Raw genomic sequence first — 137,483 nt, 5'->3', positions numbered from 1 at the left:
GAGGAGAGAAGTCGATTGTACTGCATAAGAAACCGATCGACTGCAATTTTCTAATTTCTCCTTCCCTCATTCTACCCCTTTCCTTTTTGGAAGTACTGTCAAGCAGACTTTAAGAATCGTAGGTGCAGCTTTAGTTGCATGTTATTCATACTTTTCTGGAAAAAAAAAAGAAGGTGAGAGAGTTGGCTTTATAATTCTTTATATCTAGGGGGAAAGGCGATTATGCTATTTGAGTAATATATTTAAGCTAACTACTTCTAGTTCAGGAAAATTTGGGGGAACAAAGAGAAGTTAAAGTAGTCTTTGTAAACACCTCATTGCTTTTCTTGAATGTATTTATTATCATATTAACAGAGAAGTATGGAACACGTTGCATATTAGTCATCTTGTGCCTTTAGGCAAAGAATTCTCCTATTGAAATCAACCAGTATAACCAGATTTCTTATGTGAAATTACAGAGGACATCTTTAAACTCTTCTCACGGGGAGATATTACTGGAATGTCAATTTCAGTCCAGCATTTTCCTTTTTCTCCCAACTACAACAAAAAGTAATTAGCCATTTACGGTCTAAGGCTTGAAATCCTGAATGCGCCTGTGACACATATGCCGGCAAACAGGAAAGGCCTTTCAAGCAGATTCAGAGCCTTTAGAACAGAAAAGCTTTTTTCTTAAAATAATATTCAGTGCACATCAATTCATGAAAGAATGAAAAACATCGTAATTGAGGAAACTTCATGGAAATGGCACTTAAAAGGTGACTCATGGGGACAGAAAAAAAAATGTCGGGTCTTCCAAATACTGTATGGTAGAGACACAGTTCTACTCCCTGAGTGGCACAAACGAATAGTCCACTTAGGCTAGTTCCATCCTTGCCTCTGAATTTCCACTTCATTTTGCTGAATCACTAACAAATTAAGAATGGCAGAGCTGATATTACTGAGACCAGTCCGGAAAGTCACAGGCTTCAGACTTCCTCACACACACACACACACACACAGAGGATTCAAACTTCCTATGATTCTTACAGGCTTTAGGGGATTCCTAACACACACACTGGACTGGTACCCCGCAGCATTGCAAAGGTTGCCCTTGCAAGCGCAGGAGGACAAACAGGGACCGACGGTGTACTTTCATTGGGTATCATTTGAAAGCCGGTGGAAAGAGCGCAGGCCGGGCTGCTTGCTTCCTTGGCAGTGACAGTTTATAGGCACGCAGCTGCTCTTTGACACAGCGCCCGCTGGTGTCGCTGCAGCTATCCCAGCCCGGAGCTGAGATTTCCTCCCAGCCTGGCCGGGGGCGCTGGGGAGTTCTGGAGTGGTCAGCCATGCGCAGCCAGCGTTCACACTGCGGGGAACGACACCCGTCCTGCTCTGGGAAAGGAGTGGGGCTCGCGCCACTAAAACCACCCCCTTTCTTTTCCCAACTGATGGGGGAGGTTGCAATGGCACAATGGCAACAGGAAGCTGGGCAGGAGCAGGCTTGGTCTCTTGTCCGTTCTCCTCGCTGCTACTGTAGTTCTCTTGCAAAGCTTCCAGTTAGCTTTTCCATTAGGATCAGATCATTTGACTATTGTAGGTGGGTTTGACTCTCAATCTGCCTCCTCCCTATTACAGCAGCACGCCCTGGTGCCATGTGAAGACTTCTTTTCTACCCCAAGTTAGGCTTGGCTGCCTACCTCAGGGCGGGGAAGGCAGCCATGCCGTGGTGCTAGGTCAGCCCTCACCAGTGGAATGCAAATCGCTGTCCACACGTGGACTGTCCCTGCGTGCCGGACTCCCCGGCTCTTGCTCAGGCTTGCAGAATTGCGCCCGGCCCAATCCGCAACCTGCGGGGCTGCGGCCGGGACTTGTCCTCTGTGTGAAAGCGGGTCTCTTACAGAGGAGACTGTATCGCTAGGTAGTCTGCCCTGCTGCTGTGCGACACAACTCACCCCGGAGCGAAACGTGGCGCGCGTGTGCCCGTGTGGCACAACCCAGGGGGAGACAAAAGCAATCCACCCCATTGTTTCCGTGGACAGATACCAGTGGGTATCCGAGATGCCCCTGCGGACACGCCGAGATGGAGATCCATCGGCTGGGACCCTTTTGATCCCAATCCTAACGGAACCGCTCCCGTTCCTGGGGGGTTTCTCGTCGCTCTCCAGCTCTGGCTCCGCCTCTAAAGCAGGAGAATCAGCGTCTGCTGCGGATCACAGTACATCTGCTGGGACGGACCCGGTACCACAGCAATGCGTTTGAAGCTAACAAATGAGGAGATATTTTTAGTACCCTTGAAGGAGTCAAGGCGGGGTTTGGTTTATACCTCGGAGTACTGAGAACGATCCATTTTCAGTGTGCAGAGAAGGGGCTGCTTTGAGGAACACCGGAGTTTGACCTGACAAAGGGAAAGCATTGCGGGCCATCCTTTCCCTCCACCAGGAAAATCCTCCTCCAGTCCTCTGTTGTCCCATTCAAAAGCGGGGCTGCAGCCTCTTTTCAGAAGCGCCCTGTTTTCCTTTTCCCTCTCGTTCACCCAGTGTCTACAAGGGGCGGGGGAAGAGAGAGAGAGAGGGGCAATGAAACGCGGCCCGCCCCGTTATGCGATTGTTTCCCTTTTCCTTGAGTGGAGGTTTCCACCTGCCTGCAGAAGCTTTGGGCGCCAGCGATAACAAGATAAAAGGGACAGAGCTGGTGTCTGGCTGCTGATTGGGTAACATGGCAGCAGACTGTTTAATGGGATCAAATAGCTTTGGTTAAGTGAAACAACAACAACAACACTTAAACACTCATATCAATTTTATCCATGCTCAGCAGAAGAAAAATAAATCAACGCAGAAAAGAACCCAGAGACGAGAAGAATATGAGCCCGGATTGTTCAACTTTTAACACATTTCAGGACTAATGCCAAAACCCGGCAGTATTCCCCGGGAAATACTTCTGCACCTTCCTTTTATTAAGATTTCTTTACCTGCCAGAAATGAAATATGAGATATATCAGATATAAAGTAGGGGAGGGCCAAGTCAAACTATTTCGTCTTTTTTTTTCTTTTTTGAGTGTGTGTGTGTGCGTGGGAGAAGAGCGCGAGAAAGGGGAAGAGAAGGAGAAGGGGGAGAAAGGATGGAGCCAAGGAAATTACAAGTTATCTAGACAGGTTACTTACAATGTGAAATCATAACCCTGGCCTTAAATTATTGGTCTTTTTCTGAGAGATCCCAGTGACATTTGGACTTTTAACTATAATAATTTGAATCCTATCCTTTCACTTAGAAGCTGAAGCTGACTCTGGTTCAGCTATTAAGAGGCATTTTCTATTCAGCAGATTCAGAGGTCAAATTAGCTACTACTTCTTTGTTTAGGCGCAATTGTCCACGTTTGTCTAGGGCAGTGGTTCCCAAACTTTAACAACCTGTGAACCCCTTTCACTAAAATGTCAAGTCTCACGAACCCCCTCCTAAAAATGAATATTTCCAGGGATTTTCCCCTTTACCTGGGTATAAATTATAAAAGCAGTGATCTTGGAAATATAAAATTTGTTTTTATGACATGCTTATTACACCCTATTTATTATTAATAATTATTTATCATGACAGTATTTTTATTACATTATGAAAATGGCAACACTCTTCCAAGATCTCACTCATAGCTTGTATCACTTTGAATAAGCCTGTTATAAGACAAGGCTCCTATGGTTCATGAAGGAGCATCAGATGTGAAACAGCATGAAGGTATTTAAGAAGCCAACTCAAAGAGTTCCTCCTACTCAAGCATTCAGGTCTTAAACAGTCCAGGCACACAACGCATGTTACAACAAAGCTTAAACTTGTTCTTCATAATAATTTTAAAAACAATACTAGCTGCCTATTTAATTTTAAATACAGCAAAAAATATCCACCTCCCTTTCCATTTCTTAGAAAGAGTCTTGAAGTTTAAGTCTCAGTGTGATAGATATGCTTGCTTTGATCTGCTTAGCTCTTGGAAGTCCAGGGGTCCGGGCTGCTGGCCCTGTGCTGTCCGGGGTCCCCAGGGACAACTCTGTCCGCCATTAGGGAATTTTTCCCAAGAACCGCCTGTAACATTTCATGAACCCCAGGGATTCATGAACCTCAGTTTGGGAACCACTGGTCTAGGGTGACACAATTATCCTAATAACTGGACTTTGAAATACATGTGTGCTGTTTAGGACAATCCTCCTTCAAACCTCAAAGTGTACATTCTTGACAAATGGTGGCCAGTAAAGGTGATTGCACGTATACTGGTGGCATAAAGGAGCCGTTCCTTTCATTAGAAAATTGGACATTTGGCGATTTTGGAATAGAGAAAAGCCTAAGTTTCCAGCAAGAAGCGTGTCTATGAACAGTGTATAAAAATCATTTAAATATCCCAAATTGCCACATACTCGGTAGTGATGCAACATTATGAACAGGTAAGGAGTAAGAAGCATCAAATCTATACACATTTTAAAGGAGAATTGGCTTTAACAGAAATCAATTAACATCGCAGAGACATCCACGCCATTCTATAGACAAGGGATAGAGCATTTGAAGCAGAGTTGTATCTAATCTTTAAGGCTAAAGTTATGTTTAATTCGTTAGTCAAAAATCTAAGTAACACAAGTCATCTCTTTTAAAGCTGCTAGTAAAATTGTTCTTGTTACACAAAGATCTGACCAGCTACTTGATTAGTTTATTGAGGGGATGGTATGATGGGACTGCTTACAATAGCACAAAGCTGATCTGCCACTGCTAGAAGGAAATATTTCCAATGGCCGGTGATGGGACACTAGATGGGGAGGGCTCTGATTCACTACAGAGAATTCTTTCCCAGGTATCTGGCTAGTGGGTCTTGACCACGTGCTCAGGGTCCAACTGATCACCATAATTAGGGTTGGGAAGGAATTTTCCTCTTAGTCAAATTAGCAGAGACCCTTGCCTTCCTCTGAAGCAAGGGGCATGGGTGACTTGCTGGTTTAAATGGTGGATTCTATGTAACTTGAAGTCTTTAAATCATGATTTGAGGACTTCAGTAACTGAGCCAGAGGTTAGGGGTCTATTACAGGAGTGGGTGAGTGTGGCCTGCAATGTGCAGACTAGGTCATCATGATGGTCCCTCCTGACCTTAGAGTCTATGAGTATCAAACAACATTTAGAAAATCCTGCTTAGAATTTCTTGTTTAATCCTTTTGTTTCCTCATTGATGGGACGAAGTACACTATATAAGAACATGAGTAAGCCTGTATGTTTACTTATCTAAACTGAAGAGCTTAAAAATAGTCCACATACATTTTCCTGAAATCTATCAACCTTTTATTGACTTTCTCAAGAGAAATTCTCAGTGGTTCTTATTAACTGGGCTTGATCTTGCCCCCACTGAAGTCAGTGATAAAGCTCCCATTAACTTCAGAAACTTTTAAAGGAAAACTGTTCTTATGAGATTTCCAGATGTTGAGCAATAGGGCCTATGGGTCTGATCCAACCCACATTGATGTGAGTAGGAACCCTTCCATTGACTTCAAGGGGTCCTAATTCTGCAGTTCTTAGTCAGTGAAGTCAAAGGAAGTTTTGAGTGCTCAAGAAGTGCAGCACTGGGTCTGTTTGAAGTTTGAGACACACATACTTTGTGGTGTTTATCCAAACCTTCCAACCTTTGGAGCCTCATCCGTCATTCATCACAATATCTTCCAACAGAAGCAGTCCAGGATCACATGTAATAAATATATATTAAATAGCCTTTTCATTACCAGACCATTTTAGTCACTGTGATTAGTATATTGTGAAGAATAAAGAATATGTGTCTGAAATTGCAGAGTACAAACAGCTCATCTATCCCATGTATGACCTAAATATTCAACGTGTGGCTAGATAATATTTGTTCTTCGTTCTTAGAAGCCACATATAGTTTAGCAATCCAAAATATATAGTCCGATAATATAGAATAGCTGACCAATATTTACCAAAACATTTTGTATAAGCAATTTTCACTCTTGCTCATCTTCTCAAATCAAGGACCATTGTTACATAACTATTTTTTAATTCAAAATCTTATATTAGTATATTCACTTTACTGTATTTAAAAAAACAATTGTAATGGTATTATCTTCTGAAACAGACTAAAACTTTAATGTCAAAGAAATTGCAACAAGATTATATGGGTCACAGATTAAAATATTGGGTGAAATCCTGGCCCCATTAAATCAATTACTAAACTCCTATTGACATTAATGGGACAAGGGTTTCACCCATTGCCTATATGTAGCATTACAATAAATTAATTAGTTTCTGTGCTCCAAATCTACAAGGAGTGTCATAAATCCTTTTGAAAACATGATATCTCTGAATGCTTGATGTTGTGTCTGGATCTCTCTCAGTTATGTGAAAGAAATTTAAAAACAAATGTACCCATTCAGCTCTCTATTGTCTACAGAACTAAAAGGTTGAAAGAGCATTTGATGATGCAAAGATTAGTATTTATTAAGGCCTAATAAATTAGCTTTTTCAGATGAGAGAAAATGACACATTGAGTAGTCTACACACTTTTTGTCAACCAGTGCAACCTTCAGGGATAAATCATCACAAAAGTGAAAACCATGTGGTCTCACACTGTCGCAGGGAAAGTACAAAAATACTTGTATTTACTTATACAGCATGAGCTTTTAAAAAGTCAGCCTGACTGACTACATTTGGCTCTACTCTGTGCTATTATGGGACCACGGATTTACTTATTGGAAATGTTAGCCTTAGAACAGTCACGACCACAAAGATTAAAACATATTTAAAGTTTTTCACCCTTTTCCTCATTATTTTTCTTTTTTTTATTGATCTTAAATTTTAAAAATCATTTGTATGAAAAATGAAGAAAATATGCTCAATGACCCCCCGAGTGAGCAGAAACAAGTATTTCGCTTTCAGCGTCTGCCCTTGGTGCAGGTCTTTTGCTTTTGAAGTATCCAGGTATTATGTTATGAGTTTTTTGGGGCAGGGACCACCTCTGATTATGTGTTTGCCCAGTGACTAGCACAGTGGTGCCTAGATCCCTGATCCGTAGGCACTGCCTCAATACAAATAATAAATCCCTGTCTGAGGATGAATTTGCCCTCAGCAGAAAAAAAGGCCACTGTTTTTTAAAAACAGATTTTTATTTTTAATTCCTGGTGGTGGCTGCCTTTCTGTAGACTTACAGTCTATTTTTTAAAAAAACTCATCTATTAAAAATGACTTACTTATGACCAACTACAAAGTGCTAAACACAGATTAGGTCACGTCATCCTGCCTTACCAAAGGAATATACCCAGACCACTCTACTGACAAATGTCATAGATACAGAGACGCTGACATATATATAAAGCTCTGCAGTAGCTGAAAATTTGTGAGGCCTGGCAGTTCCTACTAGTAGCAGAAATGATACAGATGTATGCGTTAGTCTCCCCCACAATAAAACCCTCACCGTATGTGACACTGCAGCCCATATTCTTCACAGTGATATTATTATATGTGTGGCATAATGATGATGTATTTTATGCAAGATAAGTCATGTGAGGTGTCATTGGAAAAGTTACGATTTGCTGAATATAATTATCCTATTTGTACACATATATCATTTTTGTATCTGGAGTTATGAATATTGACAATGTATCTGTATTTCAAATGTAGTAACACCTGGGTAACGCCCACTAGACAAGATGCTTTCGGTCTAGATAGTGGGTGGGGAAGGGCCATTAGGAAAAAACAATAGGCCTTAGGACAGGGGTCCTCAACAAGGCCCATGGGTGCCATGGTGCCCGCCGGGGCATTTTTGTGCACCCACAGGACACCCCACCGCCAAAATGCCGCCAAGAAAGTATTGCCGTTTCCAGGCGGCTTTTCGGCAGCGATGCTTCTTCCCGCTGCCGCTTCTCTGCGGCGGCATTTCAGTGGCAGGGTGTTTGGCGCCCGCCACAGTCTTCTAGGAATAGCAATATGCTATTCCCACAAGAAAGGTTGGGGACCACTGCCTAGGAGAAGCTGATCTCCCACCTGGTGATGAGCCTTCCTGTAAACGCTACAGACAGCCTCCCAGTAATGGCTGCTATGACTCTATAAGGTCATGTGATAAGACCACATGTCTCTAGACTCCATCTTGGGATGTCAGTATTTTTCCACAGACCAGTCTGGGAACCAAGAGTTGTCTACACTTGCAGAGTTTTTGCGCTGTAAGTTTCACCGATGATAGGGAACCGGTGAAAATAAAGCGCTGGTTTGCGTACTCATTTAATTCCTCAGGCGTCAGAGAGTGTTTACATTAGCAGCACTTACACTGTGGATGAGAGCAGTGCTCTAGGGCAGCTATCCCACAGTGCAGCTCTCTCCAGTTTGACGATGGGTCTTGTGGGAAGGGGGGGGGGAATGATCGTGGGGCATCTTGGGTCCCTGCACAGCCTCCTCTCCCCAAGCACTGATAAGATCCACTAGCTCAACATTGCTCCAAGGAGCGGATTGTTTGCTCCCTGGAGAAGCCATTGTTACCTGGCCAGATAAGTGAGCACTTGCCAAGAAAACAGGAAGGGGAATTTCAAAGTGTCTAGGGCTTTACAGGGGGAGGGGTGGATGTCTGTTCACCTGGCAACAGAGCAGCAGAGCTGCCGGCTAGAGTGGTCACCTAGGCATTGTGGAATATCCTCCAGAAGCTAAAAGCTGTGTAAACAGGAAGAACGTGTCTTCACTTGCACATCACTGCAAAAGCATCACCGGTAAGAGCTGTATGCCTCTCGTGGAGGTGGTTTTCATTTTGCGGTGAAACTTCTGAGTTTCACTGCAAAAAGTCATTGGCAAGTGTAGATGCTCCCATGGTTTTTGCGCAAAAAAGGGACTTTTCCCGCTTTAAATGGCAAGTGTAGACATGGCCCAAGCTTTGAAACAAAGGGTTCCTGCTATATGCAAAAACTACATAAGGCAGGGAGTGACATCATCTGGTATCTTCACTCGCTACACAAGAAGACTCCTGGAAACACCTGAGGAAAAAGACTGAAAGAGGGGAAGTGCTGGACTGAGGCTAAAGGGATTTCAAGCCTGTGAATGAAACACCTGGGGATTCCAAGCTATAAAGCAAGCGCAGCTTGTTCCTTAAGAATGTTCAGCCTGCTTGTATCATCTCTTAGGGTGAGAATCTGCTATTCATATCCAATCTATTTAGTATATTAAGCTTAGTTTGAGTTTTTTGTTTATTTGCTATGTAATCTGCTTTGATCTGTTTGCTATCACTTAAAATCTATCTTTTGTAGTTAATAAACTTGTTTTTGCTTTATCTAAACCAGTGAGTTGGAGTGAAGTGTGTGGGAATCATAACTCAGGGGCAAAGACTGTTGCATATTCCTCTCTACATTGAATGAGGGGGAAAATTTTATGAGCTTATGCTGTACAGGTCCCTGTGCAGCAGAAGACGGTATAATTTTGGGTTTATACTCCAGAGGGGGTGCGCGCCTGGGGAGTGGGAGTTGCCTTAACTGTAGCCTTCCTATGCAGGGGCTTGTCAGAGACCTACATGTAACTGCAGCTGCGTGTGGCCCTACCTGTATGAAGGGTGGTGAAAGTACAGGCTGGAGGGCTTTGCAGTGTGTCACAGCAATACAGTGTGAGAGGGAGCCCAGACTGGTGGGTCATGGGGCTCAGTGGTACCCCAGTTCCATGTGGCACCCCGGGGGCAACCTGTCACAGTAGCTGGCGGTTCCTACTAGAAGCAGAAATGATACAGATGTATGCTTTAGTCTCCCCCACAATAAAACCCCCACCTGGACTGCAAAATCTGTTCCACCCAATATCTCACTCCTGTTGTTCTCTTCATTCATTGCACACACAATCTATAGCTGGTCTCTGGAGTTCTTTTCTTTCAGTCCATCCCAGACTCTTTTTCAGTCTGGCTTCTACCCTCTACACTTCACTGAAACTGCTCTCACCAAATTTTCTAATTACATCTTCCTGGCCATATCTCAGGGCCTGGACTTCATCCCCATCCTCATCCTCTCAGCTGCCTTTGACACCATCACCTATGCTTTTTGAAATCTTGTTCTCCCTTGGCTTTTGTGATCCTGTCCTTTCCAGGCTCTCTTCCTTTGCCGTGCAGTGACTCATTCAGTGGGTCCTCCCCCTTCCCTTGCCCCTTTTAATAAAGTCCAACAGAGACCCACCCACCCCTTTTCTCTTTTTACATCCTATCGCCAGGTGACCATATTTAAAAACATGGCTTCATCTATCATCTCTATGCTGACAACTCACAGACCCTATCTCCATGCTTCAGACTCTTTTAGCCCAGACTAAAACCTTGGCCTATCTTTCTGATAGTGCCTTGTGCGTGTCCAAAGCTCAATTTAAGATCAACATGGCCACAACTGAACTCTTAATCTTTTCACAAAGCTTTTCCATGCTTTAACTATCCCTGTAGATAACACTATCTATCTCCCAGCCAGTCGCTCAAGCCTGTAATCTAGGTGTCATCTCTCATTCATCCCCTTCTCTACACCTACATTTCCAGCCTGTGTCTATAACTCATTGCTTCTTCCTACTCAGCATCTCTAATATCTGGCCTTTCCTCTCTTGCCACCTGACCAAAACTCTATTCAAACCCCTTATCATATTGCTTTGATTACTGCAAAGTCCTTTCTGGCCTTGACAAATGTAATCTTTCCCTCCTCCAGTCCAGTCATACCACTGCTGCTAAAATTACCTCCTGGGATCATCCCTTATGATGTCACCTTCTTCTTTGCATTCCACCACTGATTCCCTTTTCTCTACCACATCAAACACAAGATACATGTCTTTGCTTTTAAGACACTTCCAATCTTAGCTCCATCCTATGTATCAACTCTAATGTACTATTGATACATCAACTTCTGCCTTTGCTCTGCCAGTTATGACAGCCTTCAGTGCCCATGGACCAGTTTTCCCTCAATCCCCCATGCTTTCTCCTGTGCTGTCACTTATGCATGGCAGCCGTTCATTTGTAATGCTAGTAATACATTGTCCTCCTTCAAATCCTTCCTTAAAACTCACCTCTGCCATGATACCTACAAAACACTCAACAGTGGCTAGGCGGCCGCTTTTCTTGACTGCTCCTTATGATAATAACCATGATGATTTTATGCTCACCTCATCATGTTTGTCTTTTGTATCCTCCTATTGTCTTGCATCATAGACGAGGACTGTAAACTCTCTGGGACGGCAAATGTTTTTTTTATTCCATGTGTGTCCAGTTCCTAATACAATGGGGCATTGAACTCTGATTGGCACTACTGCATTATAATGATGATGATGATGACATAATGGAGCATATGTGAAGGCTTCAGGAAGCCTGCTCCACTGCCAAGAAAAGCAGCTTCCTCAGAATTGGTGACTCTGAGCCTCCCTCGCCCTCCCAGGAAAAGTAGGAGTTTGACACACCAATGCTCCTCGAGCAAGAGTGCTTCCCCCATTTTGAAACATTAAAGCTTCTCACAAAATCTTCTCAGTTTCCATTTTGTGGCTTGAAGGTCTCACCAGCAAAAAATAACTTCCTTGCTTTGTGCCACTATGGCTCCCATTGCAAAGGGGAGCTCTCCCAATATGCAGTGTTAAAGCCCTCAAGCAGACCCTCTCCCTGACTAGGAGACACCAAACCCTCCCATAAATGGCAGCTTCCCCTAATCTGAGAAAAGAGAAGCCTTCTTATGAAAAACACAAAGGCCTTGCATTTTTAAACCAAAGCTTCACCCACAAAGAGCAGCTCCCCCTTTTTCAGAAACAAAGCCACCTCACCAAAGAGTGCCCCTTCGAAACTTCAAAGCACTCCCCTGAAGGAGCAGCGTGCCCTTCTGAGCCACACGTGCTCCCCTAATCCCATACTTCTTCCATCGGCCTCTCCCTCTGCTTTCCTTCTCATCTGGAAGGTTGTCACAGAGCAGCTCTTGGGGTCCTCCACTGATGGACAGGCCTTGTCACTCTCTCAGGATGCCAGGCCTCTTTTGGTATTGAAAACAAATGTTTAAGAAAAAATATACTTGTACCTAAGCGCACAGTTTTAATTCTGTCTCTTAACTGCAGAACTGATGGTGTAAACAAGTTAAGAAAATGGCATGACTTTTATTTTGCTTAATTTTGAAAAAATGGCCTGCTTTCCTGGAATGGCTGGGAGAACACCAAGGCCTTGCTCACCTTAAGGACACCTTATCGAACCATTTGATACCATCAGCGTAGGGGCTTATTCCAGCGCTGCATAAGGCTGGCCCTGCGGCAAGCCCTAAGATGCACCCGTGTAAGTGCTGCTGTGATCTGGTGTAGCGTGTCTCTATTAAGGCTTGGCACCAATGTAAACAATATTAGTGTAGTTACACTGGTGTGAAGGTCCTGAATATAAACAAAGCCCAAATCAGAGGGGAGTGCTTAGTTCCAGAATATACAAATACCAATATCTCTGCTCCTGGTATTGTAGAGCAGTGCCATCAACACCTACAAAAGGCTGAAGCATCTTCCAATAGTGTGAGTTAAATGAATGCGCTCCTGTATCTTTATAATCTGGTATTAATCACTTCACACGTATACCCAAAGTAAATCAACATCATTCTGACTGACAGCTTGTCACCATTCCAAGCTGTCAGTACCTTAGGCCATGTCTACACTACACTGTAATTTTGCTGATGCAAGTTATGTTAGCACATAGCTGCTGAAGTTAGTATATTGCTTGTGTGCATGCGTACTTGGCTCTTTGCGTTGGCGCTGCACGTACTCACCAGGAGTGCTTGTGTTGATACTCAGTGCAGTGCATCCTGGGTAGGTGTCCCAGTGTGCAACCCACCACTGTTCAGCACACTGTCTTTTGGGTTGTTTTGGCAATGCAAGATGGGGTAGAAATGACTTGTGCAGGAGTGACTGTGAAAAAGGGCGCCAACTTCCCATAATGCAATGCCATAATATCATCTCTAGCCCGTAATTTTTGTACCTACCTTCAATTTCCCACAAACCCATGTGGCACTTGTCACTGTCCACCATCTCTGACAGAAACATGGAGTCTGCAGAGCTCTGCATTATTGTCATGAACATTGCAAGCACAGGATGCACCACCTTCTGGTATTTGCAGAGCCGCAAGAAGAACTGCAGGGAACATGACGATTTCCTTGTGGTCAGTTTGCTGTGGGACACAGTGAGAATCAATTCAAGGCAGTTGGTGGCGTTCACAGGGCAGGTGCAAATGGTTGAGCACCACTTCTGGGTCTGAGAAACAAGCACTGAATGGTAGAATCGTATTGCCATGAAGATTTGGGATGCTGAGCAGTGGCTGCAGACCTCTCAGATGCACAAGGCCACATTCCCGGATCTCTATGGCAAACTCTCCTTAGCCATCCAACACATGGACACCAAACAGAGCTACACTGACAGTACAGAAGCGAGTGGTGATCACTCTATGGAAACTTGCAACCCCAGACCACTGTGGTCACTGGGAAGTCATTTTGGAGTAGGAAAATCCACAGTGGGGGGGGTGGGGCATTATCTTACAAGTGTGCAGGGCCATTGATTGTCTCCTGCCACACAGGACTGTGACTCTCGCTAATGTGAAGGACATAGTGGATGGCTCTGCAGCAATGGGGTTCCCAAACTGCAGTGGAGCAATAGATGGCACACACATCCCTATTATGGCCCCAGAGCACCTGGATGCAGAGTACAGCAACAGCAAGGGCTACTTTTTCATGGTTATGCTAGTGCTGGTGGATCACTGGGGACGCTTCACTGACATCATTGTTGGCTGGTCATGGAAGGTGCATGACGCGCACATCTTTAAGGACACAGGACTGTTCAGAAAGCTGCAAGCAGGGGCCTTCTTTCCCGACTGGTGGATTACCATTGGCAATGTTGAAATGCCAATAGTGATCCTGAGGGATCCAGCCTAACCCCTGTCTCATCTACACCAGGCACCTTGACAGCATCAAAGAAAGATTCAACTGCAGGCTCAGCAAGTGCAGAATGAGAGTTGAATGAGCTTTTGCTAGATTGAGAGGGCGCTGACATTAGTTACTCGCCAGATTGGATCTCAGGACAAAAAATATCTCAATGGTTATAGCTGTGTTGTGTCCCACATAATATTAATGAAGCAAAGGGGAAAAACTTGCCGCAGGGGTGGAGGAAGGAGGCAGAGCCCCTGTTTGCTGAGTTTGAACAGCCAGACACTAGGGCTATCAGACGAGCTCAACGAGGAGTTATACAGCTTAGGGACATTTTGAAAGAGCACTTTAATAGCGAGCCACAGACGTGTGCTGGACCACGACCCATTGTGCCAGGTGCTGTACAAATACAGAACAAAAACATGGATCCTTCTCCAAACAGCTTACATTTTAAGGCCTTTGGACAGGACTATGCCTTCTTTTCTTGTATAGAACCTAGTGCAATATAAGTGCCAATTGTTAACAAACAAAAACAATAATAATCACTCAGTACTGCTTCATATTTTTATTTTCTTCCAGTTCCTGCTTTGAATGGTGATATCCTGCCTAGGGTTCCACTCATGAGTCATAAGAGACACCTCTATTGAATCCCTGCAGACATCATGGCAGAAGGTCAATGGAAACCTTGCAAATTGTTGCCTTATAGAGTCTGGAGGCTATTCTGATGAATGCTGTCTTGCTTTCTTTCTGTATATTCTATCTGCTCACTAACAATTGTTGTTTTACTCTTTTTGTGCCCCAAAAATCTATAAATATTTTCAAAGTAAACTTTGGTTGTAAGTAGGTTTGTATCCCGCATTATCCTCCTAGGTGTCGGTATGCTGGGGAGGCAGAGCTGAAACAGCTAAGTATATGGGCGGCAGGTCAACCCCCCAGTTTTGGGAGGTTAGCCTGCCAGCCCCGCTTCTTCCACCTGATGCCCCACCTCCTGCAGGCCAGAGCCCCTGAAACTCATCCCCCCAAAACAGGAGGAGCCCTGAGACCCCCTCCCCCCCGAGACCAGAGGAGCTCCAGCTTGCCCACCCCAGCCCTCCCTGGCCAGCCCCCCAGAGCCCCAGTGCCGGGCTGAGCTGCTCCCCCCAAGACGAGCCACCTCATTCCCCCACCAGACCCCTGCGGCCACCACTTCCTTGCAGTGTCCCTCCTCACTCCCCTGCCACCGAGGAGAAGCGATGTGCCAAGCAGCGGGGACCTGGGGTGGGAGGAGGTGGAGTGCAGGTAGGCAGGTGGCAGCAGGTGGTGGGTGGGGGCCTCGGGGAAGGGGTGGGGCCACCACAGCCCAGGTGTCTGTCAGGGGCACCTGCACCAGGGAAGGCTTAGCCTTCCCTGGCCTATTGTACCCGCTGCCCATGGCTAAATACTACAGCTGCTCTGAGGCCTGTGTGGATCTCAGGGAGGAGAGTGGTAAATCAAGGAGAGAGAAAAATGACCATCCACCACCCCATCTGTTCTCCGGCCTATATGGAACTTGTGAGTGTGTGTGATGGTGGTGTTGGGTCTCAGGCTTGCCCGGAACAAGTTTATAGATGTGTGCATGAGGTATGTTTGACAGGTGACAGAATGACTGATCTGAGCTGTTGCCACCTAAAAGAAAGAGCAGGAGTACTGTAGGATTATGGTGGGAGGACTAATTGAGTCAGTACAGTACTTGTGCTTTCTAGCTATACTAGACTGCACCTATGCAAGTGGAATCAGTGAGAATGGACATGTTGACAAGGCTTCCTAAGATCCAGTTCAATCCTACCGGGAATGGGAGGACAGCCTAACACCTGTGAAATATTTGAAACACCGTTTTGTTTGGGCATAAAGCATTCCAAGTGGTTGAGCTGTGGATGTAAAATCAAAGGCTAGATTTCTTAGCTGTGCTCATTTTCTGCTGGACACTTTGGGGGAATAGGGGATGTGGTCGTGTGCTCTGACCCCAGCATATTTTAGAGCAATCTCAGGCCTGATCTAAAATACTGTGGCTGGCTGTAGCCCCCGCGGTCAGTCCACCAGCCGAGACTAGCTGGAGTACAGTAGTTCTCAAATCAAGTCTAAATTATTCCTTCTATAGTAGGGTGGTATAGGAAGTGGTTATGCTCTCAACCATTTGAGGACTCTCCCATACATTCTTAAGTCAAAGAACAGATTTAAAATTTTTATTAAAGTTAATGTTGAAAAATTATATAGCACGCAGCTTAAAAAAAGAGTGTCTGTACATCTGGGTATAGTGCTTAGATTATCCACAAATAGACAGTTTGTTTTAAAAGTCATAAGATACATATAATGCATAATCAGCAATCACCCAAATTTAGATGAATAAATTTAACAATACAGTTCAGATATTAGCATCCAAGTAAGAACACCCAATGTGAGAAAAGGTCAGTTTCACAGGCCCTGACTCTATATTGCACTGTAGTCACTTGTGGCCCAATCCAACTCCTATTAAAGTCCACGGAAAGATTCCCATTGACTTACAGGGGAGTAGCGTCTAGCCCTTTTATCTCCGCAAAATGAGTGTGAATTGGGTAAGAAGAGCTGTAAATGGTGTGAGTGGAGAATACTGCTTTGGTAGCATTGTTAGACCCACTTCACGCAGGTGTAAATGTATGTACAATGTGCAGGGCGGTAGAGAATCAGGCCCATCTTTTTTCTACTGTTAATTTGATTTTGAGAGCCTTTGATTCCCTGCTGTATGTAAAGCTGGAGAAACACAATGCTTGCGATTATTTCAGATTGGAAAATCTTCTGGGCGGAGAACATGTGTTATTCTCGGTTTATACAGTGTATGGCACAGAATAGGGTGATTTTTAATCATTGTTCCTCTTTCATCCCAGTCCTGATACATCACTGCATAGTCTGTATTATCTCTTCCAGGTCTGACACTGTTTCTGACTCCAGACCTGTGCATTTTAAAATGAGAATTCAAATAGGCAAGGAAGAGAATTAAGAGATTATCAGACATCAGATGGTAGATAACTTGGGTTTATGCTTAAACGCTATAGTATCTCCATTTAAACACAGTATCAAAAGGTGTATTTCAATGTAGTTTGAAATGTGATTTGAAAAAATGACCCTAATCTCGTGAGAGACTGTCCTGACACATGTATTTCACTAGCTTGTCCTTTTTTTCCCTCTGAGGAATTAAAGTAGATATGCTAAAATGCTGCCTAGCACAGACTCCCCTACAGAAAGTGTTAAACTGTAGCTGGAGATGGAAAGGGCTGATAAGGCCGTACAGGATATGCCACTGACTTTGTGTGTGGCTGCTATTTTGACATGTCTGATGCTGGAATAAGGAGGACTGCCTGTAACCAAACCTGCCAGTGAGGAAGTTACATGGTCAAAGAGGTTTGGAATGTAATGAACAGCCTTATCCTCACTGGTATCTTTACAACTGCTTAGATGACTTTTTAATTGTAGCTTAATGCATTTAATTATGACAACTTTTCTCCATTCTCAAGTATGATGTATTAATATTACAGATAATTAACATTGTTAAATTACTCTAATGACACAGAGTCCTCCATGTCCCAGTTAGACAGAGAGAGACTCGCTCTCTCATTTGGCTCTTTTGTTATTTGCCTTATAGGAAATTCATGCATGATTCTTGAGTCTTTAAAGCATGTAGAAAGGCTGCTTCGGCTGCACCCTCCCTATTAAATTATTGGTAGAGAAAATCCCCCATGTAAAGCTTCCCCATCTTGAGACTGCATGGCAGCTAATACTGTCTTTCTAATATCCACTTCATCAATATAAAAGTTAGAAAGCTAGGGCTCTTGAGCAGTTTTTTTTACAAAATATATAATTAGAGCAGACTGTATTTAACATCTGAAAAATACTCATGCTTACAAGGTATGAGAAATGTGAGATGTTCCATTCTGTTTGCAATGGTTAGACCATTTTAATCTCTTAACTTCAATATATGTCCTCTAGCAGGCTATCCTTGGATTTCATTTTTAGATCCTTAAGGCTGCATATATCTGTCAAACAGACATAATGAATTTAAAGTGCTAATGCCTAGAAGACCAGAAAAAACATTGAAATATATCCTTGGTTGATTAAATTACCACCTCTAGCTACTTTACCTCCTTATGTCCAAACAGATTTCCCTTTTTACTTACCAAGTACCGGATCTGGAAGATGTGGAAGATGTAATTTCATGGTAAAAAACATGCACAAGTCTTTAGACAAGTACATATTCTTTAATATCTTTTCAAATATGTGCCTCTATGATAGGACTTGCAACTGGCTAGAGATACTTTCAATTACACCCAACCTGCAGGTTAACCTTAGGGTGTAGCAAGTGACTTTTGTGTACCATTCTCAAAATATAATTAGTGTTAAAATCTGTGGCATTAAATTAAAGGGTTTTTTTTAGGATAGCTCCACGTTAAAATTTGTAGCTGCACAGCCTTTAAAAAGGGAACCAGGATGTAAGCAACGTAGGAAACCTTGGTGCTTTGGGTATTCTGAGCTAATTTGTTGATCTTTGGACATGCCTATGGACAAGGGGACAATCCAAGGTGTCCAGTCAGTGCTGTGCGCTTCAGGGAAATGGTGTCCTTGGGTCCTAGAGTGGCCCTTGTTGACCTGTCCAACCTTGACCATTGTCTTTTCCATATGCAAATGAGTTCCATAGGATAGAAAGCGGGATACAAAAGTGTATCTGAAATAGGGTCACACCGAGTGTCTTGGGCTGTAATGTCCTCCAATGTTGATACAGGCACCAGACTTGATCTTTTATGGGATTTTGGATCGGAACGCCATGGCAGGGCTGAATTAGGGGCTTAGAAGACACACATGCAAATGTGCAAAGACAGACAGAGGCACAGTCAATCATCAAAGAGACAAAGAAGCAGCAGATGTTGCTGACACACTGGAAGGATTGTTCCATGTCAAGTGGCTCCTTGAAAACTGGAGATCGAACTAAAATTTAATGTGGATGGTCCTCCAATGGAGCCCACTTGGTACCTTTCAATTACCAAAGGAAGTTCCCAGCCATTCAAACCCAAGGCAAAGCTGGAGGACAGTTAGTTGGGTCTAAGTGCCAGGCCGCTTGGTTTTTGGGAGGCTAAAACTAAAGAATGCAATGAATTTGAAATGAAATGACAAGTATCAGAAGAAGCAGGAGCAGGAACCAAATGAAGGAGAGCAGATTTGTAGTGCTTTGAAATGAAACGTTATAATCCCCCCAACAATCCTGTTGACTGGGAGCTATAGCACCAGGAGTACAACACAGGGGGAAAAAAAGATACATTGTTGGATAAACAGCTTCTTATAGGTAAAAACTGAATGGCCCAAATAGATGAATAAGTCAACACAATGGGGTGGGGGGAGGAGGGATGATTCAGTGGCAGTATAAGAAAAAGGTAAAAGTGAACAGAAGAGAGAAAAGGGGAGAAAAGAAAAAAATGTAAATGAGTGAGACAAAAAAGCAAAGAGAAAAAGAAAAGAGAACAAGAGGGGGAAAGAAGTAATATTTTCCTTGATAAAAATGCACAAAAGGGAAGATGAACTTTGTTCTTTTTCTCTTTCTACTCTCCTCTCTCTTTCTGCTTTTCGCCTCGCAGCACGCCAGCCTAAGCTGAGAGCTGTAATGTCATTAAATTGCAAATGCTTTTTCATTTCCGACACACACTGTTTACTTATCTGGCAAAAACATATGTTGGAAGGAATCCGTTAAATTCTGCCCATTGCCTTGGGTAAAAGTGCAATGGAAACGGACCCACTGAGCTTCTTCTTTCTTCTTCTTTTAGCACTTCCCTTATCTACAAGACTGCTTCGCAGAAAACTGGCTAGTTCAATGAAAAATGAAGATACAGCAGGAGATTAGAGAAGAACACTGTGCAAAAAATTCCTGGAGAGAGGGTCACTCCATTGCAAATGATTTCACTCCTCTAGATCTGCATAAATTACTATTTTTAAGGCATCTCCAAAGTCTGTATATTTTTCTCACTCTGTCAAACATTTAATTTCACGCCCCGTGTTCTGAATATGCTAAAATGCATATCTCTGATGCACCTTTAAGCCAGAAAAACGAATGCAAAATTGAAGATAAAATGATGTGATTTGCACTACAAGCCTATTACTTGAGGTATTTACATATAGTTTACCTCTGCAGTTCTGAGAATGATTTATTAAAAAAAAATCTGGATTAAGCTCATATAAATATGTATAAATCTTTGTTTAGAAAATAGATTTTGCAGCTGTTGTGTCAAAAAGTTCTTTAAGATTCTGTGAAGAATTTTCCTTTTAGCGTGCTTAAAAAAAATAAAAATAAAAGGACAGTATTTGACATTCTGCTTTGGCAGGAAAAAAACCCACCACACACATTCTGTCATCCAGGATTTTTCTAGTCATTTTATTCTACACTTCTCTTCCTAAAACTACCCACTCGTTCATTTCATTTGCTGTAATGCCAAATAAAGTGGGCACTGGATTTCCCTAAACTCCACTGAAATAGTGGTTCAGATTTATTAAAACAATTGTGTGTATGGGGGGAGGGAGAATGCCAGTCGGTATGGCAAACAACCGTGAATTTATCCTGGCTAAGGTCCCCACCAAAATGTTCAGGCTGCACTGACCCTAGTGCCCAATGTTTGGAGACAGATGTAGGAAGCGAGCTATTCAGATTGTTTTAGGAATTCTTTTACATCCTAGGAGCGGCTCATTCAAACTGCCCAGTAAGTATTATCTATTTCCCTTTAAAAAACAAAACCCTGATACTCCTAAAACTGCATCTGTCAGAACAATAACATGTCACAGCTTTGGCCTCTTCTTGCAACTCCTCCCCACTATAATAATCCTTGCAAAGAAAATGCTCAGATCTCCGCCCCCACCCCACCAATTTATTTTAAGGATGTGGTTAAAGATTTCAAAGTTGACTAAATAAGAGCTGAGAATGAACTCTGCCCATGTGCTGGAGTCTAAATGTTAAGATCAGGACAATGCTTCTAGCTAGTGCCTGTAATGGTATTGTGAGAACAACTGTCTCTGAAAGCAGGTACAGGGAGGGAAGAGCTATTACTTCAAAGGCTACATTAATCCGTTTGCAATTAAAACGCCTGTGTACAGGCATTGGATTGCTTTTGGGAGAGATAGGAGTTTGCTTACAAAGATTGATTTAGAGTTCCAGCATGATGCTGCTGCTTAGAGTTGTCTAATGACCATTTTAAATAATAAAACTTGGAGTAATTTTCAAGAGTTGTCATATTTTTTTTCCTTCCTCATGCAAAATAGCTTAACAATCCCCCCTAGTGGTATTTCCACTGCTGTTCAAGAACACACATTTCTGGTTTCAAGTATAGAGAAACATATGTGGGGACTATGTAGTTACACACACACACACACACACACACATACATACCTAGATACACAAATGCATGTATATACTCCATCTGAGGGGCTGACACCCATAGCACATTTTTCAGAGACATATAATAAATGAATTAATCATGCCCTTTTTGATAGGCTCACCTGCACTCTGCCCATTCATTCATCTCCTCTCCCCCTCAGACTTATTTGAACATTCCAGACCCCTGAGCTGCTTCAAACACCATCAGTCTCTCCTCAGAAATGTTTCCTCCTCATTCCCCCCAAATTACATCTGCTCAAAGCTGGGAAATAGTAAGATTCAGCTCAGTCCTGAGCTCACAGCTTTTCCTTACATAAAAATATCACAGATTTCCAGAGCCCCACTGAGATGGGCAGAGCACATAATCTAGCCATGGACACCTAACTTAATGGACTCTAAATGGTGATACTTGCAGGTACAAAAAAAGACATTTTAGGTCACTCATGGTAGTTTTTATGGCTCCTTCTGAGCCCCCTACAACTATACCCATAGCCAAGGTACCTAAAAACTATAAAACCCTTAAACATTGCTAAAATAGCATTTTTGTAATGTACGAGGCATGTACCAAACACGTGATGGAGAGGTGGGATATAAAAGTTTTATATGGACTTGGCTGGCCATGCCTTTGTCACTTGTGAATAAAATTACAGTAGTAGATTCCTAGCCCAGGATTGCATTGACAGATCTAATTCACAGATTATAAAGTCAAAAGGGACCATTGTGATCATCCTGTCTGCCCTTCTGTATAACACAGGCCATAGACCTTCTCCAAAATAATTCCTAAATCATATCTTTTTAAAAAAACCCACTCAATCTTGATTTAACAATGGTCAGTGATGGAGAATCCATCATGACCTTTGGTAAATTGTTCCAAAGGTTAATTATGCTCACTGTCAAAAAGTTACACTTTATTTCCAGTCTGAATTTGTCTAGCGTCAACTTCCAGTTATTGGATCCTGTTATATCTTTCTCTGCTAGACTGAAGAGTCCATTATCAAATGTTTGATCTTCATGTTGGTACTTAAACACTGTAATCAACTCCTCTCTCAACCTTCTCTTTGTTAAACTAAAGAGATTGAGCTCCTTGAGTCTATCACTATAAGGCAGGTTTTCTAATCCTTTCATCATTCTCTGAACCCTCTCCAATTTTTTATCATTCTTGAATTGTGGACACCAGAACAGGACTCAGTAGTCCAGCAGTGGGCACACCAGTGCCTCTACAGAGGTAAAATAACTCTCTGCTTCTACTTAAGACCCCGACTCTTTATGCATTCCAAGATGCATTAGCTCTTTTAGCCACAGCTTTACATTGGGACCTCACTTCCATATTATCCACCGTGACTCCTAAATCTTTTTCAGAGGCACTGCTTCCCTGAGTAGACTCCTCCATTCTGTAACTATGGCCTACATTCTTTATTCCTAGACGTATATACTTACATTTAGTATTAAAACACATACTGTTCGCTTTCATTCAGTTTACTAAGCAATCCAGATCACTCTAAATCAGTGACCTGTCCTCGTCATTAGTTACCACTCTCCCATTTTTTGTGTCATTAGCAATCTTTAGCTGTGACAGTTTTACGTTTTCTGCCAGGTCATTGATAACAATGTTAAACAGCAGGATCCCTCTGGAAACATACCCACTTGGTGAAAATTCGCCATTTATTGTTACATTTTGAGACTATCAGTTCGCCAGTTTTCTGATCCATGTAATGTGGGCCAGGTTAATTTTATATCATTCTAGTTTTTTAATCCAAATGTCATGTGGTATGAAGTCAAACGCCTTACAGAAATCTAAGTATATTACATCAACACTGTTACCTTTATTAACCACTCTTGTAATCTCATTAAAAAAAAAAAAGACATCAAGTTAGTTCCACAGGATCCGTTTTCCATAAAATCATGCTGATTTCATTAATTGCATTACCACTTTTAATTCTTTATTAATCAAGTACTGTGTCAGTTGTTCCATCAACTAGCCTGGGATCGATGTCTGGCTGACAGTCCTATAATTACCTGGACCATCCCATTTACCATTTTTAAAAACTGGCACATTAGCTTTCTTCCAATTTTGTGGAACTTTCCCAATGTTCCAAGATTTACTGAAAATCAACATTAATGATCCGGTGAGCTCCTCAGACAGCTCTTTTAAAACTCGTGGGTGCAAATTATCTGATTTAAAAGTGTCAGTCTATAGTAGCTTCTGTTTAACATCCTCCAGAGAAGTTAGTGGAATGGAAAGAGTTATCATCACCATATGATGATGAGACTATATCATCTGCTTTTTCCCCAAATACTGAACAGAAATATTTTTGAACATTTCTACCTTTTCTGCATTATCTTTGATAATTCTACCAGTTCCATCTAGTAATGGACCAATAGCATTGTCAGGATTCTTTTTTGTTCCTAATATATTTTTTAAATTCCTATTTATTGCCCTTAACTTACAGACTTTAAGGCCAGAAGGGACCATCATGATCATCTAGTCTAGCCTCCTGCACATTTTCAGGCCACAGAACCTCATTCACCCAATCCTGTAGTAGACCCATAACCTCTGGCTGAGGTACTGAAGTCCTCTGCTAGCCATAGATTTCTCCTTGTGTCCCTTTGCTCCCTTATCAATTTTCTACAATTCCTAACTACTGATTTATATATATTACTATCAAATTCCCCTTTCTTCCATTTGTTAAATATTATTTTTTTATTTTGTATAGGTACCTTCACGTCCTCTCTAAACCAGGTCAGTTTTTTAATCATCAAGACCTATTTCCTCAATTGTGGCTTTTTTGGCATCTAGTAACGTGGTGTTAAATGATTCCCAATTATAATTCAAATTTTTTTCTCATTAAATTCTTCCTCCCAGCTGATTTGGCTCATAATTGTTTCCAGCTTTGTGAAATTGGCCCTGTTAAGGCACCAAGTACATATATTACTTCTCTCAACTTTATTCCGCTTATCATTATTATAAATGTGATCAAGTCATGATCTCTTGTACCTAAGCTACAATTAATTTTTATTTCTATGATCAGTTCTTCTTTATCTGGTACGACAAAGTCTAATAAATAATTCCCCCGTGTTGACGGCAACACTTTCTGAGGAAGGAAACTGTCATCTATAATATTTAAAATTCCAATGATACTTTAGTACTGACAGCATGAGAACTCTAGAATATGTCACTCAAATTGAAGTTCCCCAGGCCCTCACAGTTTTTTCCCCCCACACATGTCCATCCCAAAATCATATGGATAATACTTTTGTAGTACATTGTCCATCAAGTTGAGGAGGAATCTCCTTATCTTGAACACAAGTTATGATTAGATATTGCAGTACTCTTCCAATAGTGGGTTCTTTTCCATAGCACCGTACCCTAAAAAGTGCACTGCATTGACCATTTTTCCTTTGGTGCAAGTATAAGTCCATATATTGCTCTTGCTGTGCCAGCTCAGCTTCTATTGACGTGGATTTGATGCATGTAGGAAATGAGACTGGTGGTCTTCCTTGTTGTCTGTGTTCCTGTTTGTGGATTGTGCCTTAGCCAAAAAGGACCAGAATTACTTGCCCTTCATATGTTTTTCCTTGAGGATTTAGATCCAATTTTGGAATTTAAATTACAACTGACATTTCATGAAATAATGTAAGCATTGAAGCCTTCTCAGATCCATAGCCAATGGGAAAATGTCTGCTTCTATGTTTTTAATCACAGAATACCAGGGTTGGAAGGGACCTCAGGAGGTCATCTAGTCCAACCTCCTGCTCAAAGCAGGACCAATCCCCAATTTTTGCCCCAGATCCCAAATGGCCCCCTCAAGGATTGAACTCACAACCCTGGGTTTAGCAGGTCAATGCTCAAACCACTGAGCTATCGCTCCCCCCAGATCACCGGCTTCAAGCAAAATTGGAAATCCAGATGGAAAATCTAGGACTCAGATGACATGTAGAATTGCAGTATTCCCTGGTGGATTTGGTGTCCATGGAACTGATGAATGGATTCACCTTCACATCTGAAATTCATAAGTTTGATCCCATACTTTCCATTATTCCAAACTTTTTCACAATACAACATGTGAATTGAAAATATTTATTGTATTATTAACTAAGTATTGTTTGGACTGATAATTTGAGCTCAGAACAGTGCCTGGATATGAGAAATTGAAACAAATGTTCAATATATAAGACAAGCTTAGTGACAGAAAATCCCTTGCATCTCAAACAGGTTACCTCCTGACATGTTAATTACATTGAAAATTCCCTTACTTATGTACAACTATGATCACCTGTATGTATTTAGCATCTCCTCTGCTGTTGGATGAAAGAAACATTGTCCCAGAAACATGAACATAGATTCCAGATAGATTCAGTGACCAAGTCATTCATCTAGTAGCAAGGTAACAAACTGTGACGCAGGGGGTCAGGGATCAGGTCCCTGGCTCATCCCTTGTTGCGCAGATAGGAAGGAACTGGGAACACAGTGAAGTCAGGACACCTAATCCCCGTGAGAGAAGAGCACCTTCCCCCACTCCCTGATAACTTTCTAGAGGAAGTCATGAGAATGGGGAGACTTGGAGCCTGGGATTGTGCTTTTCGTTTCCAAGGGGGCAAAGAAAAAGAGGATTAAGACAGGCACTTCTGAAGAGAATGATCTTTCTGCATAATGTGGATCATATTGGCCTTTATGTTTCCTTGTACTACATTTCTTTCACAGAAACATTTCTGTGCTGTCCATCAGATATGCGATAATATAGTTACCTGTAATAAATACCCAGAGTGAAATTCACCCGTGCAGAGTTCTAGCACAAAGCTTATGCACCATCTAAGTCCTTCTTAAACTCTATTTTGAGGGCTTAAGTGGGATTTACATGATGCAAAAGGGTAAATTTCACTCCATCTGAGTAGCATTATCTGAAGCGTAATCATTATTCTGCTGAAACTCCACAGTCTCAAGTGTTAATCCTAAAGAACATTCTTCTATGGGGAAGTCTGGTCAAGAAGTTACTTGGTTTTTACTAATTCCAAACACAGACATTTAGTCATTTCGAACATCTATCTAGCACATTCTTTTCTTCGGGGGTTAGAAGTAGCAGTCAACAGGGAGGCGTTCGAGCCATGATGGCTGTGAAGAGGCACAAGAGTGCAATGTGGATGGCCCTGGCTTATGGAGGAATGCGATCTTAGATATTTCTAAGCGCCTATCATTTTGGTATATTGGGGAATACATGTGTTTGGGAGCCTAACTCCTTACTAACTCCTTGGTGGGACAAATCCACCTTCCCAAACAGACATTCCAGCCTAAAGTCTATTAGTTCAGACTTGCAGTTTCCTACCGTCTCTATGGAAATACTCTATTTAGGGACAACAGCGCCCTGACTTTCAGCTGTGACTGAATTTCCTACATTTTATAAATTAGATTCATTCCCTCTGTATTACATTCAGATAAAAGTGCATTAAAGTATGTATTAAAAGTAGATCATTGACCCCCCACTGGGTCTTTGTTAGCTACTGCAGTCTATCACATAAATACATATTTGAGCTTTGTGCAGGATGTTAGTGTATGTGTCACGTACTGTAGAAAGCCTTCTATGGATGTTACTGAAAAGTGGTTATAGCACATGTGCATCGGCCATTTTTCAAAGTAGAACCTATCTGTTCATTTTTATTTTCAGAATACCAAAAGCAGTAAAATCAAGTAATTGACTAATCACTTGCCAAATTTTGGTTTTTAATTTAATCTATTTTGTGCTACACAAGCGCCAAAATGCAAATTAAATTGGTACATTTCCAAATGATTTTTTCTTTTTAAACACAATTTAAGGTACTCATAGAAGTTGGAAAAACATTTTAAAGCTGTTTGCTCTTGTATGCTCTAAACTTTGAATAGCAAGTTTTAGCTTGAAGGAAATTTTCATGGTCGATAGAGGTTTTATGTACATATTGATCCGTCCTTAACTCTTACATTTTAAATCCTTGGATTAAAATTAATAATTCCATAGTCTTAAAGAGGGTAACGTGGTCAACAATTGTTTGAAAAACTATTTAGTGCTATTGCCACGCAGATCTAGTTACCACCTCAAACAAAACGGTGGATGCTTTCAGACTGCATGTTTACCCACAGCTTTTCCAGTGAGCTGTTTTACTGCAGAATAAAATACTCATTAGCCAACCTAAACAAACTCTTCAGAGTGCTTTACCCAAAGGGAGAAAATACTATTCAAATTTGCAAGCTGATGAAGCCATCTACCATTTTGTTTCATATGGCTGATGTGTGTAAAAATGGCCTTAAGTGAGCTCACTGATGAAAACTATTCCAATTCATGGGGCAATGGTTTAAAATCTCTCTCTCTCTCTCTCTCTCACACACACACACTTCCCTCAGCAGATTCTGCATAGAGATGGGCTGTCTCTTTTCCTCTGGAGTTGGCACACCACCTTGTTCCATGTATGGGATTGCCAAGGCATAACTGTGTAAACAATTTGGCCCCATGGAAATAGCAAAGTAGCTTTCCTCCTGTCACCGAGAACATCTAAGGTGGCCTATAAAAATGAAAAAGAAAGTTAAGATATATACAGTTTGATTCCGCACTGCTTGGCCCCTGCACAAAGAAAAGGAGTACTTGTGGCTGCTCTGCCGTCCCCCTGTGTAGTCATTTATGTCTCTGCAAAGTGGTTTGGCAATGCTACCATTCTGAGTGGTTAGCATTTCATACCCATTTTGTATTCACCCTGCACAAGTGTCAATGACTGTGCAGGGGCCAGAGTAACAGCCGTGTTAGTCTGTATTTGCAAAAAGAAAAGGAGGACTTGTGGCACCTTAGAGACTAACCAATTTATCTGAGCATAAGCTTTCGTGAGCTACACGGATGCATCCGATGAAGTGAGCTGTAGCTCACGAAAGCTTATGCTCAGATAAATTGGTTAGTCTCTAAGGTGCCACAAGTCCTCCTTTTCTTTTTGCAAATACAGACTAACACGGCTGTTACTCTGGCCCCTGCACAGTCACTGACACTTGTGCAGGGTGAATACAAAATGGGTATGAAATGCTAACCACTCAGAATGGTAGCATTGCCAAACCACTTTGCAGAGACATAAATGACTACACAAGGGGACGGCAGAGCAGCCACAGGATTTTACATGCAATAGAAATACTGTGAATAAGAAATAGCAGCAGAGCACCTGGGGAGCAGGAAAAGCACTTGGTGAAGGCCAGGATAATGCTGAAGGCAGGTGAGGACACAGGTCGGAGTGGTGAGGAGACTGAAGACTTGGTTGGTAGGCAAAACAAACAAGAAGCTGGGAGAGGGAAAAAAAAAAAAAAGAATGGGAGAAAAAGGGAAAGCTCGTAATAGCTAGAAAGTAAGAGCCTGATTGTGGATGCTGACAGTGCTTGTGGGAACAAGTTCTGAGAGAGATGAAAAGAAATGGTGCCCTGAACTCTGAAGAAGATTAGTAATGGGCTCCTGGAAGATGGGACACAGAGATCCAGTAAAGATGGTTGCATTTTGAAATTACTTTTTTTGCCATAATATTTAACTTGTATATTTAGAATGCCATACCTAATTGTATTGGCATTAGCGGGTGGTCTATGCATAAATAAATAAAATTACATCTACTTTTTTCATTTAACATTTTAAATTTGCAGAACAGACCTGTTTTAAAAAAACTGAAAGTGTATTAGGACTCATTTGTCTTTTGTACATTGTACCATGCATGTTGAACACACAGTCACCCACGTAAAAAAAAAAAAAAAAAGGTTAAAAAAGATCTACTGCATGTTGCCAGTTTTGAGCAGCCCAATCTATGTTATTTACCATAATGCCTAAATAATATCAATTAATATAAGAACATAAGAACGGCCATACTGGGTCAGACCAAAGGTCCATCCAGCTCAGTATCCTGTCTACCGACAGTGGCCAATGCCAGGTGCCCCAGAGGGAGTGAACCTAACAGGTAATGATCTAGTGATCTCTCTCCTGCCATCCATCTCCACCTTCTGACAAACAGAGGCTAGGGACACCGTTCCTTACCCATCCTGGCTAATAGCCATTGATGGACTTAACCTCCATGAATTTATCCAGTTCTCTTTTAAACCCTGTTATAGTCCTAGCCTTCACAACCTCCTCAGGCAAGGAGTTCCACAGGTTGACCGTGCACTGAGTGAAGAACTTCCTTTTATTTGTTTTAAACCTGTTGCCCATTAATTTCATTTGGTGGCCTCTAGTTTTTATATTATGGAAACAAGTAAATAACTTTTCTTTATTCACTTTCTCCACACCACCCATGACTTTATATACCTCTATCATATCCCCCCTTAGTCTCCTCTTTTCCAAACTGAAAAGTCCTAGCCTCTTTAATCTCTCCTCATATGGGACCCATTCCAAACCCCTAATCGTTTTAGTTGCCCTTCTCTGAACCTTTTCTAATGCCAGTATATCTTTTTTGAGATGAGGAGACCATATCTGTATGCAGTATTCAAGATGTGGGCGTACCATGGATTTATATAAGGGCAATAAGATATTCTCTTTGTAATGATTCCTAAATCCCGTTTGCTTTTTTGACTGCTGCTGCACACTGCATGGACGTCTTCAGAGAACTATCCATGATGACTCCAAGATCTTTCTCCTGATTAGTTGTAGCTAAATTAGCCCCCATCATATTGTATGTATAATTGGGGTTATTTTTTCCAATGTGCATTACTTTACATTTATCCACATTAAATTTCATTTGCCATTTTGTTGCCCAATCACTTAGTTTTGTGAGATCTTTTTGAAGCTCTTCACAGTCCGCTTTGGTCTTAACTATCCTGAGCAGTTTAGTATCATCTGCAAAATTAGCTGCATAACATAGTACAGTTAATAAACAGGATCAAATCAAATAAAAATGCTCTCTGACCTGTCTTAGTGTGCAGAACTAAGATCCAAACAACAAACACAAAGAGGTGAATGGCCTTCCATTGGCACAGAAACCGGAAAGAGTACTCATTAGAAGTGGCTCTAAAAATTTGATTTGTGTGGGTGGGAAAGAGAATGTACCCTCTGTTAGATGGAATTTTGATTTTTTCCCCAGTCTATTAATATGCAAAATTGTATGTAATTGTCAGTATAGCACCCCATTGCTGAACACTTTTAAAAGTACAATAAACGTATTTTTGCATGGAACAGGAATGAATGGCTTAGGCGTTCGGTAATGGGCTACAGAACTGTTCCCCTCTAGACCAATGGTTCAAATCCAGCCCAAGTTGGCAGAAATGGAAAATTATTTCCACGTGAAGGCTGTTGGGGGCCTTTGTGAAGTGAATTGTTGACCTCAGTCTAATTCCTAATGAACAGAAAAAATCATAATTGGAACAGCTGGCAGATATGCCAGTGAAGAAGGCAAGAATTGGGCATGGCTATGAAGTGGGTTCCTTCAGAATCCAGGCAACTTTAGTTTCCAGCCTTTTCACTATTTGGCACCTTTCATGAATATTGCTATTCACCTACAGTAATTTAGGAGAGTATGTAACGGCATCCCGTAGACAACACAGAAGTCTATATTCAGTAAGTCACCGCATGAAAACTAACAAGTAAGATGGTATCATTCACCTCCAGCCTACTGTTGGCTGGCAGTGTAACATGCACATGGACCTTGCATCCATTTCTTTCGGTTCCTTTACACGGCTGCAGTGGCGCAAAGAGACTACAGTCTGGCCATAGATACCCAGCTGAGAAAGGATTTTATCAGGTAAGAAATTTACCTTTTTGATATCAGTGTCTCCCACAGTTCTGCTACGTATGAGCTATCCCCCTCCTGTCTGCAGTTTTCAGAGGTGGTTCAAAGCCGTAGCACAGCCTGTGCTAACCACACCCCCTTCTCCAGTCTGATGCCAGATGATTCATTCCAAAGCTGTGTAAAAACTCATAATATGATTAGTAACAACAATTTCAATGCCAACCAATCAACTATGTAGTAGGGCTATGGCCTACTAGCATAACTATCAAAATTAAACACTGTCCCTGGGCTAGGAAGACAGGGAGGATAGAATTATGGGAGATGATGTTAGCAGAAAGGAAACTATCTGGTAAGAAATTTTCCATTCTGCAGCCCAGCATCTCCCACGATTCTGATATGTCTGGGAAGTAGCAAGCAGTGAACAGAAGTAGGGAGGGATAAGAAAAGCAAGATGAGATAGGGAAGACATCGCTCTCCTGAGTTAATTCCCTAAAACAGCAATGCTATTACTGGAGCCCCGCCTGCCAAAGGAGGTCTCTGCGGAGAACTGAAAGTCCACTTTATAGTGCCTAATAAAGGTGTTAACCAAGGACCACGCTGCTGCCCTGCAGATCACTGAAGTGGAAGCACAAGCTCTATTCACCCACAAAGACACCACAGATCTTGTGGAGTGTGCCTTGATGCTGTCTGGAATAGGAGCACCTGATACCTTCTATGCCTCTACTGTGCATAGCTTGATCCATCTATGCTAGTGACGACCTGGATATCCTGAGTCCTTCGCACTTCAGATGAAAGAAGACAAACAAGCAGCCCAGTGTTCTTGTTGATTCAGTGCTCTTTGAACCTCTAACGTGAGCCACCGTTTTCTGCTGGTTGCTTGGCTTGGGGGTGAATGAAGGGAGGACAATCTTCTGTGAGGCATGGAAAGATGAATTGCCTTAGGCAAGAACGATGCTAGGATTCTTAGCATGATCTTGTCATCATGGAACACCCAGTGGAGATCCTGCATAGATACAGCTGCCAAGTTCAGAAACATGTCTAGAAGACATGATGGCAACAAGAGAACAGTGTTGATGGATAGGTAGAATGAAGATATTGATGTCAGTGGTTTAAAACGTTGTGTGATTAGGGCTTTTAACCTGCAGTAGGTACCACTTCGGAAAGATTGGTCTAACTGCAGGTTTAGCCAATCTGACTGCTCTGAGCAACCTGGATACCTGATGGTTCTCTGTCAAGGAACCAGAGGATTCTATAAATAGGACACTAGTTATAGCTGATACCTGCCACGCTATGGTGCTGCACTGAAGTCCTTTGTGTACGCCTTCTTGAAGAAAGTCCAGGATAACTAGGAATCCTTGGGATTTTTGTTATATGCTTTTGTTACGTTCTTTGTAAATGATGGTCAGATCTCACTGGTAGTGGCAATGGTGGTTCTGATTTCAGTTCTATCACACTGGAGAACTCTCTTCTCCTTTGCCAGTGCTGAGTTAACACTATCACCTTTGTTTCTTCTTGCCCTACCTTCTGGATCACCTTTCCTAGAAGTGGAAAGGGTGGGAATGCATGTAGCAGGCCCTGTGTCTGTCTGTGCAAAAGAGCATCTGTCCCTAGGGATTTGGGGTCTGCTTTCTTGATGAAGTACTTTGGCCACTTTGTGCTCTTGAGATTAGCGAACAGGTCAACTTACATAGGAATACCCTTGCAGATGTTCTGAGGGATTGTCCACCACCTGAGAGAGTTGAGATTCAGAACAGTATCTGGTGTGGAATGCATTCCGATAAATGGTTCCATACTTTCAGGAGAAAGGACTGGAGGTACCTCGCCCATGATATGGGACCTTGCCCATGGAGGTGATTCCTGCACATGAAACCAGGAGGCTAAGCAGCTGTAACACTGAGCTCTGGTCAGCCTTGCAGACTTTTCCAAAATGGATATCGGGTTCTGGATATTGTGGAATCTGTTCAGGGTAGACCTTTGTCACAGAAGTGTCTGTTTCCATTCCCAGGTGAACCATCTTTGCGGAGGGAGTCAAGGAGCTCTTCTTGTGTTTATAAAAATACGTGTGCTTGAAGCAGATCCAGCATCTAGATTGTGGTACTGTGTGTTTGCTGCTTTGGTGGGAGCGCAGATCAAGATGTCATCTAGGGATGGAAGGTTACTGGTGAGCACTCCAAAGAGCTTGAGGCTAGCTAGTATCACCACGAGCATCTTTGTAAAGACCCAGGGACCAACAAGATGCTGAATGGAAGCATTCGATACAGGCAGTGGGCTGTGCCATATGCAAATCTCAGCAATCTGTGGTAGTACACTCATATAGGAATGTAAAGTTATACATCTTTTCGATCCATGGAAGTCCACTTGAGGCAAGGATACTCCTGGTGAAGCTAGGGCCACCATGTTTTCTTTATCATTTGCTGAGCTGCTTGAACTCCAGGACTGCTCTGACCCACCAATATGCTTCTGGACAATGAAGAGAATTGAGTTCTAAAGAATCTTTTTTGAAGGGAACCTTTTCTATTGCTCCTATCTCCAGGAGATGTGAGATTTTGTATAACACCAGTTCATATTTGATGGCATCTCTTGAGATGGGGGATTGGATGAAGAAGGGTTGGGATGAGGAGCTTCAGGGAGTGTCCATGACTCACTACCTCTCTCAACCACTTCTCTGGGTTCAGTTGAGACCATTCTTCTAAGAAGGGGGAAATTCTGCCTTCTAGATTCAGGTCTGGGCAGAGGTACATTTGTTTGTTGCCACAGAATGCTGTTAGAGGTGGTAGATTCCCCTCTGGATTTTCCACTCAATCTTCAATTCCAGGATTTTCCCTGATATACCTGTTGTCTTTTGTCTGATAGCTTTGCGAGGAGGATGGACGAAAGGAGCACTGTTGTCTGTTGCTAGGTTTATAGTCCCACCTTAGAGTGTTGAGTTGGGAGGGAAAAGGAAGAAGGGACGGTTTAGGTTTGGCAGCACTTTCTGACATTATTTTGTCTAGTTTTTCACCAGAGAGGAGAAAGCCTGTGAATGTACGTGTGCACAGAATTTGCTTGAGTGAGCCTCAATCTTCCAGAGGCAAAGGCAGATGTGGCTGAAAAGCTCATTGCATCCATTGAGGATTTTGCCAAAGAGGCTGTTGCTAAGGAACTTTTCTTAAGTGTAGATTAGAACTTGGGATGGTCTGTCCTTCACGGCCTTAAGTTCATCCAGGCAGGACACTGTGACCCTTCTAAAGCCCCTGTAGATGCTCTAAAGGAGACTGACAAAGTCTTAAAGTCCCTCCTGAGGGGGGCTATCACCTTTCTATTAGCAGGATCCTGGGGAAAGATATCGTCTTCAGACAGAATTACCACATCTTGCTAAAGAAGCTATTTCAGCATTGACCCTTGGTATATCTGTAATGGGTTGGGGTTTTTTTTGGCTCTTGCATCCCTGTAATATAAAAGTGCAAACCTGCTTATGCATTTACCCTTATCAGGTGTTCCCCATTCCCCTCTGATCACATCCTCAAAAGATGGGAGCAGTGCGATTACTGTTTCAAGCAAGGATTTAGAAGATAGGTATTTGCCTTTAGGTTTGTCCTCTAGCACCTGCTCACATTGGATCTGGATTGTGGTTGTAACCTTTTTGCATATTTCAGGGGGTGGGGGGGATTTCTGTTGCATTTTTTTTCACACATGCTGCTCAGAGCCTGAATTTGAGAGGTCCCCTTCCTCCGGTGTGTGCAGCTACATACCACAGTAAAAAGCAGGCTGCATCTATATGTAGCTACATGTGTCAGTGAAAGGCTCTGGCAGAAGCAGGCAACAGGGTAAGACTCCAGCAGTGGGATGCTACTCTGCTAAAAATAGCAATGTAGACAGGGGAAGCATTGCTTAGTCATGTAGAAAGCTGGGTAGGGTACATACTCACAGGGTTCAGGTGTGTCTTTACTCGCCTAAGTAGCACTTCACAATCCACACTATTTATACCTGTAGTACATGTATTGTGGAATCATAAGGTGTATGCAGTGTAGACTGTACCCTCGGTGTCCTCCCCTTCATGGTCCCCCTGCCTGGGGGATGGGGTTTCGACCTGGGAGAACGGCTTCTGAATATGAGCCCCGCTTCAAACCCCAGAGAATTTAAGACCAGTTTTAGGACTTGGGCAGGGGGACCTGGAGCCCCTCAAGGAATTTTGCTTTCCAGACCTGTTGTGCCCCAAGACTCACCGCTGCGGCTGGCAGGATGAAGTCCTCCTTGTGCTTGGAGTCTCTTCCTGCTCTGCATCTCCAGATCAGGCTTTTCTCTGTTGGAGCCATGGCTTCTCAGGGCAAACGTAGTGGGGAGGGAACACAACATGCCTGTCTGACTCAGAGCCCTGTGCCCTAGCAGCAAAAAGGTGGGCTGATTGAGAAAAAACAGGGCACAATTCACCTTCTGAAGGGCCTGGAAAGCTGCCTCACAAATAGAGCAGCATTTGGCGTCAGCTCACTGTTCACGTGACAGCTCTGCCATGTCTGAGAGGGGGCTGAGGAGTCTGGCAGGAAGGTGCTGCAGTGCTGGCGCTGAATGGCTGAAAACACCCCACACAATGCCTGATCCAGGAGAGGAAGAAGAAAAGCTGTTTGCTACTGCCCCAAAACCAGATAAAATAAAAGGCCAGCAAAGAAAAGGGAACAAAGCGACCCGCCCTTGGACTGCTGCTGGATAAGGGGATGTGGTTAGCATGGGCTGTGCTACAGCTTTTGAACTGTCTTCTCTAACTGAAGACAGGAGGGGAGCAGCCCATATGGATCAAAGTTGTGGGAGATGCTGAGCTTCAGAATTCCTCTTTCAGTTTGTACAAAATTAGATGAGCTGACTCCTGTGTCAACCATTATACCAGGGTACTGGGTGTATCAGGGGAATAGTCTCAGCCTGTGTATGGTCCCTTAGGGTAAATTAGGACAGCTCATAGGCTGCTGTAATTTACGACAGTGAGGGGGCCAGAGCAGCTGCAGCCTGAGAATCGGGGTGGAGGAACCTGCTCTCTGATGCCCCTTCCTGTTTCAAGTTAATCTTAGTGCAGGAGATAAACTGGCCCTAAGTTTTCAAGTCATAATGCATTAACCAAAGTGTGTGGAAGGATCATTTCCCAAAGCTAATAGCCTCTGCAGTTATGAAATAATCTAGAAAACGGGCAGTTATGTAAAAATACATTAATGAGTTGATACTCAAGGTTGTCAGATGCTGGATGACAGGAGAAAAGCTTCTTGATGTGGCCCAGCTTACTACCAGTAGAGTGACACTAAACTGCTATGGTTACACTAAAAGACAGATTAAATTGATGTTTTCAAATAATCTGGAATGATGCAAACTAGCAGGATGAGGTTATCTGATGACCAATGGATGTATTCAAGAAGTTGAAAAGACTGAATGTCATACTACATATTTATTTTCAGATGAACTATGAATTCTGAATTAGGATTTTGTATTCACTGTGTTTATAATGTGATGCCAAGGAATTGTCTACCTTTATATTAACAGGCAAGTGCCACAGATTGATTTATATTAAATAACAAAAGAGTGCACCGGGTAAAGAAAACACTGAGTGTTCCTTAAGAGAGTTATAGCTTTTCTGCATAAATTAAAACCTTTATCATGTCAGATCATAATATATAATTCCTGTCTCTATTCCAAAATCAGTATATATTTTGAATGTGTGAAATACACATTTTTCTTGCACATGAGGAGACCCAGAATTATTCCTACTCCATTATTTGAGACTTACACCAAAACAGAATGCTTTCTCCTTTGGAAGTGGAAAACAGACATAACCAACACCATTTTGATGTGATTATCAGATGAATGTGATAATTAATTTTGTAATTATTTTGCAGATCGTGTGAAATTATAACAACTCACCTTTTCCAGTCTCAACCTGCCATTCTTGACCTGAATTACAGAGAAGAACTAGCAAGGAGATGATTTAAATAAGCGACTTTGTCATGTTGCCATTTTGCCTTAGTCAAAGGCAAATATTTCATCTATCTTTAAACTAAAAGGGAAATACTTAGTTTCAAACAAGTGTACAACTGAAGCAAACATGAACAAAATCTATATAAACAATAATCTATTACAAATATGAATTTTCATTTCTTTTTAAAAATTCAATACACTTACTAGTAAATAAAATAAATGCCGTGAAGAAACAAAATGTGACAATAATAGGTCTAGACAATTTGACAAATATCAAATTAAGTACAAACAAGAAGATTTCAAACAATGACTTAATAGGAATGTCCACATGATACAGAAAAAAAATTGTCAAAATGATTTAAATCACACTCAATAAATAGGCACTTCAATAAAGTACATATTTACACTGGCATTCTGAATGCTAGGGCACCACAAAGATGTATGGCTTTATTACAATGGATGGAAGATGGCAACTACTTAGAACCCAGTGCCAACATGGATTATAACAAATCCAGTGAGTATTTTGTTTTTCAATTATTCATAGAAAATTTAATCCTGATTAAGTATCCTTGGGCAGGAATACATGAGTAGTTGATGACTGAAACCACCATTTATTTGAAATGCTTCTGTTAATTTAATCTGTGTATATGGCTTAATTATGATTGAATCCTCAATGTAACAGAAATGAATTATATCAGGATTAAAATTCTAGTACCACATTACACATTCTTTCCTAAAAAAAGCAAGCCTGCTGTTTTTATTACGAGTGTTGCCACGTCTTTAAAGCCTCAAATAGCATTTTTCCCATCACACCCATGTTATGTTTTTAGTAACATTTCTCTCAAAAGTGTTATGGATAAAACCCCATTGCTGCTCAAGTTAAAATTTGAACTAATACCAACATTGGTGGGGAAAAAAAGTGCTTTTCCTTTTGCACAAATAATGAAAGAAAGCTTACTGCACAGTTAGCTGTAAACATTTTACATTGGTTTCTGGAGCAATTTTGTTTTTCAAGTCCTTTACATTTAAAGAACAAAATGCATTTTCTTTACAGAATAAAAAGAAAGGCAAACTTTTATTCCGTGTATTACACCGATTTCATAACTGGCTTATTTCAGACTTGTTTGAGCTCAGAGCCATTTAAAGGACTGGATTCTTCTAGGCCTTCAAACTTAATATTGATACAAAGTCATGGAGTTATTAGGGTGAAAACACTGTGGAAAGGTTAGGTTTGTCCTCCTTTGTTGTCATACAACACAGCACCGCATGTGCCACAAAAACAATCTCTATTCAAACATTCAGATTTTAAATATATTTTCATACCACCAGTTTAAAAAAAAAATAAAAAAAAAAATCAATCAATGTACCTAATTTGGGGACTTGTTCAGATCCTGGATCAGTGATGTGCTCTGATTTTATGATTCAGTTTTTCCAGGGACACTGATGTAGCACACTGACCTGATGAAAATAGCTGTATTTGGTTCATTATTGCACTGTATTCTTTCCTAAATGTATCTCAGAAGTAATGTCGACTTTTATGTCCAGATGCCACGGTCAGTGGCAATGTCACTGACGACAGAGAAGACACTTCCCAATATAGACTATGAGATAGAAAAAGTCTGTAGAGGATAAACATGCAGATGGACTGGCAGAGGATAACACCTATGGTAATAACCTAAAGACAAAAAAGGAGTGGGGGAAAGAGAAAGTGAATGCTTTGAAAAAAGAATAAAATAAATCAGTTGACTTTATTTTTATAAGCACAATGAAGCTTATGGCACACCTTTTGCTACTGCAGCAGTTACAAAAGGTTTGAGCATGGGTCTGGGATACAGGAACTCTTGACTAGTAATTCTGGATCTACACTAGCTTAGTAGATAGCCCTGGACAAGTCACATAACCTTTCTGCCCGCGTCAGCTCTTGGAAAGCTCAGTCTTAGTCACCACGACTAAGGGCTAGATTCACAAGAGGGACTTGAGTGCCTAAATCTGACATTTAGGTACCACTGGCATTCACAAAACCACTGCTCAGTTGCTGCCTAATCCCATAGGTACCTACATTTCCACTGATAAAGTCCATGAGGCACCTAAAATTCTGCCAGTGGTCATGCACAAAGCCACTTAAGTCCTGACACCATTGAACTACTTGGAGCCTGTCTCACATAAAAATCTTGGTGGAATTCTCAAGAGGCAGGGCCAACTCTCCAGCAGGGCCAAGTCTGATAAATGTGCTCTTAGCATGCCTAACATGCAATGATCGCTGGAGGAGATGCCACTATTGCTAGGGCCACCCACCCTTATACTCTGTAGTCCACTGTTTAGAGAACTCACCCAAGATGTGGGAGGCATGGGTTCAAATCCCCCCTCTGCCTGATTCAGAGCAGGGACTCGAACCTAGCTCTGCCACCTCCCAGAGGAATCCCTAACCACTTGGTTACAGGAGGGTTTTCTGGGGTGCAGCGCTCAATCTCTTCAGCTGAAGCTGTTCCACTTTGTGTCAAATACTTACAGAGTCATTGGGCTAAAGAGGGAGTGTGTGAATAACTACAGATCAACACTGAGCATTGCCATGCCTAAGTTCCCCTTGTGAATTTAGCCCTCAGATGACAGAGCAGTAAAATGAGCCCTGTCTGCAGTACACCCTCCGTCTGTGGAGCTGCAATGGTGGTGATTTAGTGGTCTAATTTTCTAGTGTAGGCAAGGCCTTTTAATCTCATTTTCTCCATCTGTAGACGACGTGCATGTTAATAGTTACCCAGCTCGCAAAGGGGGTGTGAGAGTTTACTTGCATGTGTAGGCACTTTGAGGAAGTTCTATATAAATCTTTTTTAAATACTTGTTTCTCTCAACTGAATGTGACATTCACTGAGCACGTATTTTTCTATATTTTTAATTAAAAGGCAAACAATGTTAAATCTTCATAGTTTCAGAACTGTAGTTGCCCAAGCACAGTGATCAAACTTCTCCAGTACCCAAGAGCAGAAATCTTCCTACAGTGTCCTACCAGATCTCTACATATCACAAAGCGTTGCACTGAATTCTACCTCAAGAGAGCTGAAAACCCCCCAGCATCAAGGTTTTCAGCCAGCAAAAGAAAACTAATGCCCTGACTAATGCAGCTATAGGAATCAAAGCCCTAAAAGTAAATTATAAGCTACATTTCTTCTATATTTTTAGTAGCATATTTTCTATATACATAATGATCCAGTCTCAGAAAATATTTGCACTCTCATATATACACTGCATTAACCATAAGGAATGAGAGAACTCTGCTCTGGAATGATGTACTCACCCACCTGAGAACGATGATGTACTTTACCTGAGTGTGGCAGGCTCCACACTCTAGCTCCCAGCATATTAAAGCAACAAGAAAGCCAAATAAATCCATCTTTGTTTTTCATTATTAAGAGTTTACAAACTGAATTACACATTTGGAGAACATCTTTTTATCCAAAGAATACAATTCAGCTGTGGTTTTCCTGATCTCCTTAGCCACTTAAAGATTTTTTTTTTCTAAGAATTAGCCTAAAAGCCTCCCCAGAGATTTTTTTAAAACAAAGTTGGCAAAAAGACAAAAGTTGGTTTTTACTAGAACCATTTTTTGCTTTACCTTAGCAAGCATCTCCTTCTTCTTCCTACAAACTATTACCTTTACATTTTATAAGGCATGCAGAGTTTCAGCCACATGATTCCCATTTGTGTCAGTGAGAGTATGGCTAAAACTCCATAGGTTACTTTGGGAATGTAAAGGTTAGAGGCCTTGGAACATGAGTTTTCTAATAAAAGAAAGCCCAACAGAAGGAACAGCTCCTCTGCAGTTTCTGTAGAATTTCTAATCAGATCCCACATTGTTTTTATCTTGTCCATACATACCTTCTCTCTTTGATAGTCTCTAAATAGCACAGAAATGGTTGCAAGACCCGGATGGCACAAAAACCACAAAATGCAGCCCTGAAAGAGAATAATGGCATTTTATATCATTTACTCTGATGTGTCAGTACAGAAGATGGATATGACAATTAGGGGAATTATGTTTACATGTTTCCATCTTTCCACCATTCTGCAATCAAGCAACAGAATGAAAGCCACACTTTATGCTTTAGGTCACACTCCATGCTTATCACATCAAATTTAACTACTCAGTGTATACGGAAAGAATACAATTTATTTCATCAAATCAAATCCTTAATCATTAATTCTCCCATGGAGGTAAAGCATAGTCCAGTCAATAGCATACCATAATAATATTTAAAAAGAAAGGGATTAATTTTCCAGATGTGAGCCCTACTTTGGCAAAGGTGATATAGAACTCCCTTTTGAGTGTACTTCTCTCCACTCTGATGATCTGGTAGAGTCCACAGGCCAATGACAGAGATAGACAAACTCTTAGACCAATAAGAAGTCCACTTGCTAAACTGTGGTGTGAATGGTAGCTGTGATGATTAGTATCTTCAAACTGCTCCCAAATTAGTAAAATACTCTGCAAAACAATAACAAAGTATATTTAGAGTAAATACTGTACTTACGTGTTACATTTCTTCAGATAACTAACTATTTATGATAGGACCATGGTGCCAGCTATCAGCACAAGAGCCGTGGTTCTCTCTTCTTGCCTGGAACTGCCATGCTACCAAAAGCAACAGAGCTAAAACTGTTCCTTTGGCACCACCAATTAACATATTAAGTACAACTGATGAGTCTGTTAGCAGGGAAGGAGTCTGATTCTTGACTTCCCTCATTTTTTGAAAAATTCACTCATTTAAAATTTCAGATAATGTAGTGACCTAGAGCAGCAAAGCTGCAGCTAAATTCCATTTTCTCCTTTGAGAGGAACCTGATGGAGAACCACAATCCTACTTCCACTGAAGTGGGAGTTTGCCAATTGACTTCAAGAGGAGCAGAATTAGGCCCATAGGCACTAGCTCTCAAAAACTGACACCCCCTCCTACCTGAATTAGTATGCTCTCTTCAGCACCTTCTTCTGTGACTTAGGGCCTGATCCACAGTCCATTGAAACCAATGGGAAGACTCCCAATTGATTTCTGTGGACTTTGGTTCAGGCTTGTACTTAGCAGGGAACACCACCAACTACTATTAAGAGAGTTCCAAGTCTCCATTTAATTTCTCTTTGGGATCAGTACTGGTCACAAAGATGACCAAAAATCTTGCTCCAGTCCACTTCTGGCTCCTTTCCAATACCAGCAGCCATATGCTGGCAACATTACTTTCCTTCATTACTATCTCTAGTTTCTCTCTGCTCCTCCACTTCTCCGTGCTTCTCAGATTCTCTCTTCTCTATTTTTAATTACTTTTTTAGGCACTCCAATAAAATAAGATTTACTATAATGTTAATGATTTATTTGCTACTCTAAATTGACTTTATTTAATTACATTAATTCAACTCATTTCTGTGTATGTCCTAGACCATTTTTATATTTGCAGGACCAATTCTGCATCCAAACAGCTCAACAATTCTCCTAGATGGATCTGAAAGACCACTAGATACCCTAATCTCAGGATCCTGAATTGAGAATGCTAAGCAGCAAACCAGGGATCGGCAACTTTTGGAACGCGACCTGTCAGGGAAATCCGCTGGCAGGCCAGGACGGTTTGGTTACCTGCAGCGTCCGCAGGTTTGGTCGATCGCAGCTCCCACTGGCCGCGGTTCACCGTTCCAGGCCAATGAGGGCTGCTGGAAGAGGCGGCCAGCACATCCCTTGGCCCACGCTGCTTCCTGCAGCCCCCATTGGCCTGGAACGGTCAGGGCTGGTGTAAGGAGGTTTCACGCCCTAGGCAAAACTTCCACCTTGCACCGCACCCCCCACCCCCGCCCTGCGGCTGCTCCCCACTGCCCCCTCTCTCCCCTCGGCCCGGGGAGCCGTGTGCAGCAGCTCCCTGCCCCAGCTCACCTCTGTTCCGCCTCCTCCCTGAGCACGCCACCACTTCTCCTGCCTCCCAGGCTTGTGGCACCAATCAGCTGTTTGGCTCGCAAGCCTGGGAGGGAAAGAAGCAGAGCGGGGCGGTGCTCAGGGGAGGAGGCGGAGCAGAGGTGAGCTGGGGCGGGGAGCGGTTCTCCTGTGTGCCGCCCCCCCCTTACTTGCTGCAGGCGGCCCTCCCCGCGTCCCCCTGCCCCAGCTTACATCCGCTCCACCGCCGCCCCCAACCACTTGGCGCCCTAGGCGACTGCCTAGTTCGCCTAGTGGTTGCACCGGCCCTGGGAACGGTGAACCGCAGCCAGTGGGAGCTGTGATCAGCCAAACCGGCAGACGCTGCAGGTAAACAAACCATCCCGGCCCGTCAGTAGATTTCCCTGGCGGGCCACATGCCAAAGGCTGCCGATCCCTGCAGTAAACGATAGCGGATGCGTTATCACCGGTTACATACTCTCTTGCTTTTTTGTCATTTTAATCTGCTCAAGCGTTTAAAAAAGATTGAAGGTCCTGACGTTCGTTCACCAAAGTCATAAAATATTGAAATGGGATGTTCCCAGTTCTGTCATACTTATCAATACACTTCTGCCAAAGTTATTAGGAGCAGCTGCTCAGGTAACAGTACTACAGTTTGTGTACAGTACAGCAAGAAAAGTCAGCACAAATACAAACCTGGGTTACAACAACTACTACAGCAATGCCAGTGGACGCTGGAGTGGAATCCCACTGAAGGGGTCTGCTTTGAGATTTCTTCATTCTGCCGATCATCCAACCCATACACAAACTCAGCAACAGGTACAGCATTTGTATCTGACAGACTATGTCACACACTAGCGGGAAAGAAAGAAAGTTAAATGTAGTCACAACAACATAATGGCAATTCCTTTCTCTAGGAGAAAAAACAGAGTAATGTGGCAACTGTATGGTAAACCAGTTACTGTAAAATTTATTACTTCTCAATATAATTTTCACTCTTTATTAAACACTATAGACTTTGAGACTGTGACTATATGGATTTTCATGCTGTGGATAATTCTCTATGTGAAATTTTATTTAATCAATTGTGAATTACATCATTATCAACATTTCCTTACTAAGGTCCCAATCCTGCAATTAGCTCCATACAGGCAGATGATTATATCATGCAGAATCTCACTGAAGACAAGAGACTAAGCACGGGCTCAAGCGTCCACCTTCATTAATCTGTTTATAAGGTCAGGAAACTAAAACTGAAGTCTATATATCAATTACTAAATATGTCTTTACCCTGCAAATACAAAATATATTAGAATGGGTTCCCTTATTTACCCAGCAGGACTTTTGTTTCCAAGATCAGATTCCTGCAGTGTAATTTCTTTAAGTTAAGCTGTATCTTTCTTAAGGAACAATACATCAACCTGAACAGAAAAACACATTTAGGACAAATTCTACCCTCTAAATACTGATGCCAATTCACTGGTGGAAGTGAGGACAAACTCTGACCATTCTTATTTAAAATGCAGGCATGATTGGAAAAATTACTATGTCCCATGGCACTGTGATGAAGTTTACAAACCCCATGTTGGGCCATGGCAGAAACGGGTGAGTGATTGGCCCTGGAGACTGCAAATGAAAAGAACCCTATCCTGTGGCACCTACTACTATAGCCAAACCCCGGGAAGGGGCTCCACCTATAGTACATAATCAAGAAGATTACAAAGGCAGAGCAGTCACGTTTTCAGAAGGGGCATCTCTATGAAACAGAAGACACTCTTTCTAGAATCAGAGGAAACTGGATTTGAAAGGTCTGAGGTCTTCTACTGGCTGGTGAAATGGCTCATTTTATAAGTGGCTTGACCAGCTGGTGAATGGGAAAGGATGCATCCAGGCCTCAGTGAGGTAAGAGAAAACCTGAGGAAAAACTTAAGGGGTTTTTGTTTCTGAGTTGTCTACAGAATAACCAAAGACTGACTGGGGTTTCCTAACTTAGCTTGTGACTAACCCTGACCAACACTTCATTTGGGGTGTTAGTCCTTGCTTAACTGGTTTAACTTTGGAATTTAAATAAACTTTCTTTTTCCTAATTTCACTGTGGGAGCTTGTCCACTTTTTTTTGCCACTGCTTGGCCCCACCTGACGGCTATGTGTACAAGCACCTTCTTAATCAGCAACTCTGATCCCTGTGCGTGTTTGTGTGCTGTCATATCTGCTCACTCCAGGGAAGGGAATTTTTTTAAAAAATTTTTATTACAACCTTTAACTCCTATTAGCCTTCCAATGGTGCTACTGCTAGGGGAGAGGAAAATGGACTACTAACTATACTCCAGTCACACATTTATTACCACCAGCACCAAATGAACCATCCAGAAAGAACATTGCTTGACTTTTAGCTCTTGGATTGAGTTTCTGACAGTGTTGGTGTAGCTTTGCTAGATCAATCATCTCTCTAGTTTTAATAAAGTGAGTAAACTTGTTACGGAAGACTCCGAGACAAACAAACTTTGAACAGAAATATTAACATAGAAATAATGGCATTATTTCTGTATCACAGACAAATTTAAGTATTTTTCACACACAAAAAATGTCTTCAAAATGTTATGGGCTATACGCCCACTCAAGGGATTACGTTTATGGTAAATGGTGGTCAGTGAGAGTACTTCCTTGATGTTTGGTAATAATAGCAAAACATGGATGTTAAATAATTAAGACCCAAGATACTGCCCCTGAGATTTATATAGCATTAAAGGTAGTTTATTGACCCTTAACGATTCCAGTATTTGGAGTCCTCATTTTGCTTATTTAAAAATTATTTTCAGGCCATTTTAATAAAGATGTACTAAGTTCTATCTTTAAAATCATAAAACCACATTTATCTGAGCAAAATAATATTGGGTTCCCAGGCTTGTAGGTGAGGAGGCAGCATGAATTATTTTGGTTATTTGAAATCAAGTCTACAGTACTGGATCAACTGCTTCAGGAACAAGCTCTGACTGCTATTCTGTAGAGTGGCATTATCAACTTTATTATGCCATCAGTATTTGGCTGTAGATATGGCATTCATCTGCCATGGCAGAGAAAAATCAAAAACAGGGAGATGACTGAAAACAAAACAGCCTGAAAATCTAGATGAATAAGAAAAGTGACTACTCTCCCCTTCTTAAAGATAACCTCTTCCCTACTAACAAGCTATGGACAAAGAGAATCTCTTTTAATCACAGCTCAGAGTTAGAGATTGTGAAATGTTCTGTGGCATTTGTGTGTGTGGAATACCAGACTGAGAGCTGAATAAACTCTACTGGTAGCTCAATGTGTCTTAATGTTTCCTTTTTTCCATAATGCAGTACGTGGATTCTTGGATAAAATCATATTATTTTTGTCCCCTTTGATAACTTTTGTAATTTGGTTGAGACCAATAAGGTTATCTTACTGTTTGATGAGATTTTCAAAACGCCTATCCCACCAGTACCACAGTTCAGTGTAGAGCCATGCACAGACTCAGCTGGTATGAAATTTACCTGCTTTCTTCATCATTCATTTCTCTCATCAGGCTTTCCAATATCCAGAAAAATCACTGTTTGAGTCTCACATTAAGAAGCTGCCTAAACTTAAAAGGATCTACTGACTTTTCACAGTGCTTGAAGTCAATGGAACTATTCATGTGAGTGAAGGTACATGCTTAAACTGTTGTAGAAGCAGGCCCTTAGGTTATAAGAGAAGTTGTAGAAAGATATTGGGATAGTATCAGAACCAGATATCTGGAGTGAAATCCTCGCCCCACTGAAGTCAATGTGAGTTTTGCCACTGATTTCAATATAATCAGGATTTCACCCTTTATATAAAAAAAAAGTCTGCGTTGAGAGCAGTAGCAGCTAGAAGAGATTGTTGCACTTCTGCAACCTACACTTGGTATTATCCATCCCTCAGAGCTGTGGTTGTGGCAGTAAGAAATCTTCCATATTTCTATCCTTTCATTCTGCCCTCCTGCTTCCTTTGGAAACTATTATCATAAAAAGAAAGGAGTAGGGAGGAAAACTCTCAGAGCCAAAACACCTTTTAAACTAAACTATTCTTAAAGCAAAGATAATGGGACAAAGAGAAGAAACTACCTCCTTGAATTAAGAGGATATGAAGATCTGGTGGGGGCTGAAATGTGAATACTACCCCAAGAAAAGAATCTAAACCCACAGTACACAGCAACCCAACATATACAAGGAAGTGCACAGCAGTGGCCTCAGCAAAGAAGTTCTGAGTAGGTTCATATATTCCATCTAACCTCACCTCTGGAGGCCAAAGAAAGGGTTTAATCACATGGCTAATGCACAGTCAGTGTGGATTCACTAGTTCAACTGTCCAAAACAAAGAATTAATGTAAGTTACTGTGGGGCCAGCTGCCACCAAGAGGCTGTTAATTCCAACTGCAAGTATTTGGACTCTGCATATTGTTTCTGTTGGCTAATGAGAGACAGTGTACAAAATTATATGCCATGACATAGTGGCAGAGAAGAAAATATGTCATCCTTAAAGCTAAAAACAAACACTTTCATACATATTGATTTGTAAAACAATCACACTTACCAAAGTAGTGCAATAATCAAAGACTCCTTTATTTTGCATAGAAATTGAATCCCTGCTGTCTAACGAAATGGAACTTTATCTACGGGAATTTCCATAACTTAATGACAACCTGATCAACAGCTGTCAGATTTCTGCTCACTGAAAGGGTCAGAAAGTGGGATCCAGTATAAAACCTGTACAAGTTCTAAACCTTCAGCTTGAACACATTTATAGCCAGATAAAATAATCTGATTACAGACCCCTGGCAAGAAAACTATGGGATCTACTTTATCAGGTGTGTACTAGTAAGTGTTAATATTCTATGAAGGTGACATGAGCCTAAAATTATATTTGCATCATTTCATCACACAACTTCAAATCCTTTATTCAGTTTTCAGCAAACATATTCACTTATTAATACAGTTTGTATGATTTCCTTCCTAAAGGCCAGATTATGATCCTTACTCCCACATGTGATCAGTCAGCAATACAAGTAGTCCCACTGGCTTAAAAATGTCTGACACTTACTAGCTGCTAGGAGCCCCGCAGTAAGGTTCAGAGACTGCACTCTAGAAGAGGAAAGGTGCTGGGATTTATATTAAACAAATAGGTTCTAGACGGGAGGTCAGGGCTTCTCATCTAGCTTTTGCCACTGAGCCTCACTGGTGGAGTTCCTCTCTTGTCTGTTGTATCTACCTGTGGTTAGGTAGGTTTATTCCTCCAGCCAGTAGGAGTCTGACAAATTTTGTCAAGCCCTCTATTTTAAGATACAAGATCATGCAAACAAGTGACTTAATAATCATTGAGTAAAGTGAGCGCTGGACCACGGGCTACACTAGAGCTCCCAAAAAGATTCCAAAGGACATCCAATTCGGCTGCCAGAGGTCTGTGGAAGTCCAGAACAGCAGGCCAGGATTTGTGATAACTTGTGAGGAGATACTTTGCTATTTAGGTTCTTACACTGCATGTTACACCTGAGTTCCAGTTTCTTGGAAAGTTTCAGTCAAGTAGAAAGGCAAATGTATTATCTTGGAAAGAACCCCTCTATATTTCTAACCAGAACTTCAGAACAACCAAAGCAGCGGCAGCCTGCGAAGAAGCCAGCCAAGATTATACATAACTAGTGCATGTTGGGACAGGATGCTCTAGGGTGTTTTGGTTCCAGTTAGACATTCAGCAAAGCTGGATGAAATCAAGAAAGCTGCTTTGTGCTAATACTGAGTCTTAGGGTAATTTTTTGGCACAGCTCTAATCTTAAAATGTTTGTGCTATAAAATACAGCATTTTCCATTAAAAACAATTCTATATATAGAAGTGGAGGGTCCATAAATTATAAAATGGATATAAATTTTTAAAACGCATTAGTACTCAAGAAAACACACACTAACAATTTAATCCAGCAAAATGCTTCAGCGTGTGGATAACCTTACTCATATGATAGTCCCCTAGACTTAAATGAGAATATTTGCTGAGAAAAAGGTATATGCCTAAATGTCTGCAAGGTTAGGTTTTAGGGCATTCTTAAATCACACCTTAATTCCATAACTCTTAAAAATACCCAGAAAAAAGCCACTATTTTAAAGAAATAGCTGCGTTTCATATATTTAAAATAAAGTAGTGCTATATACCTGAGATCAGAATCTGACTCTAAATGTTAGCATTGGTTAACATGCTTTAACCGATTTCTCTACATTACTCTGCATAAACATGTTGAAAAAAGTACGTTTTCTTAAGCATACTCACATTCTGCCAGACTTCCCATAAAAGGTGCCCCTATTCCATCTTTAGCGTAACTAATAAAAAACAGGAGATAATAAATGGTCTAAGTTAGTCAGTATTAAATTTCTCTTCCTTCTTAGAGATACAGCTAAGTAACTACACCTCTACCCCAATATAACGTGGTCCTTGGGAGCCAAAAAATCTTACCGCGTTATATTGAACTTGCTTTGGCCTCGGGCGTTTCCGTTATTAATAGTCACTTCCTGCCCCCGACCGACCTCTCAGAACCCCTGACCTATCCAACCCCTCCCGCTCCTTGTCCCAACTAGCCCCTCCAGAGACCCGCTGCCCCTAACCACCCTCCCAAGACCTCACCCTCTATCTAAGCTCCCCTGCTCCTTGTCCCCTGACTGCCCCAACCCCTATCCACACCCCCGCCCCCTGACAGGCCCCCCCGGGACTCCTATCCAATGCCCCTGTTCCCTGTCCCCTGGCCGCCCCGCCCCCAGAACCTCCAACCATCCAACCCCCCCTGCTCCCTGATCGCCCCCCCCGAGATCCTCTGCCCCTTATCCAACCCCTCAGCCCCAGCCCGGCCCCCTTAACATGCCGCTCAGAGCTGATCCACCGGAGCGCATGCGCTTATCCACCGGAGAGCGCAGCCCTGCCCCCCAGAAAGCTGCTTTACTGCATTATATCCGAATTTGTGTTATATCGGGTCGCGTTATATCGGAGTAGAGGTGTACATAGTTGTAACAAGTCAACCCTACAAGTTTTGCCATGACCAATGTTCCCTCTAATTTTTTCCATCCATATGCAGAATAAATTTTACTATGTGCACCGAGATATATGCAGATGTGCACCACCAGTATAAATGAAAAACATATATATATATATTTTTAAAAGTTACCATAGGGATAATTACTCCAGCCAGGACAGGTTAGGCATTTTAGACCTCACTATTCAAAGAATTAAATTTAAGTGTAGGAGAAATAAAAATTACAAAATGCATAGACCAGTCAAAAAAACTAAAACAACACACTTTGAAAGAATAAAATTACAGAGAATGTATGTGCATTGCAGAAAGTACCAAGAAGTAACAACAATAATAATACAAGTATGTGTTGGGAGGCGAGCGTGAAAGAGACAGTGCGTGTGTGCTGGCTGCTGGGGAAGTTTCTGAGAGATGCCATGCACGGTCTCTTTAAGGCACTCATTCACTGGCAAGGGAAGGCTCGTTCAGCCTCAGACAGCAGCAGCTCTCTCCTGCTCTGAGTCCTGAGCCAGGCTGTCCCCTCTCCCCTGTTCTGTGGAGATGGGGTACACCTGACATCAACAGTCCCCCCCCGCCCCTCTGCATAGCCAGCAGGAGGATCCTGGGAGCAGCTGCAGGAGCAATGTGGTTGCAAAGCAGTGGGGGGAGGGGCACCTGAACACATGCTGCCGGATGTGCGCAGCTCTGCTAATCAAGTGCACAGCACTTGAATCACTCCTGGGCGACCACCCAACCGCGCAGTTTAGAGGGAACACAGGTCATGACCATCATTACCTCTAGCCTTACTGATCTCTACAGCTGCCTCCTTCCTCATTTAAGGGAATTTGAAAATGGAAAGACAACTAATTAAAGTTACCTTGAGAAATGCAGGTAGTTGGCAAATGCTGAGCCAGCCTGAAACACTAATACTGTTGACAGAACCTTTAAGACAGTATGCATAGGTCCACCTTTCTTCAGAGTTTGCCATAGTGATTGAGCATAGATGCAAGCAGCTACAAAGTACGCTAGGACGAGTAGGAAAAAGAATTCATGTAATCCTGGGAAGAGAAGAAATGCAGTTTAATATAATAAAGTGAATTATGGCACATAACAAGTACTACCTAAGATGCTCTTACTACAAGACAAGCAATATTAAGTTATGTAGTTGTTACTACATAGCAACATAAAAGTGATAGTAAAGACAGATTAGCATTCAACTACTTTCTCTTATCCTTCCCACACAGTAATAGAAGAAAAAACTCTTCATGTGTCAGTTAATTCTTTAAGGTGGCTGGTCATTATTTGACCTGTAAAGTCTTTGTCCACCAAAAATACCTATCTTGAATACAAAGAGGCATTCTGTAAACAATTTATCTTTAAAAAAACCCCACAAACATATGTAAGAATTACTGGAAAATCATAAATAGTAAATAGTTTCCTATAACTAGGCTTGGCAGAATTTGACTTTTTTTTTTTAATAACTTTGACAGATAACATTGATGTTAACTTTTAAGCCTTTTTTATGTTTATCAATTTAAATTTTCACAGTTGCACAAAATTCTTGGGGGGGGGGTGTCAGACAATTATTAATGACCGTTGAGATTCAAGAAGTTAAAGCTTTACAACCATTAGAACACAAACTGTCAGCAGCACATGTCAAAACATACAAAGTAAATATCCTTAAATCAAATGCTAATAAATTCTCAGCCAATTTTTTCATACTTTGACTATCCGTAAATTTCTATCATCATCACTGGAATTTTTTTTGTCATATGTGTCTATAGTGAAGTTGAGGTTTACCAGTATTTACCAATAAAAATCTAATCCTACCTATAAAGTAAACCATAGCCTAGCTCAATGGGTAGTCAGGAACATCTACAATAAATAGGTGAAAGTTTAAACTGTTATTTATCTTCAAAGACAGGATCTGAGATGAGGAGAGACAGCAGATACACATTTGAGGTAAGCCTGTCTAACCACTGGGTGTCACTCTTACACCACATAAAATGAAGTATGTTTAGCCCAGATAGCACCTGTGTCCAAAGGAGAAGTTAAAGGCAGAGCTGTGTGAAGAAAGGTAATTCCGTTTTGGGGAAGATTTTGATATTTTGAAATCTGGTTTTGTTCCAATTTGGAATGAAAACCAAATGTTTCAAAATTCTCTCTGAAAGGGAAAGACTTGGGGTCCCTGGCTCAGGAGCAGTTTGCCTGGCTGACTGTCCTGGAGCCACAGACCCTGGGAGCCCAAGCTGCTAAGGAGCCTCAAACTTGGGAGCCAGTGTGGGGGAAATCAGGCTCTTGGCAAGCCGGGCAGGCTGCCAATGAGCTTGATGGGTGAGCTGTCAGGAAACCAACATGTTTCCAGTGAAAACCTACCTGGTTTCTATCAGACTTTTGTTGAAACTGGACCATCTCCATAGAACATTTTGATTTCAACAATCTGCATTCTCGGATAGAAAACAGTTCTGTCACAGAATTTCCAACCAGCTAGTTAAATGGGATAGGAAATCTAGAACAAGCATACGTGGTTCCATGTCTATTAACCAAAGAAGGGAATCTGTGTGGATGAAGTATGAACATTTGCCAGTGCAGCTAGAGATTAAGACTGAAGGTGGTCAATGATGGATACACACATGGTGGATGGAATTATAGTCTCCTTACACCTCAACTGTTAAGAAGCTAATAAGGAGATATTCATTACAAGCCTTTTCTAAATAGACCCTTCTGTTTCTCCCATCTAGATTATCCATTTCTCTTCTTTCTTCATAGTTCTTTATTTTATAGGGAAAATATGTATATTGTACCAGATTCCACCACTTTTACTTGCACTGGCTGTTCCTTACTGCATAAATAGCTCCACTGAAATTGAAAATTTCATGCAAACTTATTTACAGGTTGGATTAATGCAATCTGGAACCCTAGAAACACCATGACATAGGGGTTCCCCTCCTTTCAGAGGCAGGAGCACAGAGCCCCTTTCCCCCACCTCCACTCACTCTCCCCCCTCTGGGAGTAGCAAGAGGACAACCAGTACTTAGCTCACCTGCAGAGCTAAATCTATTTGGGTGGGAGGGCATGCCAGGCTCACTGCACTCTTTTTCTGTAACATATTCTCCTGTTAGGGTTGTGTGGTGGGGCCTCCCAAGGCAGTGGGCCCTGGAGTTAACTCTTAATTGAGATATGTAAAGCAGTTCATATCAGCCTTCATCTGTTATGCTTGGGTCACTTTTTCAAGCTTTTCTTTGTAACCTTGAAGGCTGGAAATTTGTACTTTCTCAATAAAAGATGGGACTACCATAATTGTATGGCTTTAGAAGCTGGGGCCCTAGCTATAGGGGGAATCTTTGCTTTATTCTGTCCTTGATGATTTAGACATACTTAACTGAAATTTCATTGGCAGAAAGTTCACACAGTGTATTCTGGATTTGTACCATAAATCTTATATATTTCTTAAAGAATTACTAGGACTATCACTTTCTCAAAGCCGAAGTCCAAAGGAGGCTACATGACGTCAAAAACAAAGCCTCTGAGATCCAGGGTTTCGTAGATCAGGATGACAAGAGAAGCTTTCTTTCAAAGCAACAAAAGCTATATACGGGCCAAGCTCCAAAGGCCAACCCCCTTATGTTCCCAGGATGGCTCCACCCTCTTCAAGGACAATGCAGCCATTAAACAATGCTGGAAGGAGCACTTTGAGAGCCTACTAAACTGTGAATTCACGGTCTCTGAAGACACCATCGAGTTTATTCCACAATGCTCAGCAATGCAACACCGTGCTGATCCTCCATCTTCTGAGGGGAAGTCCAGAAGCATGCCATCACCCAGACAAAAAAAAAAAAAAAAAAAAAAATCACAAGGCACCAGGCCCAAATGGCATCCTAGCTGAGGTTTTTAAAGCTGGTGGAACAATGCTTCAGCACAAACTTTGCCAAATCCTCGACAAAACCTGGACTTGCAAAGAAATTCCACATGATTTTAAGAACGCCAAGATTGTTACAATATTCAAGAAATGGGACAAATCTTTGTGCAAGAATTACAGAGGTACTGCCCTCATCTGCATTGCAGGGAAGATCCTTGCCCAGATCCTACTGAACTGCCTCCTCCCCCTTGCCAAGGAATTCCTCCCCAAATCACAGTGTGGCTTCAGGCCATCCCAAGGCACAACTGACATGATCTTTGTGGCATGACTGATTCAGGAGAAGTGCAAAGAGCAACACCAGGAATATTCATGGCATTCATCCACCTAACCAAGGCCTTTGACTCTATCAATCGTGATGCCTATGGAAGGTACTGTGTAGGTTTGGCTGTCCACAGAAATTCATTTCCATCATCACACTACTCCATGATGGGATGACTGCCACCATTCTGTGCAACGGCTCAGAGACCAAATCATTAATCATTCGCAATGGTGTCAAGTAGGGCTTCATTGCTCCAACAATCTTCTCCATTTACCTTGCCATGATCCCGATTCTCATCTGCGACCACCTTCCTGATGGAATTGGGATTGAGTATCCTATGGATGGCCAACTCCTCTATCTCCAGTGTCTCCAAACAAAATCTAAGATCACAAGAACTGGCATCGCTGACCTTCAGTATGCGGATGACTGTGTCATTCTCGCACACACAGAGGCAAAGCACCCTAAATCTTTTTGCAGATGCCTATCACGGCCTGGGTGTCTGTCTCAACATTGGGAAAACCAAGGTACTGTACCAGCCCTCAACTGCACAAACTACTCTTCGTACTCCACAAATAAACAGCACGTTTTAAACAAACAAAAGGAAGTATTTTTTCACACTATGCAGTCAACCTGTGGAACTCCTTGCCAGAGAATGTTGTGAAGGCCAAGCCTGCAACAGGGTTAAAAAAAAGAACTAGATAAGTTCATGAAGGATAGGTCCATCAAAGGCTATTAGTCAGGATGGGGTCCCTAGCCTCTGTTTGCCAGAAGCTGGGAATGAGCGACAGGGGATGGATCACTTGATGATTACCTGTTCTGTTCATTCTCTCTGGGGCACCTGGGATTGGTCAGTGTCAGAAGACAGGATACTGGGCTTGATGGACCTTTGGTTTGACCCAGTATGGCCGTTCTTATGTTCACCATCGGAGGAGAACCTCTGGAAAATGTGGACCATTTCCCACACCTTGGCAGCCACCTCTCCCAAACAGCCAGCATTGACACACAAATCAAATACAGGATCTGCTGTGCCAGCATATCCTTTGGAAGACTACTCAAATGAGTCTTCAATTATAGGGATCTGCAAACAGGCACCAAGATCTTGGTTCACCAGGTAGTTGTCATCGCCACCATTTTCTATGGGCGTGAGACCTAGGTAACCTACAGATGACATCTCAAATGGCTGGAGTGGTTCCAGCAGCGCTGCATCAGATGTATTCTCAGGATCGGTTGGGAAGACCCAAAGCACTAACATCAGCATTCTCTCTGCAGCCAACATCAGCAGTGCAGAAGTGAAGGTCATGAAACACCAACTCCGTACGTATGCTTGACACTTGCCTCCCAAAGCAAGTACTGTTCTCTCAGTTAAGTCAGGGAAGAAAGGCTTGCGGAGGGCAGCGAAAGCGCTCCAAAGACATATTGAAAGTACACCTTAAAAAGGGAGACATCAACCCAACAAACTGGGAGGATTTGGCATGGAACAGAACACAGTGGTGCCACACCATACACCGACCCACAGCTCGCTTTGAGGAGAACAGATGTGCTCATGGAGGAAAGAAAGGACACAACAGTCCAGCCAACAAATGTCTCCTCCAACATCAGACCTGTCACTGCTGTGGGAAAATCTGCAGGGCACGAATTGGGCTCCTCAGTCACCTAAAAAATCCACCAATGAACCCCTTTGGCAGACATCATCCTTGCATCGAGGGACAGCTGAAGAAGAGAAGGCGAAGACTAGGACTAAATAAATGACTAACGGAATTAGTCTACGCCTAGGGTACTTTATTGGCAAAGGTGTCAGATTTGATCAAACAGTTTTCCTAGGGCTGATTTCTTACTGGGTAGCAACAGCAAGTTGACTGCTGTACAAACAGATGAAGACACTGTTCCTGCTCCAGTGAGTTACAGCCTAAATTACTCAGACAATCCAGTTCAAACATACACAATGAAGGCTGAAGTTTCAGCCTGTAGTGCAGGTATTTTGCATATGTATAGTTTCTATACACACTCATGTCTAATTCTTGGAAGCAGTCACAGTGTTTCTAAGGAGCGATTTAGTGCGGATAGCATGGGCTTGTCTAAATATAAATTGCACTGCTGTAACTATATTGGTCTAGTTCAGTGGCACAACCCGCATAGTGTGGACATTTAAGACGCTAATGGTGCCTTAACAAATATAGCTTCTTTGTACCAATATAACTGCATCCACTCGGGGGAGGGTTGTATTGATATGACTCTTTTGATTAAGGGTGTGATTTTTTTTACCCAAATGTTATATCAATACAAAAACTGCATGTAGACGAGGTGTACGATGCACAAGGAGGGAGCAAATTCCAAGCATAAAAGATGGAAGGCATGGAATAAGGCAAGACGACAAAGTGGATGAAGGATACAAAAACAGGAGGCAGGAATAAGGCTTTAACAAGCACACAAAGACTGAGAATGGTAATGGGAACATGTTTAGGGGATATAACTGTGCAGATGCAAAAGCAGCCCAAGGGAATTCCATGCTAAAATCCCACTCAGGCTCCTTCAACAATACAAGCCTTCATGTGAAAGGCAAGAATAAGCCTATAAATGGATATGAAGAGGGGAGCGCCATAGAGAGATCCATGAAGTACAGATTTTAGCAGCAGTGCTTTGGACAGATTGAAGATGACTAAAACAAGAAGCAGGGAGGAGAAGAGGACTAAGGTTTGGACAAGTGCATTCTAGAGGTAGGGAGAGATAGCATAGATTTTTGAAGCGATGTACAGGAAGAACTGACATGATTTGGTGACAGCCTGGATATGGGGAAGAAGTATTAGGGGGAAAAGAGGAGTCAAGGATGACAATGAGGTTTTGAGCTGCGTGATGGGTGTGTGTAAGGGGAGAAATGAGATCAAGTTTAAGTTGACAGTAGGTCAACCACGATGATTTGTCACAAGATAGCCAATCAATCAACTGAAACAATACAACAAATTTAATACACTAAATTCCATACCATATTAGTATTATGAAAATATTAATAGGGTACAATGAAACAAATCTATATAGAATGATTTTAAGTCCAAGCCTAAAGGTACCCATTATAGAAGGTAATGCAACATATTACTGATTTTAGTGCTAGCTTGAGGTTTCACTTGTTCCTGCAGTCTACATTCTTGGTGAAAAGTTCAAAACCAAACAAGCAATAAAGCTCCCCAAAATTTTCAATAAACTTCAATCTTTATCATGAACATCTTAATTCTAGGACAGTTCTATCCTTGACACTAAGAGATAAAACCCATAAATGCACCTAAAGAACTAACCATGTCAAATGAATAAAGTATATGGTGAATTAGATTATCAGGACTGTTGAATATGCAACAAATGAGAACCTAACAAATGAAGTACTCTCTTAAAAGGTATATAACTGATCAAGGCCAATCCCATTTTGGGGAGTTGAGAATTCATGTATGTAAAGCACTTTGAAGATAAACATTAAATAAATCATATTTTTCTTACCACTTCTAAAAGGCCCACATTGGATTACAATACAACTACTTTGTACTGCAGCAACATAAAACTTCAATATGCCATAGCAGATCCCAGTTATTTCAAGATAAACACTGGACAAGCTGACTGTTTGATGTTACCCTTTTAAATTCATCTATTTCTCTGATTAGACCAGAGTTGGATAATTAGGTTAAAGATCTAGAAAGGCTCATGTTAGAAAAATTCATCAGGATTGCCTACTCTCTGAGAAAGTATTGTCCCACAAGTGAAAGGCTTAGCCATCCATTTATCCAAATACACACTTTTTTAAACACAGTGAGCACTGATTTATTTGATGATCAGATCCTTATCTTATTGATCTAATTTCAAGAAAAAAATCTTACCCGATTCCCCTGCGCTAAAGTGATCTAATGGATTCCCTTCTGCATCTGGGTTTAGTAACACCATTTCAAATTGAATATCCTCGGATTCAGAATTTTCATAATTCTCCTCGCAGGTAAACTTGTCTACATAAAACACATACCACGTTTCTGGATATGGAATCTGGGTCACTGTCAGATTTTGCTCTGTGTGGTTCATAGGCACTTTAAAAAGAAACAAAGAATGAAGTAAGCATTTAATGTACTACAAACTAACTCTTCTGAAAACTATTAAATCTTCTCAGATATAATACACTGTGATGCTTCCCAGGGGAACCCAGGTTGAGAGGTACCTTCCTACTACCTGCCCTTAGCATGAGGAAGCCTTCTTTATGTCTACCAAGGGTCAGCTCCCCAACTCCAGTGCCAGTGGGCAACATAGGCACTCCCCTCCAGGTTTTGCAGGCCCTAATGTGGTTAGCGATTTTCACATCCCAACCCTTGAACCGTCTAAGAAGCATCTCCCTGGAGTGTCCAGCATCTAGTTTACTAGACACTCGCAGTGTTCAGAGATTTACTGTTTCCAAAGAAACAATACATCCCAGATTGCCAGTTCCACATCAGATCACTGCTTTGCTTAACACACAACACTAAATTATGCTTATATGAAATTAAGTATAAACGTTTATTTAACAAACCCTGGAAATTCAAGTAATAGCAATAATTATTATTGGAGATAAATGGTTATATATATAAAAAAAATCACAAACCCGCATTCTAGAGCCTAGATTTAATTAACAAGAAACTCTCATCTTGCATTGTATTGCTCACCAAAAAACCTTGCAGTGCTTTGCAGTCAGACAGACTGGCTGTTACCCTTATTTCATGAGATGGACACAGTCAGTTTGCCTCCTACCTGAAGGATTCAGTGAGCCTCTTTGCATTCCCAGATAGATCAGACCAATCCTTTGTCTTTACTCATGAACAGGACACTCCCCTGCTGTTTGTTTCTTCCTACATAGTTTCTTTTTAATTTTTCTCTCTCTCCCTTCACAATCTCTTAATTTGCACCTGGCTTACTATGCAAATATACAAATGGCCAGATAGGGAGATAAGCATTTGTTATCTCTTGTCTGAAGAGAACATTTCCGAGAGATGTCATCTTCTGGAGACCTGCCTTAACTCCAGGACCTTAAGGACATAAATTTCAGTATAGATACATAGCTCTTTAAATATTATCTGTACCATTTTGCAATTACGATGACAACCAGTGGGCAACTGGCTCTCGGTATACACCTTACATGCCAACCTTCGCGGAACAATTATTCAGTGGATCCCCGTACAACCCTATGCACTTTTGTGCCCTTCGCCATTTTGTGCCCTTTGCCATTTGGCACTAAGGAGTTCCCGGGTCATGCACCTATTTAATTTTAGAGCATCAATCATATTTCTATACACTATAACTGAACTCCAAAAAGGAACAGTCTCTACTTTGAAGCATACCATAAAACTGTATGAAGAAAGACTCTGGGCTAAATCTTCATTTTTGCTGAGTTTAAACTTGATATAATTTAGGAAGTGTTTGGAACACACACTCTCATCCATCTTTCAGCTTCTCGAATCTTGGGCTGGCTGGGGACAGCACTCTATCCACAGCCAGTGGCTGTAAATACTGAAGATCTAGTGCACTACTGTCTAATTTGGCACCTCCTTCCTTTTCTCCTATGCTAAGGAAGGAGTGGGTTTCACTTAGCAGGTGGAACTGGGTCTGAGGAATGAGACCATTTTCTCTAAAAATGTAGCTGCTTTCAAATTGCACTACACTTAAAAAGTTATATATACCTGGTATTCAACAGAATCTGCAGGAAACCCACAAAGATGAATGAAACTTGTAGATGGGCTGGAGTTTGGGGTGGGGAAGCAAGACTAAAAGGGAAGAGAGAAAAATGGAAATAGGGGCATCTAGAGCATTACTGAGTTACCCGTGTAAGTCATGAATGAAAAGTCAGATGCCTAAACTGACTTTGTCCCCTAAAAGGGACTTACTTTATGTAGCTAACATTTCAGTTAATAATCATAACCACACTGAAGCAATATTTTCATTAACTGCTCCTGAACAGCCTCTCTGTGTTGTACATGTAATGGTTTTTATTCCATCTATTTCTTTTCCTTGACAAGAATAGCATGACTGGGTACAAAGGGGGAGAAAAAAAAAATCACTTGTGTTGAGAGTTTTCCTGGTCCCTGACAGAATTACAGATTATTGTTGAAATACAAGGTTCTTGTTCTACACTTGCATTATTTTTGTGGGATCTCTTTTCAAGCTTTCAGTGCTACAAAGCAAATAGTATTTGTTCTCTGAAGCGATTTTGAAGACAAACTAGCAATGAAAAGATGACTAAACAACTAGCAATGTGGGGTGAAATCCCTATTATGGATTCAAAAAACAATGACTAGATGGGAAAGGAGAACTGAAAGAAGTGACAAATTTATAAACTAATTAATAGCATAGAGGACACTTGAATACCTTGCTACCCTTTCACAAAATACAAAGAGAGCGGTCTAAGTTGGAAGACAAGCAAACTTGTGAATTAAAAAATAATAATCTTAAATTACACACAAAAAACCAAGTAGTACACACTGCCCCAGGATATTTGAGACAAACAACTTAGAGAGTCTAATTCCTTTTATGGAAACCCACTATGAATAGCTGTAATTAAATTACTGTACCTGGCATAAAGTTTAAAGGCCTATTTTCCCTTATCCTTCAAGAGAATCAACAGTCGGATTCAGGAAGAAACACATTCCATGTTCTTGGGAAGCAACCAGCAGTGAGTACCACTGGGGGACTGTACACTGAACTACCACCACCACATGTAATAAATGCAATGTGTGTCGCGTAGCTCTTTTAAGCATGTATTATTCTAGTGTTATCCATGTCCCATCAATCATGCATAGGTATAGTAACAGCTGATACAAAGGCAACTGTTTTCAGAACACAGTAGCCTTAGAAGCAGCACCACAGTCAGATTGCGTTAAGGTTCCATTCTGACAACATGCAAAGAGGTCACTTATTTATCGTACAGATGGTAGGTCTTTTGGTTGCCTGAGGGAAATATATGAAAACAGAGCTACATTCATGTAAGATACTGATGAATGAAGTCCCTAATATCTGCTTAATTTGAAAAGGAAACTTTATGCTTGCTTCAATTAGAATGTCTAATGTTATACTCAATAAATTGTACAAAATAATGCTTTTAGTATCTGTATCTTTCAATTAAATAATTAATCAGAGCTATTGAATGCTTTATTGTTTGGCTGTTCTACCATTTGCACTTTTTTTACTTAGATCAGTACACAAATTAAGCATTATCTTGATTAACACTTCTTTGAAACTGAATTTTATGAGGGTCTTCAATGTTTTGTACATCAAAGGCTGACAGATTCACACTTCCATAAAAGTGATACTGGCCTTTTATTTTTGTTTCTCTGTCTTTGAACAACGCCATTTTCGACAGGGATAGGGGAAAAGAACCTCTTAACAAATTGAATTATTCTTCTAGAAACAAAAGACGACAACACAGCATGCATATTCTATGCTGGTATAATTATCGGCTCAAATATTAACAACACTTGAATTAGAGATTCAATGATGAATAGTTAACTGCAGAATTAAATGGTAAAAGGAAATTAATATTAAACAAACTTTGTGGAATGAGACCACACTATTCAGTCTTGAATTAATTTTTAGAGCGATGAAACTTACAAAAGGACATGGGAAATGTGAAAATTATTGTATGAGGAGGTGTGAAAGAAAACACGGAGGGGGGAGGTTCAGATAAAAAGCTACCCTTAGGGAAGCGTTACTCTTTGACAAGACATTATACTCACCTTACAGACTTGCACTTTTTACTATGACTGAGACCTCTTAACATTTCTTAAATGTATTCATAATTAGTGAAATCTACTGCAATTATTTGTTTATAAAACCTGTTTTCTCCTGTTCTAATAAAGAGACTAACACCGCCCCGCCCCCCAAAAAACCAACAACAATTGTGCATCTGAAGAACTAATTCCTGCCCTCACCCTCAGGTCCCCCAAACATTTATACATCATAGTGATTTTATTCTGAAAACTGGCTTGGAGACTGCACTTTGTTAAGGTCTTCTGTTAAGACTTTCTGCACACTCAATAACAATCGTACACTATTGTGATATGGGAATAATCTCCAGATGGAGCCCACATATGGAAAATTTCAGCCAAATACTAAAAAGAAAAGGAGTACTTGTGGCACCTTAGAGACTAACAAATTTATCTGAGCATAAGCTTTGGTGAGCTACAGCTCACTTCATCGGATGCACTTGCTCTAAGGTGCCACAAGTACTCCTTTTCTTTTTGCGAATACAGACTAACACAGCTGCTACTCTGAAACCAGCCAAATACTAGTATTTTTCAAAATTCTAAGCAAATGAAAGCATTGGGTTATAATGAGCCTTGATATAAAATTACCTATCTTAAAATGTTTCACTAATTGGTTTGTCAAGGAATATTAGTATCCCAGCTGTTTAACAAGACATCATTTGTAAAATAAAAAAATCCTCCAAAAATGACACAAGCAAACCAACTACATCTCTTTGTAATTAAACAAAAAAATACTGACGGGACCGTTCTTGTTTCACTTAAGTTGATAACAAAAGTCTTACTGATTTCATTTAGACCACGAATTGATCCGAAATACATACAGTTAAAAGAACCCAGACTTCAAGGTGAAAAAAAAAAAAAAAAGAATAAACTCACTTGTCAGCTGAGCTTTGGACAGTTTCTCTCCACAGCTATAATCCTGGGTGCTGTCCTGAAGCTTTAGCCATTCCTGTGCTTGAAAAAGGTGAAGTCTGGCCTCTTTTCCAACAGCTGCTGCTACATTGTTGATTCTGATATACAGAACAGCATGGTCGCCTTGATATTTAAAAAAATAAAATCAACTACTCGTCTTACGTGGATCACACAAATAAAACTGGAAGAGTACCTAAACAGCTATCACAGTACCTTTTTAATGCATATCACAGATCCAGATGGACCACTCTTGGTCACTCTTCAGACTACCATAAGGGGGCTCACTTCATTGGGCTGTGTGTGCTTTAGGTCACCAGAGCATAAACATGGTCCAGTCACTGCCCTTGGTCTGGAATCCCTACTCATACTCTTGAGGTGCAGTTCCTATATCACATCCTCTCTGGAGAGCTGAGACCTCACAGTACAACTAACCAGCCCTTAGGATCAATACTGACCCCTCAGTCTCCGTTGTAGCTTCTCTCCCAGAACTCCAGCACTTCTGGTGTTCTGGGGTCCACAGGTTAATTCTTCAAATGCATGCGATGGGTAGAACACATAACACAGAGACTGACTTTGCACAAGAGTCTAAATCACTATTGCTCTTTATTCAATCGCACAACAAATATGCACATCTATATAAAGATAATAAACCCTGCATGCATTTCCCTGCCTTGGTTTTCTTACCACCTCAAATCATTCTTTGGCTTGGGATCAGAGTCCTCTGGTGCTGTCCAGGGTTCCTCGGCCGGAGGACATAGCTTACCTTCTCAATTACCAAGCCTCCCTCTCGGTCATCTTGATTTGACCTTGGTTGGTCCTGCAGCTAACCACCCCCTGCTATGAAAATACACACATCTCTTCCTTTCTCTCCTACTCAAAGTTCCTGACTCGCTTTGAGAATCCCTCAAAGTTGTCTGTCCCACCACAACACCTGGCTTCTTTGTTCTTCTTTGTTCTTTGTTCTGTAATTTTACATTTGTCAAGCTCCTTCAAATTTCAGCCCCCTACAGACAAGCTGGAGGAAGTGGTTTCCTCTAGCTCCAGCCAACCTCCTTAGCATACCTACTGACTAGTCATACAGTCATTGAGGTAAACCAGGGAGTTGCACGCTTTGTACCATCTGTAGGTCAAGCTTAATGCACACACCAGGAGTGGAATGCATCCTTGTATCCCACCCCTCCCACATGCTCCCTGTGTGCCATCCTCCCACTCCCCTTTATTTCCATGGCACCCTGCAACTCCCCCACATCTCCCTCCTGACCGGGGCTCAGTGTGCCCTCCAATCTCACCTCCTCGCATACAAGATGGATTCCCATTCTCCTATCCCATACCCCACACTCAGCAGCTCTGAGTGCACTCCGATTTCCACTTCCCCATGCGCTCCATACCCCTCACAGAAAGAGGCTCTCTGTAACCCGCATTCCCCCTCCCACACCAGGGGCTATGTGCATGCCTCCCTGCCTCTTCCCCCTCCTCCCTTCTGTCTGAGTGATAAGTTATCCAGGGTGTCAACATGTTACACTCTACTGGGAGAATAGGCAGAGACAAGATGGGGTACTGTTATGCTGGAAGGCGTTAAAGGGTGCCATCAACCTGTTGTTTGTTCTACTAACAATTGCAGAGGTGTTTAAGGTGGTGGTTGTGCTAAAGAGCTGGCAGGGGAACTGGAGGGACTAATGGCCATTGATGCCAAGAACATTCCCTGAAATTTTGGAACTGATTGCATGTGGTGTTTGAAAGTTATTATATTACAGACAGACAAAGGCTGTCAAATTGAATACAAAACCTTTGCAAGCCCAGCCAACTACTCTCCACTGAACACCATTCTCATGATCTCAACTTGCACGAAATCCTATGTTACACTTTAAACAACTAAAAAAAAAAAGCCTTCCAGGGGTAATTGTGTCCCCCTTTCCTCCCAATTTACATCTGCCCAAGGTCCAGGAATTGTTCTGTTCAGTTCAGTTTTGTACTAGTGAGTGGTTAAACATCCGATATTATGTGATCCTATGGGTTAGAAAGAATAAATTCCAATATTCCCTATGGAATATAGCACTTGATTCTAAAACTGGAAGGGCTTGAGACACTAATCTTTAAAATCATGATTATTTTAGGTTTTAGAGTAGCAGGGGTGTTTGTCTGTATCCGTAAAAAGAAAAGGAGGACTTGTGGCACCTTAGAGACTAACAAATTTATTAGAGCATAAGCTTTCGTGAGCTACAGCTCACTTAATCGGAGGGGAGATTCCACTGTATTTTCCACTGTATGCATCCGATGAAGTGAGCTGTAGCTCACGAAAGCTTATGCTCTAATAAATTTGTTAGTCTCTAAGGTGCCACAAGTCCTCCTTTTCTTTTTATGATTATTTTATGATCTGCTGTAGAGTAGAACTGATGAGAACTAAGATATTTAAATATAAGGTGGACGAATATAAAACAGCACCAATTTTTTTTTTAAAAGAACTTCTAGAAGTCAGTCAGTAACATGGGGTGTGTATAGATATACACGGCAAATATATGGCATGGTGAAAAAGTTTTATTTGTTTGAGGATAACTTGCAGCACTCAATATTTCATCGCTTGTGATTAAGTCAAATATCCTCAAATTCATCCCAATAAATCCATTTATTCCACACCATTTATTCCATGTGGTCTTTATATTAAATATAATACATACCCCCCCCCGTTCTTAAAAGAAAAAATTCTTAGAATCGAGAATTCTAGTCAGATTTAGTCAAAACAATACAAACAGCAAAAATATAAATGTCTTCAAATTTACGTCGGTATTGTTTGGCTTTTATACTGTAAAGACATCCACCTCTTTTCCACCCTCTCGTGTATTATCTCTTACACTTGTATCTAATTCAAGCACTAATGCGGCAACTGGTTCTGAGCAAGTGGACTCCCGTTGACTTCAATGGGGCTCTACACAGGAGCAGGGGTTCACCACAAAGAGCTAGTTGGAGGATAGCGGTCTTAGACGGTAAGAACTTGGTGACAGAGACAACGTCTTAGATATCTGTAAAGCACTATGCATGTCTATGGTACAGGCTAATAATTCTGCGTCTGCATAAATAGATCTTTCATAAACATGCGTCCCAATAAAAGACAAAAATTGTTTTATACCATTATTATTATTATTAACTGATACCTCTATACAGAGGTGTTTGCAGAAGAGGCATTTTCTGGGAAACATCCTGATATTTTAAGGGCAACATCCTGGGAACATCCTGATATTTTAATAGTAAGTGGAGAAAGCTACCAGGCTCCTTGAAACTTTCTGATTGAAGAATGTAGAGTATTAAGTATCATTCTAGTTACTATTTAGTGATTCAACACATAATCTGAGTTATTGTTAAAATTAAGCAAACATAATGCAAAATACCCTCAAGATACTTCTTTAAAAATTATTATTACATTTTTCTGGCCAAAGCTCATAAAGCTCTTGGCTCTGCCACTGGCTTGCTATGTGATCTTGGACATGTCACTATCCTCCACGTGCCCCACTTTCCCCACTGTTTCTGTAAAATGGAGATAGTGATAGTGACCTCCTGTGCAAAGTCATTGAGACAGACTGATAACAGTATCTAGTTCTTAATGTGCTTTCATTACTATATAATTATGATATTTGGACACTAGCAGAGGCAAACTAGATGGCTTGGGATTGCTGAAAGGCCTCTTCAGGTATGTGTACATTGACATCAAAAACCCGTGGCCGGTCCTTGTTATCTGACTCAGGGTTGCAGGAGTCTGGCTAAGGGGCTGTTTAATTGTGGTGTAGACATTTGTACTCTGCCTCTAGGAACCTGTGAGGTGGGAGGATCCCAGAGGTCCAGCTGCAGCCCAAGCTCAAACATCTATACCAGGGATCGGCAAACTTTGGCACGTGGCCCGCCAGGGTAAGTCCTGCTGCGTCCGTAGGTTCAGCCGACTGCAGCTCCCCTTGGCCGTGTTTCGCTGCTCCAGGCCAATGAGGGCTGTGGGAAGCGGTGCAGGCCAAGGGATGTGCTGGCTGCTGCTTCCAGCAGCCCCCATTGGCCTGGAGTGGCGAACCCTGGCCAGTGGGAGCTGGGATCAGCCAAACCTGCGGCAGGTAAACAAACCGACCCAGCTCGCCAGGGGGCTTACCCTGGCGGGCCGAAGGTTGCTGATCCCTGAACTATATTGCAATTAAACAGTTCCTTAGCCCAAGTCCCGCAAGCTCCCGTCAGCAGGCACAGGCCAGATCTGGGGGTTTAATTACAGTGTAGACATGAATGGTTTACCTCCAAGGCCTGGTCTATACCTAAAACTTAGGTTGATTTAGGGACATTGCTCAGGGCTATTAAAAATGTCATGCCCTATGCAACATAGTTACCTCGACTTAACCCACTCTGTCAGCACAGTCTAGTCCATGGAAGAATATTTCCTTTGATCCAGCAGCTGCTGCCTTTTAAAGCGGCGCGGGTTAGTTACAGCGATGAAAAAAACCCTTGCAGGGCTGTGGGGAGCGCTCACGCTCAGGCTGTAGCCGCTGTCGAGCGGACATGCCCTAGTCGCTCTTCCAGACCTCAGGCAGGGCCCCTCCGGCTCTCGGCAGGCTCCGGGCAGGCGTGTGCGCCCGGCTCCAGCCGCGGGCAGCCCCGGGCTCGGGGGCGCCAGGCAGGGCTCGCCACCCAGCCCAGCTGTGGGGACAGGGGCGGCGCTTCACGCTGCAAACCGGTCCCGCGGCTCCCACCCGCGCCCGGAGCGACGTCGGGGCCGCCCGCGGCGGGCACCTACCGTGGAACTGGAACCGCGCCGCCAGCTGCGCCCCGCCCCCCGCGCTGGAGAAGCGGCCCCGCAGCGTCTTCCCCTGGGCGCCCCGCAGCCACCAGCGGCTGCCGCCCACGGCCAGGCAGAGCAGCCACAGCAGCCGCCCCATCCCCGGCCGCCGCACGGGTCACCCCGCCACCTCTGTATCACGTGACAGTCCCGGAGCACAGCTGGAGCCGGCGGAGGGAGAACCAATGGGAAGAGAGCACGAGCCACGGGGCGGAGCCAGGGCCTGCCTCGCCTCCCCCATTGTTATTCCCCCCTCCCTCCTGCAGCGAGAGCCCGGCCGCGACGTGTCCGTTGCTTAGCTTGGCCCTACGGCGGCCAAGTGTCGTGAAACTGTATTTTACGGCTGCCACGGAGGGGGTGGACACGTTTTGCGGGACCCCACAGAGCGAGCTTCCGTCCGCCCTCTGCTGGCGGGGGGCGGCCCCGGCCCAACGCATGGGCCCAGGCCGCTGGAGGCGCACCCCTCCACCCCCGCGCTCCCGAAGGAAGAGGGCAGGAGTATTGGGTTTCACTGTGCACGCGCGGGGAAAGAGGGGCCGCGTCGCCCATGCGCAGTGGCGGATACCGGGGGGGGGGTGTGAGACAGAACGCCAGGAAGTGACGGCGAGCTGCGGTGGTGCCGTAAAGTGCGGATGATGTCGGGTGCTGGGGTTCCTGGGGCTGCCGCGGGGCCTTCGGGCTTTGCCAAGCGGCTGCTGGTGACGGGCGGCGCCGGGTTCATGTGAGTAGCGGGGGCGCGGGCGCGCTGCCTGTCCCCGCAGCCTACAGGCCCGTGGCGGCGGCGGCAGCGGCGCTTGGGAGTGGGGCGGGGCGAGGCTGTCCCGCCGCTGCCGTCCGCGCCCCTGGATCCGCCTCCTGGGGCTGGGCCGCGGTGGCTCCGGGCTGCCGACCCGGATCCCCCTGCAGCGGCTGGGGTCCCCCTCGCTGTCTGTGCGGCAGTCCGGAGCCGGGCGGGGCGAGCGCCTCCCCTGCTCCTCCGGGACAGCCGGGGGGTCCTAGCTGCCTGCGCCTGCCCGAAGCGCTGGAGTCGCGGGTTGGCAGCGGGGCAGGTGACCGCAGGCTTGGGCAGCTCGCACCAGCCCAACGCGAACAGCCGCTTCAGAGACTGCGCCTGCCGCTGGGTCCCCGCGCCAGCTTCCGCGGGCCCGCACGTTCCCACGCTCAGCTTTGCCCTCCTTTCGCTGGTTGCTTTGGGAAAGACTTGCGCCTGAAGCTGGGGAGCTGGTGATGGCCCTGACCCTGGAAACTGGCAGCTCTGCCCTGGCGGATAGCTGCTCAGAAATGGGCTGCGGTGGTTATACACGGGATATAGAGAGAGAGAGCATGTCAAATGAAGTAAGTAACTGGTCGGTAGAAAGAAACCGGAAGTTTCCCATTATAGTGCTTCTGGATGTGATCAGTAAGGCTAAGATTTTGTCACTGTTTAGTAAAAGTCAGGGACAGGTCACGAGCAATAAACAAAAATTCACAGAAACCTGTGACCTGTCCCTGACTTTGCTAAAAATAACTATGACACAATGGGGCTGACAAGGGGATGCTTGCCTAAGCCCTGGGGAGGGAAGGAGAGGGGAGGGTTGTCCGGCACCTGCTGCCCATGGTGGCTCATAGCTCTGGGGTTGCCCCGTGCTGCGGCTTGGAGTTTCGGGGTTGCTGCCATGGGGCTGAAATGGAAAATGTTACGGAGGTGTCTGGAAGTCATGGAATCTGTGACTTCTGTGATCCTGCATGACATAATCTTAGCCTTAGTTAGCAGCAGTAAGCAAACAATTTCAGACAGAAGTAGTTTTCTATTCAGTTCAGTGGCCCTTTATGGCAAAAACCTCATTCTGCTTTCTTTACCAAGTTGGAGGGATAACCGTTTATACTAATTATCTTATAAATTAAATATTTCTCACATGCAAGTTATCACATAATGGAGATCGGAGAGGATGATACATCAAGTTAGCTGTCTGTGAAAGACTGAGGTGTGGTCTGCACTTAAAAGTTTTGCTGGCATAGTTATGTCAGTTTCAACGGGGGAAATCACATCTCAAAACTACATAACAATGGTGCCAAAAGCCCTAATGTAGATGCAGTTACACTAGCAAAAATGTTGTTGGGGAAGGTGGCGTGTCACCTAGGAGGGTTTGCCGGTAGAGCTGTACTGGCAAAGCCTAGTATAGACAAGGTAAATCTCTAGGAATTTTTTTTTATTCCTTTATTATAATAATAATAATAGCCTTGGCTTAAATACAGAACTTGCACCAGGATAACTTAAATTGGTTTGAAAATTGATTAGTTAAAGCAGGGCAAAAGGCTAGTTTATACTGATTGAGCTTAAATGTCTTCCTGACTGACTTCAGCTAAATCCTTGTAAGAACAGGTTTTTATTAATTTGAGAATGTGCATACTTAGTGTTTTGTACTTCTCGACCTGCTGCTCACAAACGGAAGAATTAGGAGGGGAAGCAAAAGTGGATGGGAACCTGGGAGGCAGTGATCATGAGATGGTTGAGTTCAGGATCCTGACACAAGGTAGAAAGGAGAGCAGCAGAACATTAGCCCTGGACTTCAGAAAAGCAAACTTTGACTCCCTCAGGGAACTGATGGGCAGGAGCCCCTGGGAGAATAACATGAGGGGGAAAGGAGTCCAGGAGAGCTCACTGTATTTTAAAGAATCCTTATAGAGGTTGCAGGGACAAACCATCCCGATGTGTAGAAAGAATAGTAAATATGGCAGGCGACCAGCTTGGCTTAACAGTGAAATCTTTGCTGATCTTAAACACAAAAAAAGAAGCTTACAAGAAGTGGAAGATTGGACAAATGACCAGGGAGGAGTATAAAAATATTGCTCAGGCATGCAGGAGTGAAATCAGGAAGGCCAAATCAACACTTGGAGTTGCAGCTAGTGAGAGATGTTAAGAGTAACAAGAAGGGTTTCTTCAGGTATGTTAGCAACAAGAGGAGGGTCAGAGAAAGCGTGGGCCCCTTATTGAATGGGGGAGGCAACCTAGTGACAGAGGATGTGGAAAAAGCTAATGTACTCAATGCTTTTTTTGCCTCTGTCTTCAAGAACAGGGTCAGCTCCCAGACTACTGCACTGGGCAGCACAGTATGGGGAGGAGGTGACCAGCCCTCTATGGAGAAAGAAGTGGTTTGGGACTATTTAGAAAAGCTGGACGAGCACAAGTCCATGGGGCTGGATGCACTGCATCCGAGAGTGCTGAAGGAGTTGGCGGATGTGATAGCAGAGCCATTGGCCATTACCTTTGAAAACTCATGGCGATTGGGCGAGGTCCCAGATGACTGGAAAAAGGCTAATATAGTGCCCATCTTTGAAAAAGGGAACAAGGAGGATCTGGGGAACTACAGGCCAGTGAGCCTCACCTCAGTCCATGGAAAAATCATGGAGCAGATCCTCAAGGAATCAATTTTCAAGCACTTTGAAATGAAGAAAGTGATCAGGAACAGTCAGCATGGATTCACCAAGGGCAAGTCATGCCTGACTAACCTATGATGGGATAACTGGGTCTGTGGATGAGGAGAAAGCAGTGGACGTCTTATTCCTTGACTTTAGCAAAGCTTTTGATATGGTCTCCCACAATATTCTTGCCAGCAAGTTAAAGTAGTATGGGCTGGATGAATGGACTATAAGGTGGATAGAAAGCTGGCTAGATCATTGGGCTCAATGGGTAGTGATCAATGGCTCCATGTTTAGTTGGCAGCCAGGATCAAGTGGAGTGCCCCAAGGGTCAGTCCTGGGGCTGGTTTTGTTCAATATCTGAATGATCTGGAGGATGGCATGGATTGCACCCTCAGCAAGTTTGCAGATGACACTAAACTGGGAGGAGTGGTAGGTACGCTGGAGGGTAAGGGATAGGATACAGAGAGACCTAGACAAATTAGAGGATTGGGCCAAAAGAAATCTGATGAGGTTCAACAAGGACAAATGCAGAGTCCTTCACTTAGGACGGAAGAATCCCATGCACTGCTACAGACTAGGGATTGAGTGGGTAGGCACTAGTCCTACAGAAAAGGACCTAGGGGTTACGGTGGATGAGAAGCTGGATATGAGTCAACAGTGTGCCCTTGTTGCCAAGAAGGCTAACAACATTTTCGGCTGTATAAGTAGGGGCATTGCCAGCAGATCGAGGGATGTGATGATTCCCCTCTATTCGGCATTAGTGAGGATCCTCTGGAGTACTGAGTCCAGTTTTGGGCCCCACACCACAAGAAGGATGTGGAAAAATTGGAAAGAGTCCAGTGGAGGGCAACAAAAATGATTGGGGGCTGGAGCACATGCTTCATGAGGAGAGGCTGAGGGAACTGGGATTGATTAGTCTGCAGAAGAGAAGAATGAGGGGGGATTTGATAGCTGCTTTCAAATACCTGAAAGGGGGGTTCCAAAGAGGATGTATCTAGACTGTTCTCAGTGGTAACAGATGACAGAACAAGGAGTAATGGTCTCAAGTTGCAGTGGGGGAAGTTTAGGTTGGATATTAGGAAAAAGTTTTTCACTAGGAGGGTGGTGAAGCACTGGAATGGGTTCCTGGGGAGGTGGTGGAATCTCCTTTCTTAGAGGTTTTTAAAGTCAGGCTTGACAAAGCCCTGGCTGGCATGATGTAGTTGGGGATTAGGCCCTGCTTTGAGCAGGGGGTTGGACTAGATGACCTCCTGAGGTTCCTTCCAACCCTGATATTCTGATTCTATCTGCTAAGCTAGGTTGATTAGCCAAGCAAAGCGAGGTATATTCCATGACATTTCTGTTTGTGTATAGGAATAGGCATACTGGGTCAAATCAATGGTCCATCTAGCCCAGTATACTGTCTTCTGATAGTGCCTGATACTAGGTGTTTCAGAGGGAATTAACAGAACAGGGCAATTACCAAGTGATCTATCCTGTCATCCACTCCCAGGTTCTAGCATTCAGAAGCTTAGGGACATCTAGCGCATGGGTGCATCCCTGACCATCTTGACTAATAGCCATTGATGAACCTATCCTCCATGAACTTATCTAATTCTGTTTTGAACCCAGTTGTAGTTTTGGCCATCACAACCACACCTGGCAACGAGTTCCACAGGCTGTGCATTAAGTGAAGAAGTTAATTTTGTTTTAAATGTGTTGCTTATGTGAAGGAGTATATAACGCTTCCTTATTCACTTTCTTGGCACCATTCATGATTTTATAGATCTCTGTTGTATCCCCTCCTTAGTTGTGTCTTCCAAACTGAAAAGTCCCAGTCTTCTTAATCTTGCCTCATAAAAGAGAGGCGATGGAGTTTATTCCTCATCGTTCCCTTGCACACATGAGTAAGAACTGAGTGTCAGGGACCTTGGGTTATGAACCCTCGTACATAGGGCTCTTAGAAGCTAGTAAGTTCCAGCCTGCCACATAGGTGATACTTTTAAATGCTGTATTCAATCAATTCCAAAATTTCAAGGAATGTTTCAAGTATCAATGGGCAGAATCCTTTGCTTTTTGGTGAAAATCAGAAAACTGGAAGGGAGAAATGGAGGACACGTAAGCACTCCTTGTGTCTGGATAGCAAAATTAGCAATTTCAGTACAGTGGTTACAGTTCAGAGTTACGAACTGACGGGCCCCGTACACACCTCATTTGGAATCAGAACTACACAATCAGGCAGCAGCAGAGACCAAAAAATAAAAATAAAAATGCAAATGCAGTACAGTACTGTGTTAAACGTAAATTATTTTAAAAAAGGGAAAGTTTAAAAAAAATTGGACAAGGTAAGGAAACATCTGTGCTTGTTTCATTTAAGTTAAGATGGTTAAAAGCAGCTTTTTTCTTTTGCGTAGTAAAGTTTCAAAGTTGTATTAAGTCAATGTTCAGTTGTAAACTTTTGAAAGAACCACCATGATGTTTGTTCAGAGTTATTAAGAACCTCCATTCCTGAAGTTTTAATTACAATAGAACCTCAGAGATATGATCTGTAGATCAAAGAACTGGTTAATCAAAGCCATGAACACCTTCCAGCATAATATGCCCCATCTCAGCTCTGTTCATCCTCCTAATATTTTAAAAGTGTTGACAACCTCAATTACTTATCTTCAAGACAGAAATAAAAGAAATAAGAATGTTGGGGAGCCATGGAGAAGAAAGGGCATGGCAAAGAGAGTGAGGGACCCTTGCATGGAAGGAATGGGAGGCACATGGACCCCCTGGCATAGGGGATTGGGTAGAGAATGGAGTACTGTAGTATGAGCACAGAGGGGAAGGAGGGACACACGGCCCTTGGCTAGGAGGGAGAATGAAGGACAATAGTATGGTGGAGGGGGATATGGGAGTGGCATTCAGAGCCCCTTGATGGGGGTGGGTGGGCAGAGTTGACAAGAATCCCTGAAATAGATGGGCTGTGAGGATGGTCCACAGGGAGCTTGGGGGGAGAAATGGTACGCAAGATGCCCATTTCCCCCTTCTCTCCATGTTGGGGCTCTTTGTGCCCCCCACCTCCATTCTGCCCTCTGCCCAGAAGTATCTGAAGCTCCTAGATTTGCTAACCAGATGAATGGGGCTCCATGTGTGATGCATTTCTCTTTCTACCTTAATTGGTCAATTAAGGTGCAGAGAGAAATGCACAAAAACAAATTCTGAAATATGCTTAGGTGTAGAAACGAATGTAATGTATGAACAGAACCATGGTAAGTGAAAACAAATGTGGGGGTTCACAGCTCAGTATTGAAGCACAGATCATTGGGACTATTGGTGTGGCCCAGGATGGATCAGCTCTTAAACCAGCTCAAACATTTTTTTTTTTTTTTTTAAGGTTACACAGATGCCAGTCTTGCAAACAGTCATTTTTTTTATCTGTGCAGTGGAACCACACACCTGTAAATTTTAAAGCCATGTATAAGTATATGCACAATTGAGGTCAAAGATATGCTGATATGTGGTTTATACGGTTTGTTAGAAAACTCTGAAATTGAACAAATGAGATGATTTTATTGATTTTTTTGGGGGGCAGGGGAAGTGGCTAGAAAATCAAACTTTAATTACAGAATAAAATTATTTCTCTAGCTTTTAATTCACTAACATTACATGCTTATTAAACAGATTAAAAAAAGAAACATTAGCAAATTAAAAAAAAAATCAGTGTATTTTTGTGTCAATTAGGGTTTTGTCTGTAGTCATCCTAAAGTTCTCTCTATAATCGTAATTTAAAACAGGATTATTCTTTTTTTAAACCTGCAGTGCATCACATGTGGTTGTGTCTCTTGTAGAAAACTATCCAAACTATCTGATTATAAATCTAGATAAGGTACGTTTTTGTGTTCTTTTTTTTCTCTCTAAAGAAATGTGAAATAATATGCATCAGTTAATATACAATATGTTGAAAGTTTGCTTAATATGGAAAGTTTTACATTAGACCTTGAATTTCTTAAAATTCAGAGTTGGCACGTTTTATGTGCTAATTTAGGGCCTGATCCAAAGCCCAATTCTCAAAGCCCACCTCAGTTCTGCTAACATGTTCTTTGTTTCACATACATTAACTCTAACAAACAAAGTGTTTTTATTTGGAGTAGCCATGAGTTTCAAATCCACTTCTCAGCCATGTCATGCTTTCTACAGTGGGTTTGAAACTCCTACTCCAGACAACTTATTTGGTTAGACAGTGGTTCTCAATCAGGGGTATGCAGAGGCCTTCCAGGGGGTACATCAACTCATCTAGATGTTTGCCTAGTTTTACAACAGGCTACATAAAAAGCACTAGCGAAGTCAGTACAAACTAAAATTTCTTAGAGACTTGTTTAATTACTCGATATACTATACACTAAAATGTAAGTACAATATGTGGAAATTGATTTATTTTATAATTATATGGTAAAAATGGGAAAGTAATCAATTTTTCAGTAATAGTGTGCTTGTATTTTTATGTTTTATTTTGTAAGCAAGTGTTTTTTTAAGTCAGGTGTAATTGGAGGTATGCAAGACAAATCAGACTCATGAAAGGGGTACAGTATTCTGGAAAGGCTGAGAGTCATTGGATTAGAGTAGCGATTGCTCAACTGCAGATCCCATAAAACACAATCACTGAAAATCTCCAGGTAAAGTAATCCTCAGAGCAAAAGTTTCAAAGACTCTTCACCTTCACAACAAACTCTTTTGCACTTCATAATATAACCAACCACAACAGCATGTGTCCTAGCAAAGTCTGGCCCAATCCTGAAAATACTGGTACAGAAGCTTAACTTTACTCATGTGAGTAATCCCACTGTAGCAAATGCTTAATCATTTATGTATTCTTAGAATCAGAATCTATAATGTTATCTCTACAGGGTGAAAAAAACAAGTCTGGGAATTTTTAAAAAGAGGATCACTTTCAAATGTTTCCTCTGCCAAAATTTAATATTTTACCCCAAAATTATTGAAAATTAAAGGACCCATGAGAGATTGTGTCTAAACTTTTAGACTGTTTTCAATTGAAGCATAAAACAGAAGTGTTTTAGTCCTGCTTTATGTGAAAATCCCAATGTAACTAAGTACTGAGGTGCTGTGGAGGGCGTCTCGCTAACAGTAATGCCACTGGTTTGTGCCCTGAGAGTATGGGGATCGAGCAGTCCCTCCAGAAGATTTAAGGGCAGTTCATTAATAAATACTATACAAAATAGCATTTTTAAAATATTTAAACCTTTTTGTGTCCCAGTGCACCCAAGTGGTTCTTATATAAAGCACAAAGAGTTGAGTGTTTTGGCTGGTCACAATACTTTCTGTGCTTCTTTGCCTAAAAATACTTGAGGTCGCTAATTGGCCTTGGAGTTATGATATTATGCAGTTACATTATAAACCTGTTTATATACCTCAAAGAATTGTGCACGAAGTTGAGTACACAACTTGTGACTTGTTAATGATGTATCCATGGAATAATGACAAGGTCTTTTGAAATTTTCAGTGAATTAATCTAGTTTTCAGCAACTTTTTGAAAGCAGATTATGTCTGAAAGATTGTGAGGGAAAAATCTCATTTAGAGACAGCTCAGCTGACAACTTCCATAAATTCCTTCCACACTCTCTATTACAGAGCATTCATATGAAAATGGCTCTGTTTTGGAAGACTTAACTGTTTCTCATTTTTATTTCCCCATCTCATAATCATCTGTTTTGGCTACCAAATGATATCCGAGAGTGATGTCAACAAAGTAAGTGTGGGCAGATGGATCAATTCTGGGGGACTAGGATTCTCAGATTTTATTTAATTGATTATTGCTAGATTTGTCAATCACCACATAATGACACACAATACACCTTTTAAACAGAGAAGTTGACCTCTCTGCAGATTTATTTTAAACAATAGTTTAGCACCTTCTCCTCAAGACTGTTAATTAGAGACTTGCTCAGTTAGTAAATAAGCAGAATCTAATATAGAATCTTTAAAGAAAACTCTTCTTCATAGTAATATTCTGTTTTGTTTTTTTTCTTAAGCTGGACTATTGTGCAAGCTTGAAGAATCTTGAAACCATTTCTGAGAAGCAAAACTACAAGTTTATCCAGGTATGGCAGACTTTTTAGTAGCAAACTAGCAAGTTATGGTTGTAAAATCTGAGGTTGGACAGGCTTTTATATCTGGGCTTCTGCAGAACTGAGACCTGATTTGGGAATCTCCGTCATTTTCTTCTCATGGAACTATGGCTTCTGCTTTTGGTTACACTATATAACTTCCACTTTTGGCCATGTGTATATGGGTGTGAACATGGCATATTACTGCATACTTCTGATACAGTTGCTGTAATCTAAAAGTATATGCCACCAACGCATGGCGTAACCCCTCAAAAACTGAAAGACATAATTATAGACTAAAGGTTAGAATTTAATCAAGCCTCTGCATCATAATGGAGTGTTCTTTGTTTTACTCTCCTAACTTTTGGGCTAACTTTATGAATAACTGTACTTTGGAGTATCAAATACAGACCACTGCCAGAGCAGGATACTGAATTATATGGGCTGCTAGTATGTTCTATTATGTCAATTCCTGTGCGCTTGTTGATCTGCTGGTAATGTTATCTGTTCCATGACTCAAAGTCTCAACTGTGCTTGGAAGATTTCACAAATGTGTGTTTAAACATAGCCTGCCCGTTTAGAAGCCTTAAATGCCTGTTTATCCTCTGGCTTCCTCTTTCCCACTGTTCAGATATTCAGTTTATTAACATAAGTGTAAACACGTGAAATGCTATGAGTTGAGAGGCATGACGGCTAAGGAGGCATGTGGCATTGGTGAAGAAGTGGTATTTACAGCTTTTATAAAGTTACCAGTTTAAACCCAATTTCATACCGCTGCCCTAGTCAGACTGATACAATGCCTGGTTATAGGATGGCATGATATAGATTCCAGGGAATGAGTGCAAGTGTAGACAGCAGAATGACCTTGTATGTGCATTAGTTATGATTATTGAAGCGGAAATTCAAGATGAGAACACAGACATGAATCCTGAGCTTCTGTGACTAGGGGCTTTTCTGAATGGGGGAATTTCTTTGGTATGCTGGTTTTTGCTATAACTAGTTTGGTGTTGGTAGATCAGGTGGTTGGGCTGTTGTCATGGAGGTCTATGCTGCTGTTGAGCAGGTGCTGCTGGCTGATCATAGAACCTGGAAACACCATAGAAAGTTATTGATGGTGGATTTGCACAGGGGCGTTTCGAATTGTATTGGGGTCATTGATGGGACCCAGGTGTCCAGTCTTTGTCCCCAAAACCAGACCTCCGAGTTCATTCGGAGAAAAGTGTATTTCACCAGGATGCTGCAAGACCTGGCTGATCACTATGGAAGGGCAACCAGGGTTAATATGGGATAGCGTGGGAATCTGTGATGCTAGGAACTTCAGAAACTCAGCATTGTTTTATGCAAGGAAAAATGGGACACTTGCTCCCAAGACCACTATGAACGTGAATGTTGGTGTGATTTCCCCTGTCGTTCTGGGAGACTCAGCTTACCTGGTTTATGACGGCTTACTGGGGGCTTGGATAGGAGAAAGGAGCTACTTTGTTAACATTGTGAACAGCAAGAGACGGTGCCTCTGCAAAATGTTCCAACTGGTCAGGGAGCCAAAGTCGAGGATGTGAATGTGGCATGGCTGCTGATGTAATAGGTATGTAACTTCATGTGTATGAGCTTGCCATGAGCTGGAATCACAAAGGGACGTATCTGGGAACATGCTAGTATTTAAACAGGATGGTGACATCCAGTCAAGATGATCCCAGAGCAGTAGAGAGCATACAGGTAAACAGGCTGACCTAAATGTGAAACAGTGCACTGTGGGATGGCAGTGGAAGGACTTCCAGAAGTGGTATGGTTAATCTGAAATAGGGAAGGGTCCATACAAACCATATTCCAGTATAACTCACTCCAAAATAGTTGTGTATCCTCCAAAGAGGATTAATTAAAGTGAGATAAGATGCCAGATAAGGTTAAAAAAACCCAGTGTGTGTGGACACAAGGCAATTTATACCTAATAACTTTCCTATATATAGACAAGCCCTACCATTAGGGTTTCTCCTGCTGTTTCTTCAGATAAAATTAGGGTAGATGGTGTCCCCTCTTCTTTTAAAAACAATATACTGGTTTAGTAAAGAGCTTCTTTTCCCTGACAGATGAGGGGGATTGTTCTGCAAGTTACTTAAATCTTACATGCCTCAGCTTCCTCTTTTGTAAAATGGGGATAATACTTCATTACACACCTCACAAGGGTGTTGTGCGGATTAGTTAGCTGATGTTTGTAAAGTGCTTCTGAAACTGGGAAGAATGTTAATGTAAAAAATAATTGAGCTGGTGATATATTTTAAGATTGAGAGCATACTACAAAGTATGTAGTTATACCAAGTATTATGTGCTATGCATTGCAAGGGCCAAAACCAAAAGCCTGCAGGTTCTAATATATGTGTATAATTTTAAGAGTATTAGCATTGTTCAGCATTCCCCACTGAAAATTACTGGAATTTTGATGACTCAAGGGTGTATTTCTCTGGAGGTAGAATAAGGAACACACATTATTTTAAATCCTTCATCGACTTTTTGCAAACGCACTGGTTTCCGTAAAAATGGGAACTCAGCAACCTACAGTAGAGTTGTCAAAATCTGTGAACCTTCAGTAGCAAAGGCTAAGTAATGCTGATGTTGTTTAAAGAACATTTACTAGTGTGTGTTAGCTTTGAGGTGGAGAAATGGGAAAATGTCAACCTAATGTTTCCCTAGTGTGTGTTCTGGTGTGTAGCATTTTGAGCAAAGGTAAACTAACACCTTTGCCTGTGTAGTTATACAGAATAGTTACATTATTGGAACTATTGCCAGCCAGTTCTGAAAACTATGAACTGGATCCTAGAATGATCTTCAGTTCAGTTCATCTTCCTTTTTTTAAAGCCAGTAGGTGTCGCTGTTCATTCACTAATTATTCATAACATCTTTATGGTTTATGTATAGTATAGCTAAAACTTGTAAGTAGCTTGAATATTAGTATTGGAGACGTTTATAAAATTTCTAGTGGTGATAATTTAGCTTCATATTTAATGGGTAATGTACATAAATTAATCCTGAGATTTAAAAATCAAATATGATTCTGAATATATTGGAGAACCTTGCTTGAAAAGCATGAAGTACATTTCTATTTCCTCATTTTTAGAGGTAGCTATAGTTTGTTCTCTATTAATGCATAAACTACAGGAAAGCATAGTTTTTGAATCACTTTTTAAAAAAATTAGATATGTGATTCTTTTTTGTTTTTAGCAGTGCTTTTGCTTGCTCTTTGAAGACTTTACTTTTTTCCTATGGGCTGTTTTAATTTTCTGTTAACTGACTTATTCTTTCAAATAACAGAACTTTTGACCCTGTGGCTTAGCCTATGAATTGTGGCTTCACGAAGATTGTTTTAGGGAAGAGTTTTTTCACTTGCTGTTTTTGTGATAGTTCACATTCCAATTCATGAAAATGCACATTAAGTTCGGAGTGTAAGTGCTGAAGTAAACTAATTAGATAATTTCAAAGATGTAATTTTTGCAGTTTTCTCTAATAAACGTAGTGTCTCTTGCCATTGCTAATTCACTTAGTTTTTAAATTACACAGAATAAATATTATTTTAACATTGACTGCGGCTAGTTCTAAAATTTAAGAATATCCTTCTTTTATCATCACCAACAGGTTCCGACAAGGAGGCTGTTGGTTTGAATTCCCCCCCTCCCCTCATGAGATTGTGGCTTTTTAACATGAACTTTATTCAATTAATGAGTATAGGTTAAATTAACTGGTCATTTTATGTTTAAAGTAACATTTCTGCTATTTTAAGAGCATGGCTAGTTTGACTGCAAGTATGAGGGTTACACAGTATTTTATTTCTTTAGCTATAAAATGTGTTGAACAACTGAATGACACTTGGACATGATTTGGTAATTTATTTTATGTAATAGCTTATTGTAAGTATCAACAGAGTACTTCCCCTATGATTTTATGTTTATAGATTAACAGTAGTTGTATTATAGGGTATTACACACTGCCCAATTTGTATACCTTGCTGATCTAATTAGGCGACTGACACAGCTATTTGCCTTGCTATTTGAAGAGTGGGTTAGGAGTATGTTGGTGCAACTGCCAGTAGAATATGTTTACATCCAAAATGAGAATTTGGTGTGAGGGAAGAGAAACCGTACTAGCTGAAATGGAATTGTTCATCTCACGGCTCCCCATTCCCTTCACCCTTTTCAGAAAAAATACATATTTCTATCTCATGAAAAAGGAAGTTTTTGAGTTAAAAATTTCCAACTATAATTTAAGAGCGTTAATTCAGGGCAGGCAGAGAGTCTGGAGGGGGAGAAGACTTCTAGTATATTTTACAGTGATAGACGGCAATGCCAAAGGGTACATTCTTCATAACTCTAAGCCAAATTTGTAAAGCTCTTACTCATTCTGGTGAGCATTTACTCATTGAGGTAGTCCCACTTGTATGTAAGTGCTTAGCTCTTTTTGATTCTTGTGTACTATGTTTTTTTTAAAAATAAGCTATTCAATAAATATGGACTGACGTGGTAGTATTACAAGTAATCAACAGGAATGCAGTCCTGCATCAAGTCATGGATAAAATGAACAAAACAGACTACATGCTGTTTTCACACTATAGATAAAACTTGGTAGAGTTGAGAGTCATGACTCCATTATTAAAAGCTGACTTGGATTGCTATCTTTGTTTTTAATCTAATTGTTTTTCTCTTTAGGGTGACATCTGCGAACCCCATTTTATAAAACTACTTTTTGAAACTGAGAAAATTGATATAGTACTACATTTTGCAGCACAAACCCACGTAGGTGAGCATTGTTGCATGTGGTTATTGTTATAAATCTTCTAGGTGTTTTGTTTGAAATAAGTAACCTATTCATATTGATGCTGTTTTCATTCTTGTCACTTCATATTAAACTAAAGGACGATAATTGTCTATTTATTATAGCAACACCAAGTAGCACCGTTAAGGCTCAGGGTCTGTCAGCAAAGCCGGATTAAGGCATAAGATAACTAAGATACAGCTTAAGGCCTCACAATATGAGGGGCCTCTAAAAAAGAAAAAACTGACTCCATTTCAAATGTTATCAAAATTGGCTGATAAATAAAGGAGATGGGGGGGAAAAAGGAAATTCTCTCTAAATATAGACACTTTTGTTCAAATATGACAAATATAAACATCTGGCTACACAAATACCCTTGACCTCTATTACCCTTCACTAATTGTTTGTTATTGACAGGTGGGAGGCCAGGCTGAGGGGAAGAAAAACAATAATTGCACTTATAAAATTAGTATTTCAATGAGTAAATCTGCTGTCAGTCTCCTAAGGCAGCATTTTGTTGGCCAGCTGCTTCTCGTATACTGTCCCCCTTGGCTGCTAATAGCTGGAAGGCCTCCATCTTTTGTTTACGGTCCAGCACGCTCAGTCATATAGTGCCTTCATTCCTGTTTTTCTAAGTTTTCTTAAGAGTTAGTGTGTTCTTTCTTCTTTTGATTTTTTCATACGTACTGTTGTGTATTTTAGGGCACACCGCTTTCTGCTTTATGCACTATTCATGCTTCACGTGATTGAATTTGCAGGTGATCTCTTATGGACTTGGGTCGAGTGGCTCTTGAGGATAAATTTGTGTTGGCTTCCCTCCGTCAGTTTCAAGAACCCTCACAGTAAATATCAGAGTGCTGACAAAAGGATAGATAGAGGGTTTTGAGAGAAGTGAAGGAAGATATACTTATATATCAAAATATTCTGAGTACTTGCTGAGCAAGTTATTTCAAACTATGTGCATATATGAATTATAGGCTTTAATAGGCTATGATATTCATTATATTTGCTTGAATATAGGCTAGCTTTTCTCACTTTCTCAATGCCTGTCTAGAGATTACCAGTCTCTCTTTTCTGGTAAATTCTTTTTCTTTCGCGCATATAGCTTGTTATCACTGTGTGTCCGAGGTGTTTACTCGAGATTAATTAATAGTCCTGGAAAAGACAGAGGCTAGAGAAGTGAACACAAAGAGAGCTTTTCTTGCAGCATTTTCTAGGCAGACATCTATCCACCCAAGCATTCTGTGCATCGAAAGTGACAAACTCCATAGCTTATAATTTGAGGACACCATCAGTGACTTTGCTCTCCAAAAATCACAAAGGAAAACGTTTTAAATTTCAGTGTTAAAATTAATGTGATGTGCAAACAGACATACGGCAGGCTGTACAGCTTCCTTTAAGTAAACTGGTCTGTATAGCTGATTTTGTGTTGTAGATATAAAGTTTTCGTATCTATGAATTAAGAAATCATAGATGAAAATATGTTAATTTGAAACTATTTTATAATGCAAACAGGCATATTGCAAGACATATGTTTTAGTTAGATTATTATTCTATTTTTGTATATATGCATATATAAAGCTTTCGTGTTTATATATTCAGTGTCCTTTCTGTGAAAATAATTTTTTTTTTTTATGGTATGGGGCATCTTACACTTGACATAGCTTATCAAAATGTCATAATCCGGCCCTTTCTGTCAGCATTTCCATTACAAACCTATTTTCAGAGGTTTATAATCAATGAGTCATGTAAACATCCAGGAAAGTGTAGGACGCCAAAGGATTTAAAAAAACCCCTACACTTAAGTGCCTAAATACGAACTAACATTATTCAATGGAACTGTCAAGAGAAGGTATCAATATGATAAAGTCCATTATTCACATGCCTTTTGACCACCATTATCTGCTCTCCGCACCGTAATTCATCTCCAGTGGTACTGCTACCAACATTCCAGACTGTGAGCAGTTTCAGTCAGCTCCTATTTTCTTAAAAGCTACCAGCTAGAGAAAATATTCCTTTACTTTTTTTTTTTCCCTCTTACCATTCCCCCACACCATTCTCCCTCTCCCCGAGAAATTATACTGGTATTAGGTGCCGGGCATGGTTCATTTTTGGTCCAGGGATAGGTTTAAAGTTTAGCATCACAGGACCATCCTGACTAGAATGGGACCTTTGTACCATTAGACAGGAAATTTCCTTCAAATTTGTTTCTTGCACTGTCAGTTCATGAGACTGGGCCTTAAAAGGTTACTTCAGTGCCCTCCTCTCCCCCATCCCACCCCCATGCACAATACCTTGAACATCTGTAGTACTTGTATTAGGAAAACCTGGCTTTCTGGATTCTGAACTCCTTTTCACAAACCAAGACATTTGGATTGTAAGTCATTTGTGAGACTTTGGACTGGGTGATGCCCTTTTTGCTCTCAGGTCAGATGTGAAAAGTGTCACCTCTCCCCTTCTCTATACCCGTTCATAAATTGACCCCCTTCTCTGATGCTTCCCTTTTTTTACTAAAAAAAATTTGGCTTATGAACGAGTATATACAGTAGTTAACTAACACTACTGTAAAGGCAAATATAAGTATTCGGCAAACATTTTATTCCTGGTTGTAGTTCACCCTGGAATTGGTCATGGTTTGTTACCAGGTACAAATGTTTGTCTTGGAGCAGATATTGGGAGTGTCTATATTTGTCTTTGCCAATTAACATGATTATAATCAAGTAACTCAAGTTAAAACACCACCAAAAACTTTCATCTCTACAGTGCCTCATGATATGGTTCACTGTTAATCTCTTTATGCCAAGTCATCTTTTTAAAGTCTTCAGTGCCTGAATTGAAAACTTTTTTTCATTCTCTACCCTAGTGAGATTAAATTTTAAAATAAACTCATTCCGTTGTAGATCTTTCATTTTGGCGTTCCCTGGAATTCACCTATGTGAATGTTTATGGCACTCATGTTCTGGTCACTGCTGCCTATGAAGCCAGTGTGGAGAAGTTCATTTATGTCAGCACAGATGAAGTATATGGAGGTAGCATTGATGAGGTGAGCTTGAAAACACAACTGTATTTTTTGTACCTCTGCTTGTTTTATGCATATTTTTAAAGATTTCAAACAGAACAAAATAAGATTTTAATAACTTCCCATGACTTCTGTGAATGAACTATCGTATACTGTCTGTGCTGTTCCTGAAGATGATGAAACTTATAAACAAGTACTGATGGTTACTAAAACATAGTTTAGTAACAGTCTCTTATTCATCATCTTTTATCATTTGTGCATTACATTTAATGCAAAATGCCTAGAACAATGGGTAGACAGTAAAAAAAATAACAAACAAAAATGCATTTGAAGAAATACATTTTAAGTGGTATGGAAAGAACGTCCTGTCACAAATTCTGCCCAGGGTGCTTTTGAGCCTGTCTTTATTTAAAGAACATTTTGTTCTTTCTGCCATTCTTTGTGTGTTGTCTACTTAGAATGTAAGCTTTATGTGGCAGGAACTTGTTTTGCTATATATTTAAGGGCTTGTGTACATGGTAAGTTACTGTGTGGCAAGCCCGGGTGTAAATCTGCATGGTTTGGCGAACTACGCTTTCAAGTAGTAGTATGTCAAGCTGCACCCCTGGACATTCACTGAGCTGTAGCAGTGACAACAGAGGATGTTACTGTGCAGCAATCTAGTGCACTGTAGATTCACACCCTGGGTTGCAGCACAATAACTTGCCATGTAGAAAAGCCCTAAAATACCGAACACACTTTTGGGCATTTTGTAAATAAGGAAAGACATAGCCTTGTTTGACAGTTTGTGGCAGTGATTCCTTCATCAGTGCAAAAAGTAATGGCGATAACTACTTCTCAGTATTGCGGGGAAACCTTACTGATTACTACCCATTCACAACTTCTTTTTTAATCAGCAGGGAGAATTGTACAACTTAAGCCCACTTTGATTAAAAGAAAGAGAAAAGGAATACTGTTTCTCATAGATTAATCCCAAAATTATTAAGACACATAGATAAACGTAATTTGTTGGGGGAGGGTCAACTGGTATAGTAAAGGGAAATCATGCCTCACCAATCTACTAGAACTCTTTGAGGGGATCAACAAGCATGTGGACAAGGGGGATCCAGTGGATATAGTGTACTTACATTTTCAAAAAGCCTTTAACAAGGTCCCTCACCAAAGGCTCCTGAGCAAAGTAAGCTGTCATGGGATAAGAGGGAAGGTCCTCTCATAAATGATCTGGAAAAAGGGGTAAATAGTGAGGTGATTTGCACATGATACAAAATTTTGATAAAAGTGGTAAAATTTGCAGATGATACAAAACTTAACAAGATAGTTTAAGTCCCAGGCAGACTGCAAAGAGCTACAAAAGGATCTCACAAAACTGGGTGACTGGACAACAAAATGGCAGATGAAATTCATTGTTGATAAACACAAAGTAATGCACATTGGAAAACATAATCCCAACTACACATATAAAATGATGGGGTATAAATTAGCTGTTACCACTCAAGAAAGAGATCTTGGAGTCGTTATGGATAATTCTCTGAAAACATCACAATGTGCAGAGGCAATCAAAAAAGCAAGCAGAATGTTGGGAATCATTAAGAAAGGGATAGATAATAAGACAGAAAATATCATATTGCTGCTATATAAATCCATGGTACGCCCACATCTTGAATACTGCATGCAGATGTGGTTGCCCCATTTCAAAAAAGATTTACTGGGATTGGAAAAGGTACAGAAAAGGACAACAAAAATTATTAGGGTATTGAATGGCATCCATGTGAGGCGAGATTAATAAGACTGGGACTTTTCAGTTTGGAAAAGAGACGACTAAGGCGGGATATGATTGAGGTCTATACAATCATGAGTGGTATAGAGAAAGTAAATAAGGAAGTGTTATTTACTCCTACTCATAACACAAGAATGAAGGGGTCACCAAATGAAATTAATAGGCAGCAGGTTTAAAACAAAAGGAAGTAGTTTTTCCCCACAACGCTCAGTCAGTCTGTGGAACTCTTTGCCAGAGGATGTTGTGAAGGCCAAAACTATAACAGGGTTAAAAAAAGAACTAGATAAGTTCATGAAGGATAGGTCCATCAATGGCTATTAGCCAGGATAATCACGTATGGTGTCCCTGTTTGCCAGAAGCTAGGAATGAGCGACGGGATGGATCACTTGATGATTACCTGTTCTGTTCTGTTCTCGGGGCACCTGGCATTGGTCAATGTCGGAAGACAGGATACTGGGCTAGATGGACCTTTGGTCTGACCCAGTATGGCTGCTGTTATGTTCTTGCACTAAAGAATTTTATATGGCCTACTTTGGATCTATATCCATTTAACTAAGAGGTTCTCATCTCAGATCTACCAATTTGTAAGGTTACGCATCGTAGCAAATTAGTGATAAGAGTCTTTTTCAGTACCAATTGCTTCTAAATTGCGGCAGACCCCACTGGGATCGCAGGGGTATGTTGCTCTAAAGAACTCATCCAGTCTGGGGTATACCTGTGTGTGGGTCTGGAGATTGCCTTCAAGAACGTAGAGAGATTGGGTAGGAGGTTTTGTGCCATTGATCGTGTGGATTTTAAAGTTTCCCCAAGATAAGTGGTGTGAATTTCATCACCATATCAGACAGAACCTCAGTCAGTTCCTTTACTAAGGCTGTGTTTACACTGCACACTTTACAGGAGCACAGCTGTGCCACAACAGCAGTGCCACTGTAAGGTACACAGTGTAGCCACTCTTTGTCCGCAGGAGAGCGCTCCACATCAGCAGTTTTCGTCTGTAAAATTTTGTCCGTTGGGTGTGTTTTTTCACACCCCTGACCAACAAAAGTTTTACCAACGAAAGTGCAGTGTAGGCATAGCCTAAAATTTGGACATATGAAGGTCTGTAGATTAATAAAATGCCAGTTGTAGGTTAAGTGGACTAGCTCTGTTGATTCTATTTAGAGTGAATTCTTCTTGCACCTGAGCCCACAAGGGAATAGAATGGCTACGATGCTTGTGGATTTGTTCTCCTTAGGCCTGTGTTGTTAGAGTAGCCTCAAGGGGTGAGGTGAACCGACACTGGGCCTGCAGTGTCAGCCAAATGTTTGTGATGCATAAAAGAGCAGGTGACTTTTTGATGAAAAGTTCATAGATAGTGAAGGATTAGTTGACCACTGATGTGCTGATCACCATGAGGTGAAGGTTTCAGTGTTTCTGCTTTGGCCTCATGAGGTAGGTGGCTGGCTGCTGATTGCCCTGGGCTTGATGTAACTGTCTGGGGGAGTCCATTCAAAATACCGTTTGACTGGCAAAGAGGAATCAGATAATTTTTGACTAGAGAGAAGTGAATACTGATGAGTTGGCCTAGTAAGCCTTTGCAGTATGGTGGGAAGATACATTTGTTTTGTAGGGTTTGGGTTTTTGCTTATTGCCTTCTAGTATGTTAATAGAAAAGGAGTACTTGTGGCACCTTAGAGACTAACAAATTTATTTGAGCATAAGCTTTCATGAGCTACAGCTCACTTCATCGGATGCATTCAGTTAATGTGACCTTCTTCATTACTTGTACACTAAATACATCAAGAATATTTCTTATGAAAAGGAGATTTTTGACTTCAATGTGAATTTAAGGTAGTGTTCTAAAATAGCATTTTCTTGGCATCATCCGTGATTAAAAACACAAAACTCGTACATCTTTATGGCTTGTAGCCGTGCCACCTGAGACAGACTGATCTTTTAAACTAAGCAGAGTTGGACATGTGTTGTAAGTGGATGGGAGACATTTGAGGAACCAGCTGCTGCATGATGTGGTGTTGATCCAAGGCATCTGTTCTGCACTGAACTCAGTATGGGCTGATTCCATTGATGTCAATGGGATCTGCCCATGTGGAACTCTGGAGGATTGAGGTCTAAATAAGAATTGAACTAACTGTCCCACCAGTGTTGAGGTATGAATAATGTTTATGGTGTTAAGGTACTTTTCTGGAGATACTGGTTTACACAAGACGGAAAACAGAGATCCTTATCCTTTGAGGCTCTTTCACAAAGGGTGAAGTATTTCTGAAAGTGTAAGAATGTTAGCCCTGCTGTTCTGGCCCATTTTCAGTATCGGCATTTATACTCTGCCTTAAATTTCTCCTTTGTTCTCAGCTGAATGATGTATTCTTCACTTCCAGTACTGTCAAACAACTACTGTATTTTTCCCCAGTTCTAGTAGAAATGGTCTGAGCATAGCTTCGGTATGAGGCTTTAAAATCACTGTGGGATTCTTTGGGGTGAAAGCTGTTATGTAATGAAAGTTATCATTATTTTTATTTCAGGAATTTGATGAAGCTTCACCCAAACGACCAACAAATCCTTATGCCTCATCTAAAGCAGCTGCAGAATGCTTTGTTCAGTCTTACTGGGAAAGGTATCAGGTAAGCTTATTCAGGTTTCAGAAGCTATAAGGTTCATTGCAATAGCATCCCTTCCATATATGTCAAAGGAAAATGTCCCACAATGTGTAAACACTGTGTGTAGGAATGTAAGCCCACATTAGATCTGAATGAATTATAGTTTTAAATTGAGTTTGGATTTTGACATAAGTAATAGGCGTGAAGCACATGACCAAAAATAATGAGATTATGAGAAAGAGGGATTGTTTGTTAAACTTATAGTGACCCTAGAAATATTTAAGGTTTGGGCTGAATACTAGAAATAAGGAAAACATGATAGATTGGATACTAGATGCAGTAAATGATTAGTTATGTAAGTTTGTTTAGAAAGACGTGGAGTACAGTAGCTAGGGGAAAACACAGCAAAATAAGATAGGGAAACCCAGAAGAGAGCAAAGTGTAGCCCTAAACTGCTTCAGGTAACTTTCATTAAGGTCCAATAACCAGTAATGACATTATTTTTTTAGGAGTTCTTGGTACAGAAAAGCACTGACCCTTTTGGAATCATGCCATGATAGAAAGGTACCTTCTGGGCCTGAATCTGTTACATTTTGGCTATTGCTTATAATTGTATCGTTGCTAGGGGTATAGAATATAAGGAAGTATATGCTTACATTGATATTGTACTCCTGGGGGAATTCCATGCCAAAAAATAAAAAGTTCTGTGCACAGTATTTTAAAATTCTGCATATTTTATTTGTCAAAATAACACAATATAATCACATCAGTTTCAATTATTTTTGGTCATTTATTTCAAAATGCCTGTCAGCAAATATGTCTGTAACAATACAGACAACAAAAAAGATTCAGGAAATGTTTTTTGACCAATATATTCCTTACTAGGCATATTAATACAGAACTCTGAGTAATAATTCATTTAAACTACAATACAGAATCGTATTTCCCACATCCCTCAGAAGCAGTGCAAAGGCTTGGAGGACTCAGGGGTAGCGGAGGAGCTGAGGGGGAGGGAAGTAAATTGCTGGGAAGGAGCCTGGGTGTGAACTTGGATAGATATTAAATAGGAGGGAGTTGTGTTGGGTATGGGTGGGAAAAATATGGAACAGGTTATTTGTGGGGGCGGAAAGGGATTGTTAGGGAGCTTACCCCATGCAGACTGGCTGACCCCTAGCCTCTCCCCTTCAGTCAGGCACATCTGCCCCTTGCAAAGATTGTCTCTTTTTTCATTGTAATTGTAAACTTCTGAATTTTCATCTTTCTTCTGCCAGTCTATCAAAAATAACTCTAAATGCCCTAGTTTCTAAATTACAGCTAAACATAAAAGAAATCATATATTCCAAAGTAGGGGTGTGCGAAGTTATGGTAACCAAATTGCATTGTCTGCTCCCATGGGGAAAGCAACCTTCCATCTTCCCTTATTTATTTTTATTTGAAGCTTTAAATTGCTATGCAGATCCTTGTTTGTTTAAACATTTCAATTGTAAACTGTCTTGCTTCATTCTTCATCATATTTTTTTCAGGCCTTTTGAAGGTTCTTCATAAGTTTGTTGTCTTGGGATGGGGAAAACTCAGGAAAAGATGTCTGTTAGTGACAGTGAAACATTTCTTTTGAATAAGAAATGTCACATAAAGGCTCTTTATAGAGTCTACCGTAGACATGTTTGCAGTGTCCTCTAGACAGGAATGCAAATGAGAATGGGGATCAGAAACTTCTGTTGCTGACTGCATGTCTCCATCTCTAAACTGGAGGTACTTGTCTACTGGCAGGTGTGTCTTGGGGGTTCATTTATTCATAAAGTGCTTCCAGATATTTGGATAGGCACTACAAAATTGTGAATTGCTACTATTAATTGGTCGGTGAAGAAGCTAAGGCAGTTTGGGTCTACAGTCCTTGACAGATAATACTCATGTGCTTAATATTTTAAAGTTCCCAGTTGTTATCACACGAAGCAGCAATGTTTATGGACCACATCAGTATCCAGAAAAAGTAAGTAAGTTAGATGCTTGTTTCTATCTTAACTCTCTAATCCATTGTAAAAAGGTGGTTTAGATGTTTTACCACTGGTTTTTTTTTGTTTTTGGGGGGGGTTTTCTTTTGTTTTTTTTGGTCAGAATATACTTAGTGTTTTCCAAAGAAAATAATTTGTATCGCAGGCAAAATGGGTCAAGCTTAATTAGCACCATCTGGCCTAGTCTGATACTAATAACCTACCAAACTAACCACCTAGAATAGATGACTCATGTTGGTTGATGTAGGGGAAAGCAGGAACTACATTTTTCCAATAAAGCATTTGCTAGAGTGTCTCAAATACCTATTTGAGCATTGTCAGAATTTTTTACAATGCTTCTAGATTTTCAGAGAATATTAGGGTGCCACAGGGATTGGTGTTAATTCCAGTCTTAATTAACAACTCCATTGATGATATGAAAGTGAAGTGAACAGTATGTTTTTTTTAAAAAATACCTCAGATATGAAAGAAGGTGGAGTTGCATCAGTAAAGACAAAAATAAACCTAGAAAAGTCAAAAATCTGGTCAGAAATGAAATTGAAGTGGATTGCATTTGTCTAGGTTTATCTTGTGGAAAGGAATAATTCAAAATAGATATTAAATAGGAGGGAGTTGTGTTTTGTATTGCTACTATCCAAACATGGGTACATGTGGGTGATAGTGGATAAATGACAATGAAAGTTAATGCACATTTTGATGAAGAAATGCAGCATTTTGCAAAGGCATATTTGTGCTATTTTTGTGAGGTTGTGCCTCTCTGCACTGCTTTTAGTTCTGACCATCTTGGAAAAATTTAGACAAATTGGAGGTAACTCATAGAAGAATAAAGAAAAAATATTTAGGGACTTAATGGACTGACTAATGAAGAGTCAAAATGAACTAAAATCTATAGCCGTTTATAGTTAGAAAAAAATAACTCCTGGAACAACCATTTTAAAGTTCTGTAGGAAGCTATATGTTTTTGATGAATACTTGGCCACAGCTGGATACCACGATTGCCAACTTAAGTACTTACAGGTAGCCTGGGACTCTTGCTCAAAAATTAGTACCTCAGTCTTTCTATCTTTGTGCCATGTTTGTGCTATTTAGCTGGCAACTGTAGTAACCATTGTTTGTAGCTATTGATTTGTTACAGGTAGGTACCAGACCACCGGATTTTAACTCATGCTCACAGATGTTTGAGTAATTTTTTGCCTACATGTGGATGTTTGGGTGTGACAGCTCTTTGCAAGGTAGGCTCATACTTGCTCAAGTGGTTAGCCCCATTTGCCTTGATCCTGCAAATGCTTTCACATGTGCTTAACTTTATGCACTTGAGTAACCCCACTGATGTCCGTGGGACTCCTCATATGCATAAAGTTAAGCATATTCGTAGGATCAGGACCTCACTGGCTCCCTAAAGAGAGTAAGATTTAAAACTACTGATCCTGTGATCTCCAGTGATTTTTTTTAGAGCAGAAGATTATGAATTCTGGTTCCCCATTCTGCTTATTTACTATTACACTGGTTTGTATCATAGAATTGGAGATCATATTTCCTGTCTCGAGTAAAATCCTTTGAACAGACTTCTGATATGTATATAAATGTTCACTTTGTACAAGAAAATAATACACATGTAACTTCCATGCCCAGGGAACTTTTAGCTTGGGTGTTAGGATGAATGTTGCAAGGCATGCATTCTCACAAATACGCTTTTAAAAAAAACCTAAACTTTTTTCTGTTAAACAGCTTTTAAAATTCAAATGGATATATTATGTCAGTTCTTCCATCTAACTTTCAATTTTGTTTTGCTCTGTTTTTAAATAGATCTTCTTTATGGATGAAATCCTGGGCCCATTTACTTCAATGAGGCCATGATTTCACCTTGCAAGTCCTTGTAGAGCTTCAGCTTTTTCTAAAATGAACAGACTTTATTTATTGCTGTTTAGGTTATTCCAAAGTTTATATCTTTGTTGCATCAGAACAGGAAATGGTATGTAACTTGTTTTCTACAGTGTTTTTTTGGTTTGTGGCAGGGAGTATGTGGTGGAAAAGCTTTGGTTATAATTGTAATCAATGCAGTGTTCTTCATAAATTTAATGTTTTTAAAATTAGTCCCATTAGTAATCTGAGTATGTTCATAACTTACTTGCGTTTTAGTTACATTGCAATCAGGAACCAAAAAAGGCTATTTTAAAATTAACTCGAACAGAATCTTCTTTCAACCAAAAAGCATATTTGATTTTTAATAGTTTTATCCACTTAAAAACACACGTCTAAATGTTGATAAAATAACTGGATACTTCTGTTTTTAAAAGAATTTTTTATACCACACAGTATCTTTTTTTTCCTGTTTAGCTGCGTTCATGGTTCTGGGCTTCAAAGAAGGAATTTTCTTTACGCCACTGATGTAGTAGAAGCATTCCTTACTGTTCTAAAGAAGGGGAAGCCAGGTGAAATTTATAACATTGGAACCAATTTTGAAATGTCCATTGTACAGCTTGCTAAAGAATTAATCCATCTAGTAAGTAAACAATGTAGACAGTTCAGAGTATTTGTGGTTTCTTTTCTTCTTAATGGTACATCTGCAATTGAACTGCAGAGGATTTGAATTACTTTGGGCTTATGTGAGTTTAGTGTTCAAAGGGTAGGAAAGATGAGGTTTGACAATCCCCTAGAGAGACAGAAGTGCCATAGATCCACAGAACAGGTAGCACAGGTATAGTGCACAAAACAGCTGTGCAAGCTACCCCACACTACAGACTTTTGTCATTCCTCCTGGGATCCTGACCTGGAAGAAATTATCTAGAAGTCTGAAGATAGCTCAGTCTCCATACTAATGCAATCTTCCTAGGTCTTGGGAGACCTGGGTTCAATTTCCTGCTATGCCATAAACTTCCTGTGTGACCTTGGGCATGTAATGTAGCCTCTTAGTGCTTCAATTCCTCATCTGTAAAATGGGATGGTGTGAGGATAAATACATTTAAAGACTTCGAAGGATTTTGAGATCTAGTGATGAAAAGTGCTGTATAAGAAATAGGTGGTGATATTATTATTGTGTCTCACTGTTGCAAGGCTTTTTTTTAAAGGGGGCAGCATTGAGAGCTCTCCACCTGCTTTTCATGCAGGCTAATGACCAGTCATCAATTGACAACTACTTCTTGATACTGTCTATTTCATTTTGGTCAGGGAATGTGGAATTGCCATAAGTAAAAACTTGCTATAATTTAGAATTATACAAAAATCCAGTTATTAAACAAGTATTGGAAGGTATCTGGAGAAGAGTGGCCATTGGAATCACTATAAATGGTCAAAACTAGTTAACTTGCAATAATTTCACCAGCCGCAGGTCATAAAATTTAAACCAAAAAGCATACAGAAATGGTGGTTCTTAATCCAGTGTTAAATTCAGACCTTAATATTGATTTATTTCTGTGCACTGTAACTAGGTTTGTAATATAGAAAACGATTTATTCTTTTCTGGTTGACAGATAAAAAAGACCAATTCAGAATCTGAAATGGAACATTGGGTGGATTATGTCGAAGACAGGTGAGGAATTGGTTAACAGTCTGTTGGGGGATTTTTTATCTTAAAGATGTGTTCTATCTTTTTTTGTTTTGTACTTTCTTTGTACCACTGCGCAAAAAAAAAACAAAAAAAAAATCTGATTATCTCCTTCTGTGACACTAGTCTGTTCCTGCATAGATCAGTGATGTCAGGCTCACCCTGAAGGGCATATTCCATTTTTAGTCATAGGCCAGGGTGTGTGTGTACAGTGGTACTTCCTCCCCTTAATCCACAGAGGAATGCCTCCTGTCAGTAGGAGATTTGCACAAAGATAATGTGTAGAAATATGGCCTTTATGTCGTAACTAAACTGTCTTAATTTGTTTGTTCAGTACCTTGTTACATTCACCATCATGCAGGATGGAAGAAACTCTGACCTTTACAACCAGTCTTATTTCTGTCATTTGTTTAACTTCCTGTTTTTGTGTGTCGTCTCTGTTCTCCATCTGCATTTCCTTCCTTGAAGCAACTCCCAATTTCCCACCTTTCTGCAGGCGTCCCTTGCGCCCCCATTCTCTATTCTGAAATGATCAGTAATGGAATAGTTAATATCACCATTAACATGGCATCAACAGTCTTTAGAATTGACACCCCAGTTAGATTAGTATGGAGCAGGAGGGTCACACCTCTGAGCCATTGTTTCAGTTGATCTGCAGGCTCAGAAAGACTATCAGGTTAAGATTCTGTCATGGATATATTGCCCATGTCCTGTCTCTGACTTTTACTTAAAATACACTGGGGGGCGGGGAGGACAACACATTGTCAGAGCGCTGCTGCGACTTGCAGCTGCTCCAGCCCTGATGACCACTGCTGCTCCAGCTCCAGGGGGCCGGCAGCTGCTTTGACCTTCCAGGGGCCGGCCGCTGCTTCGGCCCTGCCCCAGAAGTCAGAGAGGTCCCGGAAAGTCATGGAATCTGTGACCTCTGGGATAGAATCTTATCCATAACTATCAGTTATTCTGATCATATTTGGAAGGTTATCTTGGCAGCTAGGAGGCCTTTAAATTTATTAACTTAAAAAGATTAAACCTTAGATTGTGGACAATCTGAATGTAATTACATGGGCTGCATAAATACGTCAGATGGGCCAAATGCAGCCCTTTGACTGTAATTTAGACTGATGAATGTGTCCAAGGCCAGAGGGGACCATTGTGATCATCTAGTGTGACCTGTATAACACAAGCCATAGAACTTCCCCAGAATAATTCCTAGAGCATTAAATACACAAGCTGTCATTGTACTCTTGATAAGATCAAGAGACTTATGAACTTTAGAGATGGGAACATATGAGCCCTGAAGTGTTGAAGAAGAATAGGACATTGTCCTATGAAAACTAAGTTTTCTATAAAATATGAACCCTGCCTCACTTGCTGTGAACAAACATAAAGCAGGGAAATTGGAAAGACTAGCTCTGCAGGCTGCATCTTGGAAAATAATTATGGTGACAGTAGTATAACATCTTAAAATGTAGCACAAGACACTTTATATTCTAGAAAGAAAAGGAGTACTTGTGGCACCTTAGAGACTAACCAGTTTATTTGAGCATGAGCTTTCGTGAGCTACAGCTCACTTCATCGGATGCATAGCTATGCATAGCTATGCATCCGATGAAGTGAGCTGTAGCTCACGAAAGCTCATGCTCAAATAAACTGGTTAGTCTCTAAGGTGCCACAAGTACTCCTTTTCTTTTTACGAATACAGACTAACACGGCTGTTACTCTGAAACCTGTCTTTATATTCTAGTTGATTTAAGTAACGGTTATTCAATGTCTGGAAGGTATGTGGTTGAGGAGACTAACAGACAAGACTTTTGTGTCTATGTGACAGAAATCACTACAGTTACTGGAACAGTGTTGAAAATAGTTTATCCATATTTCCACTGGCACCCAAACGGTTCAGCAGCATCTGTGTCTTATGTCAACTCCTGGAATGTAGCTATGGCTTACTGCCTAGGTGCCTGAGCTCCTAGATGCAGTGATATAGCAGCTTTTCTCCTCAAGTAAGCAGCACTTTCGATAAAAGGTGAAATACATAAGTAGGATTCTCCTCATTCACTTTCCATCAGTGGATATTGGTACATTTAGGTTCCATGTATTGAGCAGCACTGAGCTCTCACGAATAGTGATGTTGCTGTTCTAGATTTCTAGAGTACTGCCATATCTTCAGAGCTTCAAACAAGGTGAATATTTGAAGCTTCCCAACAGTGTATTATTAGTATCTATTACTAATAATGTTTAGTATGGTTGTGCCGAAGAGCCAACTCCAAACGGACCCCCACTGTGCTACGCATTGTACAAAGGGTAGTATATGGTCCCAGTCCCAAAGAGCTTAAAATATAAATAGATAAAACAGAGACAGAGTGCTAGAAGGGTAGAACACTTAAGCAGAAGAAACTGTGTGGTGACAGCAGACAATGACAAAATTCACCCTACTATTTTTAAGGAACTAGTTGAAGCAATCTCTGAATCATTAACAGTTGTCTTCAACAATTCATGGAGGATGAATGACCTCCCAGAGGACTATAAAAAAGTAAACATAGTACCTCTCTTCAAAAAGAGGAAAAAACAGGACCTGGGGAATTATAGACCACTCCGCCTGATATCTGTAAAGATTCTGAAATAAATTATTAAATAATCAATTTGCTCAAACCTACAGAAAAATAAGGTGATAATTAATAGCCAGCATGGATTTCTCAAGAACAAATGATGTCAAATCTAATTGCTTTCTTTCACAAGGTAACTGGTCTAGTGGTTGGGGGGGGGAAGCAGTAGACATAATATATCTGGACTTTTTACATTATCCTACATGATATTCTTGTAAGCAAACTGGGGAAATGTGGTTTAGATGAAATTACTATAAGGTGGGTGCATAACTTGTTGAAAAACTACTCAAGAATATTTATCAGTGGTTTGCTGTCAAACTTGGAAGACATATCCAGTGAGGTCTTGCAGGGGTCTGTTCAGGGTCCAGTACTATTGTTATTTTCATTAAAAACTTGGATGATGGAGTGAGGTAGTATGCTTGTAAAATTTGCAGATACCACCACCCTGGGAGAGGTTGCAAGCACTTTGGAGGACAGAATTAGGTTTCTTGAAACATTGGAGAATTGATCTGAAATCCACAAGATGAAATTCAATAAAGACAAGTGCAAAGTATTGCACTTAAGAAGGAAAAAAAAATCTAATGCACAACTGCAAAATGGGGAATAACTGGCTAGGCAGTGGTCCTGCAGAAAAGGATCTGGAGGTTATAGTGAATTACAAATTGAATGAGTCATCAGTGTGGTGCTGTTGCGAAAAAGGCAAATATAATTCTGCAGTGTCTTAACAGGCATGTTATGTAAAACATGGAAAGTAATTATTCTGCCCTACCCAGCGCTGGTGAGGCTTCAGCTTTAAGAAGTGAATAAATTAGAGAGAGCCCAGAGGAGAACAAAATAAGAGGTTGTTTGGAAAATATGACCTCTGAGGAAAGCTGAAATAATTGGGCCTGTTGACTCTCAAGGTGCAAAGGTTGAAGGTTTCAAATATGTAAAAGGCTGTTATAAAGAACATGGTGATCACCTGTTTTTCATGTTCTCTGATGGTAAGACAAGAATTAATCAGTTCAGTTCAGAGAGATAGATAAGCATTAGAATGGGTTGCCTAGGGAGCTTGTGGTATCCCAGTTATTGGAGTTTTTTAGGAATGGGCTAGACAAACATCTTTAAGAATGGTCTGGGAGGTATATTTAGTCCTGTCTGAGCACAGCCAGATGGACTGATGACCTCTTGAGGTTCCTTCTGGACACACATTTCCATGATCAAGTTAATTCCATAACTTGGGGGACACACACAGTTAGTTAGGAAGGAATAAGTTAAACGGAACGCAAAGGGAAGGAAACGGGGTGAAGGGAGAAAGAAAAGGTAGGGGAGAAGAGGGTAAGAGGGACAGATGTGGAGTGAAACTAAGGTGAAAAGACTTGGGGGTGGGGGAAGGGGAAGGAGAGGATCAAACAGCAAACCAGCAGCGGGCAGAGAAAGTCCAGTGAAAACTGTACAAGATTCTCCGAATGCCCAAAGGACCAGAGGTCTCAGCTTTGGGTGCTTCTGCCACTATCAGCTGGAGTCTCTGGTAGCTTCTCTGCAATTTTCTCCAAAGGCCACATGGGTTGGTGGGAAGCACCATCTGGATTCTAAAGCCCTCCAGAGTGGGTGAATGGGTGGAAATATAAACACACTAACACAGTGGGGTTTAAGTTACTGTAGGGGCCGAACTCCTCATTTTTCTCCCTGGGCAGCTGCACATGATTTTTGTGCATGATCACATGCATGATAGAAATGTTTTGAAAATGTGACAAAGTAGATCTGTTTGAATGGGGAAATCATTTTTAATTAAAGAATGCTCTGCAGTGCCCTCAAGCACTCATATTAGGCAAAGTGCTGTACACTGAATTGTTTTGAAAAATATTGTACATGCTTTAACTGTATTTTTCTTTAAACTTGTATTTTTGTATTTGTTTTTTAAGACCTACCAATGACCTAAGATATCCAATGAATTCAGAAAAAATGCACAATTTAGGATGGAAACCTAAAGTTCCTTGGAAGGAAGGAATAAAGAAAACAAGTATGCTACATTTAATATCTGTAACTCACTTGGGGGTGGCTATTTGGGAGTAAAGAAGTAGAGACTATTTTGGATTTGAAATTTAGTGTTATCTTACGAGTAGCTAAAGTTAGAATGCTGCCGAGCTTACTTCTTCAAACTAGCCAGTAGAACTGATTCCTCTTTAAGTAGCTTATGTTCCTATTAGTATTTTTTTAAAAAGAAACCCATTAAGTCACCTTAACATTATTAATATCATTTAAAAACAGGCAAAAATAAAGTAGACATTTTGATATGGTACAATAGTATCTTGGTTAAGGACTTCACTGAAGATTCCAAATATTAGCTATATATTTCACAGAATGCAATTTATGTATAACTATACTACTGCTGTGTTAGCTTCCTTGTGGTATCTGGAAAAGGGTACAAATATACCTAACTATCTGTTTCTCTGTTTAATTTGATCTATGTCTTAAATTCAACCTTCTCGTTTATGCTAGTTGAATGGTACAGAGACAATTTTCGCAACTGGAAGAATGCGGAGAAAGCTTTGGAACCCTTTCCTGTGAGAGAACTATTTGCACAGCTTGATGTACTGTAGGGAGGAAGAGAGAACATAAAGGAAATTCATCCTCTCTCCTCGTGACCATGTCTTCTTTATAGAAACTTGCAGTCAAGTGACCAAGCTGAAGTCTTCTCATATTTCAAGATACATGGACAATTATGAATTCAGTTGTATATAAGGAACAAAATGGGAAAGATTTTCAGAGCTTTTTAATACTTGATTTTATAGATGTAAATCTGTTAACATCAGTTTTCAGTGCAATATCCTTAAATTTTTATCGAAATTTATTTTAAATAACTATATGAAGGATTTTTATAACACTATACATTGATACGCTTGATTTTAAACCTGTTTTGTTCACTTTGATTAAGAAACATTTTGAATACAACTCTTGGTATTTTTGATGAAAATAAGTTATTGGTGTGTTTAAGTTCAGAAATGTATCATATGTACTAGAGAGGTCATCGCTTCTTATACTTGTTCCATCATGTTAGCTGCAAAATTATATTTTCTGTTCAGCTGTTTAAACATTAAGGAGCCAAATGTTCTATACTCTACCAAAGGTATACAGAATCACAAAAGGTAGAGATGAGACCTAAATGGTTACAGTCTATTTCTCTGCCATTGCAGTATTGTTCTCTATAGATCACATTTCTAGAACATTGTCTGGTCTAATTTTAAATATCCTAAATAGTATGTATCACCTTTCTTGGGAAATTGTTCTCACCCTAATAGATCTTTCATGAAGCTTGTATTTAATTTCATTCCATTATCTGTCTCCATTTTTTTCAAAGGATTTTTCACTGTGATCATTATCCAGTTATTACCTCTTGTATTACCCCAAATAATTTTTCTCCTTCATGTTTACAATTGGAATGTTTGGAAAAACTTGAATGCTAAATTTGTTACAGTATTTCAAATGTTATAATGTCCTGTGATATGAAGAATATTTTTTGCCAGAGGGATAAAAGCTAAATAGTTTTTTGTTTCACTGAGTTGTGGGATGGTTTGCATTATCAGAGTTTAGATCATCTTATCAATGAAACATTGCTTGTTAGTAAAACTTCCTTGTAAAATGTTTTTTTTTGTTTGTTTGTTTTTTAAGGGAGAAATATCCCGAATTTTCACAAAATTCTGTAGAAAACTATAATTATGGAAAAGCTGCTAATATGGATTTTTCAATGTTGATTTTTGAATATAAAGTGCTTGTCTAACTTTTTCCACTGAATGCATCCGATGAAGTGAGCTGTAGCTCACAAAAGCTTATGCTCAAATAAATTGGTCAGTCTCTAAGGTGCCACAAGTATTCCTTTTCTTTTTGTCTAACTTGATTATCTTCTGGTATGCATGAGTTGATTCAATTTGTGCCTCTCTTGGTAAAAAGTTAAATGATGGCATTCTATATTAATTGAATCTTCCAGGGGCCTTGAAGAGTAGCCCTAAGTCGAGAACAAGACATTACCCTCTCTTGGAGATGACAAGGATGTGAATAAGTAGAGAGCATTAAATGGTCACCAGGGAAATTGTGTTTCATAAACTATTTTAATATAAGCTCATGCTTGTAACACTAAACACATAAGGAATGGAAAAAGCCAAGGTTTTTGTAGAGAACAAGATAGTGAGATAATATCTTTTATTTGACCAACTGCTGTTGGTGGAAGGGACAAGCTTTTGAGCTTCACAGAGTTATTCCTCTGGTCTAGAGAAGGTAACCACAGTGGCAGATCTAAATGCAAGGTGGGACATACTGTTAAGCATAAGGGTTTGCACGTTTTGTAGGAGACGACTTAAAATTAAGTAGGCAATGAATAGCTCTGCAGTCGTAGGACGATGGAATGTTAAGCAGCAGGGTGTGTTATGGATTGTTCTAATGAGCCATAAGACCAGTGTATTTGCTAAGTCCATAGTTTGTAGTGTCGAGCAGAGTTATGAATTTAAGGTCTTAGGCTCGTCTTTTGAGGTTCCTTTGAGGATGAGGACTGAGGCTGGATATGGAGTGATTGCTTTGTGAAGTGTTCACCCATGGGTGATATGATATTTTTGTCTTATCAGTGTGCTGCCTGAGTTCATTAGAGAGCACAGTGATTGTCTGATTTCATCCACATAGTTGTTGGGGCATTTGATATATTGGGTGAGGTACACCCTATTTTGTAACAGGTGTATGTAGGACCTATGGGTTTTAAAAGATGTGTTTTGGGGCAGGGGGTATTGGTCATCATAGTAGTGGAGCTATGACTGCAGGTTTTGCATCTGTTCTGGCAGGGTCTTGTGCTGCTTTGGTCGGTGTGTCCTGGTCAGTAAGGAGCTTGCTTCTCGTGATGAGGTTGGGTTGTTTGAAGGCCAGAAGAGGGGGTTTGGGAAAGATTTCTTTCAGGATGTAGTCCCCATCAAATATGGGTTGTAAGTGTTTGCTGCCCCAAATAGGTTCTGTTGTGGGTTGAGGGGTGACTACTAGAGATGTGCAGGCAGTGGGTTTTTTCCCTCTGTATTGAAGCAGGCTCTCCTGAGGTATTTGGGTGGCCATTCCATGATACAATCTACTTCTCGAGTGGAATGTCCTTGTTTGGCAAAAACTGCAGAGGTATTAATTGTCCACTTCATTTTAAATGTTCCCTACAACATGTGTGAACCCCTTATGCTTAATAGTCTGTCTCAACTTGCATTTAGCTTGGACACTTTGGTTACCATGTCTAGACCTGAGGAAGAGCTCTGTGAAGCTCAAAAACTTGTCCCTTCCGCTACCAGCAGTTTGTCCAATAAAGGATATTAACTCACCTACCTTGTCTCTCTCATATCAAGGGACCAACACTGCTACAACAACACTGCAATCTCGTTTTTCGTAGTAATGTCAGTTCATTATCTCTGATCTTGAAAACTGCAGCTCCCTAATCTGTAGTCTCCATAAATCCTGGATCCCTCACCTCTGTCGTATGCTGCTATTCTGCACTTACGTGTCTGTACCAAGACTTATGATCGCATCAACTTGTCCTCAAACAGCTTAACTGCCTCTTTAATCACTTCAAGATCCAATTCAAAATTTTTTGCCTTGGCAAATAGGCCTACCAGTTTGTGCTGTGATTCTGTGACGTCTCGCAAGCTTAGCAGCATCTATCTGGGTCAGATTTTGGACTAGAGGCCTCCAGGGAAAGTCCTAATGTTGGTTAAGTAGGTGATATTCTTCCTTCTGCTGGGGCACTGGTTTAGTATTGATCTCATAATGCTGCAGGTCTTGGTACTGTAATGCAGAGGAGATGTTACTGAGTACATGGCCACTTTTTGTGTGAAAGAACTATTACTTTTGCAACAGTAGAGATCTTGTGGCTTGATTGAATTTGGCTTGGTATTTGTAATTCTCTTTATATTCTCCTGTAGTTTCAGCTGGATGTTGATCTGCATCTCCAGTCACCCAGTTGGGCTTGTGTGAACAAATAGAGGTTCACCCCTGCAGATCAGTTTGTATCACTGGAGGCTTCTCCCTTTTACTAAACAAGGTTTCCTGGTGGTTCTACCTTGGTTTTCAGGCTGTGATGGGGCATCAGATAATTTTATATCTTTTTTTTTTTTTCCACATAGTTATTGGAGTCATCCCACCTATCTGAAGGATAGAACATCAAGGAGAAGGGGCTCGCCTAGTCTCCTTTCCCTTGATATTGCCATTGCCATTTTTCTGTGGTACACTTCCTTGGCAGTTAAATTGCCTGGTACATGTTGAACATTACAAGCTTGATGTAGCTGGCTTCTGGTCTTCCTCTCTGGGATTGTGGCAGGTAGCTCCCATGTTTTTCCAGTAGGGAGTTTCTAAAATGATTTGTCCTTAAAAAGCAGTTCAGTCTTGGAAACAGGAGTGGATTAAATCTCCTTTCTTTTAAGGCAGAGGTGGCTGTCATAATTTTTTTTAAGGCTGGAAGTGACCACTGTGATCATCTAGTTCAGGGTTTCTCTATCTTTGGGTCATGACTCAAAATTGGGTCATCAGATTGTGTTAAAGGGTTGCGGGACAGGCTGGGCTCAGCACTCCGCTCCAGACCTTGCCATCCGCTGCACAAGGTTACAGTCACTCAGGGTTGGCTTACAGTATAAGCACCCAGTGCAATAGATGGCATAAATGGTGACAGGGGGCCTACTGGGCCAAATCTGAGTGACTGGCACTTCAACCCCATGTACTAGGTTGCAACACCATTCTCACAAATTGAGCTTGGCCAGCCTCCTGTCAAGAAGGCTAGGCCAAACCTGAGCAGCAATGTAACCCAGCTTGCTGCAATGCCCAGAGCGGGGAGCCAAGCCCAGACCCCTCTGGGACAAGAGCTGGGAGAAAGTAGTTTCTATCCCATTCTCCAGTCCTGGCCCCTTCTTGTACCACCCTGCAGCTGGATGACACCCTGTGTTCCAAACCCCTATCTGGCCTCTCAGCCTGGGCCCACCAATATATCCCTTCTCTGCGGCTGGGCAACTCTCCCTCTGTCACACTGCCCATCCTGGACCCCAGCCTCCCAGATCTTTCCCCATCCCTTTACATGTGGGGGCTGTTTTCTGGGGTGCTGTTTGGTCACCAGTCTCCATATCCTTTCCCCAGAATCCCCAGCTCCTTCTTCAGTGCACCCTGAGACCCCCACTCTCTCCACTTTCCCTCCGGGCCCCCAACTTCCACTTTCCCTTTGCCCCTTATGGGATGTGCATATCTGGGGGAGGGGGGTAGTCTTGGCTCACTGCCCCTCCCCCAGTTGCATCTGGAATCTTCGCTTTGAAACCTATTGTCCCCTGCCAGACCCTTTCAGGTGAGGGGGACACTGGATTTTTGGAGGCCTCTGAATCACAACAGGCTACAAGATTTACAAATGGGTTCCAAAAATGTGTTCATCTGCTGATCTAGTCTGACCTGTATAACAAGGGCCAAAGGACTTCCTTCAGTTAATTCCTCTTTGAACTAGAGCATCTCTTTTAGAAAAACATCCAATCTTGATTGAAAAAATGCAAGTGATGGGAAATCCACCACCTCCGTTAGTAAATTGTTTGTGGTTAATTACTCTCTGTTAAAAATTATGCCTTATTTTTGGTCTGAATTTATCTAGCTTTAAATTTTTGTTCCTCACATAGTTATAAACTGTAATCAAGTCACCCTTTCAGCTTCCCTTTCATAAGCTAAATAGATAGATTCCAGGAGCTCAATCACCATAAGGTGGATTTTCCAGTCTTTTAATCATTGTCATGGCTCTTCGCCAAACTCTGTTCAATTTATCCACATCCTTCTTGAGTTGTGAACACCAGCACTGGATGTGGTGTTCCAGTAGTTGTCGCATCAGTAGCAAATACAGATGTAATACAGCCTCTCAACTCTTACTCAAGGTTCCCCTGTTTATACATCCAAGGATCACATTAGCCCTTTTGACCACAGTGTGACACTGCCAGCTCATGTTTGGTTGATTATCAACCATGACTTCCAAGTCTTTTTCAGCATTACTGCTTCTTAGGATAGAGTCCCCTCATCCTGTAAGTATGACTGACCTTCTTTGTTCCTAGTTATATAGCTTTACACTTCACCATATTAAAGCATACACAGTTTGCTTGCACTAGGCTTACCAGGCAATCTAGATTTCTCAGTATCAATAACCTGTCCTCTTATTATTTACCATTCCCCCAGTCTTTGTCATGTGCAAACTTCATCAGTTATTTTTGTTTCCAGGTCATTGATAAAAATGTTAAATAGCATAGGGTCAAGAACTGGTCCCTGTGGGACCCTACTAGAGTCCCTTAGTCAAGGATCACTTATAATTACCCTGTGAAACCTGTCAGCCAGTTTTTAATCTGTTTAGGGGACGGTTTTGGTTGATTTGGGGTATGTGGAGTGTTCTAAGGTTAAGGTACTTCAGGGGATGGGGGTTTAGGAGGAGACTTATGGGAGATATCTGGGGAGGCTGCAGGCCTCCCAGCCAGTGTTGTGCTTGACACAACACTTTTAGATTGTATCTTTGAACCCAGGAAAGGAGGAGTACCACATGATCCTGCCCCTCTGTTAGAACCTCACAGTGCTTATATGGGGAGGGAGATGGGCTCAAGAGAGTGTGCAAGAATGACTCTAACCTGGTTAGGAAACCCACCTTGTGGTGAGGAGACTTAGGGTATTTCTATACTACAGTTAAAAACCTGCAGCTGGTCTGTGCCAGCTGACTTGGACTAAGGGGCTATTTAATTGCAGTGTGGACATTTGGGCTTGGGCTGAAGTCTGGGCTCTAGGACCCAGCGAGGTAGGTCCCAGAGCTCAGCCTGTAACCTGAGCCCAAATATCTATACCCCAATTAGACAGCCTCTTCTCTGAGCCTGGGTTAGCTGGTATAGGCCAGCCCTGGTGTCTAACTGCAGTGTAGACATATCCTTAGGCTCCAGTCCACCTGCTCCAAAGACTAATTATTTAATCCATAGTGAAACAGGAAAGATGGTGGAAGCTCAAATCATAGTATTCTAAAGCTCCTGAGTAGTAGGAAACCACTGTTTAAATCTTTTCTCTCTGTCAGGCAGAGGGGGTGAGGAATTGAACCTGAGTCTCCCACATCACAAATGAGTGTTCTAACCCCTGGAGTAAAAGTTATAAGGTGGACACTAGCATGATGATGCTTAAGCAGCTCCCTACCTAGTGTGGTGGCTTTGTTGATTGCATTCTGAGGTGTTCATTGTATAGGGAGCCTAGGTGCCTAACTTAGGTTTTGTGGATCCCAATGTTGTTCCAGGGATTTTCTGGACACCTAAAAGTTAGCCATTCATTCCTTTGTGGAACCAGTCCAGAGAGCCAAGACTGGGGTGGGGAGCTGTGAACAGGTGACCTCCTGGAGTGCTTAGCAATGACCTACCTCTGGTGCACAGACATGAACCTCCTGAAGTTCCCAACATGCAGAAAGGAGTATGGGCCCTGATGGGAAAGTATGCAGTCTGGGCGTCCGTGAGACAGTCCCTCACGTTCTGGCACTGCCTCCATCTGGTAGCTGAGGAGTGCTCAGGAAACCTTCTCACAGCGCTGTTCCTTTTGCAATTGCCTCTGAGTCATGCCCACTTACTCAAACAAGGGAAATTCACGTGCAAAAGTGTCATTAATGTGGAGTTATGGTTATTCCAAGGGTATCCTAGACCCCTCTAAAATGTGAGCATTTAATTCCCAAAAGGCAAATGGTGGGTAATCAGGAAATATGGAGCTATGGTCACACTTTCCAGACAAAAATGCAGTCAGAGTCCCTGTGGTGCTGGCAATAGGAACTGGCACTGTAACAGTAGGTTGCTGTTTTTTTCTGTGCCTGCAGCTCCACTTAAGCACGCCATTTCATGCACTCCCACTGTCCTTTCAGTTTGTATACACCATTGATCTTGGGAGTACTTGCTGCTGGTTGGCAGTGCTTTGCCTGTGAAGAAAGGTTGAGGAAAGGATGACATGCTCTGATTCCCATGGCATTGTTTTCACGATGGAAAAAGGTGTGTTCTTAATCCTAGGGAAGACATGGGAGTTAGCAGGTAGGCTTAAAGTCTAGTATTCACTTGGATTTTACCTCGAGTTACAAGACAAGTTCCCTGAGGGTATGTATACAGTGGAGCTTTTAATGTGAGTTAATTGCCAATTAATTGGAGTAAGCAAACGTATTTGTGCATGCTAGTCAGGTCACTTTGCAAACATTTGTTCCAGGACATATGATTGTGGCTCAGCCTAGGATGAAGTACAAGTGTTTGTGGAGTGTCCAGGCTAGCATTGTAGCTAACTTGAAATAATTGGCAATCAAATAAACACCCCGCCCACACCCCCCTGCCTCCGTAGGGTAGGAATTCAAGGAGGTAGATTTAAAGTTGCATGGCTGTGCTGTGTGAGAAGTATCACCTTAACTGTGCATTTCATGGCTTTTCCATATTTGTGTTTTGGAAATTAAGCTCATATTCTGGAAGGACACAAGAAGCACTGGATTCAGTGCTAGTAACCGAACACCTAATTAATAAAGTTCTTGCAGGCATATGGGGCTAAATACATTAGACTAAAAATAGAACTAAACCATCATTTTAAATCTCATCCTTTAAAAAAAGGATTTTTTTAAATTTCAGTCTAGCAAACAGGTTTATTTCAAGTAGAATTTGAATATTGTCTGAATACATGCTTAATCACAAGCTGTCCCCAGATATAGTCTCTTTAACAAGCAGAAGAATTACTTTATCTTCTTCTTGTTCAGGAGCCATATATTTTAGGTAGTTTAGATATTTCAAATGGCTGCTTTTGTAAACTGCCCTGTAAAATTGTATTTCTTCTGCATTTGTTCTCACTGCAGCAGGAGGGAGGATGTGTTGGAGAAATCCCACTCATCTCTATCACTGTTGAAAGGTGTCCTAAACAAAGATATTTGATCTTGAGCTATTAACTTAGCCCAGTGGTACATGTACCCCAGGGGGTACTCCACTCATCTAGACAGTGTTTCTCTACCTGGGGATTGCAGCCCTCAGGGGATGGGTTTCGGGAGGGTAGCAAGTGCAGGGCTGGCATTAGGGGATGGCAAGCAGGATAAATGCGCAGGGTTCCACGCTATAGGGTGCTCCGTGGAGCTAAGTTACATGCTTCAGCCCTGCTGCCTGGGTTCAGGCTTCACACAAGGTTCACAAGTGAAAAACAGGCTCAAGTATCACACAAACATAAGTACAATATTTATATTCCAATCAATCTATTTGAAAATTATATGGTAAAAATGAGGAAGTAAGCAATTTTTCAGTAATAATGTGCTGTGACACTTTTGTGTTTTTTATGTCTGATTTTGTAAGCAAGTAGTTTTTAAGTGAGGTGAAAGTTGGGGTATGCAAGACCAATCAGATGCGTGAAAGGGTTATAGTAATCTACAAAGCCTGAGAACCACTGACTTAGCTAACAGTGGTATAACTGTCATGTGAGTAATATTACTGAAATGAGGTTGGATAGGATTTTCAGATGTGACTAAGTGACTTAGGACTTATTGAGGATCAGTGGGACTTGTGAGTCTACGTCACTTAGTCACATCTGAAAATCCTAGCCCAAGTTGTGCTTTTGAAAATCCCACATTTCAACCACTTCCTGCTCTCCTTGACCCAATGTTCTCAAGCAGCAGTTTCCCCATTTCTTTCCCCCTATCACCTGCTGGTTAGATTCAGCAGGTCAGATTGCCCTGTCAGGGAAATGTCCTGGGAGGAATATTTTTTTACCTTTATCACACCTGCTTCTACTGTGGAAGGAGGAGGATAAATGGTCCTCTAGTGTCCTGCTGATATAGAGAAGTGTAACGTTACATGACAAGTTGAAATCATAGCAATAAATATTGAACACAGCAAGGGAATTATGCACAACAGTTCAATCGATGGTGGCTCCTTGGAGCAAAAGGCTGGCCTTGTGATGAAAGAAATGGAGTGTGATTTGAGGGATGTTGGTTCCATTGCCAGGTGTCTCTCTACCTCCGTTTCCCATCTGTAAGACGGGGATAATAACTCTTCCTTTCTCCCATGCTTTGTCTGTCTTGTTTATTTAGATTGTATGCACTTTGGGAGTAGGGATTCTCTCTCTGTTTGTACAATACCTAGTATGAGGGGACCCTATTCTTGGCTGGGGCCTCTGCATGCTATCATAATGCAAATAAACAGTAGCAGGAATGTCTTTGCCCACCTTAATTACCCTGCACTATAAACTGTAAAATATATTATTGTGACCCAAGAAAATTTTAATGCCAACTGGCTTACTGGCATATCCTGATTCTGGTGTGTACATTCTGGTTCCCCAGAGAATATCTGTGAGGTCTTAAATGAAAGCCAAGGTCATGCTGGTTGTTAATACTGTTGTAAAATATATGTACAGATGCTATGTAAGGGGTTGTGTATTTATACTGAAAATATGTTTTTTAAAGTCTGTATCGAGGTATCAGTCTCAAGCAAAGGTGAAAGACAGGTTTTCCATCAGACAAGAGGTAAGAAATTCATACCTGTCTGTCAGGATGTAACACTTAACACACATATGAAGTCAAATGTTAACAAAGCAATGTGAAATCAATAGGGAAGCAACACATAGGAAAAACAAGCCGGGGTGGTTATCCTGTCTGAGTACAAACAATGAACATTGGTTGTATATTTAGGAAAGAAAGAAGAGACCCCCTCTTCCTGCACCTAAACAATAAATGGACAGTGCAATTACATTCAAGAACATGGGATTTCAGCCAAGCTTGGTTGAAAACACTGCAAAGGACTTGGGATATGAGAAGCTCCCATCTAAAGAAGCTTAACCTGTTAGTTTAGTCTCTAGAAAGCATGTTACGATTGTATGTTTTACATGTAACCATTTGTTTCCAATAGTCTTCCTCGTTATCTTCTGAAACTCTAGTTTTTAATGAAAACAAGAATAAGTTTCTCAGTGCTGTAGTGTTAAGCAAATTGCTGAATCTTACAAGCGTGGTGTGTGCACGACAGACCTGGTATTTCTATTTCTATGCACTTATTGTTAATCTGCAAGGGAAAGTAAGGGCTGGCGTAGCCCAGAGGAGAGTGCTTGGGTTACTATAACAGGTTGGTGTTATTAGGGAGCTGACTCCCAGTTTAGCACAAGTAAGACTCCCTCTTACTGAGGCTGGGGGTAACAAGGTACTCAGTCTGGGATACCCATCACAATTATACTATAAACTGAGTTTACCTTTCCAAGTGAGTTTTGCATACACACTACCCAAAGTCAGCAGCCTCCTCCTTCGGCTATCCCTTGATACAGGGATGATGTCCGCCGAGGGGGTTCATTGCTGAGTTTTTAGGTGGCTGAGGAGCCCAATTCGTGCCCTGCAGATTTTCCCACAGAAGTGACAGATGTAATCTTGGAGGAGACATAGACAGCTGGACTGTTGTGCCCTTTCTCTCCTCCTCTGTTGCTTCTCTGTCTCATGAGCACATCTGTTCTCCTGAAAGTGAACTGTGGGTTGGTGTGTTCTGTTCCACGCCAAGTCCTGCCAGTTTGTTGGGTTGAGGCCTCCCTTTTTAAGGTGTACTTTCAGTATGTCTTTGAAGCACTTTCGCTGCACTCTGCAAGCCATTCGTCCCTGACTTAAGGGAGAGAAGAGTACTTGCTTCGGGAGGCAAGTGTCAGGTATACGTACGGAGTTGGTGTTTCTTGACCTGCACTTCTACACTGCTGATGTTGGCTGCAAAGAGAATGCTGATGTAGCTGGCATCAACTGGAACAAATACAAACATTTTAGAAAGGTCAGGGCCAGTCGAAAGGCCCTTGCTGCTCTGGGTGTAATGGCTGTGAAAACTCTCCTGGAACTAGTGTTTCAAATTTTATGAATATGGTCACACATACTGTAGAGTTTAAAAAGATTCTAAAGATTACAAGATTAGGCGAGCTCATTCACTGGAAGATGTGCTCACTAATTGATTACATGCATCATTTTTGAACACGCCGGTCATAACCAGAGCAATGGAAAATTATGAAAAGAATATGAGATGCCAAGATTTTCATTTTGTCATAAATGATTGCTGCTTTAGAGTACCTTTCCACTAAGCAAAATGAGGGTTTTTTCTGCTCTCTGCAATTGAAATCTTCCACCTGTTTTTTCTTTCGTTTGCTTTGTTTTTGAGATGTCTTTATGAGCAACCACTGATCATATCCTCAGCATTTCTAGTTCTGAAAGTAAAAAGAAAAGGAGTACTTGTGGCACCTTAGAGACTAACCAATTTATTTGAGCATGAGCTTCTGAAAGTTCTGAAAGTGTATGTCACGTCTAGCGCTGCTACACTCAGAATGCTAGGGAAAGCAGTGGATAGCAAAAGAACTCCCAAGGGGCAATGGGATAGCTTGAGAAAGCTGATGCTTAGTCTAAAGCTTAAAAAAAGATATAAATGAGGTGACATTTGCCACCATGTTCTTCTCTAGGGGCTGCCTGGGCGGAGGCTGTGGTGCATTGCTTCCTGTATCCTGCAGCAGACAGCAGGATCATGATGGTAAGGCTTTTGAGGGTTAGCCCTCAGAAAGAGAGAAATCTCTCAGGTACCTTCACCAAGTTCTATTCAAATCTCAGTAAATAACTAGTCACCAGTAGGTGCACTTTCTGAGGCACAATTACACTCTGTGCAAGAGCTATCCTTAAATGCACACACTCCCTCCCCCTTGGTAAGACAAATATTAATTCTTTTTTATTATGTCATTGATGCCTCAACAATGTGCTTGGCACAGTCCAGTAATAATAATACTCATACCTTGTGCTTCATACTGGTTTTCAGCAGTAGATCCCAAAGCACTTTACAGAGGAGGTCAGTATCATCTTTTTTACAGAGAGGGAAACTGAGCCACAGAGAAATGACATGACTTACCCAGACTAATGGCAAAAACAAGACTAGAACTTAAGTCAGTGGCTCTCAAACTTTTTTTTACTGGTGACCCCTTTCACATAAGTCTCTGAGTGTGACTCCCCTTATAAATTAAAAACACTTTTTTATATATTTAATGCCATTATAAATGCTGGAGGCAAAGCGGGGTTTGGGGTGAAGGTTGACAGCTCGCAACCCCCCGTGTAATAACCTCGTGCCCCCTGAGGGGTCCCGACCCCCAGTTTGAGAACCCCTGACTTAAGTCATCTGTAACCAAGCCTAGGGTGCTGTCTTCTAGTACAAATCAAAGCAATCTCCTGTCCCCTAAGGAGCTTACAGGCTAACTGCAGATGCAATGAGGGGAGTAACAGGGCAATGTGGAGGAGTGTGGCAGAAGAGACCAGGACAACCCTCAAAATTATCTGGGTGCTTAGTGCTGCCTAGTGCTCAGACTGATGGAACAATATATTTGTTTTTTTAAAGATTAGTAGAAAAAAATTGCTCCCATGTTCAATTCCACTTTTCAAACCTGTATCCATGAAGTATCCCATCTTCAATGCAGGTTCTTCTTGCTTGGTACTTACAGTCGTCTCTTATGTGGGTTTCCTGTGATAGCGTCCACCTCCATGTGGACAACGTCATTGGACAATCTCCATCCAAGCTGGCATGTCTGGGAGTGGCCTCTTTCGCTCCACCCACCCCTGGAAAGAAGAAAGTGATGGGCCCATTAACAACCTAAGCTACCAAACAGAAGGTGGAGTAGAGTGAGAGGGTGATCTTTCCCCTCTACCCAAGGGAAATATAAACAGTGCAACCTCTTCCAGTCTGATCCTTCTGGAATGCTGTGAGTTGCAAATAAATGCACAGAGGTGTGAGAGCCAAATACGAGTTGCTCCAGCTCTACCTACTCCCCCATGCATGTACATAAAGCCCTGTAACCCCCAAAGCTTTATATTATTAAAATGATTGTATATATTGAAATAAATGCATACACTGAGAATAAGCTGTGTTTTTGCAAGGATTTGGAGTTAGACACTCAAATAAACCTAGGAATTTGTGCAGAGCTCCACATACAGAACATGTAGCTGGAGCACTAGGTGATAAACAAACCCTTCGAGACGTTGAGGGAAAAACTACTCTATATGTTCCTAAGACCAGAGGGTGGAGGGCTGGGCACTGTCAAGCTGGACAACTCTCTCCACACCTGCTACTGTTTATGAGTTATCAGGGAGCAAAATAAAGGCATTCAAAGTGTTGCCCTATGAAAAAACATCACACTTCATTCATGTTTTGATAACTCCAAAATGGCCATACAGACCTGATCAGCCTTTAAACAGCACCAAAAATCAAAGCAAATATTTTGGGACTCAGGAGCAATACAAGAAATTTTATTGCTAAAGATCATTTTTTTTCCTCCAGAAAATTATATGCATCTGGAAATAGAGGGGTACAATGAAAGGATTTTATCTTATTATTAATCATAATTATCTATATATAGTAGGCAAAATGTATTTGCCGGGATCTGTCTTTGCTATATTCTGTGCAGTAGGTAATAGATGTGTTTAGCAGCAACTGGCTTTTTTATTTCAAGGGTTGATTTGTTTTATTTACATGTACCTCAAAAACAATGAGCATGTGCAAAACAAGTATTCCCTCAGGTTGTCTTGCATGTGTGTCACGCTGATGGTGGAGGGGGTGCCAACATAAACGTTTCATTATATAATTTAATACAAGCACAATGGGAAACACTAACTAGTTTATGAGCTGCTGAAGGGCAGAGAATGTATATTTCCCTACATTTTCCCCACACATCACTTTAATATTCAGCAAATAACAACGCACAATGAATATAAAACAACAAAAAGGGGAGGATGATCACAGTGAAATGACTTTTTAGCTAGTCCCTGAAACCATTTGAACATGAGCCGAAATAGCTCAGTTGGGAGAGCGTTAGACTGAAGATCTAAAGGTCCCTGGTTCGATCCCGGGTTTCGGCAGATAGCTTTTTTTTTTCTTTTGCGTGCTTAATGCGAAGTGAATGGCCATCTCCCCCCTTGTCTCTTCCCGACGCCGCCTCAGCTCCGGCCCTATGCCGCAGGGGGGCTCTGTTGCGCCCCGCCTATAGGCGCAGAGAGGCTGGGGGAGCAGCACTCCCCGTGGCCGGGGAAGGGGCATTTCTCTGCCGCAGTGCGGGGAGAGACCGGGCCCCCCCAGCCTGGTGCCCCCGGCCCTGGAGAAGGGGGTGGCGGGCAGCCCCCAGGCAGGCGCCGCAGCGTCCGAGGCAGCAGCCAGCCGCGGCACCGCGCTCCCTTCCCGGCCGCCTGGGCTCCGCCGGGGCGGGCCTCCCCGTGTGCCGGGGCCGAAGTGCGCCCCGGGGCGAGGGGGCCGGCGGGGAGAAAAGCTGCCGGAAAGGGGGCGGCGTGTGGGTGGCCGCGGGGCGCGTGTTCCCCACTGGCTGGGCCGCGGGGTTAAGGGCCCAAGACGTTTGAGGCGGGGGGCGGCTCGAGGGGACTCCGGTCAGTGAAGTATTTGACTCTCGAGCGCCCGGAGCCTAGCCCCCAGATCCACCCCGGTGGCGGGGTGTCCGTGCCGCGCAGCCGCGCTTGTCGGCCTCCCCCGGCGTCAGGCGGGGAACCCACGGGCCCGGCACCCATTTGGCTTCTCTTCTCCTTTGCCGCCCTCGGCCTTCCCTTTCTTCTGTAACTCGCGCCAACTGGACCTCCCTTCCTTACCATTAAAAAAAAAATTCTTCTCCTAGTGTTCTGTGCACGCTAACGTTTACCCTGGTTTGTGCAGGTTTTGTCATTGTGCTATTTAATTTACATTTTTAATAGCAAGCAAGCCCTGAAAATACGAATGGAAAATACGAATACTGGCGCCACCCCACTCCGCTCCTGTCCCTTCCCCCCAGCTGTGGCTCCAGCCTCGGCTTTCTTACCCCTGGCCTCAGCCCCCTTCCCAGAGCCATGGCCCGGACCCTGGCCTTGGCTGGAGTCGGGGATGTGAGGTAAAAAGTTTAGGAACCGCTGTAGTAGCTTAAGCAATCACATCTCTGTGTTTTGTAGTACAGTATAGCACTTGGTTGTCACTGTAAGTTTGTAATTTACTAATTTATTTCTAAAGTTTTAATTCCCCACCTCCCCCCTCGCCAATACCACAAATTTACTCTTTTTTCAGTTGCCTTTGATCCTCCAATGAAGCTCAGGTGAGGATTGCCTTTCTCAGCTGTTATTTTGCCTCAATCCTGAGCCTTAGCATTTTTTACACTGCAATTTTTAGCCCTGAAACCCAAGACTCAGGAGTCCAAGTGAGCTGACCTGGGTTCATTTTTCCCATTCGGGAATTTTGTTCCAGTGTAGACATACCCTAACAGGCTGTGGGAAAATCAACCATATTGTTCTGTTTTATTACCTTTGTGTCATACCACATTCAAACTCATGCTAATTACCACTTTCCAGGTTTCTCCTTCCCAACAACTACCTCTATTTCCATTATTTTTCTCCAGATGAATTGGTTCGCTTTTTCTCTTTTCAAGATGGATCATCTACTAAGAAGTAGATTCAGCACATCTTCTCTAGCTGAAGCTTCTACTTTTAGAATCATTAAGGTTGTTTTCTTTGTACCTGAGGAACTCCTTGGATGATGAACATAAGAACAGCCATACTGTGTCAGATTAGTAATCCATCTAGCCCAGTATCCTGTTTTCCGACTGGTGCTTCAGAGGAAATGAGCAGAACAGGCAATCACTGAGTGAGTCATTTCCTGTCATCCACTCCTAGCTTCTGGCAGTCAAGCTAGGGACACCCGGAGCATGGGGTGGTTGTATTTTTTTCCGACAGATACCTGGGTAGAGAGGTTACTTTCCCTCTATTTAGCACTGGTGAAATTGCTGCTGGAATACTGTGTCTAATTCTGGTACCCACAATTCAAGAAGGATGTTGATAAATTGGAGAGAGTTCAGAGACGAGCCACGAAAACGACTAAAGGATTAGAAACATGCTGTATAACAAGAGACTCAAAGCGTTCACTCTATTTATCTTAACAAAGAGAAGTTTAAGGGGTGATTTGATTACAGCTTATAAGTAGCTACCTGGGGAACAATATTTCATAGAATCATAGAATCATAGAATATCAGGGTTGGAAGGGACCTCAGGAGGTCATCTAGTCCCACCCCCTGCTCAAAGCAGGACCAATCCCCAATCAAATCATCCCAGCCAGGGCTTTGTCAAGCCTGACCTTAAAAACTTCCAAGGAAGGAGATTCTACCACCTCCCTAGGTAACGCATTCCAGTGTTTCACCACCCTCCTAGTGAAAAAGTTTTTCCTAATATCCAACCTAAACCTCCCCCACTGCAACTTGAGACCATTACTCCTTGTCCTGTCCTCTTCTACCACTGAGAATAGTCTAGAACCATCCTCTCTGGAACCACCTCTCAGGTAGTTGAAAGCAGCTATCAAATCCCCCCTCATTCTTCTCTTCTGCAGACTAAACAATCCCAGTTCCCTCAGCCTCTCTTCATAAGTCATGTGTTCCAGACCCCTAATCATTTTTGTTGCCCTTCGCTGGACTCTCTCCAATTTATCCACGTCCTTCTTGTAGTGTGGGGCCCAAAACTGGACACAGTACTCCAGATGAGGCCTCACCAATGTCGAATAGAGGGGAACGATCACGTCCCTCGATCTGCTGGCTATGCCCCTACTTATACATCCCAAAATGCCATTGGCCTTCTTGGCAACAAGGGCACACTGCTGACTCATATCCAGCTTCTCGTCCACTGTAACCCCTAGGTCCTTTTCTGCAGAACTGCTGCCTAGCCATTCGGTCCCTAGTCTGTAGCTGTGCATTGGGTTCTTCCGTCCTAAGTGCAGGACCCTGCACTTATCCTTATTGAACCTCATCAGGTTTCTTTTGGCCCAATCCTCCAATTTGTCTAGGTCCCTCTGCATCCTATCCCTGCCCTCCAGCGTATCTACCACTCCTCCCAGTTTAGTATCATCCGCAAATTTGCTGAGAGTGCAATCCACACCATCCTCCAGATCATTTATGAAGATATTGAACAAAACCGGCCCCAGGACCGACCCCTGGGGCACTCCACTTGACACCGGCTGCCAATTAGACGTGGAGCCATTGATCACTACCTGTTGAGCCCGACAATCTAGCCAACTTTCTACCCACCTTATAGTGCATTCATCCAGCCCATACTTCTTTAACTTGCTGACAAGAATACTGTGGGAGACCGTGTCAAAAGCTTTGCTAAAGTCAAGAAACAATACATCCACTGCTTTCCCTTCATCCACAGAATCAGTAATCTCATCATAGAAGGCGATTAGATTAGTCAGGCATGACCTACCCTTGGTGAATCCATGCTGACTGTTCCTGATCACTTTCCTCTCGTGTAAGTGCTTCAGGATTGATTCCTTGAGGACCTGCTCCATGATTTTTCCAGGGACTGAGGTGAGGCTGACTGGCCTGTAGTTCCCAGGATCCTCCTCCTTCCCTTTTTTAAAGATTGGCACTACATTAGCCTTTTTCCAGTCATCTGGGACTTCCCCCGTTCGCCACGAGTTTTCAAAGATAATGGCCAATGGCTCTGCAATCACATTTGCCAATTCCTTTAGCACTCTCGGATGCAACTCGTCCGGCCCCATGGACTTGTGCACGTCCAGCTTTTCTAAATAGTCCCTAACCACCTCTTTCTCCACAGAGGGCTGGACATCTACTCCCCATGTTGTGATGCCCAGCGCAGCAGTCTGGGAGCTGTCCTTGTTCGTGAAGACAGAGGCAAAAAAAGCATTGAGCACATTAGCTTTTTCCACATCCTCTGTCACTAGGTTGCCTCCCTCATTCAGTAAGGGGCCCACACTTTCCTTGGCTTCCTTCTTGTTGCCAACATACCTGAAGAAACCCTTCTTGTTACTCTTGACATCTCTTGCTAGCTGCAGCTCCAGGTGTGATTTGGCCCTCCTGATTTCATTCCTACATGCCCGAGCAATATTTTTATACTCTTCCCTGGTCATATGTCCAACCTTCCACTTCTTGTAAGCTTCTTTTTTATGTTTAAGATCCGCTAGGATTTCACCGTTAAGCCAAGCTGGTCGCCTGCCATATTTACTATTCTTTCGACTCATCGGGATGGTTTGTCCCTGTAACCTCAACAGGGATTCCTTGAAATACAGCCAGCTCTCCTGGACTCCTTACCCCTTCATGTTAGTCCCCCAGGGGATCCTACCCATCCGCTCCCTGAGGGAGTCGAAGTCTGCTTTCCTGAAGTCCAGGGTCCATATCCTGCTGCTTACCTTTCTTCCCTGTGTCAGGATCCTGAACTCAACCAACTCATGGTCACTGCCTCCCAGATTCCCGTCCACTTTTGCTTCCCCCACTAATTCTTCCCTGTTTGTGAGCAGCAGGTCAAGAAAAGCTCCCCACCTAGTTGGCTCGTCTAGCACTTGCACCAGGAAATTGTCCCCTACGCTTTCCAAAAACTTCCTGGATTGTCTATGCACCGCTGTATTGCTCTCCCAGCAAATATCAGGAAAATTAAATAATTAATAACAGGCTTCAATCTAGCAGGGAAAGATATAACAGAATCCAATGACTGCAAGTTGAAGCTAGAGCAGGGGTGGGCAAACTACGGCCCGCAGGCCAGATATGGCCCGAGAGCCGTTTTAAGCCAGCCCGCGAGCTTCCACTGCGGTGCTGGGTCGAGGACACACCACACAGCTTGGCTCCACTCTGGTTCTCCAGCGGGGGCGCCGAGTCAGGGGTCACACCACGTGGCTCCTGGAAACCATGGCATGGCCCTGCCCTGAGGGTCAGGGGCTGTTCCCAGACTGGGAGCTGGAGAAGGGACATGCCACTGTTTCCAGGAGCCGCTTGAGATAAGCACTGCTCGGAGCCTGCACTCCTGAGCCTCTCCCCACACCTCACCCCTCTTCCCCAGCCCTGATCCCCCTCCCACTATCTGATCCCCTCAATCCCAGCACCAAGCACCCTCCTACACCCCAAACCTCTCATCCCCAGCCCCACCACAGAGCCCGCACCCCCAGCTGGAACCTGCACCCCTTCCCTCACCCCAACCCCAATTTTGTGAGCATTCATGGCCCGCCATACAATTTCTATTCTGCAATGTGGCCCTCAGGCCAAAAAGTCTGCCTACCCGTGAGCTAGACAAATTCATACTGGAAATAAGGTGTAAAATTTTTAATGGTAAGAGTAATTAACCATTGGAACAATTTACGAAGAATTGTGATGGATTCTCCACCATGGACAATTTTTAAATCAAGGCTGGATGTTTTTCTAAAATATGCTCTAGGATTTATTTTGGGGGAAGTCCTGTGGCCTGTGTTAGACTAGGAGGTTAGAAGATGATCTCACATTGGTCCCTTCTGGCCTTGGAATCTATAACTCTTTGCAAACAGCAGGTATCACTAGAGCTGGCAACACTGGAGATGCTGGAGCGGGAAGAGCACACAGGCAAGCCTAAAAAACCGACAGTATATTTTCAAACAGTTCAAATAATGGCTGGATGTTTTTTGTATGAAAATGTAGAGTTTTCAATGTACCCTATTTTTGTGTGTTAAGCCTGATTTGGAACAGCCCATTTATGAAAATTTAGCCTTCACTCTCCATTTGTTTATCAATGTTATCTTTATTAATTGGTGATTCTGAGAGGAAACAACGTGGGGTTTTTCTGGCCATGCTTGTTAATTTCTATATACCCGTTCATATGCTGCTTTCTTACACTAAATGAACCATTCATCATTTTGGCCTAAAGTGCTTTTTGTTTCATCCCACTTGTCCATCCTTATTTCCCCTTCTATTTGCTAGTGAGACATAATTGGGCTGAGGTCAACTGTAAAAAGTGTGTAAATGTATATAAGATGTCACAATAACCGATAGTAAATGTTGATGGAAAATAAGTCAAGATGCATTTAATCATGGATGCTATAAGAGAATCAGACAGAGAGCTTAAATTAGCCCAAACAAAATAAATAAGGCCATGTTGATATAATTCAAGGACTATGCTGAAATAATGCTTGGTTAAAAATAGAAGATGTAGAACCAGAAATTAATGAACCAAAATTAGTGTGTTATCTATTTGGCCAACTTGGTAGACAAAATAATGAGGGATGAACTATTTCGCCCACAACTCCCTTTTTGGGTCCTTAAAAGAAAAGATGCTGGGGTCGGGGGAAGGGAAGTATATAGAAGAACAGACGGAGGCTACTGGAGTGAGCTTCACCATCATGGCTGGCATTCCTGCCCTCCTGGGACCCCAAACCTTCTTTGTCCTAATCCTATGGGATGTGCTGACCAGATCAGACCAGAGAGAGGGATCCAGTTGAGATCACCAACCCTACCAGCTCCAGTGGAATCCCAAACAGCATTTGAGATGAAACGGGATCAGACTTTAACAACAGTAGCGACAATAGCAGCACCAGCCCCATCTCAACTAACTTTTTCTCTTTTCCCCACAGGGACAGTTATTACCATCTCTGATACTGTTACATTGCATTTACAGTATATTGCACAGACAGGAGAACAAATCCCTACTGAAGTGCAACATGATAATACAATAGAAACAATACCAGCTGGCTGTCAAACAAGGGGTTTTTTTCCTTCTAAAAACTCTGTCCAGCTAAAGAGGAAGGGAACAAGGGAGACTGTTAAAACAAGAGGTTTACTTAATACTTTACATTTCAAAGGCTATCACTTTAATAAAAGGTTAAAAGGATTTTTAATGGTGTGTTTGCAATGGGTCTAAGCCAGTGGTTCCCAAACTTGTTCCGCTGCTTGTGCAGGGAAAGCCCCTGGCAGGCCGGGCCGGTTTGTTTACCTGCCGTGTCTGCAGGTTCGGCCGATCATGGCTCCCAGTTGCCGCGGTTCGCTGCTCCAGGCCAATGGGAGCTGCTGGAAGTGGCACAGGCCGAGGGACATACTGGCCCCCACTTCCAGCAGCTCTCATTGGCCTGGAGCAGCGAACTGCGGCCACTGGGAGCCGCGATCGGCCAAACCTGTGGACATGGCAGGTTAACAAACCGGCCCGGCCCGCCAGGGGCTTTCCCTGCCCAAGCGGCGGAACAAGTTTGGGAACCACTGGTCTAAGCAGATTGGGGCCTGTCTATAACCAAGCCCTGGACCTGTTTAACACTCTTTAATGTTTGACAGTGACTGGCCATCAGGAGCTTTTCTTGCAGCCACGGCCTCCTGAGCTGTGATGGGAGGGAGGGGAAAGTAGTGGCCACTCCCCTTCTCTGGTGCTCCTAGATATACCACCTTGGTGTTGGTTTCTGGGGCTGCCAACAGGGGTTGGGCCCTGCCCCCTTCTGGAGACACCTGGGGCACAACCCTACCTTCCAGGGGCAGTGGGACTCAGGCTTTGAGCTTCAGTCCTGGGGTGGTGGGGTGGCAGGCTCTGGCTGCAGGGCTTCAGGCTCCAGCCCTGGGCTCCGGCTGCACTGCGGCAGGCCCCAGGCTCTGGCTGTGTGGCTTTGGGCTCTGTCCTTGGGCTATGGGGCTTCGGGCTCTAACCTCCTCCCCCCGCCTCCCTGTCCCCCGCTACCTCCCCTGACAACCCATCCAGGGTTTAATTTGTCCCCAGGCTTGCCAGAGCTGAGTAAGTCTGGTGTGAAAAGTGTATGTTTGTGTAGGATACTTGTATGTTTGTTAGTATCACTTTTCACAGCAGACTTACTAGCTACCAATAAACAAATGACAATGCTTTGGACGTGTATATGTGCATATTTATTTGGTTTTTCCCAAAGTTAATTAAGAATTTCACAAAAAATTGTCAGAGCGGCCACCAGCAAGAGTTGGTGGTCGCACTCTGAGGCCACCAAATAATTGGTTCTGAGAACCCCGGACTGGGATATGTTGACACCGTCTATCTAAATGAGTACAACAGACAGCTTTTCACAGGTTAGCAATTATTGTAGTAATGTGAATAAATAATGTCTCCTGGCATTGTCCCTAGAAGTGCTAGCATTAGACCAGAGTTAATTTTTGTACTAAAGGTTTCTGACAGCATTTAAAAAATTGTGTTTGGTGGTACAGAAATGCTTTCAAATGAGTATTTTGACATGGTATGCCATGAAGGGGCTGTTCGGAGGCCACTATGATTTTTCATGTCAATCCATATATAGAAGCTGTTCTGAAATTCAGATGCATATTAAACAAATAAGAGTATTATACAGCATATGTACAAGCAGACCATATTCCAACTTTAATAACCTGGACCTTATGATTTTAAAACCTACAAAACATTAATCATTATGGATTAATATCTTGAAAATTTTTGTTTAAAAGCTTTTTAGTTTTAGAAGCATGGAAGAACATTCAAAAGTTAGACAAAGCCTTAAAATGCATTTATTTTTCTGTCCTTGAATTGAAAAATTAGAGCTGCTTTGAGCAGAATTCTACATCTTAACAACCTGAAATTTTGTGGATGAGTGGTATGGCGCTGAATCCAGAATTTTGCAGTTGGATCCAACCTCTACAATGAGCCAACCCAAAATTCTAGATCTAAACATTTCCAAACTTATGTTAAAAATTCATATACAATATGCGCTCATCTTTGTTAGAAATGGTTATTAGATTTGTATAAAAATATAATGTACTATATCTGATCCAAAAACTGTATGGAATTGTTTTGCTGGGGTTGGGTGAAACCATGTTGAAGATGGTGAGCATGCTAGCTGCCCTTTATTCAGGATACAAGTGAAAAAGCAATTAAGCTTTTTTATGGAATAAGATTGCTGAGACAATAGAAGCCACCCCCCAAAACGCAGCCCACATGCAAGGTGAATCAGTAGCTGAACTTTGTGGGCAAAGTGCTTTCACTGGGGTCTGAATGCAAATGCAGGGCACTGGGTATTGTTTTGGCAGACTGGAGTGTGTATGTTTGTGTGGACAGAGTGAGAAGCACCACATGCAAAAAGCCCAGGGCAGCCAGAGATGCACTTGCAATTTTACTGAGAGAAGGCTAAATGAGAGTTTTTTGGACAGAATGCTGGCTGTAGAAAGAGGCTTGGAGGATTGACTAACTAAACTGTCTCCTGTTGTTTGAGTCCTACTGTGTTCAGGGAAACAGGACTTTGTGTACATTCTTCGTAAACAAATATGGTCACTCTAAAGAACTACTGACTCAATCATTAAATTTCTCTTCCTAAGAGAAACCACCAGCAAGACCCTGAGTAACCCCTTAGGTCAAAAGGGGAAACATGTTTATATTTAGTGTAAATTTGTTTGTGCACAAAATTCTTCCCCCCAGCACCCTCCCCAAGTCTGTTTCTCTTTCAGGGCCCAGCCTACTTATAAACAGTACCAATTCCAGTGAGGGTGGGCCTCTAAGGGTCTATCTTTGCTACAGAGTTAACCTGGGTTATCAGCACCCGGGTCTGAGCAGCTAAACTACAAAACTCTCCCAAAGTTATTGGGTCTCCACTATGCTGCACCCAACTGTGTGTCGCTAGAACTTCTAGGGGCACACGTTATGGGTCTTTGTGCTGCAGTAAGCTGACTTACCCATGATTCGTTCCTGGTGAAACGTGGGAGAATTTGTCTGCTCTTCTGGGCACGTGGGGGAATTGTGGAAAGAGACTGGACAACTATCAGAACTTGAGTGATTGAGCCTGTGTCCTTGTTGCAAAGTGGGTGTGGTATACCCAAGTGAAAGCAGAACCCAGCTGGGCCAGCTAGACCAGGCTGAGAGAACCCTTAACTCAAGTGACAGTTTGTGTGTGGATGGGAGACTGATTAGTGGCAACACCCAAGTAAGAGCCTGTGTTAACTCTCCAGCCAACGCATACCCTAAGTCTGTACCCCAGACTGCCAGCGCAATAGTTAATTCCCTTTTCCTCTATTACCTTCTTGTAGAATTAGAGGCAAGAAAGTTCTCATACTTCAAGAGAGTAACAATCAGTATTTTCTCAAACAGAACAGACACATTCAGTACAGATGAGATAAAAAGGAAAGCTGTTGTATTTATTTTAAAGTATAGCAGTATATAACATATGGGGAACTTTAAACATTAATCACTTTACTCACAGTCATCTAGAAGTTTGGTAAAGCTCTACAAAGCACCATATCTTGCCTTTTCCAGCACTAAGTATGTCTCTGACATCCTCTGTGGAAAATGTCTCGATTTTATTTGGAGCTTCCTTGTACCTGCAAGTTCCTCCACCCTGCCTTCTTTGCCTGTCATGGCTATAATTAATAATACTTAGCACAAAATGCTTAGTATGTAATGTCAGTAGTCTTCATAATACCCCTGTAAGGTAGGCAAATGCCCATGTCTTGAATGCAGGAATCCAATGCCATGGATGTTAGTTTCAGGAAAGATGCTAAAGAAGACATTTACTAATATCTGCCCTGGAAAGGCCTCCTCTACTGAGTACTTAGGAGCACCTGGAAATTGTCTGCCTTAGACAATATTTACAGTATGCAGACAGCTCCCCACGTATTAGTTTGGGTTAGGTGATTAAGGCCACACTGATTCTGTATTCTCCCGTGACCACATTAATTAAGAGTTATATATAATTACTGAGTTGTCACCTCACAAAGAAATAAATGGAAGGTCCTAACAGTTTCAGGGGGAATTAATAAGATTTATTTGGGCTCTTCTCTATGATCATATGACAGTCTGCTGAGGAAGACATAACTTTAGCAAATGAACCTAATAGTCATATTTATACAGAAATCTGTTTCAGAAATAAAAGATTATAAATGCTATCATTGTTTAACATATAGAAATGTGACAGTGAAAAGAATCATTGTTGGCAGAAGTACCACTTTGCCTGCTAGCAATGCTACTTTGAAGGACGTAGTTTATAGGAAAGCTGACCCGCATAGAGTTTTGCATTTAATAACCATATGCTATATGTACTTGAGTAGTTTACATCAGAAAAGCATTTGTAGACATTGTATTCTATATAGTTTTATACCACACTTATCACCACAGTATCTGAGCACCTTCCAGTAGCGCATTAAGCAATTTCACTATATATCTGTTGTGACAGGATCCCCTGGGTGCCACCTGGGATTGTGGAACCGCTGTGCCCCTTTTCTCACTATCCTGGGTTGTCTCTCACACTGCCTTACTGCTGCGAAGCAGCAAACCTCTCCAGATGCTGTCTCCACTCAGTTCAACTGCATGTGGAGCCCCACACCCAGCTAGATTGTGATTCATGAGTGGCTCTGGAAGCATTCATGCACAAAGAAAGGCACCAGCCAAATCCTCCCAGCCTTGTACCCTAGGAATATACTATCTTGCATTGTTCAAGACCCTTTCTTGAGCAAAGCAAGTTTATTAATTGGTTCACCACTTCATCAATGGAAAATGGATATACAGTAGCCTTTGTAACCGAAGCAGATTTACTAGTCACCTCAGTCATACTCACTGGTAAGGATAAACATTAAAGTAAGTTAATTGATTACAAAAAAGAGATTAAGTGATTATAGGTGATTGACTTTTTGCCTGAGTTAGTTACCAAAAGAAACTAAAACATAAGCACACAGTCTAAACACTGAACCCTATTAGGCTGGGCAATATCTAGATTAAGCAGTTTCTCATCTCACTGTATATTGCAGTTCATAATACACAAATTTCACCCTTGAAACTTGGGCAAGTCTCATCTGTTGGAGTCTTCAGTCTTCTGAGCATTCTTGTTGCTTGCAGCATAGGTGGTGGGAGGAGAAAAGGCCAAGCATGGGACCCCTGTGTTCTGTTTTATACCCTTAGTCCATGTGCTTGGAGAACATATGTCCAGTCCTGAGACCTCCCACCCCGCAGCTGAAGCCTGGAGCCCTGAATGGGGTGTGTGTGGAAGGGGCTGGAAAACAGTCTGAGAATTTAAGCCCTGGAGAGGACTGATCTTTGTGGGAGTCCACCAATGAGGAGTCTAATGGTGAAGGTGCAGAAACTTTCCTATCACTATGCCTTATGTGCCTCCCTGCAGGAAGGACTCAAACCATTTTAGCACTTTATCTTGGGCTCCTGCTGCCATCTCAGGCAATACAGCAGTGTCTCATGGTCAGCCATACCAATCATTTACTCAAATTTCTGTTTCTCTTTCCAAATTTTCAAAAAGTGACCAGTGCTGCTTCTGGCTGTGTGCAGGACCTCTGGAGCTACTTCCCGCTATGCTGAGTCTCTGCTGGAGGGGAGGGAGGAGATAATGGATGGAGGAGCAAAGACCCAGCCCCTCTAAAGGTTGAGCCTTATGATCTGATCCTTCACTGATCTGATCCCTCACTCAAGTGAAATTCCAGTTGGGCTCAAATATTTATATGAAGACCTTTACTTAGGTATACTGAACTCAGGCATTTATATGTTGCTTATCACCATGCTCTTTGGGAGCACTGTAAGTCATTTAAATTAAGACAATGGCATTTCCCATATATACGCTCCTGTCAGCAAATAGACTTTAAAAGGACAGCAGTGAGGAACTCTTCCTCGAAGACTAAACAATGTAGCCAGCAGTTATTAAAAAGCTTTGATCCCCACCCCCCAAAACACACCTCTTATAATTCTTTCCTTATGTGGCAAGGCCTGGATTTTAGTGAATTTCAGAGGTGAGGGCATGCTGTCGAGGATGCCCTGCCTTTGAGATTCACCCTTCTTAGCTTAAGAATTCCTGAATGCATGTTGTCTGGTGGGCCACAGAGGCAAACCTTGAGTTAGCTGGATTCCAAGCCTTTTGCACCATGTCCGTAAAGCACCATGTCATGGAGTTGCTCATGGCTGTGAGGTCTGACCTAAGGGCAGATCGTCAAGAAGCAGGGCAGAGACCCCAAAACTGTAATTAGATTTCACCAACCCAGTAACAGGAGTGAACTTCTAAAGCACTATAACAGTCTTATCATAGAGTTACAGACAGTCTCCTGGGGCATTCCAGTCTATCTTGCCACCCAGTGATAGATGGTTGCTATACACCAAAGATCACTAAATATTCAGGATACTCCCAGCCCCAAAGGACCAGTCACTTACCCCAGGTCAACTTGTACCTTAGATCTCACAGCAAAGACAATGCTTGTAGTCAGTTCTATAGTAAACTATGTAAGGATTTATTAAGAAATGAGAGTGTTATTACAAGGTTAAAGCAGGCAAGCATATAGGCTGCAACTCATTTGTGTTTATGATTTTAAAAGGTGACAGAACTGTAGTAATCTGTCAGTTCGGAATGTCTTTTAGGGCTAACCCAGGGGATCTTGTCTTCTGTTTTGTAGCTCTGAGTTGAGAGCCCAAACAGCAAAAGAAATGAAATATTTCTTTTTTCAGAATGCAAGCTGATGGGATGAGCCCTTTTGCGCTAGCCTCTTCATGGCTGCAAGGTGGAAATTTAAAAAAAAAAATCTGTATTATGATGTCCCACAGTGGCCCAATTAGTTTTGGTAGGCCTTCTTGATGGGCAGATCCCTTCTGATGCGGTTCAGTTTCAGAGCAAACATTTTTCCCAGTTACAAAGCAAAAAAACTTAATTACCTTATAGCAGCTGATATAGAAATTCTAAGATTAATGAATGCAGCAACTTACAAGAATTTCATGAAGTCTAAACACTACACACATTGTTAGTAGTCTAGTAACAATCTTAACCGTACTAACACAAAGGTGAAACAGATTCATTTCCAGCAATGAATTTGTCAGTGCTCAGCTGAGGCCTAATGCCTTACCAAGAGTTGGCACCTGGTCTGCCAGTGTCACACATCATACACACCAACAGAGTTATGTTAACAATAAATAATGCTATTTGTGATGGGACATATAGGGCTCATACTGGCAGGGAGGGGGTTAATGAGAGCCCTGTGGACTCAATTGGCCCTGCCCTGCTACACCTGTAGCAGATGTCAGGTGTGGAGAGGGGAGTTAAAATGAAGAGGCCCAGCTCAGTTTGGGGCTGACCAGGCAGGAGATCAGAGCTCTGGTTCTTCCTTGGTGAGGGAAGCCTGTTGTCAGCCAATGGCGTGAGACAACTTGCTGTCTAGGTGAGCTTCCTGGGCCCAGGAGGACTGACTAAGAGTAATGGCTACATGAAGACAAGCCTTAAGTAGGTTTGTGGGGTCCCACTGAAGACTCCTTAGATGAGTCTAGTTTTGAGTGCATAGTAATCCTTTATTTTTGGGCTTTAATACCTGGAAAGGGTGTAACTCAAATGTACCTTAGCCGGCGGGGAGGGTCAATGAACATACCTGTAAACATAAGCCCCATCAAAGATAAAAGGAGTGTATGACTATGTCCCAGAAGTGAATATTTTGGGTGGGGTGGGAGATGAACACAAAGAAATTAAGAACAGACAAAAAAGACTGGGCGAGAGACACCCAAAAGGAGCAGATGAAAGTACAGTGACTGACCCTGGAAGAAACCTAGAGAGGTTTATGGATCGGGGTGCAGGCTGGAAAGGGTGTTCTTGATGCTGTGAATTAAAGAAGCTGTTTCCTGCTATTTGAGTACTTCTGCATTCAGAGATCTAGCACTGTGCATTCTTTGTGAATAAACAAAATTGAAAAGAAATACCTGACTGACACCAGTTTCTACTGCCAACTGGAACGTCCAGTGGGTCTCAAACCTGACAGAACTTTGGTCAAAAAGGGCATAAGAGGCAACTTGATCATGGTCTAAAAGCACAGTGAGAAGATACTAAATGGCTCTTTAATCTAGCAGGCAAATACAGAACAAGATTTAAATGACTGAAAGCGGAAAAATTCAAACTGGAAAAAATACACATTTTTTAAACAATTAAAGTAATTTAACAGTCTACCAAGCAATTTGAGATATTCCTCATCACTTGGAATATTTTAATGAAGACTGGATGTCTTGCTGAAAGACGTTCTAGTTCAGCCACAAGTTATTAAACTCATTTCAGGACAAAAGTAGGAACATAGGAATAGCCATACTGGGTCAGAGCTGTGGTCCATCTAGTCCCATTTTCTGTCTTCAGCAATGACCCACACCAGCTGCATAAGAGAAAGGTGCACGTAGGCAGATATGGAGTAATCTGAGCCCCATAAAAGTCTCATTTGAATCCCTAATAATTAGAGTATGGTTTAACCGTGAAACAAAGTTCTCTCTTCCAATCCCCCCGCTTTTTTTGGTTAGCATTAATTATAACTATGTAATCTTGTTTTCTATGCAAATGCTCAATCTCTGAATCTTGCTTAACTCTTAGCCTCAGTTTCCTGGCCTGTGTTGTGCAGGTAGTCAGACTAGATGATCATAATAGATTTTAAACCCCAGAAAGGTCCATGAATATGATATGCCATAGGAGTTTGTTTCCCACCAGCTTTACAGTGATCTTTCCCAGGGGACAAAAGCTGGCATCCAGATATTATGATGGGCACATTAGAAGGGAATAGATAAATGCCATTGAGAGAGACAGGCCAATAGCTGATGGTTTCTTAAGAAAATCTGGGGATACTGCCCTAATGCTAGGCAAGGCCATCTCTAGGCACCAGCAAAAGAAGCAGGTGCTTGGGACAGCACATTTCTAGGGGCAGCATTCTGGCGCCAGCCATGCCGCCCCTAGAAATGTTCCCCCGCCGCCCCAGCTCGCCTCTGCCTGCTCCCCTGAACGCGCTGCCTCTCCCCTCGCCTGAGAGGGAGGGGGGAGAAGCACAGTGGCGGAGTGTTCAGGGGAGCAGGCAGAGCTGAGCTTGGGCAGGGGATTGAGGAGGGGGAGCCTCAGGAAGCAATGAATCATAGAATATCAGGGTTGGAAGGGACCCCAGAAGGTCATCTAGTCCAACCCCCTGCTCGAAGCAGGACCAATTCCCAGTTAAATCATCCCAGCCAGGGCTTTGTCAAGCCTGACCTTAAAAACCTCTAAGGAAGGAGATTCTACCACCTCCCTAGGTAACGCATTCCAGTGTTTCATGGGGGGAGGAGGCGGGGCTGTGGATTTGGGGAAGAGGTTGGGAAGGGGCGGAGTTGGGGTGGAGCCGGGGATGAAGGGGGGCACAAAAAAAAGCAGGGGCAGCCAAAAATTTTTTTGCTTGGGGCAGCAAGAATCCTGGAGCCGGCCCTGACGCTAGGACCACTCATCAAGCCCAAACTTTGGCCCCATTCTCACAGTCCCAAGCAATGTTCCTTCTAATTTTTGCCAGGCCATGTGTGCAAAAAATTTCCTCTGTGCAAATTTTTGTGCGCGCGGTGTTTTGCCGTGTGCACGGGGTTTAGGATGTGTGCATGCGCACACATGCACAGCTTAGAGGGAACAGTAGTCCCAAGCCAGAGAGAGAGAGAATGGGTTTACACTGAGGGGAGGGAAATGATTAACATTGGTACAAAGCAAGGAAGGGGAGATTGAGTGAGAATCTGTGAGTGTGGGTGTGACAGAGAGCAGGGATAGTAAGAATGAGGTGACATACAAAGGTTGAAAGCGAGGGAAGAAACGGTATATAAATTGAAGGAAGGTAAAGAGAGACCAGGTATGGGGAGATAATAAAGGAAGGAGAAAAAACAGATGAGTGAGGAGGAAAGCAGAAGGTCAGAGTTCAGACACAAAAAAGGGATTAAGGCCATGTCTACATGTACAGTGCTGCAGTGGCAAAGCTGCATCTGGTAAAGCTGCTCCGTGGTGATGGGAGAGACCTCTACCATCAGCATAAAAAAACCCCACTTCCATGAATGGCAGAAGCTCTGTGTGTAGGAGAATCTCTCCCACCGACATAGCACTGTGCACACAAGTGCTAATGTCAGTGTAACATGTTGCTCACTGGGATGGTTTGTTCACAACCCTGACTGATCTAAATTTTGCCAACATAGGCTGTAGTTTAGACATAGCTTAGAAATGAAATAGGACCCAGAATAAATGTGAGAAAACATTTGAAAAAATAAAGGCACTCACCCTGCAGCAGTGGATATAAAATTCAGGAAAGAGATGGGGTTAGGAGAACACAGTAGGCACAGAGGCCACAGAGTGGAAATTACTGTTCCTGTCAACCAATACACACTTTATTGTAAAGTATTCTGATTTTTCATTTTGAAGTTTAGGAGAGAAGAAGAGAGCATTGCTAGTTGTGTTGAGGGAGGGAGGAGGGTTTTTTCCCCATGCCCCACTGATAAAGACATTCCAAACACACACTCTTCTCCATGCAGTAATTTTCCCTTTTAAAATGTGATCACAATAAATATCTAAACTTCGAGGGGGAAGGAGAGAAGAGCCGGTGGCTGATCCTAACTGGAATTTGTAAGGGTTGCTTATAACTGATTTATATTGCACAATTATAAGTTGTCTCATTAAATTAAAATATAATCTATTTACTGCCAAAACCAGAGAAAATAAAACTTGATCTTATCTTCAAGCCACATTTAGGGCATGATACTGTGAATACAGCATAAACAAACCACTCTGCTCTTATGTACTATTGTATTACAATAATGCATGATGGGAGGAAAGCAGGCTGATTGCCCTAGTAAGTATTTGACGTTTAACCAAATAATAAGGCTTAATTTATTGTTATGACATAGCCTGTCGTGAAAACAAAAACCTATACAAAACAAATCCTTGCTTTCATGAAACTCATAGGACTGCTCTCCTCCTGAGCCTCATGTATAGTTTCCCAACTTCATTGTAGTCATTGCCATGGGAATGGATTAATTTTGTCATTACCCTCTTTCACTTTCCTTCTTTGATCAGAAAAAAAGAGTAAATTATGTGCCAGTTCTCAAGACAGCCAGGCATCAGCATTTTAATTCTTGATATATTGTGAACGGGAAGTAGGATTAATTAAGACCTACAGATTAGAGAAGGGCTTGGGGTTTTTTGGTCAAGAGGTTGTTCTGGGATGTTAAATTGTGAGGGAAAAAATGGTCTTTTCCTTTTTTTAACTGCTTAAAGAAAAACAATTTACTGAATTAAAGTCTTTATATTTCTAGAATGTGGGCTGATAGTTTCTCTATTTCAGCCTCTCTGCTAACCACCCACTCTTACTTGGAAAATGGTTTTCTGTTTTGATTTTACATGTTCACAGAGTTCCCTAGAAACCATCACTAGGCCATAGAGAAGAGCTTGCTTTCTCATCTTTTTATTTGGCTTAGCTGTCACAGTTTTCCCAACTACTGCACAGTTTTTCCAACGCATTTTCTCCCTAAAACAAATCATCAGCCCTGTAACAGGGTGCACTCACCTCTCACAAGCGCCCCCTTGGCCAAATGCATGTGCCTGCAGTCTCTTTCTCAGTTTATTCCTGCCCCAGGATAGAGCAGTGCCCCATGGCTCCTTCCCTGGAGACAATGTCTTCGCCCTCTTGGGCTTTCTGGCTTCAGCTGGGCCACTACAGTTCAGTTCCCCTTCTAGGGTGTCTCAATGTCCAGGCCACTTCCCCCCAGTGGTTAATGGGGGGCTGGGAGTGACCCAGGCCCACCCACTATTCTGGGTCCCAGCCCACAGACCCTGTAGATTGCAGCCATCTGCTGTGTCCCTTTAACTATGTCACATGGCTTCTCTAATTCCCTGGGCCTCTTCCCCAAGCCAACTTCACCCTTACCTGAGGGCCTTATACTAATGGAGTCCCAGAAACCAGCTCAGGGCTCCTTCTTGCTCTCCCTGACTTCGGGCAGGGCAGGGCAGGGCAGGGCAGGGCAGGGCAGGGCAGGGCAGGGCAGGGCAGGGCAGGGCAGGGCAGGGCAGCCACTCCATCAGTCAGTCAGCCACACATCCTGCAGCTCTTCTTATACTAGGCTGCTGGGCCCTGATTGGCTGTGTCCCACACAGCCACTCTAGGTAGCTTGGAGGACCCTCTCCACTGCCCTTTTTGGGGGTGGGGTGTGGCAGGGCCATGAGGCCTCCAGCAGGGGGCCTCAGAGGGCTTGGTATACTCCATCACAGGCCCATGGATTTTTGCCTTTACCAAATAAATTCACGCTGTGTTCCAGTGAATTTTTATTGATCTGCTTGTCCCATCCACTGATTCCAAATGTCCTAACAGCCATCTTTTCCTTAAGTGGTAGGTACCTGGCCCACACAGATACACAACTGCTTTGCAGTGCCTGCCGCAGTGCCCACCAGACCTTTGAAAAGTAGGGGCTGACAGTATTAGACAAGTTGTACCGGCCTGCCACAGAGCTACTTAAAGCTCCCTTAATCTCAAGCAGCATCCCCACGCCTTTAAAGCCGGAGCTGACTCACATTCACCAGACAGTCACAGCTGGAGTGCTAATACAGCTGTGCTCAGTATTAGTACTGACCTGCTGCGCCCACCAGGCTTTCCTTGAGACAGGAGTTGACAACACTCACCAGGCCTGTAGGCCCAGAGCTTGCCGATGCTCACTGGGTCCACTAAGCCAGTGCTTTCTGTGCCCACTGGGCCTTTTGGCTGGAGCAATAACCAAACTCATCATGCCTTTCGGCTGGAGCCGGAACATAGAGCCACTTCTCCACAGCTCAGGTAGAACACCACTTTGGTGTCTGCCACCGATCTAACTTGGGTCCCAGTAGAGAAAGCAACTGCACACTATCGGTGCTTCCCACCCACAAGGTCAGTGGACCTTTCAACAAACCTTAAATCGAGCAGATAATAAAATCAAAGCAAGAGAGAATACTGCAACCATCTGGGGTCCTGCTGCAGTCGCCACAATTGGTTCCAGAAGAAACTAAAGGGAGATGTTTAAGGACCCCCTGTTTCCAAATCAAGCTAGATTTCCCTGAATTGGGGTCTACCACCTATTAGTCGCAGTAAAGGAAAACTTAAGCACCTTTAAAGGATAAACCAAGAAAGGGTATATTAACAGGGAAGGTAAACAGATATAAAACAACTTGGTAGTTTTACCAAACACAATGAGCGCCAAGCCCAGACCCAACTAGAATAAATGGGATAACAAACAAAATAGTCTTAATATTACAGTTAGATGACCATCAGCTGGATGGACTCAGCTCACTTCTGCATCTCTCGCAGGCAAAGGGAACCAGGACCAGGGAACTCCGAGGCCCATGACACCAGGGATCAGGAACCGCAGATGTCTGGAGCAGGTAACCATCACCAGATGGATTGCAGGTAGGGTGACCAGATAGCAAATGTGAAAAACTGGGACAGGAGTCGGGGGGTAATAGGTGCCTATATAAGACAAAACCCCAAATATCGGGACTGTCCCTATAAAATCGGGACATCTGGTCACCCTAATTGCAGGTAGGTGGCATAGGCACTGACTCCATGGGTGCTCTGGGGCTGGAGCACCCACGGGGAAAAATTGGTGGATGCTCTGCACCCACTGGCAGCTCCCTGCCCTGCCTCCCCACCCCAGCTCATCTCCGCCTCCACCTCCTCCCCTGAGCGCGCTGTCCCCGCTTCTCCTGCCAGTGCTTGTTGCTGCGAAACAGCTGTTTCATGGCATAACAAGCTGTGGGAGGGAGGAGGGAGGGGCGGAAATACAGAGCACTCAGGGGAGGAAGCGGGGAAAAGGCAGGGCCGGGGCAGGGATTTGGGGAAGGAGTCCAATAGGGGCAGGGAGGGGGCGGAGTTGGGGTGGGGATTTTGGGGAAGGGGTTGGAATTGGGGTGGGGCTGGGGGCGGGGCCGGGGGGTGTATGAGCACCCACCAGCGCCAGGAGAAGTTTTATCCAAGTTCAGTCCGCTTCCTTCTGCAGTTTGTTGTTCAGATTCTCACACAAGTTGTTGTTACCGTAACCCTAAAGAGATGCAGAAAGAAAAAGCAGGGCAAGGGTGGGAGAAAATGTGTGCAAGCTGGAAAGAGAAATGCAGAGATAGAGAAGGGAAGACACTGAAACAATGAAATAGAATTCACTTTCAGAATCATTTGCGGTGGCTTCTCTGGTAGCTCTTCTGAAGAATGGCTAAAGCCAGTGCAAAGGCTGCTGGGAACAGCCAAAGGAGTGGTGGGGTGGGACAAATTAGAGAACTGGGCCAGAAGAAATCTGATGAAGTGCAAAAAGGACAAGTGCAGAGTCCTGCACTTAGGATGGAAGAATCCCATGCACTGCTACAGATAGAGACCGAGTGGCTAGGCAGCAGTTCTGCAGAAAAGGACCTAGGGTTACAGTGGATGAGAAGCTGGTATGAGTCAGCAGTGTGCCCTTGTTGCCAAGAAGACTAATGGCATTTTGGGCTGTATAAGTAGGAGCATTGCCAGCAGATCGAGGGACATGATCATTCCCCTCTATTCGACACTGCTGAGGCCTCATCTGGAGTACTGTGTCCAGTTTTGGGCCCCACACTACAAGAAGGATGTGGAAAAATTGGAAAGAGTCCAGCAGAGGGCAAGAAAAATGATTAAGGGTCTGGAGCACATGACTTATGAGGAGAGGCTGGGGGAACTGGGATTGTTTAGTCTGCAGAAGAGAAGAAGGAGGGGGGATTTGATAGCCGCTTTCAACTACCTGAAAGGGGGTTCCAAAGAGGATGGCTCTAGACTGTTCTCAGTGATAGCAGATGACAGAACAAGGAGTAATGGTCTCAAGTTGCAGTGGGGGAGGTTTAGGTTGGATTTTAGGAAAAACTTTTTCACTAGGAGGGTGGTGAAGCACTGGAATGGGTTACCTAGGGAGGTGGTGGAATCTCCTTCCTTAGATGTTTTTAAGGTCAGGCCTGACAAAGCCCTGGCTGGGATGATGTAGTTGGGCATTGGTCCTGCTTTGAGCAGGGGGTTGGACTAGATGGCCTCCTGAGGTCCCTTCCAACCCTGATATTCTATGATTCTATTCTATGAGGCATTACATTTCTTCTTTAGTTAGTGGGGCAATGCACTTTGGGTCAGCCCTGGTTGGGCAGAGTGGTGTCTAAGGAATGATGGAGTAAAACAAAGGTTGGAGAAGCAAGCAGGGATTAAGGTCCTGATTTAACCAGGAACATAAGTACTGCCTAACTTCAAGGATTTTCAGTAGGGCTACTTTTGTGCCTAAAGCTCACTACATACTTAACCCAAGTGGGGAAGAAGAGTGGAAAGCAAGGAGTGAAGCTGAGGAAAAGACAGAAAAAGGCAGGGAAACTAAAAAGAGAGGGAAACAGATTAAGGGGGGAAAAGAGAGGAAAATGTAGGTGCCCGTTGTGCAGTGCATGAGGATGGAGGAATGGGTAGTGTTCATGGAAGCAAGGTCAGAAAGTGGAGAGAGGGGAGAAAGGGTAGTAGATGAGTCAATTAGTTGTGGGGAAGGTAGAGAAGGGAAACTGCAAAGAGAAGGTCAGTGGGGCACAGATAAGTCTTTTTAATTTAAACTTTTAACACTGTACATTTAAAACTACCCTAACATTAGAGAGAAGAAATACCTACCGAATTAATCTCTAACAAATAGAAATGACATTTAATACATTCCACATAACAAAAGATCACTGTTTAGTGTTATATATATATATTAAACATTCACTGCTAAATACTATCCAAGTATTACTAAAGCTTGTTAATGTAATTGTGGAGGAGCATTTCATACAAGTTTCAGACCCTATCTAATCAACATAAGTGAACCTGAGTTGGTAGATGCAGGTAGTGGGGATGGGGAATAGAGAGCCAGCACTTTCTCCTCACACTTCAACTCCTGGTACAAAAACTGCTTCAAATCCTTTCACAACTGCTTTCAAGATAATTTGTTCCAATATTCCAAATGCAACAGCTGGTTTTCGGTGAAAGAACCAGGGAGAGGCTTTCACATAAATATCTGGGTACTAGATAATGAAGAGAAATGAACTACAGAAAGTATGTAACAAGTGAATGACTATTTAGTTATGTATATGTAACATCTGGCAGTGTGGGACAATCCTTGACTTTTGGGAGCCTGGGTAGTTTCAGGAGGACGTCACTAATAACTACCCTTTGCTCGTCTCCGTACTGTGTATTCCTCTGATGTCAGCGGAGACAAAAAACAAGGTAGTAAAGTTGGATTGTGATGAGCATTGGGTGGCTAACGAACTGATCTGTTCATTTCTATAGGCAAAGGCTAGAGAGAGAAAAGAGAAAAGGTGAACTTTTACTCAACTGTACTTACACTGTGCATAATACATCTTGAGGGATGTATTTTTCCCATTTCTGTGTGGATAGAGAGAACGTGCCCTCAGCGTATTATGAAAAGTATGCTGTGGAGCTCTTTTAAAAGAACCTAATATTTAACAGATACCTAAATATCTCAAGTTGTTGTTGATGTACATGTAACTTTGCTAAGTTATAAAAGATGTGTAAATATAATATACAGATAGCTAGGTATGTACTCCATATATGCTCAACAGAGGAAAAATTGGGCATAGATCAAGGGCTTGTATAATCATCTTAAAAGAGATGGCATTTCAGGACACATTGTTCTAAAAATGGGCAAAATTGTATAGAGAAAATTAGAGCTGGCAGAAAGGTAGGTCTTGATCCTTCAAAG

At 42.2% G+C, this 137,483-nt stretch overlaps 2 protein-coding genes, 1 long non-coding RNA gene and 1 other non-coding gene across 10 annotated transcripts; 2 read left to right on the top strand and 2 right to left on the bottom strand.

Moving 5' to 3' along the window:
- Positions 1–36,349: 36,349 nt before the first annotated feature.
- Positions 36,350–67,775, bottom strand: GPR180 (G protein-coupled receptor 180). Of its 5 annotated transcripts, none has more exons than XM_037895779.2 (9): positions 67,431–67,775; positions 62,636–62,794; positions 57,863–58,063; positions 50,705–50,885; positions 49,098–49,147; positions 43,494–43,651; positions 41,180–41,371; positions 40,765–40,842; positions 36,350–38,566 (listed from the first exon to the last, which is right to left on the bottom strand). In XM_037895779.2, the coding sequence occupies exons 1-9, from the start codon at positions 67,570–67,572 to the stop codon at positions 38,408–38,410; spliced, it is 1,320 nt and encodes a 439-aa protein (XP_037751707.1). In that variant the 5' UTR covers positions 67,573–67,775; the 3' UTR covers positions 36,350–38,407. The 5 variants fall into 5 exon arrangements, with proteins under 5 accessions (XP_037751707.1, XP_043390502.1, XP_043390530.1 ...); XM_043534567.1 differs by having other exon boundaries at positions 41,129–41,371; positions 67,431–67,741; XM_043534595.1 differs by lacking the exon at positions 67,431–67,775 and adding an exon at positions 67,027–67,420 and having other exon boundaries at positions 41,129–41,371.
- Positions 67,776–67,928: 153 nt separating this feature from the next.
- On the top strand, positions 67,929–101,155 carry TGDS (TDP-glucose 4,6-dehydratase). Of its 3 annotated transcripts, none has more exons than XM_037895792.2 (12): positions 67,929–68,193; positions 74,661–74,727; positions 76,889–76,957; positions 81,658–81,748; positions 84,664–84,806; positions 89,079–89,177; positions 91,084–91,143; positions 93,094–93,137; positions 93,503–93,668; positions 94,636–94,694; positions 99,217–99,314; positions 99,794–101,155. In XM_037895792.2, the coding sequence occupies exons 1-12, from the start codon at positions 68,105–68,107 to the stop codon at positions 99,892–99,894; spliced, it is 1,086 nt and encodes a 361-aa protein (XP_037751720.1). In that variant the 5' UTR covers positions 67,929–68,104; the 3' UTR covers positions 99,895–101,155. The 3 variants fall into 3 exon arrangements, with proteins under 3 accessions (XP_037751720.1, XP_037751725.1, XP_027684329.1); XM_027828528.3 differs by lacking the exon at positions 67,929–68,193 and adding an exon at positions 68,297–68,807; XM_037895797.2 differs by lacking the exons at positions 67,929–68,193; positions 74,661–74,727 and adding an exon at positions 68,289–68,807.
- A 7,396-nt stretch (positions 101,156–108,551) lies between these two features.
- Positions 108,552–118,020, bottom strand: LOC122462078. The gene is made up of 3 exons (XR_006284421.1): positions 118,009–118,020; positions 117,157–117,158; positions 108,552–108,728 (listed from the first exon to the last, which is right to left on the bottom strand). It is a non-coding gene; the product is annotated as an uncharacterized LOC122462078 (long non-coding RNA).
- TRNAF-GAA lies at positions 114,104–114,176 on the top strand. The gene has a single exon. It is a non-coding gene; the product is annotated as a tRNA-Phe (tRNA).
- Positions 118,021–137,483: the final 19,463 nt, after the last annotated feature.

Source organism: Chelonia mydas, chromosome 1 (assembly GCF_015237465.2).
Source record: "Chelonia mydas isolate rCheMyd1 chromosome 1, rCheMyd1.pri.v2, whole genome shotgun sequence".
Classification (NCBI taxonomy): domain Eukaryota; kingdom Metazoa; phylum Chordata; order Testudines; family Cheloniidae; genus Chelonia; species Chelonia mydas.
The sequence above is the reverse complement of the archived record's forward strand: the minus strand, read 5'-3'. Positions and strand labels throughout refer to the sequence as shown.

Bases quoted from the DNA above. Each gene is read 5' to 3' on its own strand.
- GPR180 (XM_043534567.1), bottom strand. From the start codon at position 67,572: ATGGGGCGGCTGCTGTGGCTGCTCTGCCTGGCCGTGGGCGGCAGCCGC. The intron at 62,795-67,430 runs GTAGGTGCCCGC...TTAAATATCAAG, and splicing joins GGCGCGGTTCCAGTTCCACG to GCGACCATGCTGTTCTGTAT. The intron at 50,886-57,862 runs GTAAGATTTTTT...TTCTCTTCCCAG, and splicing joins CTTTAGCGCAGGGGAATCGG to GATTACATGAATTCTTTTTC.
- TGDS (XM_037895792.2), top strand. From the start codon at position 68,105: ATGATGTCGGGTGCTGGGGTTCCTGGGGCTGCCGCGGGGCCTTCGGGC. The intron at 74,728-76,888 runs GTACGTTTTTGT...TTTTTTCTTAAG, and splicing joins TGATTATAAATCTAGATAAG to CTGGACTATTGTGCAAGCTT. The intron at 76,958-81,657 runs GTATGGCAGACT...TTTTCTCTTTAG, and splicing joins AAAACTACAAGTTTATCCAG to GGTGACATCTGCGAACCCCA.